The 144179-nt window shown below is 40.7% G+C and overlaps 3 protein-coding genes across 3 annotated transcripts in view; 2 read left to right on the plus strand and 1 right to left on the minus strand.

Moving 5' to 3' along the window:
- The first annotated feature begins 9589 nt into the window (after positions 1 to 9589).
- On the plus strand, positions 9590 to 83254 carry col16a1 (collagen, type XVI, alpha 1). Its single transcript, XM_078267390.1, has 71 exons — positions 9590 to 9842; positions 15723 to 15833; positions 25379 to 25447; positions 25541 to 25658; positions 31355 to 31478; positions 32186 to 32467; positions 33458 to 33538; positions 35813 to 35881; positions 41245 to 41277; positions 44495 to 44530; positions 44625 to 44660; positions 44927 to 44959; positions 45094 to 45138; positions 45527 to 45565; positions 45689 to 45751; positions 46745 to 46789; positions 47301 to 47396; positions 47623 to 47661; positions 47980 to 48024; positions 48149 to 48184; positions 48270 to 48392; positions 49067 to 49102; positions 49943 to 49978; positions 50265 to 50393; positions 50673 to 50717; positions 51090 to 51125; positions 51216 to 51269; positions 52416 to 52466; positions 52555 to 52698; positions 53357 to 53392; positions 54560 to 54667; positions 55068 to 55190; positions 55319 to 55372; positions 55484 to 55525; positions 55895 to 55930; positions 56013 to 56066; positions 56176 to 56244; positions 56344 to 56388; positions 56801 to 56827; positions 57807 to 57863; positions 58197 to 58241; positions 58390 to 58461; positions 59222 to 59275; positions 62957 to 63007; positions 63179 to 63301; positions 63937 to 63978; positions 64096 to 64161; positions 64295 to 64339; positions 65038 to 65082; positions 67649 to 67702; positions 67804 to 67857; positions 67970 to 68023; positions 68110 to 68154; positions 68247 to 68300; positions 68391 to 68426; positions 68514 to 68576; positions 68662 to 68733; positions 68845 to 68898; positions 69033 to 69077; positions 70316 to 70360; positions 70597 to 70650; positions 70806 to 70859; positions 70963 to 71013; positions 71503 to 71592; positions 71705 to 71740; positions 71853 to 71897; positions 78604 to 78798; positions 79033 to 79096; positions 79264 to 79440; positions 79556 to 79633; positions 81671 to 83254. Exons 2-71 carry the CDS (start codon positions 15758 to 15760, stop codon positions 81862 to 81864), a joined length of 4827 nt encoding a protein of 1608 aa, XP_078123516.1. The 5' UTR covers positions 9590 to 9842; positions 15723 to 15757; the 3' UTR covers positions 81865 to 83254.
- Positions 83255 to 84525: 1271 nt separating this feature from the next.
- Positions 84526 to 101651, minus strand: col9a2 (procollagen, type IX, alpha 2). The gene is made up of 32 exons (XM_078267977.1): positions 101318 to 101651; positions 100010 to 100084; positions 99002 to 99037; positions 98798 to 98860; positions 96994 to 97047; positions 96593 to 96628; positions 95116 to 95139; positions 94943 to 94996; positions 94755 to 94808; positions 93481 to 93531; positions 93334 to 93390; positions 93169 to 93222; positions 91650 to 91703; positions 91467 to 91520; positions 90935 to 90988; positions 90738 to 90791; positions 90541 to 90594; positions 90390 to 90443; positions 90247 to 90300; positions 89360 to 89404; positions 89168 to 89221; positions 89013 to 89066; positions 88880 to 88933; positions 88725 to 88796; positions 88226 to 88261; positions 88021 to 88065; positions 87558 to 87590; positions 87300 to 87446; positions 87135 to 87189; positions 86793 to 86981; positions 86228 to 86305; positions 84526 to 85916 (listed from the first exon to the last, which is right to left on the minus strand). The coding sequence occupies exons 1-32, from the start codon at positions 101387 to 101389 to the stop codon at positions 85711 to 85713; spliced, it is 2076 nt and encodes a 691-aa protein (XP_078124103.1). The 5' UTR covers positions 101390 to 101651; the 3' UTR covers positions 84526 to 85710.
- A 19473-nt stretch (positions 101652 to 121124) lies between these two features.
- angpt2b (angiopoietin 2b) overlaps positions 121125 to 144179 on the plus strand; it is a 23682-nt gene continuing 627 nt past the window's right edge. The window contains exons 1-9 of the mRNA XM_078268252.1: positions 121125 to 122083; positions 127150 to 127305; positions 128626 to 128747; positions 131055 to 131287; positions 131809 to 131933; positions 135704 to 135805; positions 139169 to 139335; positions 142751 to 142881; positions 143125 to 144179. The exon at positions 143125 to 144179 is cut by the window's right edge and continues 627 nt beyond it. Of these exons, the coding sequence (XP_078124378.1) occupies positions 121766 to 122083; positions 127150 to 127305; positions 128626 to 128747; positions 131055 to 131287; positions 131809 to 131933; positions 135704 to 135805; positions 139169 to 139335; positions 142751 to 142881; positions 143125 to 143285 (1515 nt within the window). The 5' untranslated portion in view covers positions 121125 to 121765 and the 3' untranslated portion in view covers positions 143286 to 144179. The remainder of the gene's footprint in view (positions 122084 to 127149; positions 127306 to 128625; positions 128748 to 131054; positions 131288 to 131808; positions 131934 to 135703; positions 135806 to 139168; positions 139336 to 142750; positions 142882 to 143124) is intronic.

A 144179-nucleotide genomic window follows, 5' to 3' on the forward strand; every position in this document is an offset into this window, starting at 1 on the left:
AGCTTTGTTTATACTGCAGTCATAGAATTACATGGACAAAATGTACAGTTTTCTGAAAGGAGGACAGCCGGTCCCCCCTCCTGTTTGTGTACCTATCACTTTTCAAGTCAAACTTTCGCAATGTGCAGTATCCATCATTAGGGTGGAGAAATTAGGTGAGCCTGCAGCCATTTGATACTTAGACCTGCTGATAACATGCTAGCAAGCTCCAGAACCAAACCTCTCTTCTAATGATCTCTCAAAATGTTAGAAGTTTTATTGTGTGCTGAAGCTAATTAGCCATGGATGTGGTGGATTGCTGTTGAGATAACGAGCTTGGAAGGGACAGCACGGGGCCACCGTCTGAGCCTCATATTAATGAGCCAACGCTTTCATTAAACCTGCCACCATCGGCTGTCAGATGCATCCTGAACTCCTGTTGTGCTTCGTTTACCTGGCGGACAGTTCGATTAGCCTAAAAGCCTCCGACTCAGGGCTGTTTTACATTTACACTGTCTGGGTTTTGGGGCTGTAGACCAGAATCAAACCTTTCAGAGATGTACAGTAAGTAATGATAGTTCTAACTCTATCCACCCACCTTGAGGATGACTCATTGCATACACTCTTCACTAGCAAATATAACTTTTTCGTAGGCATTCAAGAAGAGTTTTAGGTCCCTAAAGGATTAATGGAGCGATTATAACGGACACAGCACTGAGGTTACAGCTGAGATACACTGAAATGCTGATATTGCTCATATTGATTTGATTATAAACATTGTGGTTGAGTATGCGCAGCATGAAGCATGCTGATATTGATTCAGTCAGACACTTGCTGTGGTATGTGTTTTGAATGTGCTTTATGACCTGCTGTAATTAGCCACAGAGCCACTGGAGGACATGCAGATTCCTCTACATCTTCTTTATATTGCCTTGTAAAACTCTTCATGGTAATGCAGTTTTGCTTCTGCTATTAAAAGACAAGCCAGTGTGTGCTTTTGCATGCTCGGGTTATGTGTTTGGGACGTGAGCATGCACACTTTATCCATGATAAACTATCTAAGCTGATTAACAGAGAGGAAAGTCTTGGGCGATGCTAAATGGTAATATGTATTCCAGGTGTGTCTCTGTAATCTCTTAAAGTGCAGTTTTGCATTTGAAAGTAGATTGCATGCCCATGCAGCCCCTGGGCAATTAGGAGGCAAGTGTCAACAGTCGACCTTGGCCAAGTCTTAATGCTCCTTTGGCCGTCTCCAGCCCTTGAACTAAAGACATCACTTCCTAAGTCCTCGGAGACAGCCAAGTGAAGAGGGCTTTTTTATTTATTGTTTGCAGAGCTGCTTGGCTCCCTCGCGCATCGGCAGAAAGAAATAGATTAGTACTGATGGAAAGCAAAACACCTCAGAGGGAAGTTTGTTTGCCCCTGTGACAAGGCGCCAGCAGAGGTATTAATGATAATGATCCTGAAACTAAGTATTCTGTTTCTGTTGAATCAGACCCGGCCCCTCACATGCTGTCCAACAAGTGCTAGATGGGGAAACAATAACATAACAAAGGTTCAGTTCCAACAGAAATATTACAGTTACTGACAAAAAGCAATTTCTTATGAGCTCCTTTTTATATAAGCTAAACTTCCAATCAGCCTCAGCTGTACTTTCAGCTAGCAAATGTTAGCATGCTAAAATGCCAAACTATGATAGTAAACATGGTACACATTGACTAAATATATTCGTGTTGAATATGTTTTAGATTATATATGTGAGCCCCCACGTTTATCCTCTTAACTATACCTTAACATCATTCGCCATGATTTGTAATTGTTTTGTCCAACCAGTTAATGTTTTAACCGTCTGCCTCACAGTTCGACATTGCAAAGTCTGGGGCATTTGGGGCGGTTGAGTATGTCCAGTAAGTTCACGTCGCGTCCTCAGAAATTCTTGCTAATCATCATCAGGGCATTTGTCTCGCACAAAAAATCTACATACTATGCAGTTGGAATGCACGCAATTTTACGTCATACGTAGTTTGAATAGTACGTTTGTATGTCATTTCAAACAGAGCTATTGTCTTGTTTCAGGTTGACTGGCAAACTGATATAATAACTTTTTGATTCTGTGTGAATGTAGCCGTACCTTTAACTAAATTCTAATGCATTTTAATAGTTGTCCAATCACATTTTCAGTTGTGTCAGGAGGAAGATCGGTGTGTATTCTTGTGTGTTTTGGACAGCACTATGTTGACACAGTGTTGTACAGACTTAGGTAGAGGCTTGTTGCTTAGCGGCTGCTAGGTGAGGTCAGGTACAAATTTGAATGGGATAGCATAATGTGAACATCAGGAATGAAACAAATTACATAGACATATGTCCAGACACACATCCACACATATACATGTAAAAACAGGTATTCAGAAGTTGAGCATGAAATAGATACACATGTTGACTAAATGAAGGAAATGATAGGGGGCAAGCAGTATTTCTTATTTAGTTAGAAGGGAATAATCTGAACAAGAAGCTTGACCGTGTTTAATGTGGAAAATACATTTGGCTTGTTGTGAGTCTCATGTTCATTATGCAGCATGTTTGGAAAACTTGGCAGGAATAAAATCCTTCTCTTTGAAGAAGTCCTGGAAGCAGTGAGCTCCCATAAACTTCTGAATAACGTGGCCTGGTGAGGACCACGCATGCTTCCTGGCTCCAATGAGAGTAGTACACCAACTCTTTCCAGACTCCAATGGAAAAGTACTGCTGCAGCTACTGTAGCCCCCCCACACACACACAACTTTTTGGTCCCTCTCCTTTTTTTGTGTATGTCTGAATGCATTTCTCCCTACTCTCCCCCTCTTTCTTATTAGCCTGTGTAAGCATATTCGGCAAATCTTTCTTCTGGATGGAAAGACTGAGAGGAGGGAGAGGAAAGAAAATGATGTTGTTGGAATATGTGTCAGTTGGCCAAATAGGCTCCACATGCGTGTCTTCATGGCACAGGATGTGGCAGACATAATCTACTCCCTCTTTTTTTCAAGCCTCCCACCCCATCTCCCTTAGTAACTATCTTTTGCTCTTTTCTTTATGGATTCCATTCCTTCTCTTTGTTGTGCTCTATTTTGTGCATCCCCCCCTATGTCACGACAGGCAAATTAGACATTAGTAACGTATTACGGTGTCTCGCTCCCGTCTTAAATCCAAAGTGCACTCAGTGTGTGGCGATGCTGTAATTTAAGTTGCCGTTTTGCTGCAGCTGTGGGAGTCTGACTTTACTCCATGGCTTATGCAGCAATAATGCAGACCAGCAAACTGAGGAGCTCTACACACACACACACACACACACACACACACACACACACACACACACACACACACACACACACACACGCAAACTGTTTTATTCATGCTAGGCTGAAGCCTTGGTTGCATTATCAGCCAACAAGAGCCAGTGTTGGATATTAAGCCAATTTACTGGTACACACCAGTGTACTGAGGCTTTTAATGCCTATCAAAGCAGGAGTCCCTTGCTCTAATTCAGTGCTGTGTGCTTGTCTGTGTTTTGTGCGACTGCCCATCTATAAGCATACGTGGCTCTCTCTTTCCTCATTGACTGACTGATTTATATCGGCACTCATGCTTGAAATAGAATCCACTCCTCTGCCTGCCGTAAAGATGCAGGGACTCGCCAAGTGTATCTTCTCCTCTGCTGTGTGTGTGTGTGTGTGTGTGTGTCAGATTTTCAGCATTGTGTGTGTAAAGGTTCACTGACTGCAACTCTAAGGTGAATGCAAAAAAAAAGAACAAAGTACGCTTCTTTTTTTCTCGTTCTCCCTCTTTCTTTCCTCACCCACTCCAACTGAGCTAAACCTAACCAACACCCACCCACCCATCCCATCTTTTCCCCTTTTTCAATGCTCTCTTGCTCCCCCATCATCCCTCATCCTTTTACAGGAGCAAGGGAGCATGCAGTGGAAATAACAGAGCCAATAAAGACACTGCCAGAATCCATCCACTCCCTGTGCCTCACATAGTTGCTGAGGGAGAGAAAGAGTGGGGAGGCTGTTGGAGAGGAGACTAAGGGGGAGGAAAAGAGAGAAATGCCCGTCTCGAACATGTCTACAGCTTTGGATGAAGGAGGTGGTGGGGGAAAAGATGCAGGAGGCGTATGCTCATGACAAGATGAATGAGGGCGGATGGAGAAGGAGGGCAGGATAGAATGAAGATGGAGAGACTTGGATAGCGGGATGATAATTCTGGGAGGGAGCATTTGCACACACATTTGGACCCCCTCCCCTGATGCCTCTTCCTTAGCCAGGGGTAATTGTGTCAGTCCTGGAGTACCCCCTAGAGGGCTTCGCAACAGGTGCAATCCTTTCCAGTCCCACACCAATTGAGACTTTTATCTGTTATCAACAGAAAAGCTCAAGAGTCATCAGCTGTAATCAGACTGGATTGCCTGTCTCCCCGTTTTTTAATTATAGGAACTTAAGGGCGCTTATATTGAGAAGACCTACTTCATTTTTAAAAGTGGTGTCCAAATATGGAACAGGTGCATTCAAAAAGAAGGGCATAGCACAGCAGAGTTAAACAGAAGGTGATGCAAAAGTTAGAGTGCTGAAAGGATAAAGCTGGTCAGTGCGAGGTCCCGCATCTCGTAAATCATGGAACATTTTCAGACCACCATACGATGCCGGTTGACTAAGTCATTGATCCTCATTTTCAGAGACAGTCCCCCGCTGAGAGCTGGAACTCGGCCAAACCCACCAACCTCGCACAGGATGTGTGATTGTAATGCACCACAACATCTCACACACACACACACACACACACACACACACACACACACACACACACACACACACACACACACACACACACACACACACACACACACACACACACACACACACCAACCAAGCCTGTAACATTTGGACCAGTCTAACCAGGCCATAATCAGAAGCCTTATGTTCCCTGTCAATGTGATTAACAACAGCACAGACTGATTTGAGATGAGACCAATTTCGTCGCAAACCGCGCCTTCCCCAAGGCTCTGAATTTTTACGATGATATCTCAGTCTGCGATCCTTCACGGTAATCTTTTACTTTGTTTTATTGTTTTTTGTTTCTCTTTTTTTTTCTTTTTTTTTAACAATGAAGCATTTATGATCGTGTCTCTCAGGGTTGTCATCACAATTAAGTCCCACCAGGCGATGATATGAATGGCTCATATGCATGTGAACTGGAATATTTAACATCAATTCTCATTGAAAGTGTAGTCGCATGCCGCTGCGTGGCCTGATTTTTTTTTGTACGCAGATAGAAGCTGTGAAGAATTGGAAGAGAAGACAAATCTGTTACCCGTATGTAGCTCTCAGGAGGCCTCTGAAACAGCATCCTTTCATGTATAATACAGAGACCTTCAAAATAATTGCCTCTTTCTTGTCAATACTTTCTCTTTTTTTTCTTCCTCTCACACATGCACAAACACTGCACAGCACCTTTGAAGGAAAGGTCTCGTAATTATTATATGCAATTTTCTTCTGCATTGGCAAGTTTGGAACAGAACACTTTACAAGCAGGAAACTTTGGCAGGGATATGTATGTCTGCTTCTTAATCTGTGACATCAACGAGTGGATAAGCAGCAAAGATGAAGTGTCAGTACCTGAGAGTGTTTGTGTGTGAGAGGGGGACATAATTGTGCAATAGTTTTCTCTCACCATATCTTCATGGAGATGCATTTAAGGGGCATTTTCTTTTTTGGAGATGAAAAGGCGATGCATCTTCTCCTTTCATTCTACAGGATTGAACCTTTATTGTATAGAAGCAAAGAAAGACAGTTTAAATGTGAATCTTATATGAATACTATCAGAAAGCCCCATCAAGAGATCACATGATCAAACCCCCCCCCCACACACACACACACACACACACACACACACACACACACACACACACACACACCCCCACCCGTCAGGTGCCATCACTTGTATGGCGATAACTATACTATGTTCTTTCTTTGATCTCAGCCATGTTGTGTGCATCCTGTAAGTGAATCTCCTTATTTAATATTTGATTTTTTTTTTTTATTGCACACAATTTCTGTTGAGACGTTTGATTTGATGTTAATAATGTACAGTATGTATCTCTTTGCAGAGCTTAAACCACCCCCAAACAGATTTAAAAATAAGTCTACCGAGAGATGAAAAGAAAAGAAAACTGCATTTGTTGAAGCATGTATGGGTCTCTCAAACACACTCCTTGTTATGATTAGGGCTGTCAAAATAACGCGTTAATTTCGATTAATTAATCTGAGAAAAAATAACGCGTTAAAAAAATTAACGCAGATTAATCCATTCCATATCGACGTTTGCATACAGACGAAAATCTGGCGCCACTGATATGTCTGCGCTTCTCTCTGATGCTCTGAAACAGACGATACAGGAAACGCAAACACCGCTGCACGTGACGCTAGTTAACACAATACTCAACAGCAGCTAACGTTAGCCTACCGCTAGCTAGTTAACACTATACTCAACAGCAGCTAACGTTAGCCTACCGCTAGCTAGTAGCTGGATTAAACACGGTTAAAATGCTGACAGCTAACGCTAAACGATGTAAAGTGTGACTGTGTTTTACTGTAGAGGATTCAACACCGGTATGTAACAATCTGCAGCTGCCGTCGGAGAAACAACCCAGCCGGTGCGTTCAATGAAACTGGTAAACTACAGCGTCGTGGTGCATTTGAAGTTATTGTAAATGTCCCTTTCCTATCTGGTTGTTGTTTTTGTCGTTCAACAGCAATTTACTAGTGAAATAAGTTATTGTTATTGTTATACATTATTTTTAAATCATTTAATTTTGACCATATGGCCTTAGCAATAAACAAGCCGTTCTTTAATGTCACCAACTGTTGTTTAGTACCCTTTTTTTTTTTTTTTCTTTTTTTACTTTCTTAAAAAGTATCGGTTCAGGCACCGTTAATTATGTATGCGATTAATTTTGATGAATCTAATCACAGAGTATGTAATTAATTAGATTAAATTTTTTTAATTGATTGACAGCCCTAGTTATTACACATTCATGCTACATAACCGCTAGCCATTAGATTTAGCATCTTACAATAACCTAACTGTGACATTTAAATACCACTGGATTTTTAGCATTTCAATGTTTTACTATGAAAACCATAGTTTTACATTCAAGTGGATCAAGTTTTCCAGTAGCTAATTTCAAGTTGTAAACTTTCACAAAACATTTGAGGGTTTACAAATACAGACAGAAAATCCAATTGGCAAACATTCAAACAACACTAAGAGTCTACAGCCATGCTGGAAGGTTGTACTTGGCTGTAGATGTTGAGATATTTCACCAGATAAGTGAAAACTATAATCAGAAGAAAAGTCAGGGGATAGCCAAAATCCTTAGGCGTTCTCCTCTGGGCACCAAGAATGTCTGTACACATTTCTGAAAAAGGAAAACTATATTCCATTTTAAAAACTCAGGTTTCAAATTGGATGGAAATGGACTGATGAAATTCAGCATGAAAAATTCAAACAAACATCTTGTTTGCCAAGAATAAGCAATTGATCCCTGTCTTATTAGGTTACTTTCTGTCAGCCATATTATCTAAGAAAGAGACCTTCACATGAGCGCTTGGTAATCCCAGACACTGTTCTGTCAGAAATTGTGAACCAGAAAAAAATAAATATTTTTTTTTATTTGCACTTGACATGGAAATGACTACTGGAAATTTCAAAGAGCGGAACTTCAAACGACACACATTTAGACTGATGGGTTTTTAAAGGTTTAAAGGTTTAAGGTTTAAAGCGTAACTCTCGCCAAAATGCAACCTAGGGTCTTTTTGTGAATGTAACCGAGTCAAACTTTCGTTTAAAAGCATATTTAGGACGGAATCGGCACTTTTAATATTTACCGTATTCTCGTTTTTCGGTCAAATGGCCTTTTGAATGGGAGTCCTAGGGGCACTTTTATGCTAGCCTCAAAATAGCTATTTTTAAAACACTAAGAAGGCTCGACACAACATGAAACTTTGCTCGAAGTATCGCCAGGGGCTCTACACCTCAACAAAAGCGTTGAGAACATTGTTTGTGTACACAGAGTTTACTAAAAAGAAAGGTTTTGAGCAACTCACGTTAGCAGTTGTTGTTTACACTATCCGCCATTTTCCCAGTGAAAAATAGGCGATCTCCGAATGCGAATGAACCGACTCCATAGGAGGAAATGTCATTCTTATATGAGGCTCCTTTTTCAACTACAAGGTCAATATTGTGTTTCACTAACGACAAAACAACAAATTATCCGTGCATTTATATGGAACTAAGCTTTTGGACCTTTCCATCTTTACTCCCCTTGACTCGGGTACATTCACAAAAAGACCCTAGGTTGCATTTTGGTGAGGGTTACGCTTTAAATTGCGACATTAAGTGCTCAGCAATGGGTTAATTTGAGAACTATGGAGGATATATTTATTCATACAAAACAAGGTGTTCAGTTTAAAAAAAAAAAAATGATCACAGCCTATCTTTGCTTCCATATAATTGTGCCTCTAGCACATATGAAGACAAGTGCACACATACACACTTGTCCCACAGACAGTCGCCAAATGACTTAGTTTCCACCAATGTTGTTAGCTCAAAATGGTCACATCCGGGTGAACATGTAGTTCAAAGGTTGCAGCATTGCTACACAGCTGCAAAAGTCATTGTTCCTCTCATAAACTAGTCAAAGAGGCTTTTCTGGAATTCATCAAGTTGTTGATCCTCCTCTCTCATTATGCTGCTTGAACTTTTTTTCTCTTTCTGAGCTAGAGGTTAAAACTGTGAATGAGAATGTGTGTGAAAGGTAATGGCTTTGTGGAGAAGTTGACCTCTGAACAGAGGACAGAAATAAATATCTTGACGATATGAGCACTCCTTAGTACCTATTCAGCCACAGCAGAGGGGGAGGCACACATAAATCAAATGCCGAAGTGATATTTATTTGCCTCCTCAACTATTTACTTACTGACAATAAAGGTGGAATTGATGCGGCTATTAAGACGAGTGTTTCGGAAATGGTCAGGGGCTGCAAATGAGGCCACTTTATGGATCGGATGCAATAAAATCCAGTGATAAAACAATATGGAAGATGTGGACCTGGCCGTCAATCAAAGGTAAGTATGATAAGCAAGTTCATTAATTGTAATGGAAGAAATTCTTCTCAATAATGCGCCAGCCGTGCTGCCATTATCCATATTTCTTGTCCTAATTCAGTGCTTTAACCCAGACAGAATAGAAGTTTCCCATACCCTCCATTAAGCCATGAACTCAAACAGTGAGAGGTGAGGGAGGGTGAGGAGGTGAGGGGGGTAAAGAGAGGATAGGGGCCTGGAAGAGAGATTAGAGAGATGCCCTAGGCTCATTTTCAAGTACTGTGGACAAGGTAATGTCACCACACGTTCAACTAAGGGGTCTCCCCCCAAAGAGAGGAGGGGAGAAACAAAGGGGGGTACAAGAAGAGAGATGGTCAGGGGGAAGAGAGACTGAGAGGAAAAAAGTAAGGAGGAACGGAGAAAGCCACATACTGAAAGCAAAGGGGGGAGTAGAAGAGGGAGAGAGACTTGGGATTTGGATTGTGCAGCAGCGGTGGGGAGAGGGGAGGGGAAAAGTTGGACACGGACAATCTTGCAGCAACTTTTTTTCTTCTTTCCTTTCTCCGTGGAAGAAGCCTCAAGAAAAGAAAGACAACGGGACAAAAGACGCTCTGGATTACATTTAAATTGCATTTGCATCGCCCCTCAAGAGTTCCCTGGATACAATCACGCATTTATTTCCGGATTAATGTGGTCGCAAATCTGTGGATTTATCAGTAGTTGAAGGTATGGCTTTTGTGGACTTTTATAGACGTGTTAGCGATGCTTGAAATGTGTAAAAGCGATGTAAGTTTTAAAGAAACGTCGCAGTAAAGGTAGTGGAACTTTATGCTGAAACTTTTGCAGTAGGCTGTAGGTTCGTAGGCTATTGCAACAGGCATAATACAGTAGGCTACGTCACATGGGGATATTATAAGCGTATTATACAGCAGATAACAAATAAATATCACTGTAATCACTATAGAGCACCATAGTGCGTATCCTATGGGATTATCATAGTAATGCTTAAGAAAAGTTTCATAATTTTAGGAGATAAAATGTCTTAACATGTAAGCATGATAAACATACTTTCTCCCAGTGGGGATCATTAAAGTTATATGTGCTGGGTAGTCCTGGCACATTTTTGTACTTCTTTATTGGATCTTGCGAGAAACATTTGGTAGGCCTATAGCTGCTTGCACAAGTGATGCTGATTTTCCCTTCATACTTAAAGCCAGGCCTTACTACCACACATCATGGGCTGAGCTGTTACTGTAAATCTTTGTGGCTTACATCCAACCCCTGTGGCACGGAAAAGCCTCTCAGCAGCGCCGTGTTTGGATCTGCAACATGCATATCATTCAGGCCAAGTAATGTCTGAGCCTATTATTGCACTGATTTGAGATCAGTGTCCAACATCTAACTTCTTGTATCTATACCTGGGGGGGAAAAAAGGAAAAGTGCTGAGGAGGAAGCTTGAATGCCACAGTCACATCTGTTTTCCTCATTACTCAGCCATCCCCTGTTTGCTGGCTTTTGCATCCTGTCTGCTAACCCATCTTGAAAGTTTTCTGTGGTTCCTTCCCTGCCACATGTGGAACAGCTCATTGTTGCCTGTTGCAACTTGAGAAAAAATATGATTTATTTCTCTGATGAGAGGTGTCAATCTCTCCACTGTTACCTCTTCACCGTCAGTAAACAACAGATATCTTTTTGTTGAAGAGGTCGTTTCAACAAAGATATTAAGATAATCTAAAACGCTTAAAAAACCCTAATTTGCTGCAGTATCTCCTGGGGCACCCCCCCTCCCCCTTCAGTAATAGGTACTACTCCCTCTTCAGACCCTGGGGAATTTAGCCCTGTAAACATAACAAATTGATGTCCTTGAATTAAACTGCACATTAAGTGTTGCTCACTTAACCTGCTGCAGGCTGAACATGCAGTGTTTAGCTGTGGGCAATGCAGGATCTGTTTCATGTACTGCTTCTAATTCTAGCCTGTACTGTATGCCTACAGATCATTTTATCATCCACTTGACTCTTTGCTTATTCCGTACAGCAGTGAAGTGAACATTAAGCTATCAGAAATGGTCAGCCTTTAGCAGGTCATCTGAAGTCTGACTCAACCATGCATAGAATGGGCTTGAGGCCAACAAGTTCACGCCATCTGAGTAGGCATCACTTTACATCATTACTTCTGTAAGTGGACCAAAATTGTCCATGGCAGTGGAACTTTGAGGCAACCATGAGCAGAGGGAGGGTTGTATGTATTAAAAACTCCCTCCTTTTGTTCGCAATCTGCAACTGTGCTGGCTTGTTTCTCATTCACAACTATTCAAGGCCCTGAACACAGCCCAGTATTTAAGACTAGTAAAAACTTGCCACAGTTTCCTTTGAATGTTTTACAGCTTTGGATATTGTCTTCGCTAGTTTGAGAGTTTCTATTGCTCCCGGTCAGTGGATATCTGGAGTGTCTATCGACGCCTCAGGGCATCTTTAATTACTTTTATTCCCTCAGAGTTCCCCGTTGTAACAGGCCTGCAATGCACTCTCAGGTTTGGCCCGAAGCACATCCTAAGTTCCAAGAGCTATGAGTGTACGTGGACATGTTGTTCTGTTCATGATGACATCAGAATCACATTAAAGAGAAGCTTCTGACTGTCAGAAATGCTCTGATACTTCCTATCTGGCAAAAAGATCTCGTGGTGTGTCTGAAAAGATAACAGCATATTGACTGTTGTCAACATCCACCACTCACTTTGGTCCAGACAGAAATATCTCTTGATGGATTGGCAGAAAATTTGGCACAGACAAGCATGGCTGCCAGAGGACAAGTCTACTGGCTGAAGTGATGCTCTGACATCATCACTATCACCTCCATGAGGTTCACATTAATGGTTTTGAGTAGGCCTGCACGATTCGGGGAAAAATATGAATCACGATTTTTTTGCTTAGAATTGATATCACGATTCTCTGCCACGATTTTTTTCTCACAAAGTGTAATGTTTATTGCACACATGAACCATGACAAAACAAAACAAATTGGCAGTACCAAACATTTTTTTGGCACCTATAGCACATTGCGCATCACCACAAGCCTGTAAACACAGAGGCTTCAATGAAGAGAGAGAAGGGAGAGCATTGCAGCACTTGGGAGCGCTTTAAAACCTTTTTTTATACAGTCTATGTTTAAAACTCACGGAAGAAAGTAGTAGCGTTTGTGATGCAGTGGGCTCGTAAAATTAAATGAGAATCAAAGTCATAAAAAAAAAAAGTTATTTAAAAATTTAATCGTGAACAGGGTGAATCGAGATTGCGATTTTATAACGATTAATCGTGCAGGCCTAGTTTTGAGTGAAATGTCTTAACAACTGTGGATTGCAATTAAATTTGTAACAAACATTAATATTAAAAATAATTAATATGCCTACCAGAAAGAAACAGTTCACACCAAATTCAAAAATACATATTTTTCCTCTTGCCTGTATAGGGCTATTATTTAGTCTAGATTGTTTTGGTGTGAGTCGCCCAGTTTTGAATATATTGGCTGTAGAGATGTGTGCCTTCTGTCGAATATAATGGAACTAGATGGCACCCGGCTTGTAGTGCTCAAAGTGCCAAAAAACACATTTGAAAAACTCAACAGCAAAGTCTATTTCCAGAAATCATGAATCGGTTACTCACAATAATCCACAGACCTGGATGTGAGCAGTTTCATTTGGGAACTATTTTCTTTTCTTTATTGTTTTTCAAATGTATTTTTGTGGCACTTTGAGCACCACAAGCCAAGTGCCTTCTAGTTATAGTGATCTACATGATGTAACAATGGCCTGTATCATTGTGTTTTAGCCTATATTTCATAAATATCTTTCTATATGTCTGTCTGAAACAATTCTTGTTCTGGCTTTGTGACCATATCCTTGTATTTCTGCCCCTTTTGTCTTCTGTGGCACACATGCTGTACTGTATATGAACTTTTTTTTATGTCATTGTATGCATTCATTCATCTATGAGTCCACTTTTTATGCAGGTTTATGGCTGCATTCCAGTCAACATTTAGTGGACTATACATGTTCTCTGCTGGGAGAGGACTTAACCTGGAGAATTTATTCAGGGTCATGACCCCACAGTCCGATCAGGAGGATGTTTTCACTGCCTGGCACCCAAACCACTCTGGACTGTGTGTGTTTGTATTTGTGAGCAGGGTAGATTGGAAATAGATAATCTGTGAGCGAACTGTACATCAATCTTCTTGCTACAGAATGCTGGAAGAGACAGCTGGAAAGGTACTGAACCCTCAAATGTTACATGGCCGACACATTTATGCTGGGTTCTCCCATTTAAACAGATGGAAAGGAGTCTAAATAGTGGGCAACGGTTTCACTGTTATTTAATCATCCGTGACTCGGTGGCTAATAAGCAATTCTCTTGTCAGGCCATAGAGAGGACATGTTTCATTTAACTCTGTCAGTGTGTGTTCCTCTAAACAGGCTTGTGTTGGGGCTGTTGTTCCATCTGTAAGCAGTGGCAATGATGATGAAATGTGTGACAACCAAAATTGCTAAGCATTGAGCGCAAATTACCTCCATTGTTATATAGGACAATATCAGTTTCTGTCCATGTATTCAAGCCATACAAGTACTGGAACTGGGAGCTGTACTGAAAATAGAAAATATTCATTAGGTCTGGACCTAGAACCTAAATGACCCCTAGAACTACTGAGCTGGTCTGTACCTTCCATGGAGACACATCGTTGTCGTAAAAATACTGTCCAAGCTGAAATGATGAGCGTTGTGATGTGATTGTTAACGTTGGTCACCACTTCTGTCTGCCAGCGCATGTCTTCAGGCTTTTAGTGCTGGAAGACTTTCAAATCTGTCATTGTTTTCCTTCCTGTATTAGCTTCGTACTCAGTGACCCAATCACTCGTGGGCCTGCTTACCGGGCTCATAGCCAGCCCAGCGGCCAGGCCCAGTGGCCTGACCCCATACTGGCTTTATCTGCTGTAGCCAGCTGGGTGGCCCGTGAAGCTGCAGATGGAGTGCAGAGAAAGAAAGAGAAACAACCATAGCAACACATATAGGGAGCCTATTAAATTGTTTTGGATTATGGCCAGATAATAATAGCAATGAGCTGTAACTTTTCCCTCAGCCTGTGTTCTCTGGACTGTGATGTATTATGTACTGTGTGAACTTTCTTATTATTGTGATCATGTGGCATGAAGCCTATAATAATAGCTTCAGCTTTAGAGTGCTCAAACTCAGCCGTCTAAGGCTTTGATTAACCTTCCACCCATCCAACTGCAGGGGAAAACTTTGTTTTAATCTATTCTTCTTGCTGTTTAGCTCGCAGCTAATTTTACATAAAAAGTGTCCATGTTGTCAACAGTTGTGCACACGGATAAATTGTGCCACAGCAAGATTATACAGTGTCTTGCAAATATCTTGTTCTTTTCATAAAATGGTAACCCTGGCCTTTTTAAAATGGAAGAAAACAAAAAGCACCCAAAATTGAATGCATAATTCACAATGCAAAGCGTGTCAAGCTGTCCTTATTATTTCAGAACATAATTTGAAACATCATAGTCCACCACATTGTCTGTTAGCAGCAAGGTGCAGGAAGTCAGGTCAGGCTAGATGGTATTCACACAGTGTCCTCAGCTGGGCAGGTACGCCACATTGTGTACCCCCAGGGAAGCGTGGGGGTCATTTCTCCTGGCAGACGGGACAGGTGTGTGTACAGAGACAGTCTGCTCGCCTGCCTGCCTTGAGGGCCCTGCTGTACCTGTAAACACTGCAGAGTTATGGGGTCCTCACACATGCCGAGGGCAAATCCAGGTCAGCTGGGATGTGTTTATGTGAGTCAGAGTGGGCGGTGTTAGTGCGTTTGTGTGCATGCATTCTTGTGTGCATTTATAAAAAAAAAAGGGGTTGCAATAAGGGAATAGGACTGTGGAGACTCTGAATATAATGAGTATTTAGACGTGGCAAGTATTTTAATCTGTTCAGGAGTGTGTGTGTTTGCTTGTTGTTGGGCCACGTGGAAGCATCTGGTGCAACACAACCATGGCTCCAGTGGAATAGACTCCAGATGTGTTTGTGTGTTTTGGCCCCTGTGTGTTTGACTCAGGACCAACCAGCCTGCATGTAAATCATTTGACTTCTATGTGTGCATTTTGTTTAGTTGTCTTGGTATTTGTGTGCAGCAGCATGTGCACATTCTTTTTTTCTTTTAGAATTCTTTCCTAGATACGGTCACGTGAATGTGTGCACTTATGTGCACTCTCACAGACATTTTTGTGTGTGTGTGTGTGTGTGTGTAGCAGCTGTCCAGTCAAAGGCCAACCAGATGGACAGGATAATGACTATGATCAGACTTTATAGAGTTACACTCCCTAATGAAGCACATTCTGGTTAATTCATATGCCACTAACAAAGCCCGCATCATACCACATAATTAACACATCAACTGTGACTGACTCATAAATATACATCAACGTCTATTTAGGAGTCAAGCATAATGTGCAGCTGTCGGCAGAGTGACCAGACTGGGTGTCATTCTGACAGAATGTAGGAAGGATTTGACTTTTTTGACTTTCTCTTTTTCTGTTTGTTTGTTCATCCATCAGCTGGTGACGTGAGGTGTTTTCAGTAGAGTGAAACCATGTGGCTCCTCTGTTCCTCTCTGACTCTGTTGGCCCTCAGCTTTGGATCTTGTGACACGCTGACATCAGAGCAAGGTGAGTTTCCTCTACTCTGCTGGAATTTTTTTGAAAAAAAAAGAAAATGTAAACTCTAGTAATCGTTATGCATTGGTACAAAAAAAGAAGTGATATTCTAAAACAAAAAGAAAGTGTTACAAATGGCTAAAGCTAACCTGGGCTCGTATGACAAACACATAGCTAGCCATTAATCCCCCTTTCTCCTTTTACCTGTGTGTTGCCTTTACCATGAGAATGAGACCAAACTTGCCTGGATGAGTATATGTCTTCCCAACTTCTACAGGGATTTGTGCTGTGTTAAACTGACTCACCCAGACACTGCATGCGTTCGTATCTGAAGCCAGGCCTACTGCCGTTCACTGCTACGCCTCCTCTCCTTTGTTGGCGTCCTTGCCAGGCCAGCCCCGCTTTTTCCCTAGTTGTTATAGTTCAGGTTTAAAAGTTGTATTTACAAAAGTTTGTAGAAAAACAAGAATAGTCTTTCAGCGTCTTTGTCTTCTTAGTCTTTTCTGTGTAGAAACATCTGGTGTGCAAACAATCACCTCAATCAATCCCCTCCAAACACCTGCAAATCTAGGTTATCAGCGACACACACACACACACACACACACACACACACACACACCCACCCTCATGTCGTGTCCGCGTTTACCCTATCAGCTAACTAACTATGCCCTCTTCTCTAAAGACACTAAACTGGAATCAAAACTGATATAAAGAAAAAGAGAAAGAAAATGTCTTGCTTTATAACATAAATAATAGTTCGGCATGTGCTTATTTGCTTTCTTGCTGAGAGATAGATGAGAAGATGGATACCACTCTCATATCTGTCCTTCAACTATAACCCAGATATTTCACCAGACGCTTCTGTGCTGCGTTCCGGGTGCACCGCGGTTTTGTTCCATCCTCGTGCAAATAAATAATACGACATAAAACAACACATAAAACCAGTGCTTGTTATATTTAAACCTTTTGGACGGATTAAACAAACGAGATGTAACAGGTTACTTAGTGAGCTGCTGGTAGGCCGATTTTGTTACCTTCAAATGGAACTGGGCCAGCTTACCTCTATTTCAGGTTTTATGCTAAGCTAACAAGCAGCTAGCTTTACTTTTATATTTACTGTACACATATGAGAGCAGTATCAATCTTCTCATGTAACTCACAGCAACAAAAAGAAAGATGTTGAACAAAACAAGATTTTAAAATTGGACATTTATTCCAAATTGGATGTACAACATAAAAGCATTGCATTACATTTATAGTCACTGTGGAGCTCTTTATATTAAACTGCCTACAACTGAAGCTGTGATACAAATGTTAAATGGTAAAGGCCACAAAAAATACGTATTGCTCTCAACTAACTGCTTCTCAGAACAGTCCTTGTATCTTCATTTAAATGCTAAAAAGACAAAGTCACAAAACCATTCTAACAGTTATAACTGAGACACATTTTCTATCTGGTGTTGTATGCTTGACGAACTTGACACGCTTTGGAACCCATCTGAGTTTGATGGCACTGTGTGTATGTGCCCTGTGTGTGTGATGGGGCCCAAGGCTAAAAAAAAAACAAAAAACGGACTGTAATTACAGCTTATGTGTGTTTCATGCTGGTGGCTGTTGGTGGCAGAGTGGTTAGGCTGTGGCAAGGAGTGTGTGTTTACCATGTGCGGTTGTGTTCCTCTTCATGAGCCATCAATCATACTGAGTTTCTGTGTATTTGTATAGGAGAAACATTTGTTTTTAATATTTTTAATATCTGTATGTGTACATATATAAACTTGTGAGCATGTTGTGTGTTCAATTGTCTGTTGGTGTGTTAGAGAGAATGTGTGTTCGTGTCTGCGTGCTTAAACACAGTAAATCTAGTCTATTGTGTTGTTTTATTTATTTATTTATTTCATTCCCAACTGTCATACTCCCTCATCACACTGTCAGTGTGTTCTCAGGGGTAGGCTCTGTGATATCACCCCGGGGGCCAAACAATCCTCCGTAGCTCGTGGAGCTCTGAAGGGAGTTTTGTGAAGGAGGGGATCCCTCTTGGGAGACCCTAGTCAGAGCTTTTCAGATGAGACTGAGTCAGCTTGCAGCTCCCCTGAGTCCTCTCCCCCAGTGGTTGGAAGAAAGTGCTTTCTCAAGTGCAGCTATAACACTTTGTCACAGCAAGCACCACACACACGCTCACATACACACATTCCTCTGACTCATCCAAATCTCTACTTACTGGTAATTTGCTGACATTACAGAAGGAAAGGAGGTTTAAGTAAAACTAGTGTTGAGGAGTCGAGCTGGATGATTGCACTGCCGTTCTGCAGTGTATCAGCCGGAGAGACTAGTCCCCATAGTTGAGTTAAATTTCTGAGATTCCCTGCCTTTGGTCAGTCCCTCCAGAAAACCGTGGAGCTTGCATGATTTCAAAATCCTCGCATTTTCGTTGCAAAAAAGTCACATATATCTTAGCAGAAAGTTGAAAAATGTTGCGTTTACTTCACACAAGAGCAGCCATTTTCCCCTGTTGCCATGGGAATGTTATGAAGTGACGTAATTACGCGACGTGAACATCATCGAACAGCTGCAAACCCCGCGATGAAGCCATGATGAAACATCAAATAAAATAATAATAATAATAAATATCCCGCATATTTCATTGCATTTTTGAAGAAAACGTTCCGCATAATCAAGGATTTTTGCCCGCAACAATCACAAAAAAACTCATTTTTCTGGAAGGACTGTTTGGTAAAGTGTTGCTGATATGGGTTCTTTTGGTGTGCCACAGACCCTACGCAGTCTGATAATGGATTTGTGTATTGATTTGTTTTTACTCAGCTTTCCCTCTGTCTGTGTCTGAGCTAAGTTGTATGTTTCCAGGTGCCAATGAATTGTAATAAGCTCATTTTCACAGAACCAGAAGTTAGAGAAGACAAGCAGCAGAAATAGACATACATTACAGAGCCTGGTTAGGGGTACAGCTTGCTGTGAAATGTAGTAAATATCTTATATGTTGTCTTTGCTTCTACACTGAGAACTGATTATATTCTGTAGCCCCTTACTCATAGTAAATACTGTATTGTGTATCTGTTAATCTGATGTAATTCCATCTGGAACAGGATGTTGGGACGGAAAAAGAGGGGTCTACTTTAATGTAAACAAATTAAATAGGGGAGAGAGTCTCTTAGATGTGATAGGACGTCACTGACAAGAAATGAATCTGAGCAGAACACTTAAACTTGTAACTGCTTCAGAGTGGCTGCTTCATGAACGAACCTGTCCTGTTATGTCTCTACTCTTTGCAGAAAAAAATGTGCATTGCAGTAACGTAATATTGAGTCATATCTCTTTAACTGCCCACTGCATACAAATGACCAACAAGTGACAAATGTGATCAGTCAAATGAATGTTTAAAATGAATGTTGAACATTTGGAGCTGACTTGTAATAAGCAACCAATTTCCTTTTAAGTGTCTTTCGCCCTTTTTCTCTGATTGTCCAATCCAGCCTCACTTACCAATATGTATATGCCCACCCTGCACACACACAAACACACAGGTTGCCAGACATCATGTCAAACAATGCAATCTTATTTGAGAAGTGTACAGACCTCTGCATGTACTGTCTCAGTTTATTGTTGTGAAAAGCTTGTAAATGTGTGTCATGAGTCCAGTCTGTGTCTGTGTGTGCTTGTAAGTGTGTTTTGAATGTGGGCCAGAGGCCCACAAAGGGGAAAATGAGTGAGCTCATCCCTCTCAAGTACAGCGTTTTAAGTCTTTCCACTCCTCTGTTCTGCAGTTTTATCTCTGGAAAAAAAACAAAAACAGGAATGTTCTCTCTTGTCTGTCTCATTTGCCGAAGAAGGCAAGTGAGACACACTCCCCCCTCTGTCTCAAACCCTTCTTCGGTTTTTATCATCCTCTCAGTTTGTGATTTTCCCCACACTTTAACCTCACATATAGCTACATTGAATCATCATATCAAATCGACTACACCACCCAGCATCCCTGTCCTATATGTGGCTTGTGTTTAATAGCTCCGGGACCTGGAAGACTCTCCCTCTGAGTCTAACTTTCTGCTGATCAGCAGCCCAGTCCAATTATCTTGGAATGCCTCATTGTAAAGCACATTCAATAACTACCATACCCTCTCGAATTGCAAACCACACACCAAACACCTCTTCTGTGACCTCTTCTCCCTAATGAAAATGCTGTGCCAATTGTTTGCTGCTACAGAAACAGAATTTAAACTCAGGGCAGTTGGTTTCAGTGGACCCCAGCCAGAGTAAGGCACTGGTAAATAAGGCCATTGATTCTTTAACCTTCTAAAGTTTGTTAAATATCTTGCAAGATGCGAGAAAGGTCACACATTAGTTATTTTAGCTAGGATATTGCAGTGGGCCAGCTAGAGTTGAGTTGACACTACATTGCTCTTTGTCATAGTGAATTGATTATTAAGTTCAGTTAGGAACCCTCTCTTTATAGATTTAACCATTTATTGCAACAAATAGAAATACAGTTATGCTTGGCGCTGATGGCTCCGCTCTTAATAATGCTCCTTGGACCAGCCAAGCAGCATGCTAAGCTGAAACAGGGAACGCTATGTCGAAACCCCTTTGGATATAAAATAGTGAGCCAAAAGGACATTGAAAACCATTATAAACTTTGAGTCATGTTAGGACTCTGAACTAGGAAGGTGGAGGCTGGGTTGGGGAGGCACTGTGTTGCCGGCAGCAGCGGTGAGTGAAGCAGTGTAGATGTAAAAGGACTGCCTTGATGTGGGAATGGCTGAGATTGGTGTGTGATAGGAATGATAAACAGAGGGCGTATGACTTCCGTGTTCTGCACGAACTAACGCTAAGTTTAATTTATATTGGAGTTCCATTACATCCTGTATATTGATGCATTTATAATAATCAAATCATCTACATTTCTTCTTTGTTATCACCCTCTGAGTTGAGTGTAAGTTTGTATACATCAAAAAGTAGTGTTTAACTTCACTAAAGACCCATCATGTTCCTGATTTTTAATTTATCTTTGGCAAGAAGGAAACTTTGGGGAATACTCACAGCAGTGTGCGGCATGACTGCCAGTAGTATCATTACCTGCTTTGGCACAACTCAAACACAACCCATCAAAGAGGAAGTGAACCCAGCCAAGACCATCCAATCTCTTTAAGGCTACATGCAGCTGCTAGGAGGATCCTGGAGTGGCACTCTATGCTATGTGCTAATTAGCTTGTCAACAAGCAAGCTCTTTCCTTTGATCACAGCTTGAGAGGAAATGGGGTTCAAGATCCGCTGTATGTCCTCTGCCAAGTGCCTGAGTCTGCAACAGTCCACTAAAATATCATCCATCGTCTGAGTTATGTGTAAATAGCTTGTTTATTCCATGAGCGTGAGCAAAAGTCTCACAGTCTTAAAAGTAAACACAACATTTAGCTTTAAAAGTTGTTTACTAATGTGATTTCTCCAAATGCAAATGCAGCCTCAGACTCATCTGGTTTTGTCATCTTCAGTTATTCTGCGTCAGCCTTACGTCTCATTCACACATGCATTCTAAATGTTGAGCATGTCATTTACACACTGAGCTTGTTCAATTCCTGAGCAATCTGTTCCCGTGCATTTTTATAAACATAAAATGTTTTATAAACATTATTTTTGTATTTATAATTTGTATAATTATAGTGACAAACCCACAGAGAATTATGGCGCAGCTGCTGTTCCTCTCAGTTCTATGAAACATTTTAGCTTCTTTCAGCTCATTGTTTTTCTCTAATGGCCGCAACTTTACTGTTTTGTTTCAATCTCACATTTCGCTTTAGCTCTCTTTTTCTAGCTGTCGCAGGCAGTTGTTTACAGTAAAACAAGCTCTGATAAACCTACTGTATACTTTAGCACCAAGTGATGGACAAAGTTAGCAACTAGCAGCTAGCTGGACCAAAACAGAGTTAAAACAAGAGTGAATATTTGACTTATTATCATGGTGGCCAGAAACACGAATTCAAATAAATGCTATTGTTGTCTTCAGGATGTTTAAATAGAAAACTGTTTGCTAACAAATTCCCCTCGTATCAACTTTATAGGGTGATATGTCAACGTTGTGTTTAAAGCTTGGTGCCCTGCCACCAATTGGCCCAATACAATCTATAAATCATGGTTTAAAGATATATCCTAGCAGGTGTATTTTGTTAGCTTTAGCTCGACTTCATTAACCTTGGCTATATTTTGAGCTTAATGCAATATGTTAATAAGTTGGAAAGTTAACGTCTATGTATGAAAGATGCTGAAAGATGTTGCGCTAACTAAGCATGCTAAAAACAAAAAAGAGCATGATAAAAAACAGACAGAAAGTTGAGCAAAGTCAGTCAATGTAGAGCATGAGCTTGACAAACTGAGTCTGAGATGTCCTTAAATGTCCACTGGAGAGACAACACAGTATTTAGGGTAAAAGAAAACACCTAATATAACTTAATATTTTCACTTTTTCTCACTCTCTGCTGTCCTGTGTGTTCATTCTTCCTCCTCTCTCCACCTTTTCCTCTCTTCTGTTGCTTGAATTTTCATTATGCTGCTCGCTTGCCTCTAGCCAGGATTACTCCTGACAAAGCCTTCATCTTGATTCTGTCTGATGGAAATGGGACGGTGATGAAAAACAAAACAGAAAAAAGAGTAAGCAGCAACGAAAGGTAGCTCCTACCATCTCTTGACTTCAAAAAACCTGCGATAGGAGATGTGAAGGCATCAGTGTCTTTGTGAGGCTGCAGAGAGTGTGCTGAGTCAGCCGATACTGTGAGGTTTCAAAATGGACCAGTCAAGTAATAAATACAGCATGTGTGTGTGTGTGTGTGTGTGTGTGTGTGTGTGTGTGTGTGTGTGTGTGTGTGTGTGTGTGTGTGTGTGTGTGTGTGTGAGAGAGTGAGGGGAAAAAAGAATGTACAGTAAGATAGAAGCGGAGCAACAGTATCTGAGGGCTCCGAAGACTGCTTGATACTTCCTGTACACTCCACTGTATCTGTTACTTTGTTCCGAAGTCACATTCAATTCATACAATTTCTTTGACTATTCATCTTAAGTTCCTCTCAGAGTACTACCACACTGTTTGACATCCCTTTTCTACACTTTGATTTGTACTTGCAGGCAGCAATAAGAGAATGGCACACTGTGCAGGCAGACAGACTGAAATGTGCCGTGCTTTAAAACAGTCTTTGTATTTTGAAACCAAGACGAGCAGAAGCTGCAGGGTGTCAATTGATGAACTTGATAAAAGGTGATGAAGCGCTGAATGCGCTTAAATTCCTTCTTGAGCCGGCCTCCATGAAATAAAATTTCTAACTCTTAATTAAAGTCAGTTGGATGCTATTATTCATGTAATTATATTAGGCTCTTTCCTCTTGTTTTGATGTGACTTTCAGTCACACATGTAGAAGGCGTGTGCAGTGCAATCTCTGATGTTCTCAACAACTCAATCTGTTAAAGCTAGGAGACACAAAAATATTTCTGTAGTTTGAAGTTCAGAAAGCTGTTTTTGTTCAGGCTTTTGTCTTCTTCTCATTCATATCGACAGTCATAGTGACCTTCAAATGAATCCTACATCTGAATTAGCACCTGATCTTCAGTTTATGTTTCTGCGTACACAATTGACCGTTAGCTAAGTCCCATCCTCCTTGGTTACTGTTGCTGAGCCTTTTTCGTCCTCACAAAGCACATGCAGTTTACATTGATAATGGTGACAGATTTCCTACATGAAATTTGCAGCAATTTTCAAAACATGGGTCTTCGATTTCAGACATAGGTAAAGAGAACGGAAAAAAAGTACACTCTGATTTCTAGCCGACAAGCTTGAGCCGATTTTGTCTGACTTTTTAATAATTCCAGCTCATTCATTTTTTTTTAACATATCTTTATTGAATTTCCAAGACAGCCACGGAGTAAAGAATAAAGCCCTCCTTTTAGCCCACCCGCAACCCCTTAAAAACAACTAAGACAACAACAAAAAACACAGAAGGTTTGCACAGTTGAGGCATACTCAACACAATCAGTCAAAATGGGTTACTTAAGCAATTGTTTGTTATCTGGAAATGTACTTCGAGATCTCAGACCATGCTAGACCATAGAGGCCACTCCGAAGGGCCTGTGCACCATCCTCACCAATATAGTCCAAGAAGGGTTCCCAGATTTTGAAAAAGTGAAAAGGCATGTCTCTGAGCCAGAAGCTACAGCTCATTCATTCATCATCATTAAAACTAGAAGGGTCTTTGTTGGCTTTCACACCTGCCTTGTTTAGTTCGGTTGAATCGCACTAGAGTTCGTTTTCCCCCTTGGTGCGGTTCGTTTGGGCAGGTGTAAATGCGGCAATCGCTCGGGTGCGCACCAAAAGTGGACCAACCAAGCGTACCGAGACCTCCTTGATGAGGAGTGGTCTCCGGTATGCTTTCAATCGAACTCTGGAGTGGTTTGTTTGTGGTGAGAACGTGATTCGACCTCAAACCGCACCAACTGTGTACTCCGCATGTCTGAGCTAAATGGCTCCTGTCAGCTGTCTACGATGCGGCAGAACATGCAAACTGTAGCAGCTCGTAGTGTTTCCCTCACAGAAACAGACTGCGCTCACTCGCATCTCCGTGGTCAAACTGACACCGGCAGAGCAGAGCGAAGTCTCGGTGACCATGGCAGACAAACAATGTCTGATTATTTAAATGAAATGAGCTAATTTGACCATGGAGATTAAAAAACTATGCACTAGCTTATTTGGTCCACATGTTGCGTATGAGTTAGCCTTGAATGAGGTTGAATTAAAATATCTAACCTTCAGCTTCACATTAATGATTTAAAATGTTACCGAAAGCAACACAGCTTAAAGAAAATCATTAGGTTCTATTTGTGGTTAACGGTGGGCACAACCTGCTTTCACATTCTCTGCAGTCATAGTAAAAAACTGTTGAACGTCTCGCTCGGGGGCATTGGTCCTTGAGCCCCAAAGAGATCAATTAACTGTGGATCACAGTGATTCACAGGGTCGATGTCTACCTGTACAAGCCCAGTTTTTCTTCACATCTCACATCTCCCCTCTGTAGTGAGGCAGGCCGCTCTGACAGGCAACGCTTTTCTCTGTAACCTCCCCTGACAGGGTGAGAACATATCCATCAAACGGAGGCTACCGCGACAGACAAGCATGGTGCGAGACAACTTGTCAGACGAGGCTGTCTTCCTCTCTGCACAGCTTTGCCCTCATTTCATCTTGCTTTCTGTTTTACAATCTTTTTTTGACTCACTTTCGCCCCCACCAACTCCACTCTACTTCTCTTTCTTCAAGATCAATATTTCAGTTACTCTCAAATGCATGTATGTTTGCACTTGCTTGTTCGCTCTCTCTCACACAAACTCTGTCAATTCCACAGCATCAGTAGTAAGTGTGAAAGGTTGCATTTGAAATCACTTCCATGCAAAGTCTGATTTGCTCTTCTTGACATTTTATAAAGTTTGAACTATTGTACAGTTCAGGTTTTTTGCTGTTTACGTACCCGCATTTTGACTTACTTTTCATTTGCTTAACCCTCTGTGTGTTGTCTTCACAGATGAACAGTGCCCATCCTTACAAGTGGATGAGTGGAAGTTTCCCCAGGCTGCCAGGCAAAATATCACAGGTGAAAAGACTTCAAGCTTGAATTGGCAAACAGACACATATCTTTCTCTGAGTGTTATTCATGTGGGTGCTGATCAATGCCATTTGTTGTTAGGTTTTAATCTGGTGAGGCGATTCTCCCTGCTCAAGAGTACAGATGTCAAGAAGATCCGCAACCCTCGAGGACCTGTCATCCTCCGCCTGGGCAAAACTGCACTCCTACGTCCCACTGAGTAAGTTTACATGTCTCGCACTGTTTTTCTTTCAGCAACCTACAGACAAATATATCTCACACAAGCACATTGTGTACAGCGTTAGGTTGTAGAGAATGTATTACAGGAAGTGAAATAAAGTGCATTTTTTGCTGGATTTTCATCTTTCTGTCAGCCTAATGTCGATAGGCTCTTTCTTCCCATGCTATGTCTGAACACAGAGAAATGCAGAGAAACTGAACACCCTACGGCGAAGCAGCCTCTGAACCCTCACACAACATGTCAGAGCTGTCCAGTTGCTGTTAAAAAGCAGACATTTGGCAAACCATACACCACGGGTCAATCTCTGATTGCATTTCCAGAAATACCACTTCATTTCTCTCACCACTGACAATGACTTGTAAAATTGAACTCGAACAGGCTTTCGGTTTTCCGGTTGTGAACCGCATATACTTACTGTAACTAGTTTTCCCATGAAATGTCTGTTTTTTTTGCTTGAACACAAACTAAAGAAGTTATGCCGTAATTACTGTAGTGGGCATAATGCAGTTGCCTGTAAATAAATAAAAGAAGTTACAAGGGTATGAATTTAAGAGTGGCATTTTTAAAGCCTGAGCTTGTTCTCAAATTGTTTCTGGGTGAGGAGACCTGCTACCACAAAATTCAACAGGGCACGGCTTCTTTGCACAACATGATTTTGCAGCTTGACATAGTGTAATTATGCTTTCCTAGGTTTTCATGTGGTTATTTCACAGTAGTTGGGTGTAGATTGTGTTTGGAATTGCGTGACAAGTACTTATTAGGGTTATGTGCAGACTTTTTTTCAGTCCTGTTTTTTTTTTTTTCAGTTCTTGCGAATTATAGCCAGTTTTCAGACTTGAAGGCCCGATAAATCTGTCTACAAAACACTCTTTTTCTTTTTGGAGACATTTTGTTCTAAAAGTGTCACATAGATTGTTTGTCACAGGCTTAGAGAGTACTTGTCCTTTGGAAAAGAGGGGCAAAACACAAAAAAACTGTCACATCTCAGGAAATCAGCATCTTTGGAGCCAAAGAGGAAAATCCAAGATGTTTTTGTGTTGCCTCTAACCGTACAGGGAGAGGGCGGGAACACCATTCTCTATCTCCTCTCTGCTGCTGGTTTGGGATTTTTTTGTAACGGTGCAGCGTTTATTGACATGTTGATGCCATCAAGAGCTCTGCTATCAGTTTTATCAGTGAAGACAGCTACCTATATGACTTCTTTGCAACTCAGACAGAGAATAATCAATGTTAGCACATCAGCCTTGACTGTCGGCTGCCTTTCATAGTGCGTCTCTCTATACACAGAGCTCACTGTCTTCTAAACACGTTTCTTAAAATGAGGAAACAGAATCAGAGGAGCTTTTTTTGCATTCTCCTCCTCTTCTTGCCTCACAGAAAAGTAGATACAAATCAGAGAGGACTGTCTGTCTTCGTCGGTTAGTCACAATGTTCCATTTATTTCTTTATTTGCTTTCAATTGTTGTTGTTTTTTACTTTTGCCTGCGTAAATGGCATTATATGGAGTGGTTTTCACACAGGTAGAAAAGAAGAGTGGAGGCGGAGAACAGATGGGCGGTTTAAAGATGTAGTGAGGGAACAAAAGGGTTAAAGGTTTAAATCCAGGCAATGAGTGAATGCTTAAGAACAAACCCTCAGGCTTGTTTCATGCCTTTTTATCCTAGTAACAGTATGAGTGTATGTGTGCTCAGCATGTATGGACTTTTGTGTGATGATGTGTGTGTGTGTGTGTGTGTGTGTGTGTGTGTGTGTGTGTGTGTGTCCGTCTGCTTAAATCTGTACAGTATGTGTGCAGTTGCAGCATCTTATTTTAGATTCCCCCGCTTTCCCATCCCCAGAATACTGTATATAGACACTCAAGCAGGTGAGGTTGACTGAAGTGCCAGACGTGTGTATAGTAATTGCAAAGCTTAATTTTGCTTTGTATCAGAGGCTAATTCATTCAGCTAATCCAAAGCTAATACAGATGAGTGACAGCCAGATGAAGCTACTTGACTCTCGCCTCTCTCAGTTGTCTGCTGACAGTGAAATGGACACCAGTCACAGCTGGTCACATGCATTTTAATTTCAGCAAAATTTGATTTGATTGCTTTGGGCCTGCTCCTTTTATGTAGCTACGGTGTGTATGAGAGAGTGGAAGCAATTATTTGATATTATGGCATGAGGTCAAGATATTTCAGACAGAATTCAAAGGCATTTGATGAATTCAACACGTATTATCACATATCAAAAGTGGTACATTTTGTTTACATGTAAAGCATTTTGCTGCTGTTCTTATGCAGGAATTGCTTAATAAGCACAATTCATTTTTATTGAGAGCTCAACAACATGATATGCAACCAAAGATAGGAAAGTGCAAATTTGAGGGCACTGGTAAAATGCCTCTGTGACGGAAGGATTATAAAAGAGCAAACATGTAGGAGGACAAATGCAGAAGGCATATCGGGGATGAGTCAACGAGGAGAGGGTCATGTACTTTTCACATAAATATTTCAGCTTACATCAGCAGAATGGGGGTGATTGCTAGTCTAATAGCTAGTTGAATTTCTGGTGCAGCAAGCCTGTTCAGACTCCATGCATTAGCAATACAAAATGACTGCTGTTTTTGGACTATGATTTTGTACCAGCTTTATCATCCTTTATTGATCTGGGGAATGTTTTGTGAGTGTTCATGCTCTCTTGTTTCATCTCTTTTCTGAGTCAAACTTGATGACAGCTGCTCAACTGCATCTGTGTCCTAATGACTTTAGTAATCCCTGATTTTTTTTGTACTTTGTGTTTAGCTAATTAGCAAATGTTAGCATACTAACATGCTAAACAAAGATAGGGAACATGGTTAACATTTTATCTGCCAAACATGTTAACATTGTCATTGTAACCAAGTTAGAATGCTGTTATTAGTATTTAGCTCAAAGCACCGTACAGCTTTACAGAGCTGCTAGCATAGCTGTGGACCACTAGCCTTGTTCAGAGTTTGGCCCACTAGTCACCTTACCCAGTATTTGACGAGGGAACCACAACCCTTAGAAGGCTTGGACCAGTGATGACAATGGTGATATGAAACATTGAACTGCACCAGCAGTAGCACTGAAATTCCCACATCCAAAGTATATTTTTTACAATAGTTGTTAAGGTATTATGCTGCTGTGTGCACAGTTCGATTTCTTCTGTAAATATTGTTTAAAATACAAAAAGTAGAAGATAGCCATAGGGAAAAAATTTAAACGTGTAACACCATTTCGCCACGATATGTGTCAGCTCCAAGCTGTTTAACATTCCTGTCAGTTACTGTAGGTGTGTATAATACATGCAAGGATAGAAACCGTCTCCACTGAAAGCAATTGATTCCAGCTCAGTTAGAACCCGGTACAATGGTGCCTATACACCTCTCCAGGTGATATTCCTATCTTAAACCAGAGAGCTGCTATTTCAACATTACATTTCCTCTCCCCTTGTTCCCCTGTGCCTCTCTGGCTTGCACTGACTTTCTTCTACCTCTCTCTTTAAAACAATACAAGGGAAGCAGAAGTAACTTTATCTCCGAGTTGGGAGAGGCTAGATCTGAATTTGTCTGGCCCATACTGATTTATCTCCCCACTGCATGTGTGTGTCTGTGGGGTTATGTGTGTTTTTTTGCCAGGACTCTGAATGTAATAGGCCAAGGTGAGGTACTTCCAAGTTAAAAGTCAATAGTTTGTGAGTGGTTTTGTGCCCTGCAGCTCATGTCACTAATCGACAGCAAAACAACTTCACTCTCAAGATCAGTTTCTTCCTTTCTCTCTCTATCCGTCTGTCCGTCTATGGGTCTCTCTTTCTTGCAGACCCTCTTCCCATCTACATATTGTCTACCTATACTGTTCTGTGGATTAATTTCAAACTTTCATGCATTTTCATATTATACCCAGAAATGATTTTTTCCCCCACCACAGTTTGTTTCTCTTTGTCTTCTCTCTATCTCTCTCTCTCTCTCTCTCTCTCCAGGTCTCCAGGTTGAACGTTTTTTCTTCTCCTTTTCTTCTACTCATCCTTTCTTTGTTTTGACGTCCTGTAGTTGGCTGTTTTCCCTTGGATCATCCCTTAGTCATAAATCACTGTCACCCCACTTCTAGGAGTGGGAAACCAGCTGCCAGCATCAACAATTCTGTGTGTGTGTGTGTGTGTGTGTGTGTGTGTGTGTGTGTGTGTGTGTGTGCGCGCGCGCAAAGAGAGAGAGAGAAAGAAATAGAGCAAGAGAGAATATTTCAAAGTGTTCGCCATCTCAGTGAGCAGGCATTTCACTGTTTGTTTGTGAACCCTTCATCTCTCAATACATCTACACACACCCATGCAGTGAATATTCAGGCGTTTGTTTACTTGTGTGTGCGTAGATGCCCTTGACCACAACTGAGGGATGAGGCTTGCTGGACTGTATCTGCTATGAAAATTAATGCTAGGGGGTTACACACAGCTTTGCATTGTACTGCTGGCTGCAGTCACAATGTTTAGGGAGAAAAGAAAAAAATAGGGAAAGAAAACAATGAGTAAAATTTAAAAATGCTCACACAGGAAACATCGGATTGCTTTGTCACTGTGCTCACAAGGACTTCAAAGAAAGATATGTGAAGCCAAAAGTTGTCTTAATTTGTCAAACTCTTAATTGAATGTGATGTTAGCTTCCTGGCTAACTACTGCATGTATGTCAACTTGGATAGATGGTCTTTATTGTCCAAGAATAAAATTTGTTTTCACAGCTTGTGCATGTACAGTACATGTCTGTACAAATATGCACAATATATAACTAGACACATATGCACATACCCTGCAAACATACCAATGCACCTGTATACACATACTTTACAGACATATTGGTTACATTTTTAAAGTAACATGCCCAGCATTGTTCATCTATATACACATCAAGATGTACTTTATTTAGGGCTGCATACTATCGGGCCTGACCCCACATGGACCCGCATAGTTTCTGTCCAAGCCTGACCCGAGCCCAAACCACGGCAGCAGTTTGGGGCCCAAGCCCGTTTTAAGACCTGGATTCCCACTGTAAAATGAAATATACTAAAGTATTAACAGTGTGTGTTAACAGACATTTGTGACATGATTTTCAGCACAGCCCAAAAAACTGCCATATGCCATATTAAGTAGAGATTGTACAGTATAACATTGCTCCTAATTAATGAGATTTGGGAGTCTTGGGACTGTTCTAGGCAACTGCTGTCAGTAACATGAACAGCAGCGGGAAAAAGATCAGTGAGTCAAATGTCACTAATCAAATTATGCATAACAGCAGGTTATTGATTATAGCATGGACCAATTGGGTTCGGCCAGAGAATCAAAGCTCTAGGGCTGCTATGTCAGAAGCAACAAAGGCAGGCCCCCACAGGTACTTTATCTGTAACCAGAAGAAAGGAATATGAAGGGTGGATTGAGCTGGAGGTGGTCATTGTTAATTATAGCATATTTTTGTCAGACTAGTTCTGCCTGGTAAATTCCCACTGTGTCAAAACTCTATGCTCCCAGTTTGCAACACAGGCTTGATGTTATACATTTGCAGTCTCCAAGCCCAAGCCAAGGTAACCCTGATGAGATCATCAGGAGTTTCCCTGTAAACTTTCCTGTACTTAGTTTCACCGTATGGAGGAGCGACGTGTCCCTGACTAATCTGAACTTCTGTGTTCTAGTCAGGTGTTTCCTTATGGTCTTCCTGAGGAGTTCACCCTAATCTTCACCGTGGCGTTAAAGAAGGCTGCCATGCGAGACACCATCTACCTCTTCCAGATATCTGATCAGCAGGGATACCCACAGGTGCAGCTCACTGCCGGCATTACCCTTTCCTGCATCTTCTCCCCCTTCCTTAGCCTCTCTTTGCTCCTCTGTTTCCTCCTATCACTATATCTTCCCTCTCTTCCTCGACCTCTTAGCTTTTATTCATTGTGCCTTTTGTCTACTCATTCCTCCTGTCTCTCATCTCCTCTCTTTTGCATAGTCATCCACTTTCCCCTTCGATTTCTTCTCTCGCGTGACACCTTTTCAATTCTTTTCCCCTCTCATTCCACGCGTCTTTTGTCCCCTCTTTATTCTTCATGCGATCCCCCTCCCTCTCTCGCTAGCCTGTCTCTCTGTCGCTCTTCCCTCTATCATCTTCTGCTCTCCTCTTTCATTCACCTTCATTGTTATTCAAGTGTTTTCCATGATGAAGCACTGGAGTCCCTCAGAGTCCCCATAATCACTAAGAGTCTGAGGCCAGATTTAAATACTCAATGTGTATGATGGATGAAGGCCAAGTCGCCTCATTAGGAGTGATTGATTGGCTGTAGTGCTTGTGTGTGTAATTAATATGTCTTCCCTTTTACCTCATCTCTACTACTGTGTCCTACAGCTTTGTTTGGTGCTAGCAGCTTGTACATATCACTCTTTGTTAAAGCCACTACCAGTCAGACAACTTCAGATACACTTCATTGGCGTACTGAATAAATGTTTGGTGTTTAATTAGCACTTGTGTCGAAACCCAGCTCTCTGTAAACCTCAACGGCCCCGAAGGCACCCTGTCCCTGAGTGCCAGGGGTGTAGAGCCCACAGCTGACCTGGTGAGCTGCATTTTCACCGGGGAGGGGGTGGAGGCCCTGATGGACTTCCGCTGGCACAAGGTGGCCCTAAGCGTGCAACAGGGAGCCGCCTCCCTCCACGTGGATTGCAACTCCATTGAGACCAAACCCCTGGAGCCACGTGGAGTTCTTCCCACTGACGGACACACTATGCTGGGCATACGGGCTTCAGATGCTGGGCCTGTGCAGGTATGGATCTGTAGAGAAATGGACAGAAAATAGTGATATGAGAGGAGAATTTGTGTGAGCTTTTGATTTAATATGCAGTGTATTACTGTCTATATTGGCTACTGAAGAGCTGTTGATCAAGTTTAAGCGCTTCAATGTAAATGTTATCTAAACTTATTATTTGAAAGCATGGTGACCTTTAGTCCCACTCTGTATGAAGAACCAACTGGTCCTTGTCTTTTTTAGAAGTTCATTCAATAAACCAAATTCCCTTGTTGGGATCTGTACCATAGATAATAGCATGACAGTGCTTTGCTGAATAATGTAAAACAGTATACCCTTGGCATATAGAATTTTTATAACGTATCAGACTTTTTCTAGACCTCCCTGTTTCCAGCAGGTGGACAGAGTGAAATGTTTCTAGTGAACCAACCTCCCATAAAGGCCTTTGTACTGAAATCCTTCATTCTCGGTGTATTTTTCGTGTGGATGTGCGTGTTATAGATCACACGCTATTTCTCTGAGGTGCTGTTTTTTTTTCAGGCAGTCACATTCATTCCTGATTAAAAAAGCGAGTGGACTACCTGGGAGAATTGGCCTGTATGAGCCGGGACTATTAACGCTGAATATAGATCCAGTAACCCAAGCACTTAGTTTGACGATCTATTAACTAGCCTAGTTAGGAAGCTGTCAGGGGATTTTGTTAGCGCAGGAAGGAAGTCTTCGTACTTGTTCGCACGCACACACACACACACACACACGCACGCACACACACACACACACACACACACACACACACACACACACACACACACACGCACGTATGCATGTAAACCTCCGGATAAAGTGCTTTCCTAATACTTATATAAATGAGAAATGAATTGGCTCTCAGCCTTGTTTACTGCCTCATTTAAACTTGATTTACATTATTAGACAAACAAAACAGAGGATTTATGGAGACCTGCATTAAATATATCAAACTCTTTCTCTCCCTCTCCCTGTCTTTCTTAGATGGACATTCAGCAGGTGATGCTGTATTGTGACCCCTTTCTTGCCATTCAGGAGGCCTGCTGTGAGATACCTGGAGCACGGGTGAGAACCCCAACTAACTGATAAACAATAAACAATAAACTTGTGTGGAGACTATTCACAACTGCCCAACTCTATGGGCTATATGTAAGAGATAATGTAGAGCTATTGGGTCATTATTGCAAATTGAACCCCGACAGCATGATGCAGGACCCCTGGCTACTTACTTAAGAAATCAACAATTTGACACAAAATATTGATTTAAAAATGGTACTCCATGATCAGTCTATGATCAGAACTGTGTCATAGCAATGGTCAAGCAATGGCTTTGATGTGGCTCAGCTAAACCTAATCTGACCCCATTGACTATAACTCAACACTTGTTGCAGCTGCTTCACAATAAAAGTGATAGTTATTTGCTGGAAGGTACTGTGCAACAGCTGCAAGAAAAGCTGAGTTTGCATTATCAAAAGTATCCATAAACAGTCTCTGCATTTGTCTCTGGAGGCTTATTCTTGCTAATCAGCAACACTTTGTCTTTATAATGGGTTATGCTCAATTATTTTCTTCCAACTCATTTTAGGTGGTCAGAAAGAAAAAGAAAACTGAGATTATGATATGCAGGAGAACCCTTACTATATAGCACTCTACCAATTACTTGGCTTAGGCTTCTACAAATATGAAAAAGCCTGCCTTATGTTAGTTAACACAATAGTCTTCAGTGGCTTTGTTTAACATAGGGTATTATGTTCACAAATTGACTGGGGCTTAGAGTAATTTCAATGTGTGCAATTATGTCACATCGTCTCTGGTTTGCCAATATTGTTTGTACTCTTAATGTGTGACTAAAAGCCTAATTGAAAGTATCACTTGCTCTCTCTTGCAGCCTCAGAAATACAATTTTATACTCTATTTCATTTTCTTTATATTTATCTCTCTTTCTCTTGCCTAGGCACCTCTTCTCTTGTGCATTTTTGTGCCGGTACTGTTAACAGGCTTCAGAGAAATAGAAAACAGATTCATTGGAACTTAATAATTCATCAGCATGTTTCTTTTGGACAGACAAAAACAGAGCAAGTGATTGTTCAGGTATGGCAAGAATTGCAAACAGTTCTTAGATTTATTTTTAAGCTGAAGATATTTTTGTGCTCAGCCAACTTTTTGTCAGAATTCTCCAGGGTGTCTGTGCTTGCATGTGTGTTCGTGCATGCATGTGTACTTTTCTTTTTCATTACCAAATGAATTTTTAAGAGGGATACAAATAGGATGAGAAGTTCCCTCAGAAATTTGAAACTCCTCCTCTGTAGGAAGAACTGCATGCTGTAGAATTGTTGGTTAGGGTTTGAAGAAGGAAACCTTCTCCTCTGCTCAAGGCATGTGTGCTGTAGGGCTCCCTGCAAGCTGCATTTCAAATGAGAAGTGGAGGAGCATGCGTGCACAAATGTAGACACCTGCATGCTTACAGGCTGCAGCTTTTTAAAACTCAAAGGAAAGAGATGGAACTGCTAGTTGCCATTGCTCTGACATTGTGGTCTGACTGCCACAGTGCATATTAGGGCTGAACGGTTTTTGGGGAAAAAATCTAATTGCAATTTTTCTGCCAGATATTGCGATTGCGATTCAATTTGCGATTATTTTAAATATTATTTCCGTGAAACACCATCAAAACTGCTCTATATTCTTATGCAAGGATGAGAACATAGATATGAATTGACAGCAAAATGTGTTTTTCTTTTAATAAGTATGGAACATTGAACAGTCAAACACAGAATATTTATCACAAAAGCTAAAGTTATAATAATAATAAAAACAATTCCAATAAAAAATATCAGTACCTTCCTGTAAACTGAAATGTCTGATATGCCTCAGTTCAATAGAAGCATCTACATATTGCACCTTCTACAATCATGTTAAATAAAGTCATAAATAAATAAATGAAAAATCCACTGAAAATAGGACATTTCTGTAAACAATCTGTGATATGTAACATTATTCCAGCATGTATCTTGTAAAAAAAAAAAAAAGCAGCTGCATGCTAGCCTTATCATTGTGGGTATGTTAGCGTGTTGATGTTAGCTTTTAGCCTCTGTGAGGCTGAAGTACAGCCTCACAGAGGCCGTTTCCATTTTTCCTACAAGAAGGTCCCAAAAGAAATGTCTCTTACAATTTTACAAATATTGGAATATACTGTACAACAACTACATTAAAACATGAGACTCAATCAGGAAATATTTCATTGTTGTACTTTAGGTACACTAAACATAAACTTAGGATTCAGGTTGGAAACCACAATGTTCTTTTACCCTGTCTCACATTTTTTCTATTGTATGTTTGCAGTGCCCACCAGACGCTCACAAGAGCCGCCGTGCTGCTGAGAATGACCTGTTGGAGAACACTTTTAACCAGGTAAATCAACAAATGCACACAAAGAAAGACAGTTTAACAATGCAGAACATGTATGGTCACACACAAACACAATTACACCATATACAGTACCATATACTGAAAATACTCATCTTATTAGATATTGTAAAGTCAATGACAAGCACTTAAATTCAGTAACAAATTGAGGGGAAATGTTATTGAATCTTCCACAAACACTGTCACTTCTATCTATCTTGAATTATTACAACACGTGGCTCCCATCAGGCAAAGACATAACACATACAGACACAGACGAGGACTGTTTAAAGGCCTTAAACAGATTTCTTCTTGAGACAGTTTGAGTTGTCTTAGATGCTTCTGCTGGCAAGCAAAAACTGGCCTGTAGGACTTTTACCAAATGGCTTAGTTGTTCTTCCTTGAAACTCTGTCATGGAAAACATGCTTTCTACTCTGCTACAGTCTTTAGCACTTCTGAGTTTTTGTGACTTTAGTTCAGTTACGTGCTGGTAGCAATTGTTCAAAGTGTCCTCGGGCGGACAAATAGTGTGTTTGTGACAAATAGAGCCTTATGCAACACATGGGAGCAGTTTTTAGCACACATTTCCATGGCGTTTTTTTTATGGCTGCTTCAATGCTGCGTGATACATGAAGTTCGTCCAGTGTAACATATAGGCAATTTCTTTTAGTTCCCACAGCCGCTTGTTTCATCATTCATATTAATAGGATCTATATCCAATTATCTATTCATTAGGGCCTGGTGTTTGTCTTGTGGAGAGCTGGTGTTAACTTAGAGCTCTGGCAGACTTCAAGACACCGTAATCAATCCCATAGATGGTTTCAGTCCGACACAGTTACAATAACTCAGACATGCCATCTCTCTGTGTTTCTTTCTCTCTCACACCTGCCATTCTTTCTCTCCTTGCTCTCTGCTGTCAGTTGCAGACTGACTGTTTTAATTTGTGTATTATGATGTCTTTCTTTATATAGTTATATTTTCCACGACTAGTAATGTTACCATTATCTTCCTTACAGATGTGTAACTGCCATGACTGCACTGCAGGCCCACACACATTGCTGTCCTCATTCCCCACTTTTATATCTATGCCATCTCCATTCTCTTTTGCCCTATTTCACAAAATGCTCACACATGCACAAACTAAGTTGAGTGGTTTCTATTTTTATCTGTGTGCTAGCTTTGTACACAGTAAATGATCAATGTAATCCAAGATTCCAGTGTGAAGGCCAGATGTTACTGATTCATAGCACCGCTTTCATTTAACTAAGCTTCACTGAGTGACAGTGTATTTAATACTCAGCATACTTGGAATGTCATGTGTTCTGTATGTGGAGTACTGTTCTTTATTGCTATGGAGTGAGCACAGGGTAAATTTGGGCCAGCTATTGGTGAAATACTATTCCTGTGGATGTATATTCCTTTGTTAACCCCATAATATAGCCTACAGTTTTTCCCCTTCTTTTCTCCAAAGGTTATACACATGAATGTCTGTTTACAGGTCTTAGGGAGTACTACTGAATGTGTGAAGAAAAGTTGTATTAACCCTTTTGTGGCTGAAGAAGGAGCTGAGTGAAGTCTGTTAATTTGCCTTAAGTGATATACCTTGAGTCAGCATTGACTGTGTCTGAAGACTACTAGTTTGAAAATGAAAAAAAAATAAAAAAAATAAAAAATGGGGGTAGAGTTAGAAAAGAAGTGAGCTTACCAATGCGGCTCAAGGCCACATTAGCTGCTCAAAGCATTTCAATCAGGAGAGACTTCATTGCAGATATGCAAAGATTTATTGTACATATGCATAATATGAACTGTACAGTCTTTGGAGATTAGATTATAAAATAATCTTTAAAGGGGTAGAGAAGCCAAGACATATCCCCCCCGATGGAGTCTAGACACTGGTGGCGGTGGCGAAGGAGCCCGAAGACCAGACCGAAGGAGCAGACGGAGCGTTCTGCTGGAGGAGGACCCAGGGTGATAGTGACTGGAGGTGGAAGGGGAGGAGGGTTGCACGCTTTGCCTGAAATGACAGCTGGCAGCATCAGAGAGAGAAACAGATTTAAAGCAGGGATGTAATGCTGTGATTGGATCGTGGATTTCGTGGCACAGTGGTACTGAAAATGAACGCCTCTAAACAGCTGAATAGTTTTAGGAAGAGAGAGCGTTGATTGAAGTTATTAGAAGTCTTCCTGAAAGAATTAGCGCTGAGCTTCATAACAAACCCACCTCTTCAACCAAATTTCCTGTGTTTGAGTTTGCATTGTGGTTAATGTATGCACCAGATTTTGACTAGAAAGAAGGATGTGGGGAATAAAAAAATTATATCTGTGGTTGTGCTGCATTTTAAAGGTTCATAGTAAATCTGACAATTTTATAGGAGTGCAACGCCAAGTGCTCTTTTAAAGCAGTAGTTTGATATTTTTGGCAATAGATTAATATTATATTTGTTTTCTTGCCAAGAGTTAGATTGGGAGATGGATACAACTAGGATTGGTCATCGAGAACCGATTCCTACTTGTAATGGTTCCAAAAATTACGATTTCATCGGAATCGTTTCTCTATTGGAATCGTTTGGAGGATTTGGTTTCAAATCCGATCATTGGTTCAGAAGTTTTGGTTTCCGTAGCAGCCAGGCGCTTGTTGTGTTGCAGCCATGGAGCACAGTAAGCAGTGCTCTAGTGTGGCTTTGTTTTACGCCTGGTAAACTGCAAACCACCACTGAATCAAAATAAAACATTCCTCTTATTTGTGAAATAACCATGTGACCCCTTTCCACTCCAGCCCTCAAAGAATCGGAATCGAGAATCGATAAGAACCGGAATCATCTCTCATGTTTCTACGCTAAGTATGAAGCTAGCAGTCACTTAGCTTAGCACAAAGACTGGTGACAGGGGGAAACAGCTAGCCTAACTACAGTTTTTTACAATCGCTATGACAATTTTTTCAATACTTTTAACAACTTTCCTAAACTCTTAACACAGTTAGCACAACATTTGTCTGTGTAGGCTCAACAATTAACACATTTCTTGTTGCTTTGACACAAAATGCACACACATTTAAAATGCTTAAATTGCAAATGCAAAAATTTCAAATGTAACTTCTTTTACACACAAGCTCCACCAAGACCAAAACAATGGATTTTTACTGACCAATTTGCAAATGCTTTCGCTCTGTATGTCTGAACAGATAACAACATGTTCGAAACCTTACGTATAGGCTAAAGTCAAAGTGAACAGCTGATCATATTGTAAATTGAAACACAAATATATCCCCTGCATTTTATACATGCATTTATTGAGAAACAGCTGATTGAAGCTATGCAAATAGATCGATCACAGCTGATTCCCTTCTAGGAAACACACTCAGGTGTTGAGGTTCTTTCAACCTCGGCGGAAAAGCCCAAAAAATAATCTTACAGTAAAAAAAAGAAGAAACAATATGTCTGCATTTACTAAACCCAACAAAACAAAAACGTAGAGAGGCTTCAAGAGAAACTGCAGTTCAAAACACAATCTATGATCAATACGATATACTAATATTATTGTATAAGGGCAGACCTGACACATATCAAATAATGTAGTTTCTGTAATTCCATCTGATGTTAGTGTTTTGTATGACATTGTGCAGTCAGTGATTGACTAAATGTTCCTGTTGGTAGAGAACATGTGTTTTGAGACATGTTTGCATTGTTTTGGTAGACATAGTGTATTGTGTTTTTATTATTATTATTATTTATTGTGTGTGAATTATTGTATTTTGAAAATTAGTGTTAGAGTTTAGTTTTCAATGTGTGATTTTGAGCATTAAATGAACTGTTTTGTCAATTGTGTGTTGTAGGTGTGTTGGTGCGTTAAGAGTTTAGGAAAGTTGTTAAAAGTATTGAAAAAAGTGTCATAGCGATCATAAAAAACTGTAATAAGCATATTTCCCAAAATGTCAAACTAGTACTGCTTTAAGGCTGGAAAATGTTCACCTTATCATAGATTTGGAGAACTCCACGTCTTTATTCGAGCTAAATGATGCTTACACTAAGTGAAATATTCCAACCAATGTTTTTGTTTAGGTTTTCACCATCCCATCAAACTGAATTGCCTTGTTCATTATTTTATACACATTTCCCCAAAATTCAGCCTGACATATCTGGTATCTTTGGGATTTCCGCTAGAATGTTTTGGTTTCCACTAGAGGATTATGGGATGAATTTACAGTACAAACCACATCTTGTGGTGTCTGTTTTTACCATTACTAGTCGAATCAGGTTTGGTGCAAAGGTGTGTGTACCATTGATTGTGTCTGTGTTTGGGTCACAGCAGTTACTGCCTTCCTGAGGTATGACAAATCTCACCCACACTCTTTCTCATCTTCCAGTGCTGTCAACCTTTTTTTCCCCCTTGCTTTCAGCCCAGCTCCCAACTGAAAGGTCATCTGGTCCTCAGAGGACCCAAAGGCTTTTTTTGTATCTTGTTTCGCCGGTCTCAGTGTGTTTCTACTTGACTTTTTTAGGTTGAAGTCCAAAACCAGCTGTAAAATGTCTTCTCCCTTCTTCCCTTTGCCGAAACTCGTCCTTATTCCTCTCCTTCTAACTTTACGTTTTGAACAAATTGTTTCCGATCAGCTTTCCAGTCCTTCCTCCATGTTTCTTGTTGTAACTCTGTGCACAGCAGGGTCTATCTCTTTATTTGCCCCTGGGCTCATGGGGTACAGTACTTCTCCTTCTCTCTCTGCTCATCTGCTTTCATCTCTTTTTTTCACTCAGAATAAAGAATAACTGTTAATGACCTGTGTGTGAAACCAAGATGGACCTTATTTCTCCTTTCTTCAATGTGGATCTGATGCAATGGATTGCAATGACAACAGGGATGTACTGCACATGGAACAGGAAAACAACAGCTTGCCTGTGCCAAAGATCTGATATGATGTTGATATTATAGAGATATTTAAAAAATGCAATTGTTGCCATTCCTGGGAAAATCTTCACAGAGTTACTAAGAACTGCAGCAGAACTGCCAGTGACTGGGAATATAACTAGAGTATGTGCTCAAAGATTTGAAAAGAATTTCTAAAATGTAGATTAATGTCTTGATAGAATTTGAGCCAAAATGGAGCAAACCACACTAAATAATATTTCTGTGAATGCTCTTTAAAGCTATTGCATTTAACGTGTCTTGATATGGTTTGAGACAGTTTTGGCCATTACAACTGTCAACATTAGTGTCTAAACATAGACAGAAAGCATTTTCGAATCAATGTGAAGCCAATATGGCAATAATATTGAGGTCATGTTCAGATGTGATGTGAAAGGAAAAAGGCCTGATGTTTTCTTTCTTTCTTTTTTTCATTTCTGTTTTTCCCTTTTCTTTCTGTCTACCAACAGGAGATTTTTGCATCAAAGGATCTGGCAGAGAAAGTAAGCCTCACACACACACACACACACACACACACACACACACACACACACACACACACACACACACACACACACACACACACACACACACACACACACACACACACACTTGATTTTACAGTACTGAATTTCTAATGAGACTGGCTCAGTGGCTCAGACCAAGACAGGGCGTCTCAAAGCAAGCCTCAAGCTCCCCCAGTCCAAACACATGCAGGTTCAGTTGAATTGGAGACTCTAAAAGTCCAATGTTGAGGGTCCAGGATTAGCAAGTAAATGGGTGGATAAGGATGTATGTACTGCTGAAATTCAAATAGGAAGACAATGTATGTGTGTACAGCTTTTATATTGTGTGTATGTGTGTTGTCCATGGGTTTAGAAAAAGAAATAGCCTATTGCTATTTCCTCCTCCCTCCACAACACGTACCTAGCTCGCTGACTGACCGAGGACTGATTTACACCTCATTATGCACCGAGTCTCAGGCAGGAGTTGCCGCTGCCTATTCATTTTGTCATTCACCTACAGTAGGCATGTTTTGTTCACAAATAGACTGCAAAACTCTAGACGCTTCATTATGTTGCTCCTGTGTGTGCTATCTAATGCACCTGGCCACCTCCCCTGACTTATTCAATGTAGGTTATTACCTGGGATGGAGCACAAAGCTTGCCTTGCCACTGGAGGCAAACACTCACAAAGAAACAAAAGTGACTTTTTTTCTGTTCTGTGGGTTTAATTTGGTCAAATTACAGAGGCAACATTTTTTCCAGGGTAAAAATAGGCATAGTACCCATAGGAATCCATTGATACCTGATATTATGCATTGCAACACAAATGCCAACAAATATGCCAAGCAGGCCTATGTATTAATGTGATATGGGGTGGATTTGGCTTCCGCTGCACAATCCTAAGCTCAGTCAGAAACCAATTTCTATCACAGTGTTTATGTCATGCTTCTCCAGTGATTCCTCTATAGCTTGTTCCTGCTACATCAGTGGCTTCCTGGTTATGGGAGTCAAAGGGTTCAGCAGGAATCTATTACTGTAACATAAAGGACTATTTTCCAGAAATAAAATCCCAGCATCCACTTCCTGTCTTTGCCATTAGATCATGCATCAGAGTAAAGTATTATGCATTTGAGAAAGTAGCACTAATAAACCCCCAAATATATAATTGATTCTACATATCTTAAAACATACAAGCCAGGCAATTACTAATTTGTGTTTTTACTGATATTAGATTTTCATCAGTGTGTTGTGGGTGTTGCCCTTGTTCTGTCAAGTCCTGGCAACTAGAGAGACAATGCCAAAAAATGAGCCCATTGGGATGTTTAATACCAAAAAAACAAGGCTCACTGACAGGATGTTGGTGGCAAAAAAATGTCTTTTGAGATGTTTAGACATCAGACAGACAATAAATGAGCATAGCTTTTGGCATGCATAATGTATAATGAGAGCCTGTGTATTGGGATGGTGGATGTCAAAAAGTTAATTTGTGTGGATGTTAAATATGACACTAAAGTATGACACTAATTAGGATACTTGTGCCAAATGTTGTACTGGGATTCCAATTATAAAACCAGAGACACTTAAAAATGCACTAATCAATATGTATATATATATATATATATATATATATATATATATACTATATATATATGTATATATATATATGTATATATATATATATATATGTATATGTACTATATATATATATATCTATGTATATCTATATATATATATATATATATATATATATACTATATATATATATATATATATATATATATATATATATATATATAGATATATATATATATGAGGGGTTGAACCTCCTGGAGTATGAAGATCCATATCCAGAACATCTGGAATGAGGCACCAACAGCCAGGGGAGGGAGAGAGGGAGAGAGAGCGGTCCCAGGATGACTGATGGTCCTGCACAGAGAAGCCTGAGTGAAAAGAGAGGACAAGGGGGAATAGGCAGAGAGAGAGAGAGAGAGAGAGAGAGAGAGAGAGAGAGAGAGAGAGAGAGAGAGAGATGGCGGACAGCGTGGACACCAAATGGACTGAAGGTTAGAGAGATGCCGAGGTTTTCAGAAAAACACTGCATCTCGTACTGTATAAATACAGACAGTAAACAAAAACCGTATAAATACAGGCAGTAAACAAAAACCGTATAAATACAGGCAGTAAACGAAAACCTATTGACATGGCAACTTAATATACATTAAGCATAGTGTTCTTTAGAGATTAGTTGGGCTTAGTTACACAGATATGTTAGTGCCATTTCATAATGCACAGAGAGCGTGTGCAGCTCTTTTACTGCAATCTAACTTTTTCCATTTCAAAGCTGAATGTAGAGAATGAACAGTAAATGCAAAGCTGCAGAGGTTTTAAGTGGAACTATTTGAGGACTTGACTAATCCTACGGCTAGACAAGAGCTCGGAAAGAGTGACTCGTCATTGGAGCTGGCCGAGCCAGCCATTGATAGATTTGTAACTCGTAGGAGGGAGTGTGTGTGTGTGTGTGTGTGTGTGTGTGGGTTGAGGGGGGGGGGGGGGTGGATGGGGGAAAGGGAGAATTACACATTATCTCTGTGCTGTTACTAGCACCCTTCCATCGTTTCAGCAAGCTCATAGTCCCTGCTTCAATGTATGCAAACTTCCTGGTGTGACTCCCAGAAACACCGGGTGGGGAATTCGGCTTTATTTACTTGCTTCCGCTAAAAATGCTTCAGATAATGGTTATCCTTATTTGGTATGTGTGCGTGTGAGTGTGTGTGTGCACCCTCCTGTGAGGAGCAGCTGGTCTCCTCACTCCTGTGCTGTGGGAATCAGACATTCCTATTGATCTTCGTCTTCCATGGGAGCTGTGTGTGTGTGTGTGTGTGTGTGTGTGTGTGTGTGTGTGCGCGTGCCTGCGCCTGCGTGTGTGCATGCGTGTTTGTGTGTGTGCACGTGCCTGCGTGTGTGCGTGCGTGTGTATGTCTGTGTTTGTGTGCCCACTTAGCCACCTCCCATCCTTTTTTAACTGCATACTGTAGCAGCACAGAGGTTCAGCACACAGTTTAGTTTTGTGTAACAGTGCCTCCACCTGGTGACTACAGAGACTACAACCCATCTTCACAAACTTCCTTTTTACTCAGACACATCTTATTCAGTGAATATTAAATAAAGTTTAATAATAATAATTATCTCTCTCTCTGTGTCTGTCTGTCTGTAGTGTGCTGGTTGTTTATTCCTGAATGGGGAAGAAAATGTAAGGATCTCTGATCTTTACTTTCACTTCTTTCCATTATATCATGTCAAAAGTATATCACTACAGAGTGTGTGACTCTATGTGTGTGTTGCAGGTAGCTGCTGGGTTGAAAGGGGAAAAAGGCGACCGGGTGAGTGTGAAAGACATGAACAAAATACATACACACACACACACACACACACACACACACACACAAATCTGTATGTGTGTGTAGTCAGACTAATATCAGCGGAATGTGTGATGTCATCATATGTGACCAGACATGCCAATCACTGATACCTATCTACGTACACACTCCAACACAAACACTTGGATGCTGCCGTAGTCTAATATGATGCTGGCTGTGGACCAATCCAACCACCTAGTTCTTCTTTTCTGCCTCTCTCTCCATCTCAGGGTGATGGCTGTTCTGGCTCCAATCCAGGTCCAGTAAGTAACTTTTTCCCACTCGTTTTGAATTAAAGCATTGTCTCCATTTTTGGCATGCAGCACAGTAAGCACCTAAAAATTGGCCAAAACGTGGTCTGTGATAACACATGCCAACCAAGTGTCTCTAACCTCAGTGCACAGAGGGACCCAAGGGCCAGAAGGGAGAGAGAGGTGAGCCGGTGAGTGCCAATCTTCTGCTACAGGTTACAGCACCGCATCCCACTGCCTTCCAAACCTTCAGCTATTTAGTTGATCCTTATTCAAAAATCAATTTTCATGCATTCAGTCCCAATATTAATTATGCATGGGAATGAGTGTGTGTCTGTCTCATGCATCTGTATGTACTGTGTTTCTCTGTGTGTGTGTGTGTGTGTGTGTGTGTGTGTGTGTGTGTGTGTGTGTGTGTGTGTGTGTGTGTGTGAGTGGAGCATATGGTTTCAGCTAGTAGTCCCTTCGGGTTGCTGACTGGTCACTGTGTTGTTTGCTATGCTCCAGTGGTGTGTGTGTGATGTCTCTTTAGCGCCAGGTCATTGATCTGGGCCTTGTCTCCATTCCTCCTCTCCACAGGCGCCGCCTGCCAACTGGGGCGAAGCAGCAGGGTACAAGGTGAACGGTTTAAGAAACTCTCATTGATGAATAATGAAGATATGACCTTTTTAATGTCCATCTAATTCATTTCTAACCCCTTATTCATTGGACTTGTCCCTCTGTATGTTTGGCTCTGTCCAGGGAGAAAAAGGTCAGAAGGGAGAAATCGGTACACAGGGTCTCACAGGCACTCCAGGGAAGGATGTAGGTGTCTTTTATTTATGTATTTATTATTTATTTATATTGTCTTTTTACTGTATATATGAATCAATGAAAGTGTCAGACATGAAATTTGCTTTGAGGTTAAGTCAAACCGTTGAACCTTGAAATATATATTTTCAGTTCCACAAATGCTAAATATAAGCATGCACTCACATACACATTAGTACACACACACACACACACACACACACACACACACACACACACACACACACACACACACACACACACACACACAAAACCACACACACTTACACAGACACTTTTATCTGGCTAAGAGTGGATATTCAGTAAACTTATACGGTATTACTCTTTAAGCTTAGACTCTCATTGATATCATGCCCCCCGCCCCCCTTCTCCCATGGCGTTAAGTCGGCCTGTTAATGCCTGTTAGATTAGGCTAGAGCAACAAAGCTTGCACAATCAATGCCACCTCATTGACTGCGCCGTTCGTCTCTCACACAGGCAGGCGCCCATTCAGGAAGACTTAAACCTTTTAATCTTCCGTGTTCAGCGCAGTGATCCTGTAGACGCATGAAAAGTTTTGAGGGACAAATTACAACGTGTGTGTGCATGAAAACAGATATTCCCTCTGGTTTCCGGCATCAGACGCACTCACGTTTAGCTGTTTACCAGGCTAAGTGCTTGTCATGTACAGATGGATTTGGTGGAGAATATATTTTCTTAAGCTATCTGACATTGTGAATTTGAACGTGCTTGTTGATGTGACTTGAATCAGGCAGCTAGAAAATATTGCATATGCACCACTGAAGATAAAACATCTTACAGACTCTGCAATTCTCTCTCCTCCTACTTCCAATTGTGAAATGTCAAGAAATGGGGGAAATCAACAAGTGACTTTTAACAATTTATAAAGACATTTTGTATATGTGATTGATTATTCTGGGCTGGCCCTGACGATGTCAGTTACCATACTGATGCTGTCACCTCTCTCTCTCTGTCACTGTTTCCCAGGGTCGAGCAGGGTCCATCTGTGTCGTCGGTCCCAAGGGAACGAAGGTCTGTCTTCAATGAATTTCTACCATCAACCTGTCATATATATTCAGTTCAGGTTGGATTGACAGGGTTTCCGCTGGGTCTTAAAAAGTCTAAAATTTTAGGCCTTCAAAATTCTTGTGTTAATTTTCCTACGTCAATGCAACGCTACCTCTAATGCTCATTGAAATGTTCCCGCAGCTTTAAAATGTTTGTTTTTTTAATTCCGTGGTGTTGTAGTTCTTTCTGTCGCTAGTCCAAATATAATTATCTGCATTACGACTACAAATGAGACCAACATGCAACTTATTTTGCAGCCAATCTAGACACCAGCCCTGTAATGCGAATGAGGAAATTGGGGAATTGTTTCAGAAGATGTTTCCTGACTCTGACATCTGACTTGTTTTTATATATATATGTCCTCAATGTCATTTATAATGGTCTTAAAAAGGTCTTAAAAAGTCTTAAAAATTTGACTTGGTGAAACCTGCAGAAACCCTGATTTAATAGAGCTGTGGTGAACTTGTTTTCCCAGGGTACCCCAGGTTTGGTGGGTCCTGAGGGTTTGGCTGGGGAGCCAGGGAAGCCCGGATTGCCAGGCCCACCGGGAGTCGGAAAGCCAGGCTTACCAGTAAGTTTTTTTTTTTCTTTAATCCTCTGGAGGAAATAAAGAATCCTATGTGCACTTATTGGATGGTGTAACTGGTTGTCTTAATGGCCTTACACTCGTCTTCGAGATGGTCTCAGGACTTGACAGGACTCCTTCTTTTGGTGCAGCATTCATTGCCTTTTGTTCAAGCCTAAAAGTGTATCAGAACGGCATTTGAAAAGATTCATGTACTTTGTTTTCCCATCAGGGCCCTCCTGGTGAACCGGGTGGTGCAAAGGGAGACACGGTAGGTTCACCATTTGACACATGATGTTGTAACCCCCCCCGCCCCCATTTATAATCCATTCATAAGAACATATTTGGAACATGACGGGTGAGGTGGATCGACAGCTCATCTAATAGCAATGTGGGGGAACCACTGATACAGACGAGCATATAAACATCATCACACCATTTCTTTCTCCGCTGTAGTTGAAGGATTACATAACCTTCTGTAAATTCAGAAATTCTTGCTATCCTTAAGCTAGCAAAACCCAAAATGACATACAAGTTAAAAAGATGGTTTTCAGGGTACCTGTAACAATAGTCTGATTTGTGTTAACAGGGAAATACAGGACCTCCGGGAGAAAAAGGGCTGTCAGGAGACCCAGTGAGAGACTGGTTTAAACATTGATTGATATTCAGCAATGCATGCATGAGCTTCCGAAATACATCTATCTAATCTGACTGAGTGGATACATCAGAGTTTGACTGGGTTTCTGCTGTTTTCATAGGGACCAAGAGGACCGGCAGGGTTTAAAGGAGACAAGGTACCTGCAAACATTGTTTTTAATCTCTTAATCTGCATGCCTGTGTGCTCTCTCATCCACATATTGACTTGAGTTCAATCTTCAGGGGGACCCATGCGAAGTGTGCCCCGTGCTGCCTGCAGACGTGGGTAACACAGTGGCTCTGCAAGGGAAGCCAGGCCCTAAAGGAGAGCCTGGATTACCAGGGATAGGAGAGAGAGGACTGCCTGTAAGTACAACGGTTTGAGCTTTATGTCAAACTGTAATGTATTCTGAACCTGCCCTGAGTGGTTCAGTTTACCATTTTTACGATCTCGCTACATGTTTTATTAGCGAGTCGTAGTCATAGTCTGAGCTGTAGCTGACAATTGAACCTTGAGCGCTTGTTTGATAGTGTATATATTTCATTTTTCTTATCATTGTAAGGTTAAGGTATGGCGTTTATTTATACCTCTGGGTTGTATTCGCCCTTGTAATTCTCACAGCAGCTCAAGGAGAGAACGTGTGATACGCTGTCAATGGTCATTTTGTTTCTCTCTCTCTCTCTCTCTCTCTCTCTCTCTCTCTCTCCGGTGAGTCAGCACTCAACATGCAATGTGCATTGTGTTTCTCTTCCTGTTCACCCTGCATCTCCCCACTTAACCCCAGCAGGTAAAATGGGGAGTGATTTGTGGTAGGGAAAAAGAATATAAATCTATAGCCTTATGAGATTCTCTGTGCAACGATTTCCAATAATGCAAGCATCCATCTGTCATACCTGGTTAGGGCAGAGGGGGAAGGAGGTAAAGCAACACAGAGAGAGAGAGTGAGATATGATGACCTCGCTCTATCAAAGTTGAACTAACAATAACTTCTGGCTCATCCCTGCTTCTCTCTTCTCTTTTCTTCCCCTATATGTACCAGGGGCCTCTGGGTGCAGCTGGCAAGGCGGGACACAAGGTATAGAGTCATTCATTTACAGCTTATGGTTCATTCAGATTCTGTGGAAGCGTGACCTATACACATGCTCATCTGCATTCCTACACATTCAGATATGCTAACATCAGCAGCAGAAGGCTCTCTCCTAAAGCATATGCAAGCAAACTAGCTGAACTAAACTCCACAGACGAGAACAAATTGCGCACACACACACACACACACACACAGTACAAATGGCCACCTTAGTATATCTATACCCATATGTCCATTGGGGCTGGGTACCGAATTCAATACTTTTTAGGCACCGACAGAATTGCCTCTAAAGTATCGAGTATCAAAAAATTCCTCGTCATTCAATACCCAATTTCAATACCTAGGAGTAAATCTCATCAACGTCAGTGAGCCAATAAGCATTCAGCATGCTTCTATGAAGATATAATAATCTTTGTGATTGGCTGCGTAGAGACACGCAGGAAATACTCACGTAGTAGAAGCTGAAAAATAAATAAAAAGATTTCTGCCGTAATGTGAAATGTTGTAATTTATTTTTGTTTTATAAAATTGTTATCGAAAAAAGTATTGTTTAGGAACCGGGGTATTGCAGTCACGGTATTGGTATCGGTACCGGTATCGAATATTTTTTAACGATACCCAGCCCTAATGTCCATGAATGCCAACCAGCTCCACACACCTACCCACTCACACATTGCTGATACACACATACATATATCTGCCTAATTGTACCGCTGTATGCTTACAGTGCCACGTCGAGACGCGACATCTCAAGGCAAACACGTTCATCAGAGTGATCTGGGACTAATTTGCCATCTTGGATGTCTGTGTTTTTGTTTGTTTTGGCAGGGGGAACCAGGATCACCTGGCACCAAAGGAGAAAAGGTCAGCTGTTATTAGGCTTAAGGTTAAACAATTTCTTGTTCCGACTACTTTACTCCGTTGCCAGATAGATAGAGTACCCTAATTAGTGAAATTTGCGGTGTGAGTTGTGCTAGACCTGTACACATCATTGTTCATGTAGCACTAGTTGCTCCTGTCTTGGAGCACCAGAACGTTTCTAACCATGCTAATTTATTTTATTATGTGTTTTTATTTGAATGAGTCGTGATGTGGATAATTATTTGGTAGATTATCTTTGACCCACCTTCGATCTGTCTACGTGCTTTAGGGAGAGCAGTGTTCTGTGTGCCCCACCCTCGGAGAGTTAACCCCTAACCTCGTCCCCGGCGTCCTCACCCAAACCCTGCAGCAGAAGGGCGAGAAGGGGGAGCCTGGGATTGGACAGAAAGGAGAGCAAGTAAGTCTGTTTGAGTAAGAATGAATGTGATTCTAATGCTAAATGAAAAGCAGAGCAGTATACTCATAAACACAACCAAGGTGAAAACCATAACAAACTGTTTTATCTTTGGTCTTACTGAAAGGCAACAATTCTATATACTGTAACACACATGGTAGAAGAAAACTGATAATTGTTTTTATGATTTTGTTTACGTCAGTGTGTTTGCTTGCATGTGTGAGCAGCGATAAGCACCTTCATTAAAATGATGTATCGTTCAATTTCTTTCCTGCTCCACAGGGGGAGCCAGGAAATGTAGGATCATCTGGCCTTAAAGGAGAGAAGGTAGGTAACATGAAAGGAAACGGTGTCGGTGACCTCAATAGCAGACTAGGCTTACATAAGGTGAACTCACTCAGTAGGTTGCAGAATGGGGCTCGTAATAGACTTAATGATGAGCATAATCGTAGCAGTGCGCTAATTTTAGGGCCAAAAACTGTCTGCCATAGGGATTTTACTCAGCAGGGAACTTATTAGTGAAAAGCTTAGCTTGTGAAAAACCAAAATCATTTGACATGACTGCCTGTAGGGTGCACCTTACTTATGAAATGTGAATTACCAATTTAAAAGACCCAGCCAATTTTTATCAATTTGTGAAATTCAGATGGCGTAGTGTTTTTTTTTTAAATTTATATTCCTTTTTAAACTTGTCTGCAGGGTAACACAGGCAGCAAAGGAGCTGATGGTAAGCCGGTAAGTTGAGATTCAGTTCTTCGAAACAGAATGTCTTGCTTCACATCCAGATTCAGTGATGTTGTTAAATGAAATGTGTCTATGGGACAGGGAAAGCCTGGACCACGGGGACCTGGTGGCAAGGATGGACAGAAAGGCTCACAGGTAAGACACCAGTGACAAACCTTTGCTGTGAAGCACAAGATTGGATGGATTTTGGACTAAAAATAGTGTAGTATGTTTATTATTTCTCAGGGATAATGCACATTAATCAACATCATTGTAAATGTAGTCTCGCTTTGCCAGATCTTCCTCCACAGTGCTGCCGAGGAGGGTCTGGCTAGTCGACACAGCATTCCGGGATGGGAGAAAAATGTGCTCTGGTTTATTGTCATTTCTTTAAACCAATCACAATCTTTATGGGCGGTGCTAAGCACCGGATAGAACTGTGGTGCCGCTGCAAAATAGCCTCGGGAAGGAACTTGTTTTGGTGGAACGTGTCATTCAAAAGTTGTTTTAGTCGTGCAACAGAAAACTCAGATTGGACAGATAGTCTAGCTAGCTGTCAGGATTTACCCTGCAGAGATCTGAGGAGCAGTTAAACATAGTCCTCATAAATCCACCGAAGAAAGAGGAAGGTAACGGAAATCCGGTCGAAAAGAGTGAAATCTGGTGGAATTTTTGTCGGCAACGGAGCAACCAGGATGTGGAACGTCGTGGATATAAACTACTGTAAATGTGCCAGTGTTAGCCAACATGCTAATTATTGTTAAGATTATTTTTTGGGGGCATTTGGACTGTTGTGGAAAGGAAGGGGGGAGAGAGAGCGTTAAGTCATGCAGCAAAGGGCCGCAGGTCGGAATCGAACCCTTGGCCGCTGCGTTAAAAAATAAGTCTTGGTAGATGGAGCGCATGCTCTACCAGGTGAGCTACCAGGGCGCCCCCCGGGTGGCTAATTTTTAACTGTAGTCCGTTGGCCAGATGTTAAATTAGTCATTAAAACATAAAAAAACACAACATGGAAAATTAGAGCTAGTATAATACAGTCTAGTATTTCTGTGTTGTCAATAACTACTTGATCGCTAGATGCTAATAGCTAATTATGCACTTTGAGCTGAAAGGGGAGGTTCCTTCTTAGGATATTGAACATTTTCCTTATGCTTATGATCGCTTTTGCGATCTATGCACAAGCATCTCACAATTACAGTACCTTCAGAAACAAATCTGTATGTGCATATTTAAAAAAACAAACACCATTTAATACTTTATCTCGTTCCATGCCACATTAATTCCATATTTATCTTTTGACAGGGAGAGCAGGGGCTACCTGGTCTTGGTCTTACTGGCCTTAAGGGTGAAAAGGTAAGCGTAGACATATGCATTTGCTTTTTGCATTCTGTAGCTTGATTGTCATGCAAACTAACCATCCTGACTCCCTGCCTTCCCCTAGGGCGAGTGTGGTCTGTGCCAGCCGGCCGAGGTTGGTAGCGGACCCTCTGGCTTTAAAATGCCTGATGGAATAATAGGCAAGCAAGGCGAACCAGGCCTTCCAGGTCCACCCGGACATCCAGGTCTTGGAGCTGATGGCAAACAGGTACGAGATTATCTAGGAACTAAATCAAATACAATTTATCCAAAAGTACACAGACAGCTTTTTGGAATTAAAAACTTTGTTTATCTTACATTCTGTTTTGAGAGGTTGCATTGTTTCCTTGCTTGCAATGGAAGCAAAACAGTCAGATTGATCAAAAGGGCTAGAAAAATGACTGATGCTATCCTTGCACACACAACACTGCATACTGCAAACACAAAGGGACACACAGTATGAATTGTCAGATGAGAAATGGAAAAAGACGGAATTAATGATAGAAATTAAATTCTACACAACTAAAGCAGCGTCTTGCTATCCTATTTTGTTGCCACGGTGGAAATGATTAAGCAGCATCTGGATGAGCGAAAAGTTTGAGATGCCCTGAGGGCGAATCAACCACGATGCTTATTGTACAAATAGGATAAGGGATTCTCCTCTTACTGCAGAATTGTTGTAATAAATCTCTGTTGGCTTCTGTCACCCCTCCCCTTTACATGCCGCGTGCCTCTGCGGTTAGTTTTATGTCAACAGTTATTTTTACCTGAATGGAAAGGGGCTTGCCCAATACTTGCAGATGACTGCACGTGTTTGAGAGTGTGCACCTGCATGTGTATCATGTTTATGCATGCATTTGTACATGACCTTCTATTTGCTTACACAGGGCCCACCAGGTCTTGCTGGTGTAAAAGGAGAAAAGGTATGTTTACTGTCAAAGTTTATCATACATCTTGTCTATAACAAGCTGTTCTATACTTGTATTTCCACACTCTGTATTCCATCAATGACCCAAAGACAAATTCACACCACATTAAACCACCTTGATGTCTGCTGAGGAATTAAAACCAGCTAATCAATGTCTCTTAGGCATGCTCTATGTTTTTTCAAATAACTCACTCCTAAAATACACAAACCCAAAACAGAATAAGCTATTTAATAACCTAAGTAAGGAGTAAAACTATTTTGAGTCACTGGTTGCCTTTGGAGAGAGTCAGACCTTTTTTAAACTAATTTGACATCTACTGGGACCAAGGACGTCTGCAGGAAAATCCCCCCACATGCTATGGACTAATATTTCAAAGGAGCCCAGACACCAGGTCTGTCTTTCGGAATATTCGCATCACCTAAAAGCCCAAAAAACTGGGAAATAAATCTGCCATCAACGGAGACAGGCTATTTTAAATTACCTTGAAGCTCTCCCAAAATCACTTTGCTTGGACTTCAAAGCAGAGCCAAACCGACTGAGAGGATTTTTTAAGGCTCTAACCATTATCAGTATTTTACATTTTGATGAATCTCAATCTCAATAATGATATAACACAAATTCAAACCAGCCAATTATAATAAAAAAATAAGGCTTTAGTTTGATATCAACAACTCGGCTAGAGAACAGATTGCAGAGGGAAATTGATGGTTCAATCTGGAGTTTTCTTATAAACCAACACAATTTATGTTTAGATTCAGTGTTTTTCACCAAAACACATTGTGTGCATCCTCGACGTCTACAACAAACGAGTGCATTCGTTCCTCATAAAACATTTGCATAGCAGATATTTTGAATATTTTAAATACTGCAATATTTACATCCCTGTGTACTTGTTAGCAGTCTTCTTCTTAACTGCCCTTGCTGGTGCGTTGCTGCGTTATCCGGCACTTTACTGCCACCAACTGCTGATCCGTGTAATATTGTGTACGCTCACACGATCAAAAAAACACAAATAAAGTGGGGACCCACTCATAACAACATTGCTCCATAGCAGCAGTGGTCAGAAACTTCACACGGTACCTTTAATGTAAGCATTGTGAGAGCTACAGTACATAGAGTTGACTGTCAGTGCCTCTTATCATCATATTTCAATGTTACAAGGGTGAAAAAGGAGATCAAGGAGATGAGGGACTGAACGGAGCTCCTGGAGCCCCAGGACTGCCTGGAGAGCCTGGTCGGGATGGACTGATGGGCTTGAAGGGAGCAAAGGTACAGAGTACCTGAACTGTTAAGTCAGATCAACTTTGCTGCACTTTATTTTGCATCTGCTGACTGATTTGATAACTAACTAACTATGTATTGCATCAATGGTAAAGGGTGTACAGTATAAAAGGTAGCAGCCATGTTTTCTGCACACCATCAATGATAGAGATCTACTTGGGTCTTTTTGAGTTCGTATGGATCGGGCTTTTGTCTCTGCATCTATGAAGACGACAAATTACAGGTGATATCTTAAATGCCACTGGTCACACTTTTGGAACAATGATGGTTTCCAGTTGTTAAAAATGGACACTGATTGGCTAAATGGGGGCATTATCATTATTCAATTTAAGTTAGATTTTTCCAAAAGGTCCCTGGATCATGGTTTGGATTTGTTGTGTTTTCCCAGGGTGATGCTTGTACCAGCTGTCCTTCTATGGGCACTGCAGTGGGTGATGGTGTAACTGTGCAAGGCCCTAAAGGAGAGAGAGGAGACCCTGGTCCCGCTGGGGAAGGGAAGTCTGGCAGGAATGTGAGGGAATTGTGTATTTATTTATTTAATTATTTATGTACTGTATAAATACATATTATGTAAGTATTTATCGATGTACTTCTGACTAGGAAAATTGCTGATGATCATCTTACATGTTTTCTCTTCAGGGAAAACCCGGCTTACCAGGTGTGCAGGGGCCTGCTGGGTCCAAAGGCAGAAAGGTGTGAATGTCCATTTTTCATTGTATCATGTTCATAAATACATGCAGAGAATTGTGCCTTATCATGTATCACTGACGGATACTAATCTGTTTTGTCCTGGGCCCCCTGTAGGGAGACCCTGGAGCTGCAGGAGTCGGCCTTCCAGGACAACAAGTAAGACTGATTTTATTTCGTCAGCTGATGCAGCTCTTCATACAAAACATACACTCAGCTCCTAGGTGAATGTGGTCCTGCTGTGATCTCAGTAATAAATACCGTTTTCCTGCCTCTTAGATCTAACAATACATTCATGAAGTCGTAAATAACCATCAAAAAATAACCCTGGGCTGTTCGATCTGAAAATCCTTTGACTCATTGTGGAATCGTTATTGCTTTGTTGACACCGGGGAAGCCGGTTCTTCCTTACTACACCACTGTGAAAACATGAAACAACTCTTACAGTGCAAATTTCCACTCTTTGTTTCCTTCCCACCTAAACCTTCGGCCTTTCCAATTGTTTTGTCTTTTTCATTAATGGCATAGGGTGAAGAGGGACCAAGAGGGCTCCCAGGACTTGTAGTAAGTCAATGTCATATTTCTAAAGTTGTACTTTTCTACACTACATTTTCAGATTTTGGTCTAATCTCTTTCTTTTGTACAGGGACCACCTGGAGCCAGAGGATTGACTGGCCCTATTGGCCCAGAAGGAGGAAAGGTAGCATAAAATATAGAGGTGTAAGCCCAACGTATTGTTGCAATATGCAATCACATGTACCTCATTTTGTTTGAAACAATGAAACCATGTGAGTGTTTCATGTTCATAGGGCTCCAAAGGTGAAGTCGGGCTTCCAGGACCACAGGGGCCTTCGGGCATTGGAGTAGCAGGGCCCCCGGTAGGACCTAAATGCATCTTTTTGCATGTGTATATGGGCATATAATGTCATGCTGTTATCTTGTCAAACACTGTTTCCTATTTACTTTTTCACACACAGGGCAGAGATGGAGCCCTCGGGTCTCAAGGAGCTGATGGCAGACCTGTGAGTTGTCTTGTTCCTTCATTGTCTGAAGTGTTTCATTTGCATGTTTTTGCACATGTGCATCAACAATTTGAAGAGATGTCAAACTTGAGTTGTTGTCTCTGTGTTAGCGTCTGTTTAGACTTTTAATTTTCTTTAAGCTTCTTTGGGAATTGTCCTTGATTTAGGCATCATTTGTAACCAAGGATGTCTGCCTCGATCCATAACAGAGGCAATGTCTGCTCCCATTTCATCCTCTGTCCCCTGATCTACGCTCAGCTCACTGCCCCGCAAGCTTTCTTCTGGAACAACAAAGCACGAGTAACTAAGTGCTTGTGTGTGTGTGTGTGTGTGTGTGTGTGTGTGTGTGTGTGTGTGTGTGTGTGTGTGTGTGTGTGTGTGTGTGTGTGTGAGCTGTCTTTTTCTTTTGCAGGGTCTTGATGGAGCTAAGGGGGACAAGGTAAGTCTACCGTTTTGTTTGGATGAAGGGATCTGGAGGGGTTTGAATATAAGGGGGTGGAACAGATGGTAATCACAAGAGATGGTTCCCCTCACCTCACGCATGCACACACACACACACACACACACACACACACACACACACACACACACACACACACACACACATACGTGCGCTTACACACACCTGCCTCTGGCTAGGTATAGACTGGTAGCAGAGGTGACAAGTGTACTGTTGCTGGCAGACAAGAGGAGTTTCGGGGCCTTAAGAGAGAAAGTGTGTGGAACTATTAATTACCGCATTCATCAGAGGCACCAGTCCAGACTGTTACTGAGAGGTTGGGAGAGATGAAGAAGCAGTGCTTAAGGGTTGGGAGGGATGTGAAATGTGGGACAGATGCCCACAGTTGAAAAGAAAGTCAAGAAAACTAAGAGAGAATAAGCTAAATAGGTAAAGTTTTGCAGATGATTCAGAATCTTTATTCAGTGTATTCATATAGAGTCTGGAGCTATGTTCTGTACTGTTACATAAATACTGAGAAACCTGACTTGGACATAAACGGAAAGTAGTGATGTATGTACAGGTATGTAATAGGGATATCATTGGCTCCTCGTATTACAGATGTTGGGTGAAATGCACCTTTCTTTGAATCATAGTACTATACGTTTGTTGTATTCTTACAAAACATTAAGGTTTTAGGGTCATATTCATGTAATGCAACACTTTAAGTTCATAAAGTAGTATAACAATAAACGTTCATAGCATGTCACCCCCAGCAGTTTTGAGTTTCTTTGTGAAGATTTTAGGATTTAGCAAAACTGCACAGGAGTGTCCTGAAAGCTCAAAGAGTTCCAACTTCCTTACGGTAACTAGGGCTGTAATGTTGAATGAGGACTCAGGTTTTGCAGCCTGTGCTTAAAATTGTGCAAAGACTTTCACTTCAGCTTTTTTTCATGGGTCTTTTTTATGTATATTTCAGGGTGATCCTGGAGAGTGCAACTGCATAATCCCTGTGCACACGGGCATAGGCGGACCTGTGAGTACACACACACACACACACACACACACACACACACACACACACACACACACACACACACACACACACACACATACACACACACATAAACCTAATCTAAAGAATTGTTGCCTCGCAACAGTAGACTGAATACACATTGATTTTTTTAAACATACAATCAGGGGGTTTATTATGACTCCACAGGGGGCATATTGAGAAAGATTTACCTTCATGCTGAGTTATCTTTCTGTGCTTTGACATTTGTTGTATTATTCTTGACATCACACTGCACTTTCTGTATATTTAGCAAGCACCAGTGCTGCTCTGATTTTGACTACCTTTGTCTTCCAGGGAGCTCCAGGAACTCCAATAAACACATGGCAGCCCGGGCCTCAGGTCTGATCTGTCAACCAGCAGTCCTGTCTGCAAGCATTGTTTCTGTTGTTACCTTGCAGAGATTGTTTCCGAAAATCACAGAAACCTTCCTTTATGTTTGACTATGAATGTGTGATGTCATTTGTGGTCATGTCCTTGTGTGTCGTAGGGCCCACCAGGACCTCCTGGGCCACCTGGCCCTCCTGGGCCTCAGGGTGTCAATGGAATCGAAGGACCACAGGTAGGAGAAAAAGGGCAGTAGGGTGGTGAGGGGGTATCTCTTCAGTTCAATTCAGTATATGCTCCATCAGCTTGGATTCAGCTACAAGCTACTTGATGTAATTTCCCCTTGCGGGATCAATAGAATATGTCTTAATCTTAATCTTAGGCTTTCATCTTGGGCAACTGGGGTACTTATAAAAGGCAGTGCTTTGACATGCTTTGCACCTTAATGGGGATGTTCATAATATGCATGTAGGAAATGGAGCAACATTTTATACTGAATGTGTGCAATATATCGGTTTGAAAGAGGCTTAGATTATCAGGATCAAGTCATAAATACACTAACCTGTCCAGTGCTTTGAGCTTTAACCCATGTGGGAAGCAACTGAGAAAGCTTTGGGAATGTCCGTCTAGACATTAACAGTTATTTGAAGGTCCAAAGTATAAATGTGAAATAAGTATAGCAATGCTAATTGCAAGTACCAGTTTGATTAATTTCTAAAGATTGTAACTCGAGCAGACCTTCAAATAAAGTGTTACTATGATCTGTGTTGCAAGAGTCAAAGGTGTAAGAAAGACATGAAAACGGGTGATGGAAGAGATCATGTCTTTGACAAGGGCGCATTTGTGATAATGGTTGAATGCAAAATAGCACTTTCATAAGACATGGCAGAAGAAGGAACAGGTTTGATCATTTTGACGGTGACCCTTTGGTGGAGATGGGAGTGGCTAGCCCTCGATTGGCAATAAACCAGTTCAACCTCAGTTCCTTCTTTCAGGGTATCCCTGGAAACGACGGGATACAGGGGAAACCGGGTATACCTGGATACAGCGTAAGTAAAAATAGAGCGAAAAGGAGGAGAGGCGCTGCTGATTCAAGATCTGGGACCTTATGTATAAATGATGCAAAAGCACAAAATGAATGCATTTATCAGAAAAGTGATATGTTTTTAAAAAAAAGGTCCCGTGCTTCTATGTGTGCTTTATTTGATTTTAGTTTTTCGAGGTCACACATGATTAATTTAAGGAAACGCATTAAGTAATACAAGCTTGTGATTAGTAACATTTGGCACACATTTGACTCCATAAATCTAAACACAATTCCATTCACTAACAATATTAGTTGTGTTATGTGTGTACCTTTTGTTTGTCAAAACTCATAATTTTATTGTATCATGATTAAAGGGGTACTGTTAAAGGATGCTGCTGATGCCTGACCAAGGACAGAGCAAGTTTGGTGTGTGCCGTACAATATTAAAAATGGCAAAGTTGATATCTATTCATGGATAACTTTGGGAGTAGACATAAGCCTTGTGCATATGCCCACATATTTCATGGTGACTGAGATTTATAACTTGAAACATGCGGATATTTTGCAAACACTTCATATGCATTTTCAGCCTGTTGTGCATTTGGACTCAGATCTGTTTGTAATCTCAGAAGGTCTCATGTCAAGTGGAGTTTCGGGGCCTTAAGAGAGAAAGTGTGTGGAACTATTAATTACCGCATTCATCAGAGGCACCAGTCCAGACTGTTACTGAGAGGTTGGGAGAGATGAAGAAGCAGTGCTTAAGGGTTGGGAGGGGTGTGAGATGTGGGACAGAAGCCCACAGTTGAAAAGAAAGTCAAGAAAACTAAGAGAGAATAAGCTAAATAGGTAAAGTTTTGTAATCTCAGAAGGTCTCATGTGTTCTTGTGGACAAAGCTAATTTACCTTAAGTAAGTGCAAGGGCAACATCAAAGGGGAGAAATGAGGTGGAGTGTAGTGAATGTATCTGTGGATTCTTACTTTATACGGTGTCAGTTTTGTTTCTTTGAAGTCTGCTGATGGCTTAATTTCATTAAAGGAACATAGATGCTGATCGCCAGTCAGCACTCAAGGAGAACTTCACCTTCAACACAGAAATTAAAGAAGTAGTTTAATGAAAGAAAGGGATGTGCTGGAAAATCAGTAGAACACAAAGAAACTCTCTGTAGAAAGTATGGCTGGATCCGAATATTCAACAATTTGGATATTCGTTCATTGCGTAGGTGTTCGATTTTCAATTTTGGGTTTCGAATATTCATTTTTTGTTTTGTTTTTCCTTCAGTACTGTAATAAAGTTGAGACAGATTCAACTTTTGGAGAAACGCAACCCCGACGCCACGCTGCGTTGGCCACGGTGGTCATGTAACCGGCGATCAGACTTGTCAGTCTGTTTTGAAGCGGTGTCAGAGTTCAGTACAGTAAACAGGAAACATCACTGTCTCTATCGCTGCCACAAGAAAGTTTTAAAACACTATGAGGGTAAAAAAACGAAACACAAGCACTGAACTGCTTAGGAGTTTGTGTAACAGCTGACTGTTACCTGTAACAACGAGAAAGCACAGTCGCTCCGTCTCTTCTCTTTCTCTCTTTCTCCGTGAAATTAAGCTGCCTTCAAATGTGGTCGGAATTGTCGAGCTTTATAAACAATGTATAAATGATCTGATGGAAGCAATAATTGGGAAATATAAAGTCTACTTGTGCTAGATTGGGGGGTTAAATAACATAACAGGACGTCACACAAATGAGCCATTTAAATGACAATCCCACCGCTGCACAACCCTGCCCCAATTACAAACACAATTATTTTTACAGTCTATAGAACGCACTCATTTCTGGTGAAAGAATGTCATTGACAAACATCCTTTTATTCATAATGGTCAATATCGCTCCTGTGCCCATATGATTTGATCAGTTTTGGATGACACTCAGTCAAGCAGCTCGGCAGAGAGGAGAGACTGATAGGCTTCTACAGACGTGCAGCTGGAGCACACAGGGAGCAAGATGTAGTTTGGCCTTAATGTTCTCTTTTTCTTCCATGGTTCTGCAGGTATTATGTCACTCAAAGTAACGGCATAGCACTCAAAAGCCTCACATTTTGCTTGGCTTTGAAACACAACAATATGTTGCTCACAGAAATCATGAAATTGGCAATTTGCAAGTCTATAGTATGGCAGAAGAGAACATTGCACAGTGACTGATATACAATTATAGAGCACCTTCTTTAGAGCAAGTCTGTTAATGGATAAAGTCTTGTGCCCGTAAAACAGCCAATAGCATGCGGCATGAAATAGCCTTTCTAGCTAATGGCTCCAGTTTGAACAATGTAAAATGGGTTTGTAATGACTAGGCCAGGTGCTGTTGACACACACTCTCAGTGGAAAGGGTCCCACTGCTTTGATAGAGAGCAGACCATCTTTCGCAGTAAAAGGAGTTGGGCTTTTGGAGTGTGCAGTTATATTTCAGAACTCAGTATAAACAGGTAGTGTAACTCCACTGTGTAATTTGTGTCAGTTTTTCTTCTTCTTTAATGCACATATGCTGCATGTGTGTCTGTGTGTATGTGTTTGTATATGTATGGGCAGAGACAGTTATGTGTGTCTGTCATGCTTTCTTGGTGCAATATTCTACTCTTTGAATTTAAAACTTTTCTGGTTCAGACTTGAGGTCTTGAGAGACTTTAATTACAGCGTCACAGTCATTAGTTGAAATGGGTACAGAGTATTGTTTTTTGTGCTGTATATCTGCTATTGTTTTGTTTAACCAGTTTATATTTGTCACATATCTGTCTCTTTATGAGAATCAAGTAGCAGCATATAGTGTCAACACTGGGTTCATGTAGGAAATTGCTTTCTTTGGACTATAGAATCATACAAAACCTTTTGTTGGCGAGTGAATTTTTGACACCAAACTGAGCCTACTACAGAGAGCCTAATGGCAATAAACAGATGGTTATGTGGTGCACTGAGCATAGGCCACTGTATTTTCATGTGAACATTAAGTTGGGTCTGTACAGAAAACATGATTTTGTAGGAGTACTATGAAAAATGTAGACAAGGATTTACTATATAATGCACCAAAAATGTCTTGTAATTGTAGAGTAAGGAAAAGGAGAAGTACGGCAGTTCTGAACTGAACAGGTCCCTTGGAGGAGGGGGTAAATTCTGCAACCTCAGTACTTTATTTTTCTTTGACATTGTACTGAATGTGATGGTCCTACACAGACATATTGCTTGGAAAGGTTGTGACACTTTGTCCCATTTTTTTCCTTTTTTTTTTGCAGCTTTTAGTGATAATAAAGTGTACCCCATCTGGTGTGTGAATTTGACAGACTCAGCAAATTGCAATACACATATTGTATGCCATTGCATATGTATACTTAATTTTGTACGGCACTCAAAATTCATATTGGTGTTAATGACATAGGGTTATACAATAAGTTACATACAATTGGTATTAAAAGAGGTGTTACTGTGACATGGTCACTGTCATGTCATTGTGCAATTGTGAAGTTGCAGAAGAAATTGTACTTTAACTTGCAACGCTGTCCTCGAACTGTATTTAGAGAGCATTGGGATACTTTCTTTGGGTTTGTCGAATGTGTCAGAAAAGAGATGATTTTGACATTTATGGTTTTCCTTAATTATTGTCTTTAATGCCAAGAAGGTAATACTAATTTTTTTTTTCCGTTTCGCTGCCCCTTCTCTAGAGCCTCATTGGACCACACCAGCTGCCTCAAGGAGATGTAGGAGATGGTGTTGTAAGTTAATGAGTCAAAATGCATTTTGGGGAATGTGGTTTTGTTGTATCTTGTTACTATCTTTTATTTTTGCTTTGCCAGATTTTTGGCGTGAAAACTATTGATCAGTGCATATATTTATATGTCTGTGTGTGTGTGTGTGTGTGTGTGTGTGTGTGTTCTACAACACAGGAGGGCTGTGAAGAAGGGGACTGTTCCCAAGGATCTCCAGGGGTGCCTGGCACAACTGGTGCCAAGGAAGACAAAGTAGACCAGGGCAAGCCAGGTGTAACCCCAGTGGACAGCTGTGACAAGGTGAAACGTGAAGGGAGTTTAGGAGTATTTAGCCAATTCTCCATATCCAGAATCTTATGAAACGTCCCTAGGTCAAGCAGAGAGGACTATTGGGGCCACACCGACAATGATTGGTGTTCTCCCTCCTGCCCTCGGGCAGGAGATACCACAGCCTGCGTTGCAGCACGACAAGACTGAAAAAACAGCTTTTACCCAGCTGCTATCAGACTACTAAACTCAACTAAACACCACTAAACTGTGTTTTACTATGCAAATGTGCAATACTATTTATTCATTTACAAGTGCAAAATATCACATAGTCGTACGGACAAATATTCTGCTGGAAATGATTTATTCTGTTTTTATATATATATTCATATTCAGAGCTCTATTTATTACACTGTTTTATAAAGGAGCCATGCTCGTAATTTGGTTCATGCTTTACATTTCTGTGTTTTTCTGAATGACAATAAAAGGAATCTTAATAGCGCAGTCGCTGTTTGTTATTGTGCGTTGATAAATGTAAAATGGCAATCCTTCATTTTGCATTTTATTCAAGTTTGCATGGCGTGATTTAAGTAGCTATCAGTCTGACATAATACAGTGACAGCAGTACGGCTTTACACTGATAACTTATTCTCCTGTCTGCTTTCCAGTGTTTGGAAAAACTGCAGAGAGAGCAGGCGACACAAGCAGTGGTCAGTGGACATCATTGTCATACACTAAGGAGATGCGCACCCACAAACACGCACATGCATACATCCACAGAGACGTATGTGCTCATTTCCTGACTGATTTATGTCTTTACCTCATAGGATGACCGCAGAGGGACACCTGGAATTCCAGGAACTCCTGGATCACCAGGACAAAGAGGAGAGCCAGTAAGTCTGCATTTTTTTCATATACACACTGTTAATTTGATACAAGGGTATATGTGTATCTTTTTCCAAGTATGCATATCAAAATGACTTTACAGAGTTAAGGATCACTTTTATGTCTTTATCTTCACTACAGGGTACACCAGGAGATAGAGGCCAAGCTGGAATACCAGGAAACATGGTGAGATTCAGCCACATAAATTCCTCTTGTCAAGCCATTCCAGACAGCTCAACTGGGATTCCAGTGGAGCTTATTTATAGTAGATAAACCTGAATATGTTGCCATGGTTTAATTTAGGACACATATATTCCTGTTAATGGCAAGAGTAGAAAGCTGTAAAGTTTTACTCTTATTTTGAAATCCTCATCTACTGTGTGGATGGTACATCCACACATAATTATATGCAGACATTCTTTCCAAGTACTTTAATAACATATTTCTCCAACTTGCCACTCTGAAAACTCTATTATCAATCAAAAATGTTTGAAACTATAAAGTGCATTCTAATCACTGCCTTACATTAGTCAGTCTGTACTTCTGTGAGAAAAGATATATTCAATTTCTTTCTTTCTTTTTTAATTTTAGGACAGCACCGTTGGGTTTTTGTCTCAAAGCTTTAGATTTGAAGTGACTTGAGAGAAGCTTGTGTTTGCCACTTTCCATGATTTCACAGAGACCCCTACTGGTCTCAGTGAAAATGATGAACAATGTGGCCCAACACGCTAACCTCTTAAATACTTTACATTTTCATTCTAGGTCTCTTGCAGTGTTTTTAGTTTTCATTTAATTGTCAGCAACAAGTTTAAACCGGCTTTAACCATACAGTAGGTGTGAATTGATCGGTATCGGATGTTCCTTTCACTGTTTTCTGCCCACAGGGACCTCCTGGTTTCCCAGGTCCTCAGGGCCCATCTGGTTTACCTGTAAGTTTAATTCACACTTCTAACTTCCTTTTCATTTATTTCCTCTCGTATTGTCCTTTAATCAGTGATCATTTAATTAGGTAAAAGTACCAGTACAACAATGTAAAAAAATACTTCAATGCAAGTACAAATCCTTCATTAAAAATTCTACTCAAAGCTATAATGCGTAGTTTCTGTCTCTCCCACGAGGAATTCTAAGTAATGACAACAACACTGTGGGCGCATCAACATGATACAAGCCTTCCGTGATCACGCACAGCCCCCACCCCTCCTCCACGCAGTTCAATTCAAGATTAACTTTATTGTCCCACATTGTGGGAAATTTGTTGTGGGCACTTAACCCATGCTGCAGCCATAGTAAAAACAAACAATAGCATTTACAAACACCAGATACTGTACAATACCATACAACAGACCGTACTATGGTCCTGGTGTATAAAAAACCCAACATGGTGTCATGCAATGCATTAGTTAAACATTGCTCAAAATAAATAAATTAAAAAAGAGAGATCACAAGTACAAGAATTACAATTCTCCTAGCTGGAGTTGCTAGCAGCTAAGGAGGACACGGAGGATTAAAAAAACATGATGAACTCTTCAGAAGAGGTAATTATCTTCACTTGAGCTTCTGTGCGGGACACAATCTTCTGAACATAGCCATACTGGCAAATACAGAGAGAGAGTTGTGTGGAGCTGATAGTCTTAATTAGCATTTGGCAATGGCTTGAATGAAAGGGACATTTATTAATATCAAAAAGTTACGCACTAAAGCTTTAAGTAAAAGTATAATCAGTTAAATGTACTTAAAGTATCAAAGTCAAATATCCCAACAATGATATATGACAATATTTCATTGTTTAAACTGATGCATCAATACATAAGACGCATTTCACTGTTGTAGGTCGAGGTCATTTTGTCTAAGTCTAATGTATTTAGTGCAGTGATTACAAACCTACAGGTGAATACAATTAATTTTTCTCAAATGGAAGACATCAGTTTTTGGTTACTGCAAACAACTCCTGCAAAAAGGTTGTAAACCACTGGTTTAATATTAAAAAATGCTATTAAATTTTAATGTAGAATCTTAATCTGAAAAGTGACTAGTAACTTACAGCTGCCAAGAAATGTAGTGGAGTAAAGTACAAATGTTTTCCCTGAAATTAGAGAAAGTAAAAGTATTCAGTAGCATTAGATAGCAATAGTAAAGTACAAGCACCTCAAAATTAATTCGTTACTTTCCACCTCTGATTTGAATATTTTTATCTGATCCATTTTTTCAAACACTCATCATCTCACTTTTAAATCGAGCAGCCCTTGATTATGCCATCTCTCCACCGTCCCTGCCTCTCTTTGTGGCTCTTTAATGAAGGTTATTTCAGATGAGGAAACAATTTGGTTGTCTCTTTCTCCAGTTGTTCAATTATTCCTCCGTCTATGTGATGAAGAGTGGGACTGCTGGGCAGACAGAGCCCACCCCCCCCACTCTTCTTTTTCACACAGATGTATTGTTTTCTGGGAATAGAGATGCTAAATGGATGAGCTGTGTGAGCGCTGCATGGGATCCATTTACAGCGTAGTAGCACTTTATAGCAGGTGTTAGCCTCTGCTGTGTGCAGTAGTGTATCTGTTTATACTGTTTGTGAGGGAGAGAAGTGTGACCCTGCTGATGAGTGTATTACTCATACCCAGTGGTGATGAAGCCACTCACAATCACGAGCTGCTAATTAGTTTCTCCGCAATATGATCAATTACTAATTACAACCCTCAGTAAATACTCTAATAACCAATATCTCACAGTGATATTCTTCTCATTTTTTTGATGTTGAGTTTTATTTTTTTATTGATTTATTCTTAAGGGACAATTCATATTAATACACAGTTAACAGCCAATTATCAATCTCAGAAGCCACCATTTTAAAAGCACCCAGCTTCCATTGACTTTCTTTTATTCACTCTTTTTTTATTTTATTTTTTAAATGTCTCTCTTTCTTTTCTTCCAGCACTTGTCTGTCTTCCGCTTACAGCAGCTGTTGCTTGGCTCGCACATGCATATTCATGTTTTACATCAAAACATTTATTGTTCACTTTGAGTTAAAATTCTGTGCATTGCAGAAGTAAAGTCGGTCGTATTTGATCACAGTGTGTTGCTTAGTTCACATTAACACCATACACTGCTCATCTTTGTTTGATGTCTTAAAGAGATAGACGACTAAATGAAGTCTGCAGCTTTCGTAGAATTTGCACCTGAATCTGCAACACAATAATGGAGAGGGGGATAAAGAGGAGAGAAGCAACGTTCACCAACCAACTAGGCCGAGCAGGCAATGTTCAGCCTCCGGATATCACCATCAGAGACCTGAATCACCATCCTAAAGCCTGATAGAAATGTAGAGCAGAGGAGCAAATGCAATGTAGGCACTCCCAAAGGGAGACAGCACAGGCCAGTTAGCTCTTTCCTCTCTCTGATATTGACTCGCCTTGTCCATGGCTCATTTCCACCAGGGGAGCATACATATCACATCCTCGCCTTCATTTTCTAATCATTCCTCACTCCCATCATTCTCAGGGTCAGCAGGGTGATGCAGGGTCACCCGGCCTCCCAGGAATGAAGGGCGAGCAGGTAACTATCTGCCGATTAATTTCCCTGAAATTATAACTTTTAACTTTAAAAAAAATTATTTCTTTCCCCCTGTTTGATTGATTGTATGATTTTCACCTCAGGGCTCTCCGGGGACGTCCGGGTATCCAGGAAGCATGGGACCACCTGGACTTCCTGTAAGTTACTATCACCTGCCTCATGAACAAAGTATGGGGTTGACAGCAGTCTGACAGCTTTAATGAAGGGAGGGGTGGTTACATTGATTAACTGTCTATATGTATTCGTCAGGGACTGAAGGGCGAACGTGGGACCCCAGGAAGCGCTGGTCAGAAAGGAGAATCAGTAAGCCATTACACCATCAATGTTGCACTATATGCATCCGGAGCTAGTGTTGCATATTACTGGCTAACACATCTTCCCCTCTGCAGGGTTCCCCTGGTAACCCTGGGTACCAAGGACAGGCTGGCTCACCGGTGAGTGTTTCATCATACATTTTGCTCAGCAAAATTTCGAGCCTTGTGTCCTCATTTATTATCAAAACTGAGAATAATTTGTGTGTGTGCAGGGCATCAAGGGAGACACGGGACCAGCAGGGCCTGTCGGTGCCAAAGGGGATCAGGTATGTATGAAACATACATACACATAATAGGAAAAAATTTGACTATTAGAACCAAAACCCATATTCATATGTTGCTCTTTTTATTTGAAGGGTTTCCAAGGACAACCAGGTTTCCCAGGACCACCAGTATGTAAATGTTTTAACCCCTCTATTGCTGATTCTTCTCTTTGGAATAGTTGAAGTGACTTTGTTTGTTACTGTGCTTGTTTTTAGGGTGCACCAGGTCCTGCTGGCAAAACTGGAAGGGATGGGGTCCCTGGGCTCAAAGGTGAAAAAGTGAGTACAAATCGCACATTTCAGCACATTTATTTTTTGCGTCACAAATGATCATTTGTTATACTGAACATCCCTGCTTTCAAAGGGCAATGGTGGTGCTCAAGGCTCTCAGGGATCAACTGGATCTCCAGGCTCACCAGGCTCCCCTGGGCTGATGGTATATGCATGTTATATTACTGTATATTAATGTGACCCATTCCAACATATCTGTGAACTGTGTACTATTCATAACCCTCATTTGCTCTCTCTGTCTGTGTTTGCAACAAAGGGCCCCCCTGGCATTGAGGGATTGGATGGAAAAGATGGGAAACCAGGGCTGCGGGCAAGTAACACACAGACATCCACACACACAAGCATATTATCCAGACACACAATGAGGCCATGCTATAGTTGGTATAGTTAAATACATGCATTTAACATATGACATGTGGCCCCGGCTATTTTTTCCGTTGTCAGGGAGACGCAGGCCCTCCAGGCCCAGCAGGACCACGAGGAATCCCAGTAAGTATCACTTCTGACGTCTACATGACCTGATTTGATTCTCTATTTATCCAGTGCAAAAAGAAGTATACTTTTCATAGCCTGAACATCGAATGCAATTCAAACCACATCTTAATATGGAAAATAATGCATTTTTTTGTGCCAATCCATGTATTTTGAAAGCATGCATTTAGAGTTCAACAGTTTCGGAAAATAACGAAATAAGATTTGAATTCATTATGTGTCTCAGTCTGTTCCTTCAGTCATATACAGTATACTGAGTGTTTTAGCCAGCCTAGTTGCTTGACTTTTCCTCTAGCACCACCATCAGGTTCAGATTGAGTAAATTGTCTCAACAACTATTGCCATGAAGGTTGGTAGAGACATTGATGTCCCCTTTAGGATTATTTGTAACAATTAACCCTAATGCATCATCAGGTACTTCGGTTTATGACCAAATACCTATGTTAAATAATTACATTTTCATCAACCCCAGCTGTACTTTGTGTTGAGTGCAAATTAGCAAATGTTAGCATGCTAACATCTTAAAAGAAGATGTGTTAGCATTTAGCTCTGAAGTCTAAATACAGCCTCACAGAGCCATTAGCATGGCTGTAGAAAACATGGAATCATTTAGAGATAGATGTAAATGTGTTGTTCTGAACATTCACATCAGCAAAGCCTCGATATTTTTCACAAATGAGTTAATCTGGTAGGCATACTTTTTCATACAATGCATTAGAATTGTATTGCCAAGGCTCACCTTGAGTTTCACAAACAGCAAACTAGTATGCAAATCAGCCTGCATGACTAAACCTTTTCAATTGAAAACCTATCCAAAGCTCTTAATGGAGAGATGAATTGCCAATGATGGATGGATTTAGCTGTGCTCTTGAGATTGTGACTTGCATTTTGAATTGAAAATGAATGCATATGTATAGAAAAGTTTCAAGACAAGGTCAAGATGGGTATGATCGTCTTAATTCTTGACTTTTGTGTAGCTTTACCAACTGGTCAAATTAGTGTGGACTGTTACTCGTGTATGTGCAATCACAGCAGAGATAGTCAGTCAGCTTCTCTCCCTCCCTCCCTTCTCTTTCTTTTTTATTTGTCTCACTCACTCACTGTATCTCAGTTTGTGTTCTACCCAAGAGCAGGTGTTCGGGATTTCAAAGACACGTCTGCCTGTTCTTTGGCAGCCTCGACTTTGTGAATTTTGATACTGTACCAATCTCATTCTCTTTGATGTCTCTCCTCAGGGATTCAAAGGGAAAACTGGCCATGCTGGCTTCCCTGGACAGAAGGTTAGCCAACAACCCATTGCTTTACCATCACACTATGTCTGTATGTTTGTCTACTTACAATTCCTGTCTGTTGCTTGTGCATTAGGCCAAGTTGTTTCGTCAAACTGATAATTGTGTCATGAAACCAGCCTGGGTGTTATTACTGTGCTACCTCATTATTTTGAGTCTCCACTAATAGAAGCATTCCACACATGCTTCCTCCATTACCTTTCATTACTTTCTTATTTGTCCTTCAGGGTGAAGCTGGACCTTCTGGTCCACCTGGACCACCAGGCAGGCTGGGACACGACGTGAGTATTTTTTCTTTCTATCGTTAACCCAAGAGGATTTAGATAAACATTAAAGTGCACATCTATAATCTGTGCGTACATGCACAAAACAAGAGTATATATCATAGTCAGTTAAACCCTGGAGGTTTTTAAAGGTTAATCTATGACCTTTCCAGGGTGATCCCGGTACCCCAGGAGCTCAGGGACGACCTGGACCCCCCGGCCACCTTGTAAGTTCACTGCCCTTTTTAACCTTATACTGTATACTGTTCTGTTGATATTGTAGTATGTCATTGTGTTAAACTCGAACATTGTGTTTACTTTCCTTGTTAGGGTTCTACAGGTCCAGCTGGACCACCAGGACCTCCTGGTCCATCAGGAGTGGTAAGAGCAATGCTGTGAAACATGACTATCATATTTGTAATAAACAAGAAATGGATTCAATTAGCTGAATCTTTAACATACTAAAAGGGGAAAATGGGTTGTTTCAGTAGCCAAATATGTGTGTGAGAACACAATATAATAGGAAAATAGTAAATAGTAAATAGCAGTAAATAGTTACCCATGACAAAAAATATTAAATTAATTATGATTCCAGTAAATATAAAATAACAGGAGCTACAGGTACTTAAAGAAAAAAGATAGATGACCAGAGATCAGTATATGGTATCTTAATTTAAAGATGCACAAGTTGAAATGAATATGCCCGTGTGTGTGTGTGTGTGTGTGTGTGTGTGTGTGTGTGTGTGTGTGTGTGTGTGTGTGTGTGTGTGTGTGCGCATGCGTGTGTGTGCATGCGTGCGCATGATATAATTGGATTTCTGTCCTGCTAAATTGCAAGAGAATCTAACAAACTAAATTCTCCCTCTGTAGGGTATAAAAGGAGATAAGGGCCAAGCTGGTGAGAGGGGTCTTCCAGGGATGGGAGGAGCCCCAGGACCACCCGGGCACCCAGGGCTCATAGTTAGTACCTCGCAACTTATGTCTAAGTCCAAATTTAGCTCTAAATTTAAGCTGCTACTATGCAAAATATCTCACTTAACTTTTTCCCTCCTGCTTTGACTTTGTCTTTTAGGGAGAGCCAGGTAGCGATGGTGTCCCTGGTAAAGATGTGAGTAATGTCTGAGTGTGGTGTTTGTCCCCATAAAACTATAATGGAGAGAGATTGATGTGGTGATGTGCCTATTTCATTCCTTTTGGTGAATCTGTCTTTGTTTCGACAGGGAACGTTAGGCCTACCAGGGGACAACGGGCAGCCAGGTCAAAAGGTAAAAGCTGACTTGGGTGGTACAGTATATTATGGGAGGGTGTGTGTGTGTGTGTACGCGTACGTGTGTGTGTGTTTGTGTGTCGTCAAGCCGAGCATCATCCATCCGTTACCTCCACACACCCTCTGAATACAGGGAAATGCGCCCACTTTCTGTTCCTTTTAGCTTAGTGAGACTTAGGCCTGTGCACTATGGTGCTGAACACGCTTGCTCTCTCCATTTCTGCCCACTCGGCACCCACACTTAACACAGTCATCAGTTCACTAACCCTCCGACCCTCTCACCGACACACTCCTTCCTCCTCACCTCACTTTACCCCTCTCCAAACTGGCAGTCGGCCGCCTGCAAGCCCTCTGTAGCTGTAGAGCCTGTTGGATCTCTCTTTAGACACAGACTTACAGTACTGTAGGTGGATGCAGTGGTAAAGTTATTCTCTGCCTCTGGGATAATGCTATTAAGCCTGAGGGGAGATGCTAGATGAGGCTATTTGTCACACTGACAGGACGGCTTTGTCAGGGGTTTAGCTGCACAGAAGAGGAGAACTGAGGAAAAGGCAAGAACGGACTACTCTATTCTTCTTCCTCCTCTCTATTTCAAGAGCCGCTTGTCTGTCGTTGATGTGTAAACATTAGACGTCCATTATGGGCTGGTTTGTCCTTGATAAATCACTGTCGCTAATGTAGCAGGTATTTAAACAACCTGAATGGTGGGCTCAGTAGTGTGGAAAGTGATATAGACGTAGCCAAAATCTGTCTGAAAGGCCCTGCTTCTTCTGCTGTGATTGATAATAATCTGCATATGCATCTCAGTTATCATCGCTTACTATAATATGACATTTTTAATAGAATAGAATAGATGTTTATTGCCATTTGGACAGGTACAGGGCCATACAAATAGATTGGAATTACAGCATTGCTCTTAGAGTCAGTTCTACAAGAAATATAAGAAGAAATTAAAAAATGTCGACATACTATACTATGACTATTTTATTACTTTTTTCGACATACTATACTATGGCTTTTTCACTTTTTTCGACATACTATACTATGACTTTTTTTATCACTTTTTTCAACATACTATACTATGGTTTTTTTGACATCCTATATTATGGCTTTTTTCACTGTTTTTGACATACTTATACTATGTTTCTTTTCACTTTTTTCGACATACTATACTATGGCTTTTTTTCCACGTGTGTGTGTGTGTGTTTGTGTGTGTGTGTGTGTGTGTGTGTGTGTGTTTGTGTGTCGTCAAATCGAGCATCATCCATCCGGTACCTCCGCAGACCCTCTGAATACAGGGAAATTCCCCCGCTTTCTGTTCCTTTTAGCTTAGTGAGACTTAGGCCTGTGTGTGTGTGTGTGTGTGTGTGTGTGTGTGTGTGTGTGTGTGTGTGTGTGTGTGTGTGTGTGTGTGTGTGTGACATACTATACTATGGCTTTATTTTTACATACTATACTATGGCTTTTTTATCACTTTTTTCATCATACTATGACATTTTTTCACTTTTTTTGACATACTATAATATGACTTTTTTTCGACATACTATACTATGACTTTTGTTTCAAAATTTTTGACATGCTATACTATAACTTTTCTCGACATAGTATACTATGACTTTTTTTCCCAAAATTCCCATACTATAAAATTCCCTTACTATACTGAGTTTTTTTCGACATACTATACTATGACTTCATTTCGACGTACTATACTATGACTTTTTTTCAAGATTTTGTGGATTCAAACTCTGTACCGTGCTGCTTTCATATACTATAACTTTTTTTCGACATACTTTACTATGACTTTTTTTTCGACATACCATACTATGACTTTCTTTTCAGAATTTTCAACATACTATGAAACTTTTTTTCAAACTTTTGTGGATTCAAACCCTGTACCTTGTTGCTGTGAGACATCAGTGCTAACCACTGGGCCACGGTGGTGCTTTGCTATACTGTGACTATTTTCAACATAAAATACTATGACATTTTAGACATACTATACTGTACTATACCTTTTTTTCGACACGCTATACTATGACTTTTTCGACGTACTACATTGTGACTTTTTTCGACATGCTATACGATGACTTTTTTTCGACATGCTATAGTATGACTTTTTTTCGACATACTCTACTATGACGTTTTTTTGAAATACTATACAATGACTTTCTTTTCAAAATTGTGCCTTCTTACTGTGAGGCAGCAGTGCTAACCATTGGGCCACAGTGCTGCTTTGCTAAGCTATGACTTTTTTCAACATAAAATACTATGACTTTTTAGACATACTATACTATGACTTTTTTTCGACATGCTATACTATGACTTTTTTTCGACATGCTATACTATGACTTTTTTTCAAAACAATCAACATACTATGACTCTTATTTTTTCAGACTTTTGTGGATTCAAACTCTGTACCTTGTTGCTGTGAGACATCAGTGTTAACCATTGGGCAACCGTGCTGCTTTGCTCTACTGTGACTATTTTCGATATGCTATACTATGACTTTTTTTCGACATAGTATACTATGACTTTTTTCCGACATACTATACTATGACTTTCTTTTCAAAATTGTACCTTCTTACTGTGAGGGAGCAGTGCTAAACATTGGGCAACCGTGCTACTTTCATATACTATGACTTTTTTCGACATACTATACTATGACTTTTTTTTCAAAATATTCGACATACTATACTATGACATTTTTTCGACATACTATACTATGACTTTTTTTCGACATACTCTACTATGACTTTTTTTCGACATACTATACTATGACTTTTTTTCGACATGCTATACTATGACTTTTTTTCGACATACTATACTATGAATTTCTTTTTCGAAAATAGTACTCAGTACTATGACTATTGTTTCAGACATACTCATATACTATGACTTTTTTTCCGACATACTATACTATGACTTTCTTTTCAAAATTGTACCTTCTTACTGTGAGGGAGCAGTGCTAAACATTGGGCAACCGTGCTACTTTCATATACTATGACTTTTTTTCGACATACTATACTATGACTTTTTTTCAAAACAATCAACATACTATGACTCTTATTTTTTCAGACTTTTGTGGATTCAAACCCTGTACCTTGTTGCTGTGAGACATCAGTGTTAACCATTGGGCAACCGTGCTGCTTTGCTCTACTGTGACTATTTTCAACATGAAATCCTATGACTTTTTTTCGATATGCTATACTATGACATTTTTTCGACATACTATACTATGACTTTTTTTCGACATACTCTACTATGACTTTTTTTCGACATGCTATACTATGACTTTTTTTCGACATGCTATACTATGACTTTTTTTCAAAACAATCAACATACTATGACTCTTATTTTTTCAGACTTTTGTGGATTCAAACCCTGTACCTTGTTGCTGTGAGACATCAGTGTTAACCATTGGGCAACCGTGCTGCTTTGCTCTACTGTGACTATTTTCGATATGCTATACTATGACCTTTTTTCGACATACTATACTATGACTTTTTTTCGACATAGTATACTATGACTTTTTTCCGACATACTATACTATGACTTTCTTTTCAAAATTGTACCTTCTTACTGTGAGGGAGCAGTGCTAAACATTGGGCAACCGTGCTACTTTCATATACTATGACTTTTTTCGACATACTATACTATGACTTTTTTTTCAAAATATTCGACATACTATACTATGACATTTTTTTCGACATACTATACTATGACTTTTTTTCGACATACTATACTATGACTTTTTTTCAAAATGTACCTTTTCTTACTGTGAGGAGCAGTGCTAAACATTGGGCAACCGTGCTACTTTCATATACTATGACTTTTTTTCGACATACTATACTATGACTTTTTTGTCAAGATTATTTGTACTGATTCAACCAGTACCATACAGTGACTGCTTTGTTATGCTATGACTTTTTTTCGACATACTATACTATGACTTTTTTTTGTCAAGATTTTGTGGATTCTAACCAGTCCAACAGTGCTGCTTTGTTAGCTATGACTTTTTTGGACATACTATACTATACTATGATTTCAAAATATTCAACATACTATGACTTTTCAGACTTATGTGGATTCAAACCGTGTACCTTGTTGCTGTGAGGCATCAGTGCTAACCATTGGGCCACAGTACTGCTTTGTTAGCTATGACTTTTTTCGACATACTATACTATGACTTTTTTTTCTAAATATTCAACATACTATACTATGACTTTTTTTCGACATACTATACTATGACTTTTTTCGACATACTCTACTATGACGTTTTTTCGACATACTATACTATGAATTTCTTTTAAAAATAGCACCTTCTTACTGTAAGGCAGCAGTGCTAACCATTGAGCAAACGTGCTACTTTCATATACTATGACTTTTTTTCCGACATACTATACTATGACTTTCTTTTTCAAAATTGTACCTTCTTATTGTGAGGCATCAGTGCTAACCATTGGGCCACAGTGCTGCTTTGTTAAGCTATAACTTTTTGTGACTTTTTTCAACATAAAATACTATGATGTTTTTTTCGATATGCTATACTATGACTTTTTTTTCGACATACTCTACTATGACGTTTTTTTCGACATACTATACTATGACTTTTTTTCAACATACTATACTATGACATTTTTTCGACATACTATACTATGAATTTCTTTTCAAAATAGTAACTTCTTACTGTAAGGTAGCAGTGCTAACCATTGGGCAAACGTGCTACTTTCATATACTATGACTTTTTTCCGACATACTATATTATGACTTTCTTTTCAAAATTGTTCCTTCTTACTGTGAGGCAGCAGTGCTAACCATTGGGCAACAGTGCTACTTTCATATACTATGACTTTTTTTTCGACATACTATACTATGACTTTTTTTTTCGAAATGTTCGACATACTATACTATGACTTTTTTTTTCTCGAGATTTTGTGGATTCAACCCTGTACCTTGTTGCTGTGAGGGAGAAGTGCTAACCATTCGGCAACCATGCTATTTTCATATACTATGACGTTTTTCGATATACTATACTATGACTTTTTTTCGACATACTATACTATGAATTTTTTTCAAAATAGTAGCTTCTTACTGTAAGGAAGCAGTGCTAACCATTGGGCAAACGTGCTGCTTTCATATACTACGACCTTTTTTTGACATACCATACTATGACTTTTTTTAAACATACTATACTATGAAATTTTTATGGATTCAAAACCTGTACCTTGTTGCTGTGAGACATCAGTGTTTACCATTGGGCCACAGTGCTGCTTTCTTAAGCTGTGACTTTTTTTTCAAAATATTCAACATACTATAGTATTACTTTTTTTTCAAGATTTTGTGGATTCAAACCCTGTACCTTGTTTGCTGTGAGGCATCAGTGCTAACCATTGGGCCACAGTGCTGCTTTGTTAAGCTATGACTTTTTTGTGACTTTTTTTCAACATACTATACTATGACATTTTTTCGACATACTATACTATGACGTTTTTTCGACATACTATACTATGACTTTTTTTCGACATACTCTACTATGAATTTCTTTTTCAAAATAGTAGCTTCTTACTGTAAGGAAGCAGTGCTAACCATTGGGCAAACGTGCTGCTTTCATATACTATGATCTTTTTTCGACATACCATACTATGACTTTTTTTTCAACATACTATACTATGACATTTTTATTAAAACTTTTGTGGATTCAAACCCTGTACCTTGGTGCTGTGAGACATCAGTGCTAACCATTGGGCCTACGACTATTTTCAACGTAAAAATACTATGAATCTTTTTAACATACTATACTGTGACTTTCGTCGACATACTCTACTATGACTTTTTTTCGACATGCTATACTATGACTTTTTTTCGACATACTATACTATGACTTTTTTTCGACTTACTATACTATGACTTTTTTTCGACTTACTATACTACAACTTATTTTCGAAAAACTATACTATGACGTTTTTTCAACATACTATACCATGACTTTCTTTTCAATATTGTACCTTCTTACTGTGAGGCAGCAGTGCTAACCATTGGGCAACCGTGCTGCTTTCATATACTATGAATTTTTTTCAACATACTACTATGACTTTTGTTTCAAAATTTTCAACATACTATACTATGACTTTTTTTCGACATACTCTACTATGACGTTTTTTCGACATACTATACTATAACTTTTTTTCGTCATACTATACTATGACTTTTTTTCGTCATACTATATTATGACTTTCTTTTCAAAATTGTCCCGTCTTACTGTGAGGCAGCAGTGCTAACCATTGGGCAACCGTGCTACTTTCATATACTATGACTTTTTTTCGACATACTATACAATGACTTTTTTTTCAAAATATTTGACATACTATACTATGACTTTTTTTTTTTTCAAGATTTTGTGGATTCCTACCTCGTACCTTTTTTTGTTGCATTTGTTTTCGGGGATTGTGTGCTTTTCTTTTTGCATTGTTTCTGTTTTCGGAGTTTGTGTGCTTTTCTTTTTGCATCGTTTCTGTATGTGCAGCGCGTTTCTGTATTTGGTTGTGGTGTGTGTATTTGCAGCGCGTTTGCTAAATGCTGCGCATGTGTTGTCAAATTTATGAAGATGTTTTCTTAATATGCTTGTGTTTTGTCTATTTGCGTGAGCTACATGACTGACATTTTCATTTATCTAAGACCTGTGTGCATGTGTGTCTGTCTCCCAGGGTGAACCAGGGGCTGTAGGCCAGAAGGGTCCCCCAGGGGAGAGAGGTAGACCAGGGCCCCCCGGCGGTGGAGGTTACCACTCCAAGGATGCACAGCCCATGATTGGCCCGGTCGGACCAAGAGGAGAGAGGGGAAGCCCAGGCTCAGAGGGCCCACCCGGACTCCCTGGAACTCCAGGGTTGCCAGGAAATGATGTGAGATACAGTTTAATTACACTTATAGCCATGTAGCCTAATTATTTATTCATTTAAACTTTTTATTACATCCAAATCATGCAATATCAAGCTTAGAAGAGGTAATCACACAGTACAGTGTCTGGAGGCGCTCACAAGCTCCATTTGCACTTTTTAATAATGAATGTTTTAATTATGTTCCTTGATTAATGTTTGGCCTTTTGTTTTTCTCTTCATTTCTCTATTCTTAAACAGGCTGTAGTCAATTATGATGAAGTCAAGAACTTCATCCGCCAGCAGGTCATCAAGATCTTTGATGGTGAGCACATGTGCATTGCTATGTGAATGTTTACTGTGTATAATGCTGCAGTTCTTAGTCTAGAGCAAAATCTTTTCTTCAGAGAATTATTCCATTTCTCCTCCGGGACACCTCTGTTATTGCTACTGTGAAATCATTGTTTGTTATTGCACATTTCCCCTCCCCAGAGAGAATGGCCTATTACATGTCTCGCATGCAGATGCCAGTAGAGATGGTGGCATCCCCAGGTCGGCCTGGGCCGCCTGGCAAAGACGGAACTCCAGGTAGTCCTGGGAACCCAGGTGCACCTGGAAACCCGGGACAGATCGGCAGACAAGGCCGGCCAGGAGTCACAGGACCCCCTGGTGAGCCATCAGTTATACCAGTAATATTTTAAGCACCATGACATTTGGTCATCATTAGGTAACTGTAAACAATTTATCTGTCATGTTGTCAAAATATGTGCATCTCTTTCTGTAGGACCACGAGGACCACATGGAGAAAAAGGAGATAAGGGTGTTGGAGAGATGGGAGATGTAGGACCTCCAGGAGCACCAGGTAATGTACCCCACTGGTCCATGGATCAGTAAGTAGAGAGGTGGCAGTCATATTGTGTGTCAGCCTTACTTAAAGCTGTAGCTAATAGTTAGCAACATTTGGCACATTTCACCATGTGTATTGACAAAAAAGGTTTCTGCATTTTAGTTAAGACTTCAAATTGTTATGTTAGTTAAAGTAAATCCCTTCTCCTGTCACATTTTGTTGAAGTACTTACAAACCCCAATTCCAATGAAGTTGGAACATTGTGTAAAACGTAAACAGAATACAATGATTTGCAAATCCTTTTCAACCTATATTCAGTTGAATTCACTAGAAAGACAATATATTTAATGTTCAAACTGATAAATGCTGTTTTTTGCAAATATTCACTCGTTTTGAATTTGATGCCTGCAACACGTTCCAAAAAAGCTGGTACAGGGGCTTGTTTACCACTGTTACATCACCTTTTCTTTTAACAACACTCAATAAGCATTTGGGAACTGAGGACCCTTATTGTGAATGGGAAAGAATTTCACCTACAAAGCTTCAACAAGCTTTGTAGGTGAAATTCTTTCCCATTCTTGCTTGATGTACAACTTCAGTTGCTCAACAGTCCGGGGTCTCCGTTGTCGTATTTTGCACTTCATAATGCGCCACACATTTTCAATGGGGGACAGGTCTGGACTGCAGGCAGGCCAGTCTAGTACCCACACTCTTTTATTACGAAAGCCACTCTGTTGTAACACGTGCAGAATGGGCTTAACGTTGTCTTGCTGAAATTAGAAGGAACATCCCTGAAAAAGACTTTGCTTGGATGGCGGCATATGTTGCTTCAAAACCTGTATGTACCTTTTTATCATCAAGTTACCCATGCCATGGGCACTAACCCCAAACCATCACAGATGCTGGCTTTTGAACTTTGCGCTGATAAGAATCTGGATTGTCCTTTTCCTCTTTGGCCCAGAGGCCATGACGTCCATGAAATTCCTTGCAATTGTACGTTGAGAAACATTGTTCTTAAACTGTTGGACTATTTGCTCACACAGTTGTTCACAAAGTGGTGAAACTTGCCCCATCCTTGCTTTTGAACGACTGAGCCTTTTGGGGATGCTCCTTTTTATACCCAATCATGACCAATTAACCTGTTCACCTGTGGAATGTTCCAAACATGTTTTTTGAGCATGTCGCAACTTCCCAGTCTTTTGTTGCCGCTGTCTCAGCTTTTTTGGAACGTGTTGCAGGCATCAAATTCAAAATGAGTGAATATTTGCAAAAAACAATAAATAAAGTTTATCAGTTTGAACATTAAATATCTTGTCGTTGTAGTGTATTCAATTGAATATAGGCTGAAAGGGATTTGCAAATCATTATATTGTTTTTATTTACGTTTTATACAATGTCTCAACTTCATTGGAATTGGGGTTTGTACATCTGCAACAATCTTCCACTAGAAATTCAAGCTACACCTGATGCTAAACCCTTCTGTTAGAATTGCTGTCATCCCATAAATGATGCTAATTACTAAGTTTGCATTTATTGTTGATTAGTAAATTACCAGCATGATGAAAGTAATGTTGGATCATTCTTAAATTGTCTTAATTAAAGTGACTAAAATTACATACTAATTCATACCACCCAAATCAACATCTGACAATCATTAATCATCATGGAGTTCAGATAGCTTTGGCTAAATTAGCGAATTAGCATCTGCAGTCAATTTACAGTTTATTTATTTTGGGTTGAAGAAGCAACCATGCTCACATCAAATGATCAAAATAGGATTTTAATGATTGGGTAATGTTTGCCCCATGTCCCCTTGATAACAGATGTGGTGGTTTGCACATATTTTCTTGTTTCTGCATTGTATTGGTGCTACAGCGTTAAATGGCAACACCTTACTCAACCTTTAAAGGAACAGTTTGACATGTGTGTTTTACCCCAAATGTCAAACTATTCATTTTACTCTTTTTGAATATATCATCTTTACAGCTAAGTAGCAGGGCAGTGATAATGCCACAATCATTACATTCCCTTTATTTCCCTTTTTTTTTACAGGTGTCCCAGGCCCCCCAGGCTATAGTAAGATGGGACCTCCAGGTCCTGTTGGGCAGCAAGGTGTTCCTGGGATCCCAGGCTCGCCTGGGCAGCCTGGTGCAAAGGGACATGACGGCCGGTGTAATCCTGGAGATTGTATGAGCCATCAAGTAGAGTACAGCCCAAAGGGCCCACCTATCAAGGGCCCCTGGTAAAGGGCTAGAACTGATGGAGTAGAGGGGCAGGGGGACTAAAGCAAAGAGACTATGGAGAAGACAGGAAGCCAAAGACCATGATCCAAAGTTATTAAATCTGACCACACAATGAAACCAAGGAGCTCCTTTATTATTGAATTGCATAGATTTACCCACACAAATTGCTACTGTAGTTCTGAGCAGAAATCCACAATTTCTTTCTAAGGGCCCCACTGGAAATGAGGCCTGCAAGGACACACCAGCAGCACATTTTTATTGCATCGTTCTTTTCCCTATGAATGCCAATTCATTGCTATATTACTGCCTTTTATTTTAGTCTTGCCTCTTTATTCTCACTGTGTTCCACTCTTTTTGTACATTTCAAACAACCCAGGGGAGGTGACAAGATTCACAATTTGTATTTTCTTCTCCTTGATTAATTCTGAACCTCTCTGTTTTTTTTCCCTTCATTTTCTTTGTCCACATCTGTAGAAAGAGAATGCACACAATTATTGTAGTACTTTGCTTGCACCTCTCATAACTTTGTTCCCTTCTCACAAAATCACATTCAGAGTGCATCCCATGCATTTCTAATATGTCTTAGTGTTTGTGGTGTGATACATATTTGAATTTGTCAAATTCAAATATGTATCCCTAGAAATTTAGTTCAGTTCTGGAGAAAACAAAAACCTGCATTCATACCCTTTTTGATGGATTAACTATTTTGTATATATTTATATTTTTATATATATATATATCAGCTTTTCATACTTTTCAACGGATTTGATACAAGGCCACGTCACACATTTGTTATTGTCAAATATTATCAACTTATCAAGCAACAAAAAAACCAAAGGAATATTTTTCTATGGTCTATAAGCTTTCAAATTGAAATAATGTGTTCAGTAAAAAACATAATTATTTATAAAAGAAAATTGTGTTTACACAAGAAAGCATATTGGCTTTTTTAATTATGTTGTTAAAGTTGATTATGTGTCATTTTAACTCCAGTACTTTTTGGAAATACAGCCATTTTAAAGCATCTCATCTCATTTTGTATTCCAAAGTAGCTGTAATAACCATCTGTCTGCTTCAACAGGCACTTGTTTAAGGAAATATTGAATATATATATATATATATATATATATATATATATATATATATATAATTGAGCCCATTTACCACAGATACTGTAATGCAACACACTGAGCACAGCCACCTAGCCCTCACAATCACGCATGATAAAGGAAATATTCTTCAAGGCATCACAGATGGTTTTTGTAGTGTGTTACTGTATTTTGTTGTCATTTTTAAATTAGTAGTTCAAACTATGAGCCATGGTCAGACTTTTGTTTCTCACAAACTAACCCATGGGAAATGTTAAACTGAATTAAATTGCTTTTAAAAGATGTTTTCATTTTATTGTGAATCTCTGTTGTATCAAACACTTTACAAATACTGTTGAACGGTTTTCATGACAATGGGCCCCTGGGCATCGACATGGTCCCGGACTGAAGATGAAGTTGAAATTGTATTTGTTGTTTAGTTTTGTGTCTCTTTGTAGTTGTTTGGTGTTTCTTTCTTGTTGTTTTGCATCGTTTTGCCTCTCTCTGTAGTTGTTTGGCATTTCTCAATGATTGGTTTGCATCTCTCGTGGTAGTTTTGAATCTCTTTGAAGTTGTTGGGGTTTCTTAATGGTCGATTTGCGTCTCTCTCGGTGGTTGGTTTTGTGTGTCTTTGTAGATGTTTGTTTATATGGCTTGTTGGAAAGTCAGTCATTTCAGAGGCTCTAAGGGGTCAGGGGTCCCTATATGAAGTTAAATATGGTGCAAAATGTGAGATACGACGTCAGAACTTGCAGAACAAAAAATCTTGTCTGTAGACGGTCTGTCTGCGGCTGCAGGACCTGGAGCTCACCGCCAGTGTTTCAGTTTGACTGTTAAAACGAGTTTAGATAATTGGTTGGCTAACGCTAGCATGCTATTCCACCAAGCTTCAATTCTACATAAATAAGCCAGACAGAGTTGTCTCTCATCTGGGCGCGCAGATTCGCCACTTCGTGATGCGAGAGAGCATGTATGCGAAGTTGCAATGACAGATTCGAGAGGTTGTAATCACTCCTCCTGTAATCACTGTTACGATGGAAAATGAACCCGAGTAAAAAAAAGTATACAAATAAATGTTGAATTACAAGTTTGCAGCTTTCGTGTTCATGTAAATATCAATCTACACATTTGTGAATATATTTTCTGTGACTTCACATCCAGAATACAGGTGTGTGAACATTTTCTACGAGTGCAAATTTCAACTTCAGATTTCTTTTTTACATGCTCTCGTGTTTTTGTTGTTGTTGTGTGACTTCAAATTCATATCACGTGTGTGAATATTTTTTACAAGTGCAAATTTTAACATACAAGTTCACATTTTTTGTTCCGCAAGTTCTCACATCGTATTCTACAAGCTCTCACATTTTGCACCATATTTACCTTCATATCCATAGCTGAACTTCAATGATGTACGTTTCTTTCCTGTCATTGTTATCCAACCCATCATGTGCACTTGAATATAATTCTGTATAGTCTAGTACAGTATGGTAGTATGGTGGGAACTTTTGGCGGTGCAAGAATGTTAACAAAAGCTGAGCATCTGCAGCTTTGGAAACATGGGAGTTTATTTACATGCATGAATTGATACTGTTAAATATTTGGAATAGGAGGAATGAGAAGAAAAGGAGCTCAAACAGACAAACTAAAGAGACATGTTTCCATTCCCCACATGATACAGAAGAGCATTCAGTTTTATAAAAGGTTCCTCTTTATTGGTTTGGGTTGACCTGAACAGCCAGAAAAAAAACCTCTTTACAGATGATTATATAAAGAACAATAAATAGCTTCTGTTGATGAAAATAAATCAGTCATTAAATAGCTGACACCCTGTGGAAGGTTGACAGTGGCATAGGGAGCACATTCGGGCTGATTCGTCTTCAGAAAAAGTCGTTATTTCTGTTGGTGCATATCGTAACCCATTCCTTTTTCTCTACATAATAATCAACACACATTTACAAAGATTTACAGCACTGCATTGTGGGAGATGGGAGTGCCCATTGGGATATGCTGTTGCCAGGCAACAAGAGGACGAGATCAAGCTAGTCGTTAGTTTCTAAAATGAGGCTTGGGAAGAAAGCGGGGGATTAGGAGGGGGGGGCAATGTACACATGAGGTAAAACAGGGACTTCACTAAAGCTTACAGATGAAGATACTACATTTTACAATACAGTACATACAGAGTGTCAATTTCAATCATTTATTTATCTTTTCGTACACTTAAGGCATCAGCTGCGATGTCGTAAGAGAGTATTTAAACTTCAAAACACGTCTCAAACTAAATATTGCATGTGTAAAACCATTTAAAGTGACCAAGGTGTAATAGAAAAGCACCTTTCACCACACTTGGTTTTCAGCTTCTCTCAGCTCATATATACTGTGGTGGTGATGGGAGGCAAGGAGATGCCATCTCAAACTGTTCCTCTTTCACTGCAGGAACAGCGCTGGGATATTTAGATGGGGCTGACACTGGCATCATCCAAAAACACTAGAGAATTCAGAAGGATGTGGGTGGCTGTGAGCTGCTGTTGTCATGGTGATGTGGTGGATTAAGATCAGAGTATGTCCCAGCAGTCAAAACTTCAGGTTGTCAGTTTCAGTAGGGGGGCGCTATACATCCAGTCACTATTATTGTCCCCAACCCCTCGTTCTCGATGTTGTCCTACAGAGAATCGTGGTCTATCTCTCTCTCTCTCTCTCTCTCTCTCTCTCTCTCTCTCTCTCTCTCTCAGGTGTTGTGAGCTGCTGATGGGGAGGCAGGTCTCTAAACATTGGGTCCTTTGATTGTTCCCGCCTCCTGTAGTCTCGGGGAGGTGTACGCTGATGCAGCGAGACACATCGCCGCCTCGCAAAAGCCTGGGAGACCTACCGGACCCGCCTTACCGGGACGACCGGCCTCTCCGGCTGATCCCTGAGGTCCTCTCTCGCCGTGCCTACCGTCCCGAGCCACACCATCGACACCAGGAGGACCTGTGGAGGGTGAGGGTTCAACATCAAGCAGGGATGTGAACTGAATCCCAGGGTCAACATGACTAATTGCACTGAACATAATGTTGAGAAAATCTCTCTAAACCTCACTCTGAAATTAGTGTGTACTGTTGCAATCCTATTACATCCTCATTCAAGAGCATCTGTTAAATGACTGGAGTTAATGATGCTCTTTAAAAGCCTCTCCTGTGGCTCTTCGGTTTCTTATCGTACCCTTACTCTTCTTACTCTGAACCTTCGGTCAGTATTACACAGTGTTTTACATCTCATGTATGTGCATGGACCTGTTTTACCTTGTATTCCTGGGGGTCCTGGTGGTCCTGGGTGGGGTTTACCAGGATCTCCTCTATCTCCCTTTGACCCTCTCTTTCCTATGGAAGGTAAAAATGGATGGGCTCAGATGTAAACTGCTTTCAACTGTGTGTTAGGGCTCCACCATATGAGGAAAATATGCAATATGCAATAACGTTGAATAATCTGGTAAGGACATTACTTGGGATACATAAACAGATATTAAAGTGTACTCAGTTCTGCATTTCTGCTGCTTTCAGTATTCCGCTAAAATACAACACATTGATTGTTGAATTTAAAACAAATGAAAGGAATCTATTTCAACATTCTCTTATTGAACAAAAGGCACCACTAAAAGAAGAATTAAAGTGCAGTTTAACTACTGATATTTTTTTTCAACTAACACAGAAAATCTCTGAGTGTCTTTCGGGATATGATAAGACTTTCGCAATGCGTTTATTGCACAAGTTGATATTGCAATGATGATAAAAAAATATATATATGTATACATGACGACTGTGTAGTCGTCATGTATACATATATTAATGCTCCACTGTTAGTTTCTACCTTTAAGTCCTGTGTTTCCAATCTGTCCAGGTCCTCCAATGATGCCAGGAATGCCACGACCTCCAGGTAAGCCATGTGGCCCCTGAGGACCAGGTGAACCTGGAGGGCCAGGGGGCCCGGGAGGTCCCATCACACCTGCTCCACCGAGCACAGCCCTCTTGGCGCTCACCGCCACCGCAGCTAGCCTCTCTGCAACAGAAGAGACAGCATCATCATTTCTGATTAAAGTAACTTTGATGATGAACGACTGATTGCTCAGGAGATGAAAGTAGCTTTGGGAAGTGAGCTAATCTAATCTCCCCTATGGACATCAAAGGTGAATCTAAGAGTCTAGGCGCTCACCCTGCAACATCTTCAACACCACTTCAATGATATGCTGGTCAGATGCATCGCGTCCCTGGAGAGAAGAAGAGGAGACTGAGCATCGGAAAAGAGACGGCAACTGGCCAAGTGCAATCAATATCAGTCCATTTATTTTCCATGCATCATAGAGTGAGCTGGACTTACTAGTGACCCCTGAATGCCTGGTATGCCGGGTACTCCTCGCTCTCCATTGAGTCCCCTAGGACCGGGCAGTCCTGGTGGTCCCATGTCTCCAGGTTTACCAGGGTCACCAGTAGGTCCATTGTGTCCTGGATCACCCCTAATTCCTTGCTGCGAAGAGACGAGCATTACGGAAGAGTGGATTTATGGCGATTAAAGAAAGAGGCCAAAATTGATGACGTTTAAAAAATAAAATTTTATTTCCACACAACACAACCTCACCTGTCCTTTGGGCCCAGGTTCACCAGACAAACCCTGTCACAGCAAACACAGATACTTTCTCATTTCCACATCCATCACTGCCATCTATCATTTCCGCCTCAGAGACGGTCATTGAGCAATAATTCAAGAATGAATATTGTAAATGAATGTCTAAAAATGCTGCTTCAAAGAGCCAACGTGCATCATTGCTTCACTGTCATGTAAATAGCTCATTTGCCATCTGGACTATTATGGGGATTTGTATGCACATTCAAAAACAGACTTCCTCTTCGTCTTAACTTCTGTATAGTAACAACATTTTCTGCTATACATCACTTTGCTTTGATGCCTTCAGAGCCAAATGTTTAAAACCTTCTCATCTAAAGCCAGCAAGTTTTAGTATTTTGTAGATTCATAGACTGTTGTGGTTCTTTATAACAAAAGGTTTTGAAATGGCTTTAGGTTATGCAGTAATGATTCTTACCTTTTCACCTTTCTCTCCAGCCAATCCCTCAACACCGGGGTCACCCTAAAAGCGACAGAGAGAAAAAGATAAAGAGGGGGGGGGAGAGAGAGAGAGAGAGAGAGAGAGAGAGGATGACTGTAGGAAACATTTGTCAGCATTGAAGCTGAAATACAATAATATGGCATAAGTTTTCTGACAATCCGGTTTATAAACTGCTACTCACATCGTCTCCCTTTGACCCGACTTTTCCTTGGAAGCCCTGGAAAGAAAGATGGTTTGATGTAAATGTGGTTAAATCTAGATTATATTATCCTCACACAAAAAAAAATAAAGAAATACTAAGAACTAAATATTGATTCAAGCCAGTGACACCACAGATCACAAAGTAAGAAAGATGTTGTTTCATCTCTAAAACATAGAAGATGAGGATGCTCAGATTATCATTTATATTGCTTATTTATATTGCTTGCCTCACTCTGTGATTTACTGTTGATTGGTGTGACTTTCATTCATGGGTAAACACTGCCCCCAATGGATAGGTCTGGGTAACTCAATCATTATGAAGTGTGTTTGAATGTAGCCAATGATGGACATGTTTTACAAAGCAATATATGTACTTCATGTGCACACACACACACACACACACACACACACACACACACACACACACACACACACACACACACACACACACACACACACACACACACACACACACAGACCTTGTCTCCTTTGGTTCCACTGAGACCCTGGGCCCCTGGAACACCGATTGGTCCTCTCTCTCCTTTGTTTCCCTGTTAAGAGACATGAGAATGTAAAAAGGAAAGTATTCCTGCAGATGAGCTCAAATTTAAAGAAATGCAAAGAAGCAACTTACAGCCTTGCCGACTATTCCCTGTGGCCCAACTTCTCCACGCTGGCCTCTGTCACCCTGCAGAAGTCAGGTAAGATGAGTATGCCTTCATAGTTGCAGTTTCTATCGCTTTAATGTGATAATTCTGGATTTGTACCTTGGGTCCAGGAACTCCTTCCATACCAGCCACACCAGGAAGACCAGGCTCACCCTAGGAGAATGCAGTTAAAGTACAATTATTTGTCCTACTGCGAGTACAAGAGCACACTTCTGATACCTAATAAAAATCCATATTTTGTGTGTATGTGTTACCAGAGGTCCGGGGGCACCAGACATGCCAATGTGACCCCTAGGTCCAGGCTCGCCCTAACAAGGGAAGAGAGAGGATAAGAGAAGAGGTATATATTTGCAAAATAACAAAATTGGAAAATTGTAAAAAAAAAAAAAAAAAAAAAAAAAAAAAAGATTAAAGGTCAATACAACATGGCATATAAAAAGGCTTACCTTAGCTCCAGGTCCACCTTTGGACCCTGGGCTGCCAGGCAATCCCTGCAGACAGAATTATTAACAAGACTGAAAATTGCTGAAAAAAAGGTTCTCTGCACATTTTTTTCTGACAGTATGGTGTACAGTTTGTTTGAAATACAGACAATAAACCTGAAAATGCAACTTGTAATGAATGTGGATATTAGTACGTGGGTGCTGGTAATGCTGATGCCTGATATATTAACAATAAATATAGGCCAAGCTGCAGTGTCAGCTACTGGCATATACCTTGCAGCAGTGTTTCTGTATGTGTGTAATGGTATATCACAGTAGTGCATAAAGCAGGGTAAGTTATAGTGTTTGAGTTTGCAGCAGTGTTAGTGTCACTGCAATGACCACACAGCAAAGTGTGCATCTCATGCTCCATTACCCTTTAGTCAGAATGACGCGCACACAAACACAACCACACACACACACACACACACACACACACACACACACACACACACACACACACACACACACACACACACACACACACACACACACACACACACACACACAGCATACCCACTGGACTGATTGTGATAAATCACTCACGGTGCGAGGGAGAATGCTATTTCAAGGTGGTTTAAATTCTAAAACAGCGTGGGTCACAGGGTCACTGTTACCTGGATGAGTGCCCAGAAAACAAAACATACCAAAATGTACAGGCTGCTTCACGCTGGTTTTCCCTGTCTGTGTTCTGGCTTTGTTGAATGGAGTAGGAGAACAGATTGACCCCATACGTGGTCTGAGTGACAATAAGCCGTTACAGACAGCCTTATTTGCATGTGCCCGAAGTGGCATTGCTGAACAATCCTCAGATAAACACATCCCCCTCACTACACTGAAGGATCACTCACCGCTGTTCCCTGAGGACCAGGAGGACCAGGCATCCCAGCCTGGCCGGGGCTGCCCTGCAGGAAAAGAGAACAGAAGAAGATTAAATTGCCATCTTTTACTGCGATTGAAGTTACTCATCATTATCGCGGCTGGCAACCCTTACCTTGATTCCAGGAATACCAGGTGTGCCATCTTTTCCATCAATACCCGGCAGACCCTGAAAAAGCAGGCAGATGAGTCAGTGGAGTTGATTTGGCACACTCTCTGAACACTGCAGCAACTGTGTAGTGCACAACAAAAGTGCATTCACTCACATTCTCTCCTTTTTTGCCAACCGCACCCTGTGGGCCCTGGATACCTTGGCTGCCCTGCAGAAGATAACCAAACCAGCATCAGTGTATTCCCAATGCACATCAGGAACGCTGCCCCATTCAAGTTCTGAGAAATGTTTCATCTTTTTTGTCTTGTTTGACAATAAACTTCAAGGGAGAACACTAGGAGAGTCACCTACTTTGTCTCCCTTGTCTCCTGCCTCTCCAGGGGGTCCCTGAGGTCCCTCCTCACCCTGCAAACAACAGAGAGAGACTTAAGAGTAGCTCAGGTGTACTGTGGGTTCCTGTTTTAATATGAGTAGTCACGTGTGTGTGTGTGTGTGTGTGTGTGTGTGTGTGTGTGTGTGTGTGTGTGTGTGTGTGTGTGTGTTCTTACAGGAGGTCCAGGAATTCCTACAGGTCCGTTGATGCCCTTGTAACCACGAGGCCCCTACGGGAAAATAAAAAAGTGCTATCAATCACTTCAGATCAGGGAGGATGCTAAGTCACGGTAGCCTACTATTCATTGTGATAAAGGGGTAATTAGCGCTTAACTCACTTCACTAATAGGAGCTACACAGAGAGCCAGCCACTCTTGCTTTGGCACTAAGCCGGGGCGCTAACTTGGCTAAGGCGGCTAATGTTAACAGTAAGACGGATGGCTACAGCGGATCATTAACTACAGATGGAGGCACCGTGGACCCAGACAACCCCAACTCATTAAAGGAGGGGAGAGATTTGTGTTAGCATCATTTCCATATGTCCCCATTGCTGGTAATGGATGATGTTTGTATAGTGGGAGCAGGTCTGGCTGTGCCTCCTTGGTGCTCATCTAAAAAGAATGAGAACAGCCTTGTACCCGAAAAGAAAGAGGACAAAAAAGTAAGATGTGACTGTGAAAAAAAGGAGAAAGAAATAGTGGTACTCACTGCTTCCCCTTTAGGACCCATCATTCCTGGATAGCCCCTCAGACCCATTGGACCCTAAGAAGGAAGCAAGGAAACAGAGGGATGAGACAAAGACCATGACCAGACAACTACTACTATGTGTGAAAAAAAGCCTATGTTTTTAACTTTGCCAAGAGACTAAAACGAGTGGAATTCTCAGCATACCGGAGGTCCTGGGATGCCCTGTTCCCCAGAGATGCCCACTTCACCCTTGGGACCCTGGTGGAGGAAAGGAAAAACAACAGGCTGATTAGTTATCTTTCTGTGCTGCACTCTTGATTTTGGCTACATGTCCACAGAGTTTGACCCAAGAAACTCCAGAAAATCCAGATCTCTCATGTCTGTTTCTTAGGTATGGAGCTAGAGACAGGTGGTGATTAGCTTATATTAGCATTAATAACTGAAGCAAGGGGTAACAGCTAACTTGGCTCTGGCTAAAGTAAAAAAAAACATATGCCTACCAAGACCTCTAAAGCTCACTAATTAACACTTAAAAATGACAAGGTTTTTATGGATAGTACGTGCTGCAACTATTTCTTGGCCAGGCCAGTGACTTCCTGAAGACGCGTTGTTACTGTGAGGTAGCCAAACAACCAGCTAAGACTCCAGGAAGTAAGGCTGCCACACAGGCTGCTGTTTGCCAAGAAATAGTTAGAACAACAACTTCAGGTTTTTACATTCCTGTTTGTGTACAAATTTAACATAGGCAATACATGTTAGTGAGCTTTAGGGGTGCTGGTAGGGAAATTGTTGAACCCCTCCCCCAGTCTTCATGCTAAGCTAAGCCTGGCTCCAGCTAATGTAAAGACAAGAGAGTAGTATCAATCTTCTCATTTAACTCTTAGCAAGAAAATGAACATTAAAAAAAAATTATGTTTTTAGCTAAACTCATTGGTCTTCCGACATTAGTGATTTACTACCCTCACCAGCATGCCATGTCTGTCCAGTATCATGCCAGTAAAATAAATCAAAAACAAAGCTTAGGTGATTAGCCAGTTAGCGTGTTTTTATTTCCCAGCAGTCTGAAGATAAATGTGATAATAGTCTTGCTCACCAATCTACTGGTCTTTGGCATTACATAGTCATCAGTAATTTAGCAAGTGGAGAAAACTTTTTTTTTTTTTTACGGTATCTTTGTTTTAGCTCAACAGCTAGTGAGAATGTAAACAGCTAGTGCTGTTTGTCTTTAAGAAGAAGAAAAGAGAGAGCAGCAACACAGTGCAACCTTGAGTCAAGGCAAGTCTTCTAAAATACTTGTCTGACTTGGAGGAACGCTAACATGGTGCGTCGAGTGTTTTGAGTGTCTCGGGCTCCTTGTGTGGGAAGATCAGAGGCTAATTCCTGGGGCCTGGCTATTCGCTCCCTTGGAGCCGACTGTGTGCTCATTAGCTGTGCTTAGTACAGCGAGGTGAGAGGGCTGCGTGAACCTCGACTCTCATCCTCCCTTCATGTACCTGGCTCTTCACCACCCCTTTCATCTGGCTCTCTGCATGCTGACTGCATGGCCAAGGCCAGGCCTGACTAATCATAGCCAGATTAGTGCCAGTCATGTGCCTCTGGGTAGTTCATTAGAGCTAATCCTCGCTTCTGCTGATCCTGAATGGTGGGTGAGTGTGCAGCATGTACATGTATGGGTGTTTGACTGCATGTGTGTATCTGTTCTAGCAGAGATTGTGCAGCTCACCGATTTTCCTATGCTACCAGGCTCTCCGAGAACCCCGGCACGTCCTTTGTGTCCCTAGAGGGCAACAATCAGTCAGTCAGTAGAGTGTCATTACAATGGTGTAACCTAACATAATCAGTGATGCTGAAAAAAACTATGCTTATTACTTGAAAACAAACTACTCACCTTGACTCCCTGCAGTCCCTGGGGGCCTTTAGGTCCTGCTGGACAGTTAAGAGGACACTGTTGTCGAGAGAAGGAAACAGATGGATTATGAAAAGTAAAGTTGTGTCAAAATAGATTTGTAAGGAAGGGGATGTCACTAGAGCTTACCTGGAAGTCGGCACTTCCCTCTTCTCCACCGATGAATTTCCCTGGAGGACCCTAGATGGACAGACAGATGATAGAGAGGTAGATGGAGGAAGAAAGTCACCTGGTCACAGTTGCCTCTACTCCCATGAGCTGAGCCAGCACTGTCTCTCTTTGTCCATCTATTTCCCCCTCCATCTTCTCGGTTTATAGATTGACTTAGGAAGTAAAGTATCTGTACTGGGGCTGCTGATGTCTTCCTGCTACAGTCAGGTGACACAGCCCCACTGATCTAATGGGGGTTTATTTACCCAAGGAGAGCACTAAACTTAAACAAATACACTCCCCTGGGCTGGGAACATTACTCTGAATGGAGACACACCCCATCTTTGGAACCACTCAGAGATGCCCGCATGAGACTACATACACCGTTGGAAAATAGACTTGAAAGTGTACCGCTCAAAACTGTTTGTTGTATTTCACCACTTGTATTTCAACCACGCTGTCTGTTGGGACCTGAACAAGCAGCAGTGAGCTCGGTGCTAGGTGCTTTGTTATCATACAGTACATTATAAAAGCATGTTCATTGCTGCTGGTTTTACAGAACAGAGCACGCTTCAACATAGGGTTAGTAGATGCCATGTCCTTGCTTTACTTCTCCACTGCGATCCCATTCAATAATATAAGTTACCTGCAATTAGATTAATGTAACTATATGCTTGATTGAGCCCAATGAGCTTCGAGTAGCTCATTTATCTCTCACTCTTTTCACAGCTGATGTCACCAATCTCACTGAAAAAAACTCTTCAGATATGAAATAAATACTGTTAGAAGTTATTTATGTAGACTACAGCCAATATATGGTTTTCAGATTGTATTAACTCTCAAATATTGATATCAGTGTTTTTAATATTGCAATTGTAGTAAATAAAAAATAAATAAAAAATATTGCTATTGTTGCTGATGGTAACTACCACCCTACTTTTTCTACCTGAACCAACTGTATTGAGTTTCAAAACAGAAAGAGTGAGCTGGGAGGAAATAGTGTGGTGTGATGGCACTATCTGCAGCTAAGAAAACTAGGGCGCATGTACAGTATTTTTAATGTACCCAGAAAAGGTTGGGAGCTTGGATTTACAGAGGGTGGACAAAATAACAACATGAAACTCAATAGCACTCCAACCTCTTGATCTCAGGTTTTCCAAAGGCATTTTACCACCAACATCATATTTATTAATTTATCACATTCATTTTAGAGAGGTGACAGATGGATAAGATATTTCCTTGTGGACACTTACTGGCTTGCCAGGAGGTCCAGGAAGTCCTGGGGGTCCAGCTGGTCCCATGATACCCTAAACACAGCAGAGGGAAATAAGTTGTGAATAAGCATGTAAGGGTTCTGGTTGCTTATATACTGTATGTAACATGTTTATGAGATCTTTGTAAATCATGAAGGCAGTGTAATAAACTAAAGCTGGTGTCCTACCTTTGGTCCAGTTTGTCCAATTTCACCTGGAAGACCAATTGGCCCTGCAGCACCCTAGACAGAGAGACACAGAGAGCAAGAAGGAACAATGCATACACATCCCAGCAAACCCTTCAAAGCCACTAAGTGATGATAGCATAACTGTGTTACTGTATACCATGCAAGCTACTTACAGCCAGTCCTGGAAGGCCGGATCCCTGCGTGGACAGAAAGGACGAAGGGTTAGACTACTGTGTAACAAGTGGAACCAATCCGTCAACAAATCAATTACCATTTTTGAAAGCCAATTAATAATGGCAGCAGTAATTCAGTAATGCATGTGTACAGTGTCAGAGTGCAGTGTAAACAGTGCTCAAGAAGAACAAAGACACAGAACACAATCAGTATATGTTTGCTGTGTCTTTCGCTTGGAAGTAATTATAAACAAAGTGATTAAGTAAGTTAGCCTTCTTGGAGAAAGAACAGCCCACAGGGCAGGATCTCCGGTCCGTGCAGCGTGATGCAGCTGGCTGTACAAACACAGCCCCCAGTCAGCACCGCCTGTTAATGCTAAACAAAGGATTTAACTAATAGCGTTGCATTCATGCAAGACATTGGATGACTTAAGACTTAATGTTTGAATATATTGGATGATGTCTGATAGATGGACACTGAGCACCACCTAGTGGTATTGGACTGTGTTACAGATGGTGTGCTGGTACATTGATTGGTTTGCATTTACTGGTGTTGATAAAGTGAGGAGTCACATTTGATTATATAATTGATAGCAGCGTTATTCCATATTAGGGACTGTCTCATGTCAGTTGTAGAAAGCATATGCCACATCTGGGTAAACTAAACCCAAAAGGGGGCACAGCTGGTCAGGCATTCAAGCATAAACAAAAAGGGACTCGGGAGGTTGCCTTAGAAGACCAGCTGGGTTACAATATGTTTGTTTGGAAACTGACAAGGCTTTAAACAATGTCTAATTCAGCCCGTCATAACTCATAACTTCATAAATATCATGACAGCCCTATGAGATCAAATGTAATCAAATGAATCGTACTGTACCTGTACTGTACAATTTTGAGGTATTTGTACTTTACTTGACTATTTCCATTTTATACCACTTCTCCTCATTTCAGATGGAAATATTGTACTTTTTACTCCATAGATTTTACATAAGAAAAACAAGCTTATAAAATACTATTGAATACAACCTTTTTGGCATGTAACCTCTTCTTGGAGCTGCTTGTCATGTTTTAGATGTCTATAAGTTGTTGGCAGTTCCACCAAAAAGATACTTCTAGTCTTAACTTCTCAGATGATTTCTTTTTGATAAATGTTAAACATTCAGGGCCCCAAAAAGGCAAAATTACCCATATCAAACTAGCTTCACCTCGACCAGCTTCAACAGTAAAAATGTTACTCATGCATTTATACATCAGTAATAATTTAATAATGTGACAGAATTCCTTTACATTAATAACATGTCGAGCTTGAATGTAGAACTGTTATTTGTTCTGGAGTATTTTTACTTAAGTAGATAATCTGAGTACATCTCCCACCACACACAGTATAAGATATGAATTAAAAATATATTCAAAAAGTCACTCATCATACCTACTTTACTGTACCAAAAAGGTGAGTGACAATAAATAGTTTACTTACAGGAGGTCCAGGTTCACCACTTGGTCCAGGTTGACCCTGCAGACAACAGAAAACAGTAATTTAACTATAGTAATGATATGCTAGGACCTTTCACAAATAAATGAGAATTATATAGATATATATAATGCATTACTTTTGAAATAAATACTTAGAGGGTCAGCAATTCTCGTGCCTATTTATCCTGTAAGCTAAGGGTTTAGTGTCATGACAAGATAATGTGAACATGACCCAGAGTCTTTTTTGTTATAAAACTGACCCTCTTGAAATATGAAAGCTTTATTCAAGCAACACCGCCACATGGTGATACATGTTAATGTCTGAGATACAGGTTTTCCACAGAATAGCATTATAATGGTGCATTTATTCTAATCATCCTTCCAGTTGGAGGTTTAGACACTTGCCTTAGGGCCAGGGCTTCCAATAGGACCTCGATCCCCCTTTGCTCCAATCAAACCCTGAACACAAAGAGATGATATGCTAGACATGCTCATAGAGGTCAAATGAGCAAAGGAAAGACAATTGAAAAAAACTAAATCTCAAGTTGCCAGTGTGCTTTCAACGGGCTATATAGGACTTGAACTCACCTTACAATAAGGCTAATCACACATTTGATCGAAGCTGACACTGCTCTTGTATGTAATTAGGAAACAAACTTGAGATTGAGATTCCAGGGCGGATTACTGGCTAAATCTCTGAGGAATGCATGTGTGTGTGTGTGTGTGTGTGTGTGTGTGTGTGTGCTTCTGTTAGCATGTGACCAAGAGGCATTGACCAAGACTGATGCAGCAACTGAAGCTGCGCCACAATTAAAGTAATATGAGGTAAATCAATACCTGCCCCAAAGCTATAAAATCATGTTAAACTCCAACGCCTCACTACCTGTGATTGCTAGAGATTTAATAGTAATCACTGTGTAATCAGAAAGGGATTTGGGTGGGGTTTGACATAAAGTATATCAACCTCATGTATAATTCCTCATAATTTGTCCACAAAGCTATTCATACAGTACTGCAAAGAAAAAGTTTGAATTACTAAATCCCTGTGTTGACAATAAACCAACAGTTCAGAGAAAATTAGGACTCAGACGCAGAGGGAACTTCTGAATGCTTTAATGTGAAAATAACTCAGCAAAAGTACAGTAGCTTTATGTAGCTCAATTATCTTGTTTTAATTATAAATCTTCAATTGGAAAAAAGCAACAGTGAAAGTAAATGCTTTAAATGTTACATTAAAGCTAACATGTAGCTTAAAGACAGTTTTGATGACTATTTTTAGTGATCTCCTTTTTTATGCCCACCTTATGGTGACTTAAAAAAGGTACCCGGTTACGTTTTTCAGTTTTGTTTACATTCAACATTTCTCATCTAAACCCATAGTGTCCATCTTTAAGGTTTAATATTTACTTGTTGTCTACCTTATAAAACATCTGCAGAGCCAGACATTGTCTAGGAGGCAGTCGAAGTCGTCACAAAAACCGAGTAAGTGGAACTTGAATTACTACTTTAATGCTTCAAAGTCCTAAATGTGCAATGGTTGGAATAACAGCCAGTGAGCTCACATGTAAACAGTTCCATTGCTGATGAAGACTGTGTGACACCACTGAAAGCTCAGGAAAAAGTTAGTACTATTAAGGTGGGGTTATTCTGTCAAATCTGAAAAGCGGTCTAAAGAAACGTAATAAAATTCCAGTCAGCACATATGTATATCACATCACTCCAAACTCATGCTGTATATGTGGGTCGTCATGCGTGTACTGGTGCTAATGGTGATACAAACAACACAGAGACCCGCTCATCATTATCTTTTAACATTGTTCTGCTTCCTGGCTAATTTTCTTGTCATTTTATTCATGATAACCTACACTAACCCATTGTTGAAGTATTCTATTTTTTCTTACAGATTCTACTTATACTCTAGTAATGACTGGTGGCTTCTTTAGAAACATTTTTTTATTTTTATATAAAGGTATTTTCAAAAGTTCTGTTGCTAGGTTTTGTTATTCCTTTGGGGATTTGTTTCCTCAAAGAAAATGTATTTTCCTTATTAAGCTGATTTCACATTAAGCCTCTCAGAATGTTTGTTTTGTAGGGAAACAGGTTATGTTATTTTCAAAGCCAGACTCTCTCTCTCTCTCTCTCTCTCTCTCTCTCTCTCTCTCTCTCTCTCTCTCTCTCACACCAAACCAAAATTTGTCAGTTTACTCACATCAATGCCATTCTCTCCTGGTGCTCCATCAGGACCTGGCTCTCCTGGCTCTCCCTTTTGTCCCTACAATAAAAAAAACACACACACACACACACACACACACACACACACAAACACTATTGTTACGGACAAAAAAGAAGTATACATAAAAATGTTAAAGGTTTCGTAATATAAAATCTGACAAACAGTACAATACAAACTTACTGGTGGACCAGGGGGCCCAGGTGGTCCTTTGTCTCCCTGCAGAGAGACAGAGTGGTGATGTTAACCCTTTTGATTTAATATTTGTTCATTTAACAGCATGACGTGGCCTTTTAAAGTCATTCATAAAACTCATTACTTTTGCTCATATCTGTGCCTATCTCTCTCCACAATGTCTTCATCAGTGATACATCTGGCAGTAGACAGGTGCTAATAAGCTCTGTGGTTCACTTGGATGGTCTCACAAAAATAATCCGTCCCATTTAACTATAATGAATCAAAGTTTGTTTTGTCCGTTTTTTTGTGGTATTGTTTAGTATTGTTTTCTCCATTTGACTGACTTATTATGTTGCCATCTTGGCCTTGCACAAGTGTTCCAGGCAGAGACACAGGCAGTGATTATGTTGTAAACAATACATGGGTTCTCATGTTAACATCCCACCTTTTATGTGGCAGAGACCCAAAACGGGAAAGCCCATGGGAGGTGTTAACGTAATGTACTAACTTATCCAAATGCTTAGAACTCAACAGTAATCAGTCACAAGTAAAAATGCATATTCATATAATGAAGGTACAGGAAAATGTTAAGATAATAGACTTATGTTAATAGTTCAAACACATTAGCTGATCTAAACAAATCAAATATCTAATCTATCTGATTATGGATCACGGAGCAAACACCAGGCTTTTACAGGCAGTGTATTTCTTACTCCACTAGCCCAACAGCCTCCATTTTAAAATATATTTATACAACCTGTGTGTAGTTAACTCTGCAAATAACAAAAATGTATCACATTACTGTGACACAAACTCAGGATTGAGGCAAGGGTCTCTTCTCAAAGACCCCTCTCTCTGCTGGGAACAGAGCTCTTTTGTGCCACTGTGTTTTCATTCGCAGTGCCCTCTGCTGGCAAGACTCCAGTACTGCAGAGCAGCACAGGGTTGGTATTTCTCCAGCACAATGATGGTCTTTGTGCCAGATCTGCTGGGCAAACCTGTGTAGATACTCACATCAATGCCGTCTGACCCAGGCATGCCAGAGGGGCCTGGTGGGCCGGGCTGGCCCTGAGGTCCAGGTGGACCCCTCTGAAACACAGGCAGAAAGACATTTTAAGACTGTCAAGTGATGACAACCTAAGACATTCTTATAGTACTGTGCACATTTTATAAACTGTAAAATCCTGTAACAACATAAAGATTATAGCGACACTATAAGATCCAAATGGTGCAATAACATAAAAACAAGCTAAAAAAATGCATATGTAAATAACACATACATAAATATGCATGTACTTGTCTTATGGTGCAGGACAGACCTAAATCAAATCGATCAATTCATTCAGGCAGGTAACTGCATTGTGTCCAATGTATGAAAGCATCACAACAAAAAACACAAAAAAAGGAACCAAAATAAGGAAAACTTGGATAATGTGAATTAGAATTGGTGTAGGAGATGGGTAAAAACAAAGGAATGAGGAGGAATGTGGAAGGAGGGGTCATGAGACTGGCACTGTTTACCCCACAACCCTCATCTCACTCCCCCCCCCATCGCAATGTCTCCTCAGCCCGTCTTGAATATCATCTCAGTGGATCAGTCAGTCCATCAAGTGATAAAAGCCATTTTAAATCCAACCTTGAATTCTTCCAACTGTTCAAAATGTGTAAAATGTAAAATTAATAATCCTGAAGAGCAAAAACTGTTAGACGTCCAGTAGTTAACACGTAGGTGTTTGTTTGAATATGGGCTTTCACGCTCAGTGGACAAAGTTAGTGTGTGATGTATGTGTGTGTGTGTGTGTGTGTGTGTGTGTGTGTTTGTATGTGTGTCAGTGCCCACTGATTTCCATCTCTGCCATGGAAATCAAAACCAAATCTTTGATGTTTTCCTCCATTCTTCGAGTAATAAAAATCTTCTAGGCCAAAAAAAAAAAGGAACCAAGGTAATCGCAAATCCTTGCCTTCAATAGTATCTCTGCAGTTAAATCTTCAAAAGAGATAAGAGTCCATACACGATAAGGATGATAATCCACAGAAGATAGTCCGGTTTCATTTTGTCTCCACAGCAGAAAACCCATTTCAAGCTCTTTCTTTTACATGCATGCTACAAAGCCAGATGATCACCACAAATAGACCAGTCTTGGTTCAAACTCCTGCATTTCGATCACTTCAACCAGCATCAAGACAACACACAACCTATAACATTACCTCAACACATCCAGCGCCTGCTGGCCCTTTCCAAGGGCCCTTAACCCCATTGAACCCCAGAATAAAGGAGCCAAGCCTGAGCAGAGCAGGTCTCAACCTCCCCTGTCCACTCACCACTTGGGCCAGAGCCAGGCACAAGGTCTGCAGTATTACCCAGGTCTTCAGCAAGGCAGAGAGAGCAGCCATGGTCCCTCTCCCCTGTCTGTCTCTCCTCGGTTCACCAAATCCTCTTTTCGCTCTCCTCTTTCCGCTCCCTTACTCCTCTCCAGGCCGGCACAGTGCAGAACTGGTGAAGCAAAGCTGTCCGAGAAGCAGGTGGGGGGGAGGGGGATGGGGTGCTATGTGCACAGCCCCGAAAAATCCACTCAGGAGGAAGGAGAGAGCCGAGGGTGGAGAGGGATGGAAGAGGAGGGATGGAGGTGGAGAGGGAAGAGGGCAGGGAGAGAGAGGGAGAGGTGTAATCCTGCCCCACAGCCGGCCTCTGAAAGCAGAAGAAAAACACTCTATATGCACCCATCAACAGTGTGGAAAACACACACACACACACACACACACACACACACACCTATAAATAGTTACACACACAAGTTTTCACATTAGATTTGGGGCAGGGGGAAACTGAATATTTGCTCAACAGGCAGCTTCTGTGATTGGTTGATTTATGAATAATTAGCTCTTTTTTTTTTCTTTTTTTTTTTTTTTTAAATTTTTGAAACCAATTGGGCTGAGCAGCCATCAAGCTCCTCCCAAAGCTGTGGGAGTGCACCAATAAATTAAACCTGTGTAAAACACCTAAACACAGGACTTTGAACAACTTTCTACTTTTGCTTCTGTCTGTCCCTGCAAATGTGCTTCGGCGTTGTTGTTTTTTTCCTTACCCTGAGGCTATTGCTTGCATGGTGGTGTAAATATCTCCAAACATTTCCCATGTGACTGTTGTACCGCACAGAAGAGAGGAAGCTGAGATCTCCTTGGAGTATATAGCATTTCGTTGTCTTTGTACTTTGTACTCTGCACAATGACAATAAAGTTGAAACTAATCTAATATAATATAATATAATCTATAGCATATACATTAAAGATATTTAATCAGGGAGGAGGAGGTGGCAGTATTCACTTTGTCAATAAAAAACGTGACTGTTAACTGACATAAAGGGACAAGTAAGATATAGCAAATAATGCAAGAAAATGCAAGACATTTACTGACATCTAGTGGTCATTTTGCAAAGAGCCGGTTAGTTCCCACAGTAATCAAAAGTGGCCTTTTAAGGATGAATAAACAAAGCTCATGGAAATGTGAAAAAAGGCAGTATAGTGACCCCTATTGTACAGATATTACATTACACCAAATGCAGCAATTATCTGTAATTATGTGTCCAATAGATGGCAGCATATACACATTAACAGATGCCAGTTTGCAGAGCAGCTTGGTTGCTGTAGAGGCCTCCACTGCTTCAACTGGGGATAATACATGTGTTCTCCTGAGGGACGATAAAGACCGTACTAAGGATGCTGAGAAGAGATGCATTCATCAGTGAATTGAGATGTATTGCACACAACAGGGAATTTTAGCAGACCCCGTTAAATAAATTAGGAAACCAGCTCAGTGGTGGCTTCTGTACTGTATGTGTTCTGCACATTTTTTTATGGACACTGCATTTATCACACTCTAAGTCAAAATTGTCATTGCCTTTTTCATACACTGCCCAAAATGATTAAATGTAATCTATTATCTGGTGAACACTTCTTTTCCAATGTCATATTTTTTTGAATAAGAGGGAATAGTAATAGCCAACTGAATACCTTGAACTAATGCAGAAACACAGTGTAATTCTGAGCTGTTTTGTGTATAATAATCTATTTTTGCACTTATTTTACAACGTCAACCATTGGTTTTCTAAGCCAAAAGTCTTTGTTCACACATGGAGTCAAACCTGTTGGTTTGCTCTTGTTTGAAAATAAAGAAATGCAAAAGTATTTGACAAAATGACAGACATGCCTTAGAATATAAAGCAATTAAATACAAGAGTCTTGTAAAAGTCTCTGTATCTTTGTGTTTTTGTTAGATTAATTGTTTTAACTACGTTCTGAAGTCACAGTTTGTTGTCGTGCAGTCATGCAGTCATGGATTGCATTATATTGTAAGACGTTCCTGTATGTTCCTTCTGTGCATTCATGAAATCAGGTTGATAGTGTATGACAGGACAAGTGCTGTGTGTAGCAGTATCCAAAAAGAGTGCACCAAATCTGCATTTTGCAAGGACCACAAGCACTAGTAATGATTTTCTAATTCATCATGCTCCAGTGAACTGTGACGTGTTTGCCTCAATGCCACTTCTCCTACAAGTATGCCTTAAAAGTGACAATGTCAGCAAAGTTCTGCAAATCCAAATTACAAAATATTATTTTCTTGTAATCCTTGAGTTACTTCCTTCAAGCAGTTGAAAATTGCAACATCAAGGAAGAGCTTGGTTTAGACCCATTAACCCTTTGATGCCATATGCAATTGATTGAAAGAAATATCAAAAGTAAAAATGTAAAGCAACAGCTAGCAGCCGCTTAGCTTAGCATAAAGACTGGCATCTGGGGGAAAAAGCTAGCCTTTCTCTGGCCAAAGAGATATAATGCGTTAATGAGTGCATTTTCTTATCTTCTGACAGAGCCAGAGTTTCCCCTTGTGTTCAGCCTCCATGCAAAGCTAAGCTAACCAGTATCTGCTTGCCTCAAGCTTCATATAGAGCTCAAAAGTGTGATTCCGGAAGTGAAAATCCCATTAATTTTCTCCATAAGGATTTTGATTATTAGCCATGAAGTCTAAACCATTCAAGGTAGACTTACCCTGAGCTATGAGATTGTGAAACAAAGGTCTATGCCCCTGTAGAAGCCACAAGTCCGTATGATCTCAACCTTGGTTTATGATCATGATTTATCTCGTAGTTGGTTGGCCTGGTTGCAGGCTTAAAACCTTTCATATAGGTTAAGCATTTTCTGATACCTCAATGGAGATATTGAACCGGGGAAATCACTTCCGGACCCCGAGCTGTTGGAAAGTGGACGGTCATTGTTGAGCTCTTTTGAGCAGACAAATATGAGAGTGGTATCAATCTTCTCATCTAACTCTAGACAAGGAAACAAGCAGGCACATTTCCCAAAATGTCGAACTATGGCTTTAAACAATTCAGTCACCTTCAGTGAACATGAGCTAACAACTAGTCTTTAGGCAACTGTCTGATCCACATCTACTGAGCCTGGCTTACTAACGCTGCTCTGTTGTTGTGAAAATCTGTCGCAGTCCAATTCTGATTTGAATTTCAGGAAACTGAGAGATCAAATGTATGAAAATGCATCTATATCCAAAAACCTGCTGTGTTGATCTTCTCACGGGTGAAAACTGAAAAAATATCATCATCCAGTTGTTGTCTTTCTCATTATAAACGATTCCCCAGCCTCCTTAAACTTTGAAAACAGACAAGGAAAACATTGGCCTCTCCCAATTCTCTCAGTCGCTCTCAATCTTTCTCTGTCTCTTTCTCCCTGCTCATGTTTAAATTCTCAGGGGAATATGACTTAACTTTTACTTTCCTAAATGAAAGCAATCACATCTTGTTTCACGAGTGGATAACAAAGTTATCACAGCTTTCTGAGAAATGCATGAGGCAACATGCCAGCCAAATTCAACCAATAAGTGATTATCACACATCCTCATATACCCACCGGGTTATTATTTGGCCTCCACACAAATGCACAAAACAGAGCAAAGCAAAGCCACACACACACACACACACACACACACACACACACACACACACACACACACACACACACACACACGCGTGCTCATGCATTAAAGTAAAGCCTAATTGAAATATTATGAGTGACCAGGGAGGTTTTGGTTCTGTGCTGGTATTCAGCTCTATGCTCCCACTTTTTCCTGAAAAAGATCTGTTCACACAGACTGGCTGTGTCCATTCCCGCTCTAATAAGACGCCTAAGAGAAAAGGAGAATGGAAGTCATCATTAAAGTCTGACGCAAAGACAGGAAGACACACACAAACACACACACGCCCACCTTACGATGATGACAGACAGGGTAAATATTATTCTTGAGTGCAGGTGTGAGGAGTAGCAGCAAAGTGATAACAGAGGAGGTCATTAACAGCCCAGCAGGTTTCGAGGCCGACCCTGAGGTTCATACTGTGTCGGGCCTTCAATTAAAAAGGCATAGTTTACAGTCAAGAGCAGACGGAGGAGAGGTACACACTGACAGACTGATGATATACAGGCAGAGGATATTAGTCTGCCTGGAATGAAACACATTCATTATTGTGGTTATTCTCTCGATGTGAAAATCACTCCAGTCAGTCGGAGGAGATCTTTGACATGTAAAATTATTGGGGAATTCAGCAGATGAAGACATTTTGTGGTGCAATTTGCTTGTCCATCATGAAGCTAACAGCGCAGTTCATTTAAGGGTGTGTGCATGCGTGTGTGACAGATGTGATAAATGTTCCTTCAGACTTTCCCTCCTCTTTGTTCAATGACTTCAACCCCTAAAAGACACCAGTTAAAAATATTCATCTATTGTGCAAAACCACTTCCAAAGCACCAGTATTGAAGTGCATTTACAGAGTCAGTGTCAGAGTGTCAGATCTAGCTTCTCACCGAGCCTGCTACCTAAATTGAACCTGATGTAGTGCAGCGAGACCCAGCAGTGCGGTGAGAACTGGCCCAGTGTCACAGGCTGACAAAGCGATGACTGGTGCGGGGATTTAAAAACACACCGTTTAGCAGCAACTGACCCCAGTCTGAGCTATAGGTGTGGTGTTTCTAAGCAGCAAAGCATGGCAAGACATCACATGTCAGACCAAAGCCCAGAGCTGCGATCCACTACCATCAAAGATAAGGAAAGAGGGGAAAGAGGCAGCAGATTGTTAGTATTGCTTTAATATGTTTACATTGGCAAACACATACAAATATTTCATACTCTGACATTATTATGGTAGATAAATACACTATTATAGCTGTATCCCAGATTGAACTTTTTCGGGCGACGAAATGCTGTTTTCAGCAAACATAACTGGTGAAATATATTGGCCTGTGGAGGTGATCTGGCATGAAGCTATGTGCTTTTAAAATCCTATTTGAGCTTTGAGCGTGAGATTTCCAAACTTGAAACATCATAAATAACAAACAGTAAATCCAAGTTATCAGAATACATGTGTTGCAGATGTAAAGCGGAAACAGGCAAATTATGTCGAAACAATGTTTTCAGGCTTTTTAGGGATAATACTGACACGTGTTACACATTTTGAGCTGGTGCACTCTTATGCGGCAGCTAAAGGAGTAGTTAGACGTTTTGGGATTTTGAGATATTTGTATTGGCGAGAGTTAGATGAGGAGATTAATACCACTCTCATGTCTGTATGCTAAAGCTAGAGCCAGCAGACAGTTAGCTTTGTTTAAAGACTGAAAGCAAGGGGAAACGGCTAGCCTGGATTTGATAAAAGGTGTCAAATTCCAACATCCAACCCCTTTAAGTTACCTCATTAACATACTTAGAGGTGCGTGTAGGCATTGCTTTTAGGACAGAGCTAAGCTAGCTATTTTCTCCTGCCTCCAGTCTTTTTGCTAGGCTAAGGTAACCGCCTGCTAGCTCTAGCTGCATATTTAGTGTGTAGACATGATGTTGATCTTCCAATCTAACTTTCAGGCATTTATTTTGAATGTGTGTATTTGTACACTTCATTATTTTTATCACTTATTTTATGTTAGATACAGTTTGTGGAATGCCACTTTATCAGTTTCCTTTTCTTCTTCTTTTGAACAAGTTCAACTTCAGCTCAATACTGTCTCCTATTCTTTCATGGCTCTGCATTTGAAATGTGAAATAAAGTATGAGCCATTTTCCATTCCTTAGAACTATGTACTGTCACTCTCTTGTGGAGAAGCCAAACTCAGTATGCCAACCTTAACTCCCCTCTGCCCTGTTCAAGCATAACGGAACACTAACACCCCGCTGATTGCCGTCTGCACTGTTTTCTACTCCCAGCCAAGAACAAGAATAAGCTGGGGGTGTTTTGGACCTGCAGTACCCTCCTCCAGACAAATGAGTGAAAAATGTTGCGTTAGTCTGACAATCGTGCAGCACAGAAACTGCCATTGCATTGATGGAATGCAAAATAAATCAAAATCCACAATGTAGTGCAGGCCTATATTGTCTCAAAAAGCACCGAACCCCAAATAAGCCAAGACAACCGAACAATGGTCATTAACAGTCCAGCCTTGTGCCCCCTGGGTGATCCCAGAAGAAAAATCACTTAAAAAGGATACACCAGGATTCAGCTGTATCTGCCCAGTTTTTAAATATGTGTAGGTGGGACAGAACAGGGAGCATTGTCGATGCTGGATGTTATCCCACAAATCTGGTGTTTCTTCTTTTTAAGTTAGGATCACATTTGATACGAGTTATGTTTATTGTCAGCGATATTCTTCAAAGCTATTTAAGTTACGTAATTAATTAGTTATTACTGTACGTATGATGATGAGTGTGATGTTACTGTGGTGAAGTGGTGCCATGACATAACAGGAGGCAGGACAATTTCATGCAGGTTTGGTGTAATCAGCCCCATTTCCTGCAGTTAGGCATTTAGGAGGTCTTCGTAGAAAAAGTTGACATGTTTTCACAAGTGCACATTACATTTGTCAATGTGTTTCAAAACAGGAATGAGAACAAGAGAAGCAAAGTGAGGTCAAAACTTATTCCATTAGCTTTAAAAATTATTTTGCTTCTAAACTTTAATATGCCAGACTTTTTTTTTTATAGATTACTTAAAGCTGTACTACTCAATATTTTTATATAAACAATAGCCCAAGTATTTATGTGTAATGTGAAAGGTGTAGATGCAGTGACATAACCCACAAAGATATATCAACAGACTATGCAGAAACTTAATTGTTCTCACCGCCCTCATTTCCAGCGGTTTTCAGTGGGGGATAAGCTCTGATAAAACCACTATACGCTACCTGCCCAGCAATAAACACATACAGATAGTCCCCGCCTTAGAGATAATGAGATAGAAAATGCATATATCTGTGGAGGAGGAATAGAAATAAATAGCAACATGTCAAACCCAAACATGTCAGGGAGAGATTTCCTCTAAAACATCTGTTGTAGAACCTGTTCAATCCTATCCACAAGGGTCTGAGATGGGCTGCTGTGAGTATGTTAGTATAGGTGTTTGTGTGTGTAGATATTACCACACTCAAACACATACTAAATCTACATTAGATTTGAGATGGAACCTAGGCTCTATTTTTATTCGTGCTTTATATCTGTCTCACTACATGCCTTGAGGATCATTTACCAATAAAATAGATGATAAAAGTAAGAGAACAGAAAATCATCCAGCTGGCTGCCTGAGCCTGTATGGCATGAGGCAAATTAGAGGACACACCGTTGCCAGGGAATAATACATATCTGCGTGTATTAGGATCTTTGTGGCCTCACTCAGGGCTCCCTGAACATATTTGCTATAATAAGGGATGACTCTTGAAAATGTATTTCAGATAAACATTAACGCTGCATTCCCTATTTTTATATTTACTATGGATCAAATGACTGTGTGTAATGTGAACCCACAGACTCTACGTTTCCTCTCAGCTCTACTCAGCGTTTTAGCATCTTTCAGCTCATTGTTTTGGTTTTACGGCCTAAAACGTTACGGTTTTGGTTCAATCCGTCTGCACTTCATTTACAGGCACTTTTAAAAAAAAGCCAGCTCTACACTTACTGCCCAGCAACAAACAGCCAAAGTTAGCTGGTGAACAAAAGGGAACATTTAGCTGCTTTAGAGCCAGGTATTTTATTTTTGAGGACACGCTTGAAAATAAAATTGTACATTTCAAGGGGTTACTCCTAATACTCCTAAAACTATATTTTCCTCAGGAGTTGGTGGAGACTGAAACACAGCTAAAAGAAGAGTGAATATTGAACTTACATTTGCCGGGTGGCCAAAAACACAACTTCAAATGATTACTAATGTTGCATTGTGTCTGCTAAATGTGGTAATAAACAACTGTTTGCCAACACGTGAGCATTTACGTTTCATAAGGTGATAAGAAAGTGTTGTTTTTACAGCTTGTTGTATATTTTAATAATAGATCATAACAAAAATAAAAAATAAAAGTATAACATTAAATTACATCTCTGCATGTAATTATCTATGGGATTGTTGGAAATCGGGCTATCCACAGAAGTCTTAAAAAAGGCAGAACGAACAAAGCCAACAATATCTAATTCAGTAAGCGTGTGTTGCACATGGCAATATTTGGATCATATGACACTGAAAATGTCAGCACTGTTGTTGTTTTTCCACGTGAAGTTTATAGTTAGTTCTGGTTTTGTTATCCGTCTGACACCAATAGGATAAGATCAAATAAACTGGCCGCCTACATGTGTGTAGACATGTAAGACAAGCCTGCCAATGGCCTGCCCTACATTAGGCCAGAATAAGGACAGAAGGCTCTGGTTTAGTCATCTGGACCCGGTACAACTACTCTTGTGTGTTCGGTCCAACTTGTAAATTAGAAATGATTACTGCAATGTATGATTTAAAGCATACTGACAAATAGGGCACAGTTGGAAACCATCAGGCTCAATAATAACATATTGTGTGTCCAACTTAAAAGCACCTATTCACACACACTTACAGACGCACCTGATTAAACACACAATTAATTCACCTTCAGACTTTAAGTGACCCACAGATCCCATGCTGACATTTCATTTCTAAGTAGAAAGAATTAAACATTCCCCATACAACACAACACAAGCATATTCAGGCTCTTGAGTAACACCAGATGCTCTTCGAACGGCTTAATGTCAAGCAGTATTTAAATTCCAATGCTGAGCTCTACTGCGGTGTAGAGTAATCACAACAAACTTAATAACTTAACTTATTTCAGGCGAGACATAACTACATCTTTCTTCTTACTTCACACAGCCTCACCATACTGTAAAGGAATAAGAAGAACAAGAGCTAGTGTTAAATTTCAAGAACAGGGTTTGATGTTTCTCTGTAGGTGCCCGTGGAGTAGCACAGTGAGCCATGATGAACATATGGTTTGCTGCATATCTTCTGTTTTCCAGGTTTCTATGAAACAGACCAGCTGTAAGATTCCCATCATTTCCTCCTCCTCTGCTGGTCCAGGCTCCACTGTGGAGGATTCTCATCCCATCCCTCAGGCTGATCTTGTACGATAAGAAAACCCCAACCTATGGCTTTGTGTCCACTTATACCCCAACCAACTCCTTCCTTCTTTGGACTCTGTGAACTCTCTCCATTCTTACTTGTCTTAATTTGTGTTATCTCTGACCATTCCCCCTTTTTTGTCTCCTGTCCAACTTCATCCATCTCTTTATCTTCCACTCTTTCATTCCTTGTCATTCCTCCCTCTTCTCCCAATAACAGGCAACCTTCAGAGTTCCCGCAGTACGAATTTGTCACTGACATTTTGGTGAGAGTTGCCATACCTTTTCCTCTCATACTGTATGGTTGATTGAAACCCTCTGTGGCCAGTGATCCATATTGCTGACAACATTTTACTTTAACGCCTCCATCTGATTTCATACTTTCTGCCCATTAAGACCCCGGTGGTCTGGCATGCAGGACATCAAATAGCAGACTGTGGTTTATAACATGTTCCCGTAATACTTTTTTTATTCAAACAACACGCTGAGCTGCATAATAGATGTAACATTTAAAATAAAAATGTACATTTAAAAAGTGTGAAAAGAAGCTGGAATGAAGGTAAAACTGAGACACAAGGGTCAATTTCCTTCTCCACTTGATTGCCAGGCAAATAACCACAATGGTGTGAGACATACTTTTCTTTAGACAATTACAAGGTCTACTATGAAGGCTGTTTGGAAGTAATAGCTCTTTGCAGAGGTAAAATCCATACACTGCAAGGATTTAGTTTGACCCTGATCTTACAAAAGGACAACTGGTCAATGACCAAAATACTTTTTTTATGATGCATGCTGTTATAAAGGTTCATGCTAATTAATATTCAATCAGTGCTGATAAACTACAAAAGGGTTAATAACATGTTTGATGGAGGGGCAAGGGACAATTTCATGGCACAAGTCATTATAATGAGCTTTTATTATAGGACACATTTACACGTGTGTAATTGTGTTTTTCCTGCACACGACTGCTTGCATGCGAAGAACATTTTGTCCCTACAGCAGTTCTCTCTTCTTCCTTTTTTTTTTTTTTACCTTCTAGCAAATGCAAACTGACTCCTAAACAACCGAGGATCTAGAATTGAATTCAGAGGCAGTGCTGAAATTGGTGTTTTAGTTCATGCAAGCCAACGCTGTGTTTTAATATTGTTTAGATCCCACCTGATGTCAAGGCCACTTTTTCCAGAGCTACTACTGTGGCAAGGGACCATGCAGGTAGAGGGGTAAATGAGAAAAAACAAACACGCACAGAACCATGCACGCAGCCCTTTTTTCTCAGTCACAGCAGCCGTGAGTAGGTATCAGTATTGGAGGGATCTCAAGCCCTCTCTCATCACCATCAATCTGTCTAAATGACTGCTCTCTCACTCCACCGCTGCTGTTGCTCCTCCATTTTATACACACATTTTATCTCCCTCCTGGTCATCTTACCTTTCTGTCCCTCTCTTTAATTCCTTCGTTTACAACCACTTATCTGCATGCAGGTTTTTTTTTCCATTTTCTTCATCTCTCTCTCTCTCTCTCTCTCTCTCTCCCTCCCTCCCTCCCTCCCTCCCTCTTTGATGAAACTGCTCCATGACTAAGCAAGCCCCGGCATGATGGATAGCCCAATGGGAATGGATGAAGCATTAAAACCATAATTCACAGGGACATAATGTTCCGAAGAGTTCAGTGAGATCCAGTCAAGATGGTTCTGTATGTGTGTTTGTATCAGATTATAAGATTTTCTGTGTTTGTGCACACATGCATGAATGGAGTTGAGTATGTACTACATGTTTATTAGTGTGGGCGTGGATACACATTGTGGATAACGCATGCTGTGTTCAAATCTTACTTGGATGTTTTGTGTAGTTTTAGTTCAGCATGCCACTGAAAAACATTCATATCGAGGCTCATCACTCTGTTAGTTTCACTGTGAACTGGAGGCTGTAAGATGTAGCACAGCTGTAAATGCTCCGTTTCGGCAAGTAGATCTGCAAAAAGTAATTGATTAATTGATTAGTTGTCAACTATTAAATTAATGGCCAACAATTTTGGAAATGAAACGTCGTCATTATAGACTACAATAATGGTAACTTCAAAGCTTTTGACTCAAGTGGACATTTTAGCAAAGCACTGTATGTGGGGAGAAATCCATAAAATTCACATTGACACATGCTCTCAAACAAAACCCACACACAACTCTTTATACATGAACTTGAGTCCTCCGAAAGGCTAAACACTAATGAGCTCAAATCAGTGACCATGTTACCACCTCCAGAACCAGACGCTAGGGTCCTAACGTTACGTGTGCATGCCTACACAAATATACACATGTATTTTACACACACACACACACACACACACACACACACACACACACACACACACAGCATGCCCTTGGGGTGAAAAAGTGCAAAGTGGAAAACTGCACCCAGGTGCTGATGTGAGGAAGAGGAAGTTGACTGCTGAGGGGTCAGAGGTCATACTGCATGTGGTCCACATGAAACCTAATGTGAATACATTCAGTAATATTCAGTGTGTAAGAGACTGTTTACATGTTTCTCTGGTTCTCTTTCAGACCCACACAGACGTTAATAGCTCTATAATTTTACAAAGCAGTAATCCAGCATAAGTATTTTGACACTACAGCCACGATATTCATTAAAAGCAAACTAGTCTTGCACGGCCAGACCTTCCTCCTGCGGAGAAAGGCGGAGGAAGGTCTGGCTAGTCCACACAGCATTCTGGGATAGGAGAAAAAATGTGCTCTGGTTTATTGGCATTTCTTTATACCAATCACAATCGTCTTGTGCGGCGCTATGCGCCGGACGCAATAACAGCACCTCTGCAAAATAGCCTCGGGAAGGAACTTGTTTTGGTGGAACGTGTGCTCGTTCAAAAGTTGTAGTTTTAGTCGTGCAACAGAAAACTAGCTAGCTAACTAGCTAGATAGTCTAGCTAGCTGATTTGCCCTGCAGAGATCTAGGAGCAGTCAACCATAGTACTCATAAGTCGACCGGAGTGTAGAATGCCAACACAAAGAAAGCTGAAGATAACGGACATCTGGCCAAAAATGAGTGACATCCGGTGGATCGTCCGGGGGCACCGGAGCAATCTCCTAACTAATTTGTCGTCAATATAGACTAAAAAGCAAACAGATTAAAGCCTGCATAGCCTTAGGTCTATAAAATTTCATTAGCTTGGAAGGTAGCAGCGGATGAGCTATTGAGCACCAGGGCGGACTTCCTGATCCCCAACACCCAACAAAGGCGATGCGAGAACAGCTGGGGAAAAGCAGCTGCTTCCAATATATGTTTCATCCATAAAATACTTTGTATTACCTAATCTCGCTGCACAACATGAGACGTGCCTCCTAATTATACACACACACACTTACACACTGCAATTTGAAAATCACATATGAAGCACATTATAGATCTTTATAGTTGAATCACGTGTGGAGCCACTGAAAACCTCAGAGAGAGGAAAAAGAATGGAAACAGACAAGCTGAAGGAGCAAAAGGTGACATGAACTATGATTGCACAGCGCAGATGATATTTCTGATGGCTTACAGTATAGCCTCTGTTGTTGTGACATCACCATTTATAGCTAATTCATTGCAACCATCACACTTAACAAGCATCACAACCAATTCTTCAATTCTTCATAAGGCATCGTTAGGAAGCAACTGTGGTAAAAACACACCATGTTACAGTGTTCATCTGCCTATTTCTGTAATGAATTAGGCCCAGGCTTCAAACCGGTTCTTGTGGTGTTTTACAAGAGACAGCTTGCTATGAATAATGCTATCTGGGCTGTGTAACTGGCAGCTCTCACATAGCAGACTGAATGTGTCACAGACGGATAGGAATAGCAATTTAAATGTTGAAATTTATAAAGGGAGAGCTGCAGGAGAGAGCGATGTCAAGATGGTTTTCATTCAAGAGAAGTGGATCACATGGGGAACGGATGAGAAAGGTCGATGGGAGACAGACGTGGATCTGGACCTGCTTTGCATGTTTCTGTTTTTATGAGGGCTGTAGAGCGGTTGGCAGGCCTAAGCATACACCGATCGCTATATTCTCACAACTCTTTACCTGTCTACTTTTAACAATCGGCTAAATGCTCCAGCATGACTGAGAAACCGTTATTTCCCAAGTGCTCATTTGTCAACGGCATTATTTTTTTCTTTCTGCATCAGCCTCAATCAATTACACACAACTACATTTCATTTTTTTTTTTAATTGCAGTAAGGTTGGGTTTTATGGTCAGTAATAGATTTCTCTTGCCAGGGCAGGAATTTTCTCTTAGGAATAGCCTGGTTGCTTTGATAGGCGGGTCAGGAGAGGTAAAACTATCCTGTATTGGGAAAGAGAAACCCCAACCGCTCTATTTGTTTAAGTCTCCATGGAAATGAATGTGTATCATTGTGTACACAATCAAAAGGGTCCACGGGTGAATCACTCTCCACAGCAGTAGATTTACAATTCAGTCTCCAGCTCTCAATGTGCAGCTTTGTTTTATCTGGACCTGTCAGTTTGTGATTATGTCATCCTCAAAGCACCTTTGCCCGAGTGATTTGACCCACAAAGAGTTTGCTTTAGCTTCACTGAATGTCTTTAATGAACATGGACTATAGCAGGATTTCTATTACTCTTTAGTTTGTCAGATGCGGTTCATTTAAGTTCATCTTATTTCCAGTTCAAAGTAGCGGAGCTAAACTTTGTTTTCTCTTTACAACAGCTCCCCTGGGCTCTCCGTTGCCTGGATGCCTTGTTCTCTCAGAAACAGCATGAGGGGAGGCAGTAAAGCTATGCTAACATCATCATCATTGTTATCATGATTATTATTAACCCACTGCAGACAGTGACAGGCCAGTATATGCTGGGCACATTACTCTCAATTACCAGTCCGGACAAAAAGATCTTAAACAGATGGTCATTTGTGAGTGACAGCCTGAGCAGATGAGTGTGAGAGAAGAGTGGATGGAGTTAAGTGTTCTTCGGGCGGGCATTGAAAGGGAAACTTTTAAGGGAAATCTGGGCCAGTTCTGTTCTCTCTCTCTCTGTCTCTCTCTGGTGTGTCCACCCTGCCCAGGAGGAAGGTTTAGATTGCTGTGTGGAGTGATGGGTCCCACTGCGAGAGGCTACCGATGGGTTCAGCAGAGTGAAAACTTTCAGCAAGATTGGCTTCTAAAAACAAAATAAAATACTGTATATAACTTGTGGTTCTCTCCCCTTTTCTTGATCCTATTTAACAGAAAACGATTGCTCTCATGTTTTTCGTTTCAGTCACTTTCATAGCTCTTTTCTCAAGGGACAGGGTTGGGTGACAAGCAGTGCAGACAAGGAAGAAACCCAGTCGCTATACCCAGTCCAGAGGAAGGGGAGGCTGAATGTCACCTTCAAATCCAGCAGGCGGATTGATTCAGGGCCTTCAGGGAGCAGCGGGAAATACCTCGGCCTGACAGGAGACACTAAACTAAACAACCAGTGTTCCCTTGGGAGAGCATTAAACTGCGGCACACTATGAATTATGAGCCCTGGGCAATTTCTTTTTACATCATGCTTTGTTTTATATGGCATGAAAGATGTTTATCTTTGAAATTTACATTTTAATAAACAAAGCACTTAACCTTATATAGAGATGTTTCCTTCCAATTTCTGGGACAAACCTAAAAAATAGTGCAGATGACTGACATGAAGATATTTTAGTGTTATATTTTGATGATCATTAGGTATGTAACAGTCACATTTGTTTACTAGTATTTTACATCCGGCGGAATCTCATTTTCGCTTCATTTACGGAACGATCCCGTAAATGAAGCGTCGTCGATATAGACTACCACTAAACACAAACTACAACTGAGGCTCATGGGAACGTCATTAGCTTTGTCACAAATCAAACAATAAGACAAATAGAAATGTTGACCTGATGAGAAGTTAAGGGGTCACCAAAATTATTAGAATTAGTCTCTATTAGAAGTAGGTCTCTCAACCAAAAACAATGGATGGTAAACACGGACTTTTGATGACATTGGGAAGTTGCGTGGAATAATGGGAGTTGTAGTTTTTTGTGTTAAACACCTTCGCTGGTTAGAATGCATCTATTCACAGACGTTTACCCATTCAAGTTTATTAACGCTACGTTTAGTAACGTTTATTCACGCTACGTTTAGTAACATTTATTCATGTTATTCTAATAAAATAGCTGCAGTTTCCCCAACATAATTCGATTTTTATTGTTAGCTGACCAGTTAGCTAGTGAGCCAGCAAGCTAGCATTAGCCAGCAGCTAAAACACAAAATATTTCACATATCTATGTCACCTTTTGGATGGTTTCAACACCGGGGCGGACGAGGTTTGTTGTGCTACTCAACGAGGCTGAGAGACAGGTGTGGGTGGGGATTGCCTGGGGGAACTCTGCTACGGCAAGGACGTTCGATGCCTGTTGTGCAGCAGCAGAACATCTCCCAGCTGCCCGGAATGATCTCCCCTTCACTTTTCTGTAATCTTAACGTTTTGTTTTCGTGCTTGACTCACCTTTTGTCGGGTTGATTTAGCTTACCGTAAAGATAGCTAAATGCGAAGGGGGGAGAAATTCGGCAGGGAGGAGATTTTCGGCACGGATACTGGTAGCGCTAACGGAGACGTAGCTAGCTAGCTAGCTAACGTTTGGATGACCGCTGTTGAGACTCGGGTGCTGGGTCTGATATGGTCTGTTTCCCGACGCTTCATTAAACTGCCGTTAGCGTCGTAAGCACCAGGCACTGAAGTTAAGTGCTGGCCGGGGGGATTGCTGTAGCTAAGTGGCTGGCTTCTAGCTGACTGTAATCGAGCACAAAATGATGCTGCGTGGCAAAAAAATCAGTATTATGGTTACGAGTATTTTTTCTGTGACATTGTATGATTTACAATTACTCCTGAACATATCATCTGGTTGCCGTGTTTTGACGGAAGTTACAAGTAACTAGATGGTGAAAGGTTATATGACGCCAATGACAGGCGATTAAATGAAAATAAAATAACAGATTTCTCTGAGTTGACATTTGGTGGAAACATTTGGGATAGTGTAAGAACACAACTCATAAAAATATATAACATAGGTATGGTCGTTTTTAGATATTTTAATGCAGAAAAGTTACATATTGTATCTTTAAGTGTTTGTTGCACATGTATCCCACAGCCACTGTACATACTACTAAGATACTGTACAGAGTGTTTTAGAATGGGACATACCGGTAGGCCTGGATCATGAGCAGATATTTGTTTTAAAAAAGAATACTGGACACCAGTCAAGCTGCTCTCTGCACCCAGCAAAGACTATTTTTCACTTTCGCTCATATCCAGTTGCGTAACTGAAAGCAGACTCTGTTTAATATTAAATATTTACTCTCATGTTGCATTTGAACACTGGAAACAGTCCGATGATACATAATGTATTTCTGGACACACAAAAGACCTGAGGCAGTTTGATTGTACAAGCCATCTCCATAAATACCCATATCGATACATCGCTCTCCAGCATGACTTGCTTAGACTGCCACTTGGTTTATGTCTGCTCGGTCCCAGCCTCTGCCAAAAAGATCTAATCCCATCTTCCCTTTCGGGCTGTCTTTATATGAAAAACTAAGTGCAATACAATGTGAATGTGCTATATTTATTCTGCAGAAACAGGCCACAAGGGGAACAACATTCAGAGGTCTCCCTCTAGGTATTAGTCAGTGAGTTTGCCCGAGATCAATACTCTGTTGCATCCTGTTACCCAATACACTTGCTATATCCATCTTTCATTTCACCTCAGACAAGTCTCACATGTAAATATGTTTTACACATATATAGCAGCAAGTCTTTGTACATAAATCATCTCAGTGGGAAAACTTTTTTTCCAATTATCTTGCGTTGCTCATATTAAAGTTGACAGAATTTCGCAACTGTGGGACTGCACTGGACATAGAGTGACATCTGATTATTACTCATGGCAAGAATAGATACGATAGTGGTTGGAAGGCAGTTCATTTAACCAACATACAAGTCAATTTGATATCTGACTGACAAATGTCTACAGAGAGACACTGCATAGAATAAAACAAGAACACTTGAGGCTGACATTCTTTGTTTTTCTTCTTTTCCACAGAAGGACGTCACACACTGACGGCTCTGCTTGTGAAATCAGCACCATCATCTATGCAATGAAGTTTATTTATTATTAGTGAAAATCAATCAATCGTGCTGTGTTTGCAAGGCGAGTGCTGTGAATACAGTGCATGCATTGATATGAATTGATGCATATCGCTATAGATCCAAGTCACTGGCATGCTGAGTGATGAGGCCACACACTGGGCTCTAAAGCTGCTGGGTCATTAAGCGTCCACACAACAGTGGCAGTGTGGAATGCCTATCAGAGATAAGGGCTAAGACTCTACAGTGCATGAAAGATTAGACTTTCATACTTTTTTTAAGATTATTTTAGGCCTTTAATTGACAGGACAGCTGAAGACATGAAAGGGGAGAGAGGGGGGGGGGGAATGACATGCAGCAAAGGTTTCGTCGAGAGTCGAACCCTGGCCTGTTGCGTCGAGGAGTAAACCTCTGTATATGGGAGCCTTCCCTACCAACTGAACTATCCGGGCACCCAAGACTTTCATACTTTACACTCGTCTCCTAATGCAATATTAACATGGAAAAAGCAACAAGAAAAAACTGAGAAAGAGAGTACATGTTGAATGTGAATGTCTAATAGTGATTTGTTCCTCTTTGGGAGTATTGATCACAGGAAGAAAACAAACAGCCTTCACGTTGGATGTGTGACAGGGCAACTTCCTCTTTTGTTACCTTTGGAGGGTTTTTATTTTGAGTCAGTGGTTCTTGATCACTGTCACAGGATAGTATTGAAAAGAGGTAGGATGTATTGAACGTGAGTTTTGTAGCCTGCTGTGGCTATGTCCATTCAGACTTTGATTAAGTAGACAATCTGTGTTGTAGTGTGGATTGAATCTTTTATAGCACAGCAGGAGACGAGGCCGGGAGGGCATTTATGAAACATCAAAAAATAATATGATATAAATGACACCATAATGGTTTAGATGGGTTGGTTCTAGATGGAGGAAATGGAAAGTGATAACGAGGCAGGATCAGCTGACAGAGAACAAAGAGAAACAGATAAAACAGTTGTATTAGGCCAATATCTACTTTTGATTGGTGTCTAAAAAAAGAGCAATATGATTCTATAAACACTTCAAAGGCACTGAACACCACTTACCATTGTGTAGGTTCATCTCCTCTAACAGGCTGAGCCATCTATCTAGACATCTACAACAGCAACCATAACAAACAAAAATTAACGTCAAGTGGGAATTAGTGCTAACATTAGCAAGTTAGGCTAGTCAACTTTCCGGGTGGACGTTAGTTAGCCCACTTTGCTAGCTGGTTCCTTCCAAATGCTGAATGTTTTAAAGAGATGGTTTAACAGTTTAAAGTCAACATTATATAACTACTGTATATAGGCTTAATGAAAAAGGGGGGAAATGTTTGGCATGCTCCATTTAGCAGTGAACCACAACCCTCAGATGTCAGTCTGAACTATGCCGTGGGAAACCCAGTCTTGAAGCTTAGAAGACAAACATGTCCAAAAACATTTTCTTCTCTTAAAAAATAGAAGATATACAGTACACAATAGCTGCAGTATCACTATTTTCTTGGACAAAAAGTGAGGGGAATTCAAATGTCAGTTTGACTTTAACTAAATATCTACATTAAATACATACTGAGAGGTGGACACAGACAAACCTGGCAAACTAGAGAAAACAGACAGTGTTAGTTCAGGCAACAACAAGAGGTAAAGACAGAGCAACAGAGGGTGCTGCTACACTGCAGCCGATGTAAACAAAGAAGATTTTTTACCAGGATAAAACTCTAATACCAACAATTCGACACACTCTCAGACTGTAACAAAATTCAATATCTACTTTGGGAAAAACTGACATTGCCATGAAAGCAGAAAATATGTCAGAGCATGTTACAGCCTATGGGAAAACCAGCAAAACAACACCTCCTTCAAAATCTAAAACTACTGTTTTATTTTTGTCATTTCTTTCCTTCAATGGTTCTCACCATTGCTATTATATTGCAATAAAAACTCCTTGCTAGACTATCTCATTTTATCATTGCATTTGTAATGATTTACTTGTAACAATTGCTTTTTTCATTGTAGTATACTATGTAGTATAGTAATGTAGTTGTATACTGTAGTATAGTTTATATTGTGTATTGTATAGTATATAGTCCAGATTCACTTACAAGCTTTTTCCAGAGCTTTCGACCATATCTCACAGCTTCTTCTGAAAAATACAGTCGAAAGCTCTGGAAAAAGCTGGTAAGTGAACCTTAAGTTTAAAATATCTTATCACAAACCATTTGTGGTCTTTTTCACTAAAGTTCTGAATTATTATGCTTTTATTATTTTACTTCTACTTTAAAAAAAACATTTTATAACATTGTACTTATGTAATTATGGTCATGCCAATGAAGCAAGTATAGGAGATACAGAGTTTAAAAAAAGGGAGTGGGAGGGGGCAAAAAGTTGTCAGAGACAGTTTCTAGTTCTTGCTCTTGTGGTGAGCTGTGTGTATTTTCGTAGCTTCCTCTTCTAACCCACAAACAGAAGTACCATCAGAGGGAGGGAGAAAGTGAAAAAGGGGAAGGGTGGTTGAGTGATTATGTGCTAAGGAGGTGCATGTGTGTGAGTGGAGAGGTACGCCACTCTCTCTCTTTACTTTAGGAGCTTTACCACTTCAGCCAACATCCTGAAACGGGCCACTCTCCACTCCACCCCCTCCTCTCCCCTCTCCTCCGGACCAACGCATGGACTCAAGCAGCTTGAAGAGAAGGCAGTGAGGATTGAGGAAGGCAACTTTTCAAAAGAGAAATAAATGGTGAGCGGGAAGTCTGCAGTTGGTTTCCTGGACTAAAGTGTTGGGAGTTACAATAGGAGGCAATCCCCTTTTCCTGTGTGTGTTTTCTTTCCGCCTTCACGAGGACCAGCGGGAGCAGAAACTGGGCTGAAGAAGACTTCTGGATGCAACAGCAAAGACAAGGACCAGCCAAAAGAGCAGACGAGAAAGTGATAAAACAGAGACAGGAGCAGCGGGAGTTGGACTGAGAAGACAGGAGGAAGACAGTCAAAGTCTTGAGGGACACTTTAACAAGTCACAGAAAAGACATACCAGATATAGAGGACCAAAGGAGCAACTCACCTGACTCACATCTCTGCTCTGCCAGGAGAAGCAACCTCCTTCTTCCCCTCCCACCCTCCCCTTTCCCTCTCCTCTGACATGGGCCGCCTGCTGGTCCTGACCCTTGCCTACCTGGCCTCCCGGCTGGCCACCGTGATCAGCTCAGAACGCCAACAGCACCAAGTGCAGCACGGCCCCTGCAGCTACACCTTCATTCTCCCCGAGGTGGAGCACTGCCACCCCTTACAGGACTTCCAGGTCACCAACACCCTCCAGAGGGACTCCCCACCTGAGGCAGAGCCTGATACAAGCCAATCCAAGACGAGTAAGGCCCAGAAGGAGAGGTCTTTCTGGCAGGAGAGGAAGCTGGAAAATCTAGAGAGTGCCATGGAGAATAACACCCAGTGGCTGCAAAAGGTAAGGTCTCTGAATTGTTGACGAAAAACAACCACTTTCTCCTGTCATCTAATCATTGTTGCTCTAGCTCTTTACTGTCACACTCTCGTTTCCTCCTTTTCACATCACAATTTAACCTACAGACCATCAAACAAAGCAAAAATCTGTGTGTGTGTGTGTGTGTGTGTGTGTGTGTGTGTGTGTGTGTGGGGGGGGGGGGATGTCCATGAAGTTCACATCTGTTGACAAGCCTTCACTATTGATAAGTTCAGAGCTTAGCATGGATTTCCTGGATGCTTGCTGTATGCATATCTGGCTCCAACGCCTGGTGTATGAGAGTGTATTTAAGACCACTGGGGTGCCAGAACTCCCTGTTGCATGCGAGAGGAGAAAGACAATATGAAATAAGTTTGCTAATATCAGACAGTGCCAAATATGTCATACACAGTTAAACCTTCTAAATTAGTTTTGTCCCCTGCAAAGGCAACTTCACTCTTAACTCCTGTTTTATCCCGTTTATAAGCCAAAGCCGGCTGAAAACTTTGTGTATCAAACTCAGCTGACATAAAATATAGTATAGCATGTTCCTCAGTGGAAAAAATGTGTTTATCTGCTGGAGACACATTTCAGCATGGCCGTTGGCCTGCAGTTCAATTTACTTGGATTATGACTGACTAAAATGAAATGATGCGATTAAAAGTGGCTTCACAATAGTGTTTTCATTGCTAAGGTCATCAGGGCACTGAATCAGTGATGGGCCATTGTCTAGGACGGACTGACTGACACGGCACCTCTCTCCACCCGTCTCTCTATTCTTGTCTGCATCACTCACAGAATATTTATGGCACACACTAATCCTCGGGCCGAATATAAGGGTTTGGGTCGAGTGTTTAGATTGGCTGGCTGAGAGAAAACATGTTGATTATATTTTAGGATTTGAAAATGGGGTATTATGAATGCCAAAGCTCTTCCAGTGCTTCTGTCACTCCCCACTCTCACTCACCATAAGATTGTTTTTCCGTCCTCCTTTTTCCCCAGTCTCCATTTTCTTTTGACACTCCACTCTTCTCTATCCATCTCCTTCACTTCTATCTGGACCATTCTGCACCTCTGGAATGTTGAATGTGTCCCATCTCACACCTCGACTTGTCCACCACCAGATCTCTCTTTCTCTCTCAAGCTCTTTGTCTATCTTGCTGATGCTCTCTCGACACGCACCCGTGTACACGTATGAAAACACACACACACACACACACACACAATTCCCATGTGTGCACTTTGTCTGATGCTCTTTGTCTATGAACTGGAGACCTAGCTTCTAGGGGAAGCATCCCATGAGGCCCCTCTGCATGTGTGTTTGAGAGACAGTGTGAGGAAGAGATAGTGAGATAGTGCACACACTTTCCCTCTTGCGTACACTATGTTATTAATGCATACAGTCTGCAAAGCATCACATATAGCACTTATCTTGGGCACATTATGTGTGTCTCGCTCTTTCACTCCCTCTCCACCAGAGCTGTAAGTGGCCATTAAGGAGATGCCGTTTAAATCCCCCCCGTCTTCAGAAAAAGCTCTGCTGACACATATCTTGCCAAAAGTCCTCCACATAATGTCTGGAATGAACACCAAGATCCAACCTTTCAACACGTTACCCCCACCAGGCCATAGTGATGCTTAAATGATCGCACTGTAGGTGGGATTTCCTCATAGACACAGCACGGACCCAGATATCCTCTTTTAGATATGCATAAGGTTATACTGCCCTTTGACCCCCAGATGGCAAAGCCTTTTCAGCACCTTGTGGAGCTCATTAAGCCTATCTGCAAAAGTTTGGGGAGAAATTGGTGATATGCATGCGGAAGAGCTTGAGGCAACTGTGTCTGTTAAACTATGTACAATTTCCCTCAAAGCTCCCCTGGGATAATGTGACCCTTACTGTGAGCCTTCAACTGAAACCCCTTGAAAGAACCCCCCCCCCCCACACACACACACACACACACACACACACACACACACACTAATCAAGCATATTCCACAGACAAATCTTCAAGTGGATGAGTGCAATAGGACTCTATTACTGTTCCACATTCCTTCTTTGGTGATTCCAAGACGAAACTAGTGTTTGTTTTCTTGTGATCTAACCCCCAGTGTACCCCTCCATCTAGTCATTCTGCTGCCCTGAGGGATTGGCAAAAGGGACGTGAGCGTGCTTTTGGTTAGTGCTTTAAGAGCCTGTGCGGATTATGCTAATGCAGAAATATTGCATAGAGATCAAGGTGGCTAGGCTACCCTTAGGTGACCCGATTTCCCGGCCCAGTAATATTTCATTAAGTATGTCACCCACATTACTCACACTATCCATTGGTCTCCATTGTCTTTTATTTCCCTAAACACAAACCCCTTTTCTCTATCTTGAACATTCTCTTATTATGGCCTTTGACGTAAGAACATCTTAAAGAGTCAGTTGATCCAAATTACAAAAAAAATATTCTTATGCTATTTAGGCATGAGATAGTTTTGGTTTCATCTGGCCTAGGTTTCGTGAGATATGCATCTAATATGACAGGGGTGAATGGAACTTTATTTGCAGCACTTACAGCATTGGAAAAAGTACATTTAAACAAGAGTCTACAATGCATGCAAGCAGTGCTTTGAGCTAAATGCTAATGTCCACATGCTAACATGTTTCCAATGACAATGCGAACATGCTGATGTTTAGCAGGTTTAACTTTTACCATGTTTACAATCTTAGTTTCCCGTGTTAGCATATAACATTAGCAAATCTAGAAAAGACCCACTAAATCAATATCACTAAAATCACTATATCACTAAAACAATAGTAGCCTATACATTATCTGGGAACCATGAATATCTGTACAAAGCATGGTCCCAATCAATGTAGTAGCTGTTGAGATATTTTACTTGGATAAGTGAAAACTTTGACCTGCTAAACTAGATTAAATGTCAGGGATCATAAAAATCATTAGGATTCCTCTGGGGACCATACATGTCTACACTCAATTTCATGGCAACACAGCCACTATTTCTTTTTTGATATTTCAGTAGAGACTCAAGTGGTGGCTCGTCCAATATTACCATACTTTAATGAAACTCGAGATTAAAATCCATCAGTAACATCTTGTCCTGGTTACTCTGGATAACCCACAGAACACGCCATCAACCATTTTTATGGGGACAAATTCTTCAACAGAAAGTAGTTCCAATGAAAACCATCCGCTGTGAGATCTGTGGATTACCCATAGTAACGGGGAGATTGTTTCTGGAAAGAGATGTCGCTTTGAATTTTTGTAAATGTCAAAATGTCATTCTTGTACATTGTATTGGGTTGGAGGTTGTTTAAATTAAATCCAAAGCTATCTGCATGATTCAACACCATGAGAAGTGAGACAATGTTTTCTTCTCATTTTGGTGACTCTTGAGGCCAATAATGCATTTAACTGTGGTGCAAAGTGGGTTTACATGGTGTTGCAATGACACATCAATCAAGTCTTCATTGTCATGGAAAAATATTCATTCATGTTCTTCACAATCATTGCCATCCTGATTATTATTTTCCACAACGCCGTGCATGTTTCCCCTCTCCTCTGTAATTGTAACGGAGAACAAATGTGTCTATTGGGTCGGCAATTATGATATGAAGTGATACAACTCCCATGATTTTCTCCACACTGATCACTACTCCCTCTTAGGCACAATAAGATGGAATTATGCCTCCCAAATGTGATTTATCTGGCTGCATAGTGCAGCGAGTGACGGAGCTGCAATTAATGCAATTGGCAGTGGGAGATGGAGTGGATCAAGACCTTTGGATTGAGCTCTATCACAGAAGGCTGTAATAGGAACACTTTGGACAGGCGGCTGATAGCAGCTTCAATACATGTGGCTGATTATGATGCAGGGATCTTTGGTTCTTCCTTTGGAGTTGGCTTTGATTGGCTTGGTAATCTCTTCATAACCTTCATTATGAGGGGATTATTTCTGCTGTCTCAGTTGTGCTTAAGAAGCAAACTGTGAGAGATGGATTTACAGAGCAAGAGGGAGGAAGTGGGAGAGTTTGAAAGAAAGAGGGAGTGAGACGGATCAAGACGAAGTGAGAGACAATGACAGAAAGATTACTAGCAGCAAACAATTTAATTGCAGATTCATCTCTATTTGCCCACTTGGATCAGTATTTCTATACTGCATAAAAGATAGAAAAGCCCTCTCCTGTGGCAATGTATTATCATAATCCCATTCCTCTCTGAGATGGCCATTCGTATTGAAATAAAAACAAACAATTGTAGTCTCATTTGAATTCTCTTCAATTTTTGTGAATAGACAATCATTAGCTAGATACTTTTGAATGTTTGTTCCTTAGAGACTTCATTTTCCAGTCATGTGGTTTAACGAGTAAAGTCTGATCTTTTCTCGCCAAAACAGTCATAAATATTAATGTTCTACGGTTCGATATTCTACTTTGCTTTATTGCAAGGCACAGGCCATTGCCCGTTAAACGTCAAACAAAATTCCATCATTCACGGCAGGGAAAGCCAAATTTGTCTTGCAGATGCCGTTTCGCTCAAACCGAACACATGAATAAGAAAATCTATTTATTGGAGCAAGATGGATGCCATGCTATTTTTACTCACTCTGCAACATATGATGCTTCTGTCTCTGACCTTGTGATTGATTACAGTGTAGGCAACTATCCCTGAAGTCCTGCACACAAATATCATGATGTCTGCCTCTTGGTGGATATCATTACTGTTCTTTTTTAAATCCTAGTAAACACCTATACATTGAATAATTGTATTGCAAAGGTTAGTATTTACCTGAGGTAGACCTGCAAGTGGATAGATTCGTGGTGAGATACTGAAAGTGCCCTAGAGATACTATTTTCCATGACTCCATCACAGTACCTGAAAAGACGGAAGTGAAAAAAACAGATCACCCAAGGTTGCAACTTTCACAGTGCATCAAGCTGTCAGTAAACATATTATCTCCTAAAATATGATTATCACCAGATTAAAACTAGGGAATCTGACATGCTGGATCATTTTCTCAAAGTCTGCTTGTTCTCCGTACAGCTGGAGCACTTCATCCAGGAGAATGTGCGTTCTGGGATGGAGGAAATGAAAAGAACTGCAGTACACACCCAGACAGCTGCCATGCTGGAAATGGGAACCAACCTCCTCAGCCAATCAGCGGAGCAGACTCGCAAACTGACAGACGTTGAGACCCAGGTGAGCCCATCAGGAAGCATTTGAGTGAGCCTGAGACAACTTGTTTGCAGCCAATCCAAATTAACAACTGTGGTCACAACCATGCAAAAACAACTGATGTCACTTGCGAAACTCTTGACGAATAGCTAATTAAATGTAAATCAGATGTAACCCGCTGAGAAGCCATGCCCAAAGGTGGCGGCAACCGCTTTAAAACAGCTGGTATTTGGTTCTACAGGCTTTGATTGACACAATGAGTTGAGCTCGGCGTATGACAACAAGCCAATTAAAACATAAAGCTCAGTAGCACAACACAGATGTGTCTTCAATCATGCCACAGAGCTGTTATTACAGATTGGGCTGTTTTGGTCCTCATGCTTTCTTTCCTCTTATCAAAGTCAATATGAAAAAGCAACCTGTACAAATATCTGAGCTGCTGTGTTCAAGTTTTTGTTTCATCTGCAACTTCAAAACATGTCACAGGTGCGTGTGAGATAATTCTTGCTCAAGTTTTCATTTTGAGATCAAATAATGAGCATTATGAGCCTTGTGATGTGCTGTGCGACATTGTTTATGCCCAAGGGTGCTTTTTAAGAATTCAGCTGGTGGGCAACCCTTTTTATTCCCCCCCCATCAATCTTTTCATTAGTACCCCTCATCACTCCCATCAAGGGTTGCAAAATTCTGTAAATATTCAAGGTGGTCTTTCAATGGGAATAAACAAGAATTTATGGGAATTAACGGGAATTATATGGAAATATAGGGGTTATTTGCTGAGGCTGTATTTACCATGCAGATAGAAACAAACCTTTTACCAGATCATAAGCAAACATAATCCATTCTTTTGCCAAATAAATCCATCAGTACATACATTGTAAAATGTGGCATGTGGTAAGTTAGCTTGCTAGCAAGTAAACTAATGGAGAAAGGTACTTTGAACATTTGATCTGACAATGTGGGCTGTGTGCAAACAGGGTTTAAAGTGAATAACTAATTTATAAAAATTAATAAAAACAAACTTATTAAAATAGATTAGTCCTCAGTTAGCATGCTCAATCAAGCTATATCCCACATGGTAAAAACACATTATACAAACTAACAATTCAATTAAATGGTCTTACTTTTAACCAAACATGCCATAAGAACTAGTATTGTTATTTTGTGCATTTCACCCCCAAATGCACAATTTTTGAAATGAAAATGAAATTGTGCAAAACATTTTAATTTCCCAAATGTTCTAAGCTTAACTTGATTTTCCAAACCTTTGCAACCCTACTCCCATCTATTCTTCATCACTGCACATACTGTGATATTTATTCTTCTGTTTTTATCAATCTATAGGTGTTAAACCAGACGAGTCGCCTGGAGATCCAGCTGCTCGAGTACACGCTCTTCACTAACCGGCTGGAGAAACATATTCTCCTGCAGACTCAGGAGATCTCACGCCTCAGTGATAAAAACAGGTGAGCGACTCACCCTTCAAAAGATTATCAGGCAAGGGCATTTTTAGGCACTACGGGACTTCCAGAGTGGGTTTGCTGTTGGGTTTTTACTGTGTATAGGCACTTCATTTTCAGATCCACTGTTACTTTAAGTGGTAAATCATTCATTCTCTCATTTCATCTCAAGGTCATGTAATGTAGTCATTTCTGCGGGTACTATTGCTTTTCACTTCCCCGATTATTACCAAGAAAATCATTCAAGAACTGTGCTTATAAAAATGTCATGTTTTTTCTTGGATTTTCTGTTAGTAAGGCTTTGGTTACTGTAGGTGGCACTATTTTCTTTACTCACTTAGCAGCTTTTTCTTTCGTGATTCCAAGTGAGCTGTAGGAAACATAGCACACATCTCTTCCTGAGCACCAAAGTATGTTTTCTTAGGAAAAAGCTATTCGACAATCGGGTGGTATACTATAAAGCCCTTCCAAAATACAGTATACTATACTGTATAATACATTGTATGTACATGCAGATGTATGAAAACTACAACTGGAAAAGTTGTTGAATGACTCAAAAACTGGGCACTTAACAACAATATAATGTGCATTGTGTAAGTATGTGTGTGTGTGTTAGCCAGTGAATGGGCAGTGCATGTTAGGAGGGGTTTCCCATTCTTCTCTCTAGGAACACACGGTCAAACTAGGGCCAGCAGAGGTTAAGGACAGGGTGCTGGGCGGTGTGAAAGGGAGCAGGTGTTTTTTTCTCTTTGTATCCGATTGTTTATCATTCCATCCATCTGTACCAAGTGTGACTGGGACAACACAGTGTCCCAGCTCTAACACCTGTTACACATCAGGCCCTGCTTGGCCCCTGCTCTGCCCTTTTGGCCCTCGTCCTTAATGTCGGTGACATGGCTCTGACATGCAAATAAATGAATACATCTTTATAAGGGTAAACACCATGACGGGATGCATAACATTAGAAAGGTCATAGTAGATTTGCAGCCAGGCAGCTGTGGAATAAACTGTGTTGGTTGTAGGGGGCTACTGCTGCTGATCCTTGAGGGCATGGAGCCAGTTTTTGAACTGCTGCCAACTTAAAAAGAGCAGAGAGACCTGTTTGTTTTCATAGGCATTAGATGGAAAATACTATTGGCAGGAAGTGCAGCATTTTGTGGAGAGAGGGTGAGAGCAGTTTAATAGCAATATGCATTACAATAATAATAAATAGCACAAGATCATAAGCATAACAGTTTAACTGCCCAGGATGCAATGTGATCCAAAATGCCATGTTTATCTTGTCAAACCCGCTAACTGTTTAAACATTGCTGTGCTGGTTTACTGCGGCACTTTTCACATTGACTGTTCCTCAAAGTAAAATACACATAATGGAAAACAATTTGTTAGCTTGCTTTGCCACTTTTATTGAGTGTTCCCCCACAGAGCAAATATGAAATGTTAGTGATGTTAGAAATTATTTGGATTGATCCAGCCTTTCTTCCAGGGCACATACTGAGCCGCTGCCTAAAGCGGGAGATTGAGGATACACGGCTAAAAAGTAGCTTGTTTAATCTGGGTGGCTGGATTGTTTCAATAAATAACTGCTGCACAGTCGTTAGTCAAAGCCATAAAGATCAGGCTGCAGGGATTTATGATCTTCATTTGGAGGTGGGTGGGTCGCACGCACGCACACGCACACACACACGCACACACATACTATCATTGTGGGGACCCGTCATTGACATAATGCATTCCGTAGCCCCTTACCCTAACCTTAACCATCACAACTAAATGCCTAACCTTAACCCTTAACCTCACCCTAACCATAACCTAATTCTAACCCTAATCCTAAAACCAAGTCTTAACCCTCAAACAGCCCTTTAACCTTGTGGAGTCCAGCATTTTGGGCCCCACAAGGCTGTGCAGACCCCACAAGTATACTGTATTCCCCGGTTTTGGACCCCACGAATATAGTAAAACAAGCACACACACACACACACACACACACACACGCCTCATGGCTATGATCGACATACTTAGCATGCAGGCCCATCTGCGAATGCTGCTGCAGTACAGGTGTTTATATGATGTTAGCCCAATGAGACTGTCATGCTGATGTCTATTAGTCATCATCATGTGAATGTGCAAGCACTGCTGAGAGAGGTTAATGCTAAATGGATGGATTCTCCACCCGCACCCACTCTCTTATATCTTACTCCACCCATTCAAGATGCATCTTAAAACTTGATATAATTTTATGTCTTCTGTTTTTTTTAGGAAACATAAGTCACAACTAGACTCAATGATGTTTTGCTTTTTTGTCTTTTGTAGTTTTCTGGAACAGAGGCTGTTAGCGCTGGAGGCTCGGTATGGGAGGGAGCTGCAGGGCTTGCAGAGCGAAAAGCAGCAGCTTCAAGAGCTTCTGGAGAGGCAGAGTCGACTGGTCAGTCAGATCCAGGGTGAACTGGGCAGCTCCACGCTTAACAGCACCTCACTACAGAGGCAGCAGGCCACACTCACAGACACCGTTCAGCAGCTGCTGGCGTTGGTCAACCACTGCAATGGTAAGGCTGGGGGCTTTACTGTCTTTGAATGAGCAAACTGTACTACCAACATCAGTTATTTTAAATAAAATATATAGATTTACATAAGAAACATGTTCTATAGGTTGAACAGAGATTACCAAATAGCCTAACACTTTATATGAAACAGAAGACAGAGCTCTCACTCGGTAGTATTTGACACACAATTAAATATTACATTCCTATGATTCATTACTTCCTTAGTGAAAAAAAGATTAATAGTATCAATAAAAAACAGAATTTAATTTAGGGAAAAAAAGGGATCTACAATGTTTCAATTAATGAGCATGGGATTTGTGATTCAGGCAAAAAAAGTATAAATATCACCTAGAACAGCTTGTAATTCAAATCCCAGGCACACTACGCACATGTCTGCACCGCAGACGTTACAGGCCTAAGCCAGAGCTTAACATTACAAGAGAACTCACATTGGTTGGGATTTGTGTGCAAAGCCCATAAGGTTGCCATCTGTAAATAAAATGCCTGCATGTTTTTTTTTCCAGATATCTCCAATATGCCCAAGGAGGAGCCGCTTAGTTTCAGGGACTGCGCGGACATCCTGCGATCTGGAGTGACAGCGAGTGGAATATATAGCATACGCCTGCCTAACTCCACGCAGACTGTCAAGGTAGTAAGGCTTTAAAGGTCATTGGCCTTTTCTTGTAAATATCACCTAACGGACTATGACATGAAACTTTTTCTGTGAGACATTTTACCCGTTTGTCTTTCAGTATTTAGCACTGGGATCATTTCTTTTGGCCCAGCCTGCGTACTGTAAAGCTCACAAAAACTACATAATGACATTCAGAGAGCTCATCATTACCTTTTGGATTGCATAAACTCTGGACAAACAAGTGTGATGTCATGGTAATTTTCAGGTGCTTTTTGCATAGAGTTTGATGGAAATGCCATGCTGGGTTACAGAGAGCTAAAGTAATAAGCAACAGGAGCATTATGCCCTGCAGTGTTCACGGTGAGTGTGCGCTGCTGAATGCAAAGTCAGAAAAGCTTAGTAGGTACCTCCGCTGACCTGAAGTACAGCTGACTCTTGCTAACTCAACCATGACATCCACCAGCAGGCTATTCTTTCTTTAAATCACAGCTAGCTGTGGCTGGGATATTCACTCTCAGAGCTTAAAACCGAAAAAGAAAGATAGTTTTTTTCTTATTCATTACTTTCAGTCTAGTTTGCTGGTTGGCACCATCGCCTACCGCCTCTGTTTCCCCTCGTTCTTCCTCTTTATTTCCTGTGGGCAAGGCAGCCAGGTGTTAGGCAGTGGTGCCATGTGTTTTCTGCCAACTGGGGCCAATGAACGTTTCCACTGATGCGAGTTTGTACTTCCCAAATCATTGCTGCTTTCAATCTATGCCATATAATTCCAATGTGGCAATCTGGGTGGCTGTGTAAAAGTGGGGCAGATACAAATTGCCCTATTTTTTAAAGCAGAGAGCGGGGGTTTCTCAGTTGGACCAGAGACAAAACACATACACATTTGTGGAATGCAGTTTTGGCTATAAGAAACTTATTATTAACCATCTATGCAATTTTTAATCACCAAGGCTGTGAATAATAATGGTGTTTACAGACCAAATATTTTGTTTGGAGCAGCTTTGTTTTTATTTTCATAACTCTGTTGTGCATACTTTGGAGAGCTACATATGCACAGGGCTCATAAAATTAAGCACATATTGTCCCCTGAAGCAAAATCTTTTTTAAATCATAAAAACGGTTAAATACTCTGAATTTTTGCATTTTAGTCTAATGGCTTGGCCCTTACTGACTCCTTGCTGGCTTACAGGTGGATTTGGAGTATTTATTATGGACCTGGTCAAAATCAGAATAACGACAACATTTGGGAAATTACTTAAATTAATCAATTTCAAGATTTTGTGTTTGTATTCAGTGTGAGGCCTTTAAGGCCAGAACATTGGCTTAATGTGCTAGAGGGTAATCACAGTATATTGCCAGTCTACTCTGTTCTCAGAGGTAAAAGACCTGAGTGCCTTTTGACCTTTATTTAGCTTTCCTATTCTGGGAAAGTGCTGGAAACTCTCATTTCATTAAAGCAGAAAACAGCCATTTGAGTTGTCGAAATAGAGAGAAACCTTGGGATGCTGTCCACAAAACCAGCATCTGTACCGTCCAACTCTTGAGACAGGTCAGGGTATAGTTTACATGGTGTACCATATCCAAGCAACCATCAGAGCAAGTCAATTTTGTTTCATCAGTAATTAACCACATTGCAGGTTGAAGAGGTTATTGGGTCAAAAATGGCAGTGGCACTATCTATAATTTGAGGTGACAACATTTCATAGAGATTCAAACATAGTGCCAAAAAACTGACAAAAAAGACCTACCTTGTAGCTTTGAGGTATGCACACTGAATACACTAGTCCAATTAAAAAGGATCTAATCTTACCACCCACGGGAGAAATTAGCACATTTTATTTCATCACGATACCGAAGGGAAGCTGGAATATGTCCAGTCAAACACCTTGAATATGTAAAACAAGTCCCTTAATAAGTCTAAGTTTTAATTCTGTCACTAAATGAATGAGCGCAATCTGTTCCTATTTGTTCTCCCAAACAGATCCTACACGTTGCAAAATGTGCAGGCAAGTGAGAAAAGAAAAAGTATGTGTAACCAAAAACGCAGATGCCTTTTCCTCAAACTCCCCCCAACTCAAGGGGATACGAGAACATGCTGATATGTTAGTTTTTCCTTCCCACCTGGGTCATATCATTGCGTGACACCCTGCAATGTTGGGTCCACCCCCCCTCATCTCGACATCGCCCCACCCCCCGATTCCTGAGCCTTCCAAGGGATCCTTCAAATAACAGAGACTATAGTGTGTTTTATTTCTTTTGTGTAATTTCTTTCCACTTTTCTCTCCGTAACTAAAAAGGTTATTGACTTATACAGTTGCGATTGTATATGTCAGTCTCCGTCAGCTGCACAAAATGTATGCTGAATTGTCTATTGTACAAATATTAGCCGTGCTTTGCGTGGTTTACGTTGGACAGTGATGGCATGTGGCATGAGTCCCTCATCAGGATCAGAAAATCACACTTGCCAGTCTCCTGCCGACTATGCTAACCTCCTGCAGACTGAAATGGATATAGGAAATATCTTGTATGTTGAAAATAAGCATTTATGCTATAACCTGGCTCATTTACAGTCTGTACAGAAATGTTAGATTGTTCATTAATGTGCACTGTCCCGAATAAAAATTTAAACAACAGGATGTTGTTTCAAAAAAATTCAATATTGGTACCAATATGGTACTGAAACCAAAACAATATTTTTACATTCTCCTCAATATAGAGAATATAAACATGTTTTAACCTATGTTTTAATTTTTTTGTAAATGGCCAAACAGGTTTTATTATCAGTTTTAAAAGGTGGGAAAATTGTCTATATTAATTATGGTTAAATGGTAATTATGGCCAATTGTCAATATTTCTATATCAACAATGAATTGGATTATGGATTATGTGTATTGTGAAACGGGTCATTTGCATTGATGAAGATAACCCTACAGCTCATCTGAGATCTACACAACATTTTGTCCTCTCTCGGCTCATTGTTTTGGATTACGGCCCACAAATTTACTGTTTTGGTTTAGTCATTTAGTCTCATCAACCTTGTTTCCTACCACAGCAGGTAGCTCTGATATACCCACTATACATCACTGGCCCAGCACCAAACAAATGTAAGGAACAAGCTAGTTAAAGCAACACCAAAGATTCTTTTGTACCTTAAAATAATGTTTCCAAAACCGTTTCAGTGGTTCGTCAACTCGTAAACGGCACTTCTGCATTCGCTTTGCGGCCCTCTATTGGCTATACCCGCACTATGCATGTTTGCCAGATCGGGTAGCGGATCTGTAGTTCGAATGAGACATAATGAGACATTACGACAGCGGTAATGGACAATTTTGTTTCCAACCTGTAGGGGCACCGAAGAGGAAAAGTGCTTTGGTGTTGCTTTAACACAAACATTTAGCCGTTTAAGAGCCAGATATTTCCCTCATAGCCATGGAAACCAAGGAAGAGTGAATACTGGACTTGCATTTGCCAGGTGGCTTGAAATAAAGCTCCAATTTAATGCTGAGTATCTGGTGAATGTGGGAAAATGATAGTGGAAAATGTGGTTACTACAAGGTTATAATATGTCTATATTGTGTTTACCGCTTGTGACAAAACCAATTAATTATTTCTCCTTTCCTGTTTTAATCAGAAAATATCTGATCGACTACAAGTAAAGAAGCCAAAGAATGCGACCAAGCAACACTTTTTTTGACTCAAACACATTTTGTTCAGTACTCAAAATGCATTAATTTTTATGAACCAGCCCCATGGAATAAAAGCTTCTTAATCGGCATTTATTTCCACAGGTGCTCTGTGACATGAAGACTAGAGGTGGTGGGTGGACGGTGCTGCAGCATCGGAGGAACGGCTCCGTTAACTTTCATCGTGGGTGGAGAGACTACAAAATGGTGAGTTCTTCAGAGGAGGTAGGGTTAAAGTGCATCATTATTAGTATAGCTAGTTTGGATCAGTATTGTGGGACTGGACAGGAGGTTCCAATAACCTCCACGGGTTATTCAGCATGGAGAGGCGTGGGATACCGGCTAGCCTGTGATCCCAGGTGACCTGCGGTTGTTGTATTTGGCCGCACTCGTGTCCTCTACCACCCCCCATGTTATTGCACCTGCTCTCTTTCCCTCTCCGTGTCATACTCCCACACACCCATATACACACGCTCATATACACTCAGACAGACACAGACAGACACACAGACAGACGCACACACAGACAGAAAGAGACACGCACGCACGCCGTGATTGAACCTCATCATAAAGTTTTCTCAATAGAATCAATATTCCGTTTGTGCAATAGAGAAAAAACATGCTTGCAAGCCTTTTTCGACTGTGTTACGTGACAGACGGGCTAGTTTGGGATTGAGCGGAGTAGCAATTTGTTTCTCTACGGCAAAAAATCAATTGCCACAGCTTGGAAATAGGATGCAGAGAAGACTGCGACTGCAAACAGAAAGAGAGAAAAAAACAAAAGCTTTAAAAACCTCTTTCAAGAACAATATTTTTACAAGTGGATGATAAATATTTGGTTACAGTTGCGGCGTGGGAGCACAGGGGCCCTGTAGATGGCAGATAACGTATGTACTAAAATGCTTCACTGCCTTGGCCCACACTCACACATATTCTCAAAAACTGTGGTCAGTGTTGATCAAATGTTGCAACTCAGGACTTGATGGTCAAATGATAAATGCTCCAAGGGTCTCACTATATATTTACTCTCACTTAAGACCAATAACAAACAGAGAGTTTGACAGCTAGACAAAGTGACTTAGGACTCAGAGGTACACAAAGGAGAAAATGTCCTTCTGTTAGACTGAACAAAGAATGCTTAATATCTGCATGATGTAGAGTTTGATTATTCACAGTTCTGCCTTGAAAATATGATAGGTCTTAATTGGTTCCATGCTTACTGACTGTCAGATAACATACACACTAGGGTTGGGTACCGGACTCTGTGCTTTTTAGGGTACCAACCGAAGTACATAGGTACTTTTTAGGGTACCAACCAAATTATGTCGGTACTACCGAGAACCTATTCGCATTACTAAATCAATCGTTGCCGAATTTCGGTACCTGAGAGCGCGTAAGAGTGAGCTTCTCTCTCCTCTCTTCTGACAGAGAGAGCTGTTCATCTCCGACACACACGCTCAAAGCTGTGGTGCAGACAGAGAAAGACTACGCCGCATTCATGTCACAGTGAGTCACGGCGATGCTGATAAAGCGGTCGTAAGTGTGGTTGCACTTTTCAAAACGCCACGCAGACATCCTTAGCTGCAATATAATAAAACGGCAAGCCGAACACTTCCTCTGAGACACGCACAACAGCGTTTTTTATGCCCTGGTGACAGACTGACAGGCTGGAGGTTGTAGGGCAACGCAAAGCAACTTTATTTCTATAGCAGATTTCAGCAAAAAGGCTATTCAAAACGCTTCACATAAAACCTTAAAGAGCAATAAAAAACTATTTTAAACATTCATGAAAGAGATGGAAAATAAAAACAGGCTAAAATACGATAAGATACAAACACAAGAATAAAAGTTACAGTGTAGTGAAAAAAAAAAAAAGAATACTTATTTGATGTAATAGGTTGTAGTGATGAGTTTGGTAATGGAGAGGGAGGTGGGGAGGGTTTTTTATTTTGTGTAGTGTGTAGACAAATAGGGTTGGAATTATTTTATAACTGAAATTAATTTTTTGCTATTACAGAGGGAAAGTACTGCAAAAGGGTCTCTTTGGATACCGGCAGCGAATTTCAGGTACCGATACCGGTAAAAATGTGAGCGGTACCCAACCCTAATACACATTCTGAACAACAACTTTGACACAGCATTCTGTGAGCCTCATTAGCAGAAGCCACATTACTCCCTCTTCTTAAGCAGTCTCTTCGAATAGAACATTGGTTGTTATTATAATGTTCCTGGGGTGGCAACATCCATTCCCATAGAGCAAAACCATTTCTGTCAAAGCCATCACGCCCATGTGGCTCACTGTATATGTTTACATTTAACGCTGCGGTGAAATCATATTCGTATTACTGTGCCTTCAACCTGTTAACATCATTTAAGATTGACTCCTGGTGCAGAGTTATTTCCTTAACACTTTTTCTACTCTCTTTTATATACCCGTTTCTTTAAATCCCACCCCCATATAATGTACGAATGGTTGATAAATTAAAGGAAAGCTGCCAGAACAGCTGCAATGCTCATTTCTAATCTACTGGAAGAATCAACATCATTCCTCCAAAATATATTCCCTGAATTAATGCTTTAATGACGGTGGTGGAGAGTGCTGTCTCACAAAAATCTCCCATAGCCATTATTTTCTTGGGCGGGGTGAAAACTGTACACCTAATGATTGCTACAAAAAAACAAGTGATAAAAGGAATTATATTAAACAATCTTATTAGACATAACTTACCTTTTTTCATATTGTGAGAAAGTACTCATAACGACCAGAACAGTGCCACTGATAAGTATTTTAGTCAACTTAAAAATGCATCTGTAGTTCACATTTAGTGATAATCCTATACCCACATAGGATTACTAAAATGTCTCTTTCATTATTCTAATCATTACATGTACAAGTAGCATATTTAGTGATGGTTGCTATGTAGTTTTCCACTTATTGTGATAATGACAAACTGCTGTTAAGTAACATCTGACAAAGCTAAAGATATCAGATATCCTCTGAAGTAGCCTACAAACAGCATTGATCCGTGTCTTGATTGGGGGACAATTGGGTCCAGCTATATCAAAGAATTCTCATAATTTTTAAAGTCAATAAACCCTTTAGAGTGCCCTGTTCATAAGTGTTTATTTTGTTTCACTCCTCAAAAAATATTTCCTATGTTGTTCCACTGTTTATTCTGCGGTGGGCATTCAATGTTGTTTTCAATTGCCAAAAAATGATAGGAAACGTATGTGCAGCTCTCTAGTTCAAACAAACAGTGGATCGCTCCACAAAGCCAGTTTTTATTTTACTGTAAGTGTTGCAAGCACAGAGGAGCATTGGTAGGATATTAGGGTAACATTAAAGTCTCAATTGACTTGCCCCCTGCTTTGGGAGTGGAGTATTTCACTTTATAGACTCAGTAGACTGTCTTAGGCCATCAAAATGATGAGTGTGATTTTTTAAATTGAGGTTCATTTTCATATTAACTCCAAAAACACTTGGCAGGTCACTGGTAAAATCCCCCCCCCCCCACCACTGTTAGAATATTTTCTTGTTCCATTGTTTCTCTGTCTTTGTGTCTAATCCAGGGCTTTGGAGAGCCATCTGGGGAACACTGGCTGGGGAATGATATCATCCACAAGCTGACCAGCTCCCAGGAATACAGCCTGCATGTCCAGCTAAAAGACAGAGAGGGGAACGAAGCTTTCTCACATTACGATCGCTTCTATACAGATGGAGAGGACAACAACTACAGGTGCCAGCATTAAATAGCACTTCAATTCATAACTGAACATGCAGGCTTCTGATGATGTAGTGCTCAGGTCCAAATTCACTATTTTATTTACTAAATCATCCAATTATCAAAGCATATTTAGGAATTATTACATGATAGCACAACATATGATAAAATGCTAAACTAAAACACTTCTTGTACACTCAGGTAGGGCTGCACGATATGACCTAAAATCAAAATCACGATTAATTGCACATTTTACCTCGATAACGATAATTGAACGGTAATTAAAACATTTTTGTGATTTGACGACAGACACTGCGTTTTTGAATTTTTTTGAATAAAGTTTTAAAAAACGTCTTTTGCATGATAAAAATGTAAATAGGCTATACATTGTATTTCTTAACTGCTAATTAACTTAGCTAGTTAGTCCTAACTTTGAACCAGCAAGTTGCGTTTTAAGCTCCTCTTTTTTTCTGCTCGTGGAGAGCTGCGTGACACATGAAACTATACTGATGAGGACCGGCGAGTTAAATCGGCCGTCCGAGAGTATAGCAGGCAGACACGCAGCTGACAACCTGCAGGTGGAGGCGCTGGAGACAGGCTGGGACACACACGCCGCTGTGGACTTGCCAGTCCCGCAAGCGGTTTCAGGAAAGTGGCTGCATGTGTCCGACAATACACAAAACATCAACACCGGTACAAGCCTACAGCTGTCTGCGGACATGGAGTGCGGGAAGTGTGTCAGAGCCGCTCAATGGTGTTTTTTGCCCCCAACGACTCCTTCCAGGCAGCTCTGCGACCGCTGCCTTCAAGGGACCTCACGCTAACCTTAACCCTAACCATAACCAGTGCCTAATTGACTTCAAGGCAGCGCTGCGACCGTTAACTTCAAGGCAACTAACCCTAACCCTGCCTAGAAGGCAGGGCTGCTGGGGGCAAAAAACACCGATAAACGTCAGAGCCTCTCAGACGGGTGAACTGAGACTCCGTTTCCTGCTTGTCGCTCAACGGTTAATGATCGGTTAACATTTCATTTCATTATTCATATAAACCGTTAGCAACAGGTCAAACTGTTTCCTATTTTCTCATTCGCCAAGCTTTCTTATCCCCAAACACGGAAGTTAAGGAACCATCTGGACTATTTTTAAGAATGTCGTTCAAAAGGATGAGCTCAGTGGAGGGCACGCAGCCACTTTCGTCTGCCTCCATTTTTCTTCTCCCATCAGCGCGGCTACCGCTGCCCCTGAAAATCTCCAAGGGGAGGCTAACAGGAAGGCTGAGCAATACCTGCCCCTGCCAGGACCTGACAACTCATACCAAGCTCCTCGGCAAGCCTGCAATCACTAACAAGATTATGTGTGGGTGTGCTGAAGCCAGGTTTCCTCCAAAACAGACAGAAATAAAAATAGTAACTAAAATGGTTCAGCTTATATTTCATATAAATTCACAGGAATTTGCCCTGGTTTTGGGGAAGTTTATGGTGATTGATGCTCTGAGAGATGAAGAATCTTAATCACATGTGGGTGTATGCTTTCCAAGATCCATAATACTGCAGCAAATTGCATTTGCCTGAGTTTGTTCCACATAATTAGCGCGATGAAACTGAATGTTTCACAATTTCGCTGTAGGCTACACTGTGTGAGGTGAAGCACCTGAATGAATATAATCACCTCTGTAGCTTGCTACCTCTGAGATCATGTTCTGTGTAACTAGTTCAATATGTACCGGCTTTACTAGCATGCTCGAGACGCTGGTTTCGTCTGTGGGTTTATATTAAAACTCCCAAGCCGGAGCTGTGCTGCTGTGCAACTAGTCAGCCAAAGCAATCCTCCTCCCCAGCTGCATCCAGTGTGAGCAACATGCAGGTCTTCACCTAAAACTCAGGACCATTATTCATACATTAATCATCAGCATGACAGACCACTTTCCTCTTTGAGGTAGCCAAGAACAGCCATTCTTAGAGTAAAACCAATGGTCGGCATTCCTTTTAATGTTACAGTATTGTTGTCATTAAAGGATACAATAACAATATGAAAAGACAGTCACCTTGAAAAGGATTAGCATGTGGTCTGTGGTATCGGTGGAATAGCTGAACTAATACATCTGGAAGTCATGGCTAATGCAACAGTTCTGCAGAATAAGAAGAGCTGGCACAGTCAACTCTTTCCAATGGGGTATCCTGTAGCCTGTGGTTCCCATCCTGTCTAATTTGATAGTTTTTAATTTTCACCACATCGCCGAGAAAAGTTACAAAAATATCCCCTCATATATTATTCCAGCCTCTCAGCTATTCCATCATTATTCCCTTCCCAAGCACTGTCATTTCAAACTCCCCTCCTGCTGCCCCTCATGATGTGTTACCCTGCCCTGTGAACTTACAAATTTAAGAGGAGGGTCCTTCATTTAGTCCTCACAGACAGCGTGCCCCGGGCTACGGAGGATGGGTCACATAACTCAGGGGAGAGTCTGGTACTAACTAGACAGAATGACAGGGCAGAGGAGAGGCCAGACAGCAGGGCTGACCTCCTCGTCCACTCTCTTCAAACCAGTACTGACACACACACACACACACACACACGCACACACACTCGCACATGCACACATACTATTGCTGGGGACGCTGTATGAAATAATGGAGCGAATCAACTTTACTTGGGCCGAGATTTCTTTCAGATTGTTTGGGTTCTTTCACAAAGCACAGCATGGAGGAACAAATAATGATAAGTTCTTTAGGTTAGTTTTTGTATTGATGTTTGGCAACAATGGAAACCTAGGGGAGATGGTACCTTGTATTAAAAAAAAAAATCATTGTACACATACTAAACAGGCTATGATCTCCTACAGTGGTCTACAGGTAGTTGGAACTGTAGATTATTTTTCATTTATCGTCATTCTTTTAATTTAGTTTTTAAATGTATTACTGCACAAGGCACAGCTCTACGACGACTCTAAATGACAAGGTAGAGCTGTAGTAGAGAAGAGCATTGGGTCTTGCCCTACTTTTATCTATACTGCTATCTATTTGCTCTATTTGCCAAAATGAAATCCTAATGTCAGCTATGCCCAGAGGCATACAAAGTCAGACAAAGAGTGACAAATTAAAAGTGTACTATAAACTGTCTCCTACACAGCAGCTCCAACCAAAGAAAGTTGGACTCACCAAGTCAGATAAGTTACCTCTCTCATTACTCTGGTATCCTGTGGTATTAAGGAAACACAGATCAGCCGGTTTGTTAAACATGATTGCCCCGCGTTCACTTTACCAACATAACATTAGATGCTTTCAGAAAAACGAGTTCAAACCGTTTGTGGGCAGTAACCACTGCCATGCGGAGCTGCCAACAAGCAAAGTTGCCCCACACACATTTAAATAATGAATAGTGGCTTTTTGTTGAAATTCTCTGCTCTTATACCAATTTTTCTCAAAATCCAGCCTTCATGCCGAGGGCTTCAGTGGCACTGCTGGACGGACCAGCAGCCTCACCCACACTGGCACCCAGTTCAGCACAAAGGACAGAGACAACGACCGCTGCACCTGCAAGTGCGCCCAGCTCGCATCTGGAGGTACGCAACTTCCCTCAACTTCTACCCCTGTCTCAATCGGGCTCACCTTATAACACATCTTGTTAAACATTTCTGTCCACCCCCTTATAAATGTCCCAAAGTGCATTTCATTTTCCCTCTGCCCCAATATAAAGTTACTGCTGACTTACAGCTGTACATTTGGGTGTTACATTTCATGAGCTTTAATTTAATTAATTCTGCCTTTCTTTTTTCCTTGAACTCTCTGGATCATTCCCTTTCCAGGTTGGTGGTTCGAGGCTTGCGGCCCATCCAACCTGAATGGCATCTATTACCCCAGCTCATCCAGTGTGGTCCGCTACAACGGCATTAAGTGGTACTATTGGAAGGGTCCAAATCTGATGGCAACCACGACAACCATGATGGTGCGCCCTGCAAACTTCTGACGACATTGGCTCTGCCATCATGTCAGATTATAAAGTGAATGTCGCCTCTGATGAATATAATGAGCAATACCTAGGAAATGGTTTATTTTGGGAGGAAATTTGAATCCGACTGTTGGTGGTTACAGCTTCTGGACATCTTGGAAGGGTCTTTCGCAATTGCCTGAGAAGATATGCCGACACTTTATCAAATGACTGGTTTTAGTGAATTACTGAGTGAGAAATTCAACCAACAATATCTATTCACAAAAGGTGGCCAGACTATATTTTAATACGGCTTGTTCAGCTGAGAGAGGAATGGGGTATCAGCTTTGCAACAGATGACAAAAACACAACTAACATCAAATTATGCAGTTACATATGACCAGTTACTCAGCCCAAAATAAAATTCAATTGAATAATGAATACATGTTTAGAGACACTTTATCTTAATACCTATTTTTATATTAAAAGTATGAAAACGTATGTTTGTGTTTGCTGTAAATAAATGTGACCAATAATACACAGCCTTGTATATAGTTTACAAAAAGTCAACTGATTAAAAACAATATACTCTATAAAGTTTCAATTTCACACTAAATGTGTTATTAACTTGGATTGTGGTATTTGTGAAACATGTGATGTCTGATATTAAGTTATAATTCTTCTATGCAATGGCCTGAGTGTAACTTTATTCCAGTAGCATTATCAGACTGTAAACCGTCAGTACTTGTTTAAAACTGTAGTTCAGTCCATACATAATATAACGTAAGATAACCTATAGTGACTTCAATGGTTTACCACTGTTAATAAAACAACACCATAAAGAAGAGCAACAATAACAGGCTTTGCCCTTTGCTGTATCTTCCAGAGGGCTTTTCAGAATGAAATATTCCCGATTCTTTCCAGGCACACCTC

This window comes from Sander vitreus, chromosome 14 (genome assembly GCF_031162955.1).
Source record: "Sander vitreus isolate 19-12246 chromosome 14, sanVit1, whole genome shotgun sequence".
Lineage (NCBI taxonomy): Eukaryota > Metazoa > Chordata > Actinopteri > Perciformes > Percidae > Sander > Sander vitreus.

Excerpts from the sequence above, each read along its gene's own strand:
- col16a1 (XM_078267390.1), top strand. The coding sequence starts at position 15,758 with ATGTGGCTCCTCTGTTCCTCTCTGACTCTGTTGGCCCTCAGCTTTGGA. Across the intron at positions 58,462-59,221 it reads ATGGAATCGAAGGACCACAG|GGTATCCCTGGAAACGACGG; the intron begins GTAGGAGAAAAA and ends TCCTTCTTTCAG. Across the intron at positions 71,593-71,704 it reads CCGGGCACCCAGGGCTCATA|GGAGAGCCAGGTAGCGATGG; the intron begins GTTAGTACCTCG and ends TTTGTCTTTTAG.
- col9a2 (XM_078267977.1), bottom strand. The coding sequence starts at position 101,389 with ATGGCTGCTCTCTCTGCCTTGCTGAAGACCTGGGTAATACTGCAGACC. Across the intron at positions 91,704-93,168 it reads CTGGTAGCATAGGAAAATCG|GGTCCCAAGGGTGAAGTGGG; the intron begins GTGAGCTGCACA and ends TTCCTCCACCAG. Across the intron at positions 85,917-86,227 it reads AGGACCCCCAGGAATACAAG|GTCCTCCTGGTGTCGATGGT; the intron begins GTAAAACAGGTC and ends CACCCTCCACAG.